The sequence below is a fragment of the Gavia stellata genome, chromosome 20 (assembly GCF_030936135.1).
Source record: "Gavia stellata isolate bGavSte3 chromosome 20, bGavSte3.hap2, whole genome shotgun sequence".
Lineage (NCBI taxonomy): Eukaryota > Metazoa > Chordata > Aves > Gaviiformes > Gaviidae > Gavia > Gavia stellata.
In genome coordinates, this window is record NC_082613.1 from 15,651,201 (window position 1) to 15,777,687 (window position 126,487).

Below are 126,487 nucleotides of genomic sequence, written 5' to 3' on the forward strand. Positions count from 1 at the left end.
ACGGAGCTGGTGAGGGGTCTGGAGCACAAGTCTGATGAGGAGCGGCTGAGGGAGCTGGGGTTGTTCAGTCTGGAGAAGAGGAGGCTGAGGGGAGACCTCATCGCTCTCTACAACTGCCTGAAAGGGGGTTGTGGTGAGGTGGGTGTTGGTCTCTTCTCCCAAGTGACAAGTGACAGGACAAGAGGAAGTTGCGCCAGGGGAGGTTCAGGCTGGATATTAGGAAAGATTTCTTTCCTGAGAGAGTGGTGAGACAGTGGAATAAGCTGCCCAGGGAGGTGGTGGAGTCACCATCCCTGGAGGTATTCAAGGAACATGTGGACAAGGCATTGTGGGACATGGTTTAATGGGCATGGTGGGGTTGGGTTGATGGTTGAACTTGATGATCTTACAGGTCTTTTCCAACCTTAATGTTTCTGTGATTCTGATTCTGTGATTGCACTGCAGGATTTATGAGGTAGGTGAGCTACATCTGCAAAAAGAGCACCCAGCAAGTCTTAGCCAGGAAGACCTTGAAGTCTCAAGGCAAAGAATAACCATATTCAGCAGGGGACCCTTGACCTGACTCTGCACACCCCCATGCTGTGCAGAGCAGTAGTTTTACTCTGACATGCCTTCTCTCTGCTTGCTGGGTTAGGCTGTGCCGTGTACACGTGCATGGACTGATCCTTCACTGTAAGGTCCTCGCTGTGACCTCTCACCAGTGTGGCTGTTGTGAAGTGACGGTGGTGTGTGAGGTGCTGGGCCCTTGTATCTCCTCTCCTGGCATCTTGGCACAGAGCTGCTCACGAAGCCGGGGGGCTGGTGACTTGTGGAGTGGGTCAGTGTGTGCTGAGCCCTTTTTGGAGGATGCCAGAAATCCCACTGGTGTCTGGGGGAGGTGAAGGCACTTAGTGCGTCTGTTTGAAGATGAGCACAATCCTCAGAAGCAGATGTCAGCACGTTTTCTCTCTTAGGACAGGACTGCCCAGGAAAGTGGATATGGCTGTATTCCATGAAAGGGGCAGTTTTGTAACCGTAGCTGGCAGGGGTGATCCCAGAGCGGATTTTGGCTGGCAGCAACCATTACCATAGCCAGCTGGGGGTGCAGCACATGCTTTCTCCTGTAAGGTGTTTACTGCACCTCCCCATATTGCCGTGACTCTTCCATTTGGCTGTGTAGACATGTTTAGCATCCTTTTCCTTTCCTGAAGACAAAACAGAGATGGGCAGTCAGTCTCCTCAGGAGAGGGAGGATGGGGAGCAGGAGGGAGTCATGTCAGGATCCTTATGGAGCAGGTCTTCCATGTCTGGGTGCAGAAACAGAACCCAGCAAGTGGTGACATGTTCCCATTAGTCCTTAGCACCTCCACCTTCGTGCAAGGACACGGCAAGACTGTCATTGCAGAGACGACAGCGGGGATGCCTCTGCCTTCCCACTCTGAGATAGTATTTCCAGGATCCAAGCTCTTGTCCGCGCATGGAATTGCATAGCCCTGTGTGAAGTACTGCAGTGAATGGTGATCGCTTGCTCGTGCTGAGGAGGAGTCTGCAAAGCAGGGGTGCCCCAGGCAGGGGGTTTGGGGGAAAGTGGGGTGTTGGCAGAGCGGGGAGGAAAGTGCTGGGGCTGTTCTGTTAGCTGGGTTGGTGTTAGGAGTTGCTTTGGCAAAGGAAAGAGCTCAGGATCTGAGTTAGATCTTTCAAAATGATGGTAGATACTTCGTACAGGAGAGAAGCTCATGTTGGGGTGCTGCCGAAGCAGAACCCTCTCCAAAACGTTTGGGTGCGTGCCACGGGCTGTCCCCTCTGCACGCAGCTGCCTCCATCTGTCTTGGCAAGGAGAAACCGTGTACGTCAGTAACGTGAGCCAAGAGAGCCCAGCCGAGAGGTGCTGAGCAAGCGGGGGATGGCTTTGACCCCAGCTGAACCGCCCCGTCCCCTCGCGCACCTCTGCCTCGCGGGGGAGAGCGCTTCCCCGGCGGGACCACCCGAGTGCGGAGCTGGATTTGGAGCCATGGAGTCGCTTTTGCTGCTGCTGCTGTGCGGTGGAGGATTCGTACTGGGTCCCTGAATGTTAACGATCCGCACAATCTGCCACATAATTAATGGGCTTTGTAAGCAGCTCATAGTTTGGATTTTGTGAAAGTTTTGAGTTGCTTCACAGGCAGCGCACCATGCAGAAGCCAGGGTGGGGGAGCTGCAGTGATTCCTACAGCAGGGCTTGTATTACAGATCACACACGTGGTATGCTGGAAGAGGGGCTGATGTTTCCTTCAGAGGTCTGTCACTCCCCATTTGCTTTCAGCAGAAGGATATTCAGGTGGCAGGGGACATTTTATTGCCCTTTAGAAAAGCCATTCACATTTATCTCCGAACAGTTAAAATTCCCTGCTTGTTTGCCTGCTGTTCTGCAGCCTAAGGACTGCTGTTATTCAGGCATCTCATGACCAAGAGGAAAGTCCTGCCAAACCAACGCAGTTCTCCTAACCTCGAATAATGGAGCAGTTTAGGTAGGAAGGGACCTGTGGAGGTCCCTAGTCCAGTATCTGAGTTGTCACAGAAGCTGGAGGAGACATGTCTGGACTGGGGAGATTTGGGAGTGGTGTTGTAGGTCAGTCTTCCTACCTTGGATGGGCATCCTGGCCTGTATCAGAAAGAGCATGGCTGGCAGGACTGGTGAAGAGATTGTCCCCCTGTACTTGGTGCTGGTAAGGCCGCACCTCGGATGCTGTGTTCAGTTTTGGGCCCCTCACTCCAAGAAGGACATTGAGGTGCTGGAGCGTGTCCAGAGAAGGGCGACGAAGCTGGTGAGGGGTCTGGAGCACACGTCTGATGAGGAGCGGCTGAGGGAGCTGGGGTTGTTCAGTCTGGAGAAGAGGAGGCTGAGGGGAGACCTCATCGCTCTCTACAACTGCCTGAAAGGGGGTTGTGGTGAGGTGGGTGTTGGTTCCTTCTCCCAAGTGACAAGTGATAGGACAAGAGGAAATGGCCTCAAGTTGTGTCAGGGGAGGTTTAGGATGGATATTAGGAAAAACTTCTTCACTGAAAGGATTGTCAGACATTGGAACATGCTGCCCAGGGAGGTGGTTGAGTCACCATCCCTGGAGGTATTTAAAAGATGCGTGGAAGAGGTGCTTAGGGACATGGTTTAGTGGTAGACTTGGCAGTATTAGGTTAACGGTTGGACTCAATGTTCTTAACGGTCTTTTCCAACTGAAATTATTTTATGATTCTATGACTGGTGTTTCACAGCATACTAGCAGAGGGTTGCCCTGTGCGTGACCCATGGGGTTCTTCCTCGTCAGGCATCTCCATCACTATCCCAATGGTCCTTTTCCAAGGATCTCTCCCCAAACCTCCCGCTGAGCTCTTCTCCCCTTCTCACCCTTCAGGGTGTAGTAACCCCCCTGAAACATCCCTACAGGCAGGCAGCACACATCCAAAGCTCTGAGGCTCTTCATCCGCCACGCCGTACATAATGGCAGAAGGCAATGCTCAGTTTGCTTATCCTGTTTGGATGACGTTCAGCAGCTCCATCATTCTGGAGCTGTTGCCAGCACACCCTGTTTGTGGTTGGTGTGGGCTGCCGTTGGCTAAGTGCGGGGATGAGCCTTTCAGGCAAGCTAGATCCCGTCATTGGGAAAAGACAGACAAATCTGAGGGAGATGAAGCTGTTTTGCATCACCTTAGAGCAGTGAGTGTTCCCCCAGCAGCCACAGGAATTGCTGGTGACAGTATGTTTCCTGCACAATTAGCAACAAAAAGAAAAAAATCAAAAACCGAAGAAAATGAGAAATTCCTGAGTGCACTGAAACAGCTAATAAAAGATTACCTCACCGGGCAAGGATTTTTGGCAGGGATACAGACAGGGAGAGACCTATTCTGGTGGCCCTGTGGCACTGTCATTACATGCCACGTGGGATGTGCTGTTGGGAGCATGCATTTCTCCCAGAGTGTATAAAAAGCTGTCGCCTTCGAATCACCACTCACTTATCACCTTTAGGTAAATCAATACTTACTCATCATTGTAAGATCGTTTCACGCAATCAGTCAAGGAGAGATCCTGAATGAGGAGATCTTTTTCATAAAATAACTTTTTTGTCAAATTTGAAATGTTTGGACAAATAGAGATGTGCCAGGAAAAATGTTGAACAGAAAAAATGTTCCACTCAAAAGTCAGTTTTGAAAATTCAACTTCTTTATCGCAAGCTGAAATTTGAAACAAAGTCTTTTTTAAAATGTTTTTCTATTATTAGGACATGATGGTGATTCCAAGCAATTTGTGAAGGTGACCCTTTATTTCAGTCCTGGTCTGATAAAAAACATGGTTTATACCAGAGGGAAAGCAGAAAGACATAGAGTTTTGAAAGTGAGTGTTTGAATATTCAGTATTCATTCCTAGGTGTAACAGATGTGTAAGTTCAAGGTCTCTCTTGGGCATGCAGGTCAGATTTCTGCTGGGACCCATTACTCAGTAGTGGTTTGGGTTTTTTCCAAACTAATATCCATTTTCTTCCTTTCAAAGCCAGTCACCTCACTCACGCTTTGTGGAGACTGTTTTGATGAGTATTTTTGCACTACAACTGAAATATTTCTGCTTTTAAGTAAAGTGAAAATGAGCTCCTGTTGTAAGTCGCAGTTTACTCTACACATGTACCTCGTTTACTATATGTGATTTCTGTCTTGGGTCCCCAGCCATCCGGGGTTCAAGGCAAATGATGCAGGTGCTGGCCCCACCGGAGGGTACACAGTCCCACTCCTCACATCTTCAACGCAAGCTGCTGCCACTCATCCCCATAGCTCCAAAGGCTGCCAGTCCCGTCCTGCTCACCCGAGGAGATGGGCGCCTCTCCCCACAGATGACGTGAAACAGCTCGTCTCATTGATGGCTGCCTAAGGTCTTACGTACTCCCCTAAAGCTAAATGAGCACTAGTTTTCTGCGCTCCCACCATCCTTTTGAGGAGAGAGGCACGATAGACTGTGAGCAGCTACCCCACGTACTCAGAAGCTGTAGCTCCTGGTAGATGCGCCTTCCTCCGCTGCGCCAGTCACCACTCCAGACGTGAGGTTTCTCCCAAGCTTCTTCATCAAATGGTTTTGATGAAGAGCTCGGAGTTGTTCAGCTTTAAACAAAAAGTTTGAAATTCAAGCTGTGCTGCTTATTTGTGATTGGCCTGAGAAGTTCAGGGTTTCTAAGAGTCACTTGTTGTGATTGCAATGAGCAAATGAGCACTTGTAGCCTGAAAGCTTGCAGGTGGGGAGGAAAAGTTTGATTCCCGCAAACAGGACTGGGAGAAGTTTGAGTAGTGGGGACTGTGTACCTAAGGGAAAGCTTTGGAAAAGGAAGAAAACAAGACTGCTTCATAATTTGACTCTCACCTGGTTGTGCAAATACACATTTTGTTTAAAATAGCTCCAGATATGACTGCAAACACCTATTAGAGGTCCTTCAAATGTTTGTTAAAGACTTTCTTTAAAGTGTGCCTTAATCAAATGCTCTTATTGATGTATTGTAAGTTGTTTATATACTTGGTTCCCCCCCTTTTCCCACCTGCCAGTCCTTCTGCTTCAGAAGCAATTTAATGGAAAAACTCTAAGGGGAAGGCTATGGTTTTAGGAGCTTTATCATCTCCACAGGTTAGAGCTGCTTTTTCTATCTCTTTCAGCTTTTTTTTCAAATCCTGCCATAAGTTGTCACAGCTGGAGCTGAGCCAGAGTGTAGATGTTATCTTCTCAGCAGCTCTGGGCTGTTTGGCCATCCATTGTGCAACCAAGAGAATAACAGAATCACTGAGGTTGGGAAAGACCTGTAAGATCATCAAGTGCTACCATCAACCCAACCCCACCATGCCCACTAAACCATGTCCCGCAGTGCCACGTCCACGCGTTCCTTGAACATCTCCAGGGATGGTGACTCCACCACCTCTCTGGGCAGCCTCTTCCAGTGCTTCACCACTCTCTCAGGAAAGACATTTTTCCTAATATCGAGCCTAAACCTCCCCTGGCACAACTTGAGGCCATTTCCTCTTGTCCTATCACTTGTCACTTGGGAGAAGAGACCAACACCCACCTCCCCACAACCCCCTTTCAGGCAGTTGTAGAGAGCGATGAGGTCTCCCCTCAGCCTCCTCTTCTCCAGACTGAACAACCCCAGTTCCCTCAGCTGCTCCTCATCAGACGTGTGCTCCAGACCCCTCACCAGCTTTGTCACCCTATTCTGGACACACTCCAGCACCTCAATGAGAAGGTGTGGGCCATCCCCTCCGGCTGGCCTCCTCATCACTAAGCAAAGCCGTGCTGCGTTGGCTGTGCTGCACTGTCCCTGCTGAAGTGGGAGAAGTTACTTAAGGTGCAAATATTGCTCAGTGTTGTAAGGCAGCCACGTGTAAATCTGATAGTAAAGCTGCCTGTTCTCTTGCTGGTTGCTGACTGCATGGCTGAGGGCCATTTCTTGTTTCTGCTTCATTTCCTCACCTGTAAAAATAGTCTAATGGGAAAACTCCAGGCTCAAGTCTCACAGGAGAGCATTTTCCTGCTGCTTTCCTGAATGCTTCGTGCTTGTGGTGTTTTGCTCTAGGCCCATTACAGGTGCATGGTGCAGCGATGTTCCAACAGCTATCACAGAAGAGCGAGCTCGGGGAGCTTTTCTAAGCTGCGATGCTGTGGGGTTAGTCCAGATTCTGCTCCTAGCTGTGCCACAAGATGCTTTTCTGCCTTGGGGTGAAACAAAATGACTTTGGATTTCCATGTCCCCACCTGGCTGGAGTGCTAAAAGCATCCGTCTTACAGAGCATGTGGAAATGGCTAGGAGGACCATGCACTGGCTCTGAAAAATGGGACTCATGATGTGGCACTTGACTCCCAGCGTGAACTGGAGAGGTGGTACCCAGGGGCTTGGCAGAGGTGCCAGGTTTGCCAGGGCAGGGCTGCCAGCAGTGGTGCACCGCTAGCGTGTCCCGGTTGCTGCCCCGCGGTCTGGACGACGTGCATACTTGGAATTGGGGTACTGCCTGACCTGCCTGGGAAGGAGCAGCTGGCACTTGGGTGGGCAGAAGACCCGTGGCTGTTTCGGTAGGAGGGGATGAGCACCTCACTTGGAGATGTCACTTGTCAGGGAGTCGCGAGACTGAAGGCACCCAAAGTCTTGGTGAACACTTTGGGTCACCAGTAAACAGGGGGTCAGGTCCTTTCTGAACGTGTATGGAGATGTATGCGCTTGCTGTTGCTCCCATCCTTTGCTCTCTTAGCTTGTGCAGTGCACCAGTGGTGACCCGGTTAAGCCCATTTGAGAGTCAGTGGGGCATTTTTAGTGGGTGGGTGAGGCTGCGAAGGATATGTCTGCCACAGGGTCCCCGTGTTTGCTCATCAAACAGATTGACAGAGGACGAGAAAAGCAGCAGGTGATACCACCTTGGGCTTCGCTCCGTGGTTTTGGCCAAGCACGGTGGATGTTTACAGTGAAACACCGTTTCTTTGGCGGCAGGAGATTGAGGGTCTTGGTGGTCATTCAGAGGGTGACTTGGACTTGTAGCATCACCTGGCTTTTTTCCTGCAGGGATGCTCTGTCCATGTCTGTGCATTGGAGAATGTGGAGGCAAAATATATTTGAGTTACGCAGCATTGCTGTCGGTACAAGGCTAGGTGAAGTCCTCTTCAAATTTAAAAATATTCCTTCCAGAAAGAGTGGATTTAGGGAAAAACTATATTCAGGTATGTCCAAAGAAGAATGGTCAGATAAACTTCTTATAATAGAAAGGTTTTATGTTAACAGTTTCTTTGGGGGGGCGGGGGGAAGCATGTTGGAATTAATAAACTCATCTCCTACAAAGCCTGTGGTGCCTGGGGATCCACGACAGACAGAGAGGAGGATATTGCTCTAAAGAAGTGGTTGTTTCTGAAAGAGCAGGGCTGAGATGAAGTATAATAAGACGTTTCCGACAGGAGGCCATGAGGGACCTCTCTTGTGTGCACACATACACACAGGCTCCGAGATGTATTTTTTTATATATATATATGAATATACCTGCTCACTCTGTAACTGGACCCTAAGCAAATACCACAGTTGTTGGAAACAGTGTCCTCTTTCTTCCATCTTGGTGACAGGATTTGACAGAAGAATGAAAGCACTTATGTGCAAATGACCTTGGAGAAAACTTTTTTCTTTTCTGATTACTAATGCCATAAAACAATAAAAAATTAAGAAAGAAAAAAAAACAAACCCAAACCCCATATTTTTTCCATCTATTTAAAACCTCTGGCTGGCAGGGCTAACTTACTTGTATATCAGTAGCAATGCCAGTGGCTGCTTGGTTTAACCTTGATCCGTTCCCCAGCACCTGGACGTTGCTCTCCTTATGTCAAACCTAAAGAAATAAGTGAAAGCATTTCTTCTTACCTGGCAGCCGCATGCCTGTTGCATCCCAGGGTCGGAACAAGTGTGCTGACACTTGTTCCCCAAAAGGTTTTCCTTCCAGCTGGATGTTCATCATGACAGTCAGGAGGAGCTAGAAATTATCTCTAAAGCCACTAACCAAAGCAAGCACGGCTGCATCGGCCCCTTGCGCTGGCGCACGCTGGGCTCTGGCTTGAAGGACTGCAAGGGAGCACCCAACTTGGGGAGTCTGGTTTTTCTTGCTCATAATGGCTCGCGAATAACCCCAAACATAAACACCCAGGGTTTTTTCGTACAAGCAGCTTTGTCTTGGGAGAAGAGAGGGGGAGCCTTGGCAGCCTGTCTGTGCTGGTAGCTGAGGGCTTTGTTGCTCGAGTCTGGTCACAGCCAGCTTGTGGCCATTTCTCTGTGTTGCATCTCTTCTTTACCTCAAATGATTTTCCATCTAGCCTGATGCTTGCCCCTATGGAAAGCAGCTGTATCGCCTCTCAGCTTTCATTTGCTAGGATAAACAAGCCAAAAATGGGCAACCAACTTGCTTGATGCTTCCCGTTGGCGCTTCCCAGCTGGTGCAGCAATGGAGCTGGATCCGAGTCGCGTGGGTCTGCACCCCCATCTGCCTGTCTGGTCTTTTGCAAAAGCCTTCCCATCCATTAGATTTTCTCCAAATGATTTTCTCTGTATTTGGTATATGAATGTCCCATTCAAGTGTCCAAGCCTGAGTGATGACTTGGGGACGTGCCCTCTTGCTGACCCTCTCCATCGCAGTCGTGATGGGTGGTTGGGGCTGGTGCCTCCGGTGCAGCACTTGGGGCTGCAGCACCAAGCTCCTGGTTACCCCAGTTGGGCAGCTGAATATTTTAGCAGGAGAAGAAAATACCAGTAGGAACTGGTCATGATATTTTCCACTTGCTCTTGCCTCTGATTTCTAACTCTTAGCCATGCAAAATCTGCCAGTTAAGAATTACGCACACCTTGTGAAGGTCTCAAAATTGAAGATGTCATTTGTTTCAGATTATCAGTCAGCTCTGGGAGCTACAGAGAAATCTGTCGCTGTCTTATAGAACCTCATCCAAGCAATATTTTTTCCACTGTGTGAAATAACTCAGTGAATTTCTAATTACACAAATCTAATTAAAGGCTGAATGTAACAACTATGCCTAATCGTAATGATACACCCATTTTATTAAAAAAAAAATTGCTTGTGTACAACAAACCACCCAATTTAGTGCAGAATTAATATCTGCCTCCCTGGCTGGAGCGGTGCAAGCACCGGGTCCTGCAGGCATCCCCGGGAGGTCCACGTGGCCAAGCTGAGTCTCGCGTGGCTGCGTTTGAAACTCTGCCTCTTTTGTCAGTAGGTTCTCAAGAGGTGTCTGTGTAAGATGGGGGTGAGAAAGGACCCTCCCAACTGGCCAAAGCTTTGAGGGACTATGGGCTTTGCACCGTGACCAAGCGTCCAGGTGGCCACCGAACTGGGATTTAGTGGATTTGATGTCTGAAGCTCAGCAGTGGTAGAGCAGCAGAGGCTCCTTTGCTTCATTTTCATGTCAGCTCTACTTGATGATCTGGTCTGCTCTCAGAGACTAAAGTAGCATAAAAAATTATTTATCCCCTATTGGAGATATTTTTTTTTCTGTGGTTTTCAGCACGCCGCACCAAAGCCCGAACGGATGGCACCCATCTGATGAAAGCCTGTTTTGTAAAACTTCTCAGATCCTCTTTTCCTACGAGGTGCATCTGCCATCAGCAGCGAGATAAAAGCGCATAACCGCTGCAGCGGGCAGAAAACGAACACTGGCCCTGCCATCCAGGTACCGGGCAGCTTGTTGGGCCCCTGCTAACCGATGCGCGGGTCTGTTGAGTCTTCCTTTCAGCTCTAATGCCGTGCCTGCTTTTACAAGAGCTCCAGCAGCATTCCTACCAGGAGACCGTTTCTTACAGCAAGACACGAACCTTAATCCATGTAGCAGAGGGAACGGCTGCACTTATAGGTCTGGAATTTGCTATTAATATTTTTGCAGTAGTTTATTGCTGAAATCACTCTGCGAAAGCGACTGTGGTGTTCGTTATCCTTTCCTTTCCTTGGTGGATGCAGCAGGAGGTTTGTCCTGCAGCATGGAGACTGCGCCCAAATTTCTGGCAGGCCTGAAAGAATTCAGATATCAGAGGGGAGCCAAATATGGGACAGAGGGAATAATATCAGGGTGGTGAGGTTAAATAGATAGATAATTGATTCTTTTCAGTACTGGTCTCGGGTGTAAATCCATTGAGGTTAATGAAGTAAGGCAAATTGAATTGAACAGCCCTGTATGGAAAGCTCAGCCTGGCATACAGCTGGTTTCAGAGGCTCCTCTTAGTGCTCCCTCAGTGTTTTTAACGGCTGCATCTTGGTATCAGCGTTTTGCTCATTTACGCCAGATGAGAGGAGCCAAACTCTGATGGCTGCAACCATTTTAACTTGCAACCAAGAAAGCAAACCTCTTGTTTTGTTTCTTTACTTAAATACTCGGGTACGTGTGTTCGTTGAGGTTTGTTTCTGATCTACCTGCAGTTGCTCCGTGGACCTCTAAACTGCTGGCTGCGGCGGTGTTTGAAGGTCCCCGGGCTGGAGGCTGCACAGCCCTGAGCTCGCTGCATCTCAGCCCTGCATTTCTGCAGTTCCCTAGGAAGCCCTCCAAGGCGTCGCTGCAAGTAGGATCTTTTGGATGAGGCGTCAAATATTTGTCACAGAAGCACTCGTGGCACTTTGGCAAGCGTTAGCTCTGGAACCCAAATTGAATTCTGATGTGGATCATTATATCCTGCCAACCCTCCCCTGGGTTGAACTGGTGGGGTGTGTTTGACTTCCCAGCCTGAGCAGGCGGTGCAGATGCGTGCCGATGGCAGCCGTGCAGCTCAGGTGGGTTTGCTAGAGATGAAGGATCCAGTGGTAGCCTCAGGGGCAGAGGAGATGCTCTCCCTACTAGAATGGCTGATGGCCAAGCTCACAGGTGCCGAAATAGTGGCTTGCCATGCCTCTTCCTCCAAGCAGGGCAGGAGCCCAGTCCCAGGAGCTAGCGTGCTGGCCCTGATGTGAGCTGTGACCTCTTGGGCCAGCGCTCCCTCAGAGCCCCACTCTTGCACGCCTTGCATCCCAGCTGAGCATCACCCCAGCTCCTTGAGTCACACCCACGGCGTCCTACAGAGGACACTGATCTGGGGAGGTACAAAGGGCTGGCCGTGCCTGGCTTCCCAGCAGAGGTGGCCCAAGGGAAAGGGTTGACCTGATGTCTTCTCAGGCCATAGAGATGCTTTACTGTTTTCTCTCCTGCTGGCCTCAAAGCTTGTGGGAAGGACATGTGTCTCATTACACCAATGGGTCCAAGGGTTAAGTCACCTGTCCTTTGCATCAGTTATGCTCGGCCGTTGTTAAATTGTGTCATGGGTAATAGATCATACCCTGTCCATCCCGCCACTGTTGATGCATTGCTCTGTACAGCTAATTCAGCAGGACCTTTTGCTGCTCGTGCGCAGCCTTCCGAGAGCTTTTTGGGTCCACTTAGCTCAGGGTTTGCTTTTCTAAATGACGCTGACTGTGAGCAGGATACCTCGGCTTCCCTGCCGCCCCACAGCCGCTGCTTCCTGACACCTGTGGGGCTCTGGCACAGAACTGTTTAACCTTGGTAAATGAAACTTTGCAGGTGGTACTGGAGAAAAGGACTCCGCCAAGCAGCTCTCCCCTGGGTCTCATCCATACTTCTGTTCTCAAGCTTTTCTTGAGATTGCCCAGACTCCTCTTGGAGCAAGAGAGGAGCAAAATCAGGCTGAGAAACCCCTAACCTTATGACCTTTTGCAACACTTTTTCTCAGGCTTGGAGATCTTTGGAAGAATGGAAGAAGAAAGCTTTACAGACCGCAACTTCCATCCCATTTTAACTTCAGGAAGGTCAGACCTGCTACCCCTGATTTGCACTGGTATACTGGTACACACTGTTACACATGCAGCAGTTGCTGCAGAGAAATCGATCGGTGAGGGATGCTGTCCCAAATGCAGTCGAATATTCCTTCAGGCATATTTGCGTCTTCCTGCCCTTTTGTAGTGAAGGATTTTTGGTGAAGACAAAATTTGCGTGCCAGGAAAGGCATCTGCACGGCGCAAGGCTGATATCAAAATGCCGTCGCTGTTCCCCTTGCCTAGGGCTTGGGGGACATTTCATTCCTGTGTGGCTGGCACTTGCATCTTATCAACCGTGGGCCATCCGTAGGCTGGTTGAGCTACCTGGGACGTGGCCATTTCAGAGCAGGCTCAAGGGCTGCCCCTGTCCCTTAGGACTGGACATCCCAGATCCCTGGGATCTGGACAGGATGGATCAATAGGCCCAGGCCAATTGTATGAGGTTTAATAAGGCCAAGTGCCGGGTTCTGCACTGGGGTCACGACAACCCCAGGCAACGCTACAGGCTTGGGGACGAGTGGCTGGAAAGCTGCCCGGCAGAAAAGGACCTGGGGGTGTTGGTCGACAGCCGACTGAATATGAGCCAGCAGTGTGCCCAGGTGGCCAAGAAGGCCAACGGCATCCTGGCCTGTATCAGAAATGGTGTGGCCAGCGGGAGTAGGGAGGGGATCGTGCCCCTGTACTCGGCGCTGGTGAGGCCGCACCTCGAATGCTGTGTTCAGTTTTGGGCCCCTCACTCCAAGAAGGACATGGAGGTGCTGGAGCGTGTCCAGAGAAGGGCGACGAAGCTGGTGAGGGGTCTGGAGCACAAGTCTGATGAGGAGCGGCTGAGGGAGCTGGGGTTGTTCAGTCTGGAGAAGAGGAGGCTGAGGGGAGACCTCATCGCTCTCTACAACTGCCTGAAGGGGGGTTGTGGTGAGGTGGGTGTTGGTCTCTTCTCCCAAGTGACAAGGGATAGGACAAGAGGAAGTTGTGCCAGGGGAGGTTTAGGCTGGATATTAGGGAAAATTTCTTTCCTGAGAGAGTGGTGAAGCACTGGAACAGGCTGCCCAGGGAGGTGGTGGAGTCACCATCCCTGGAGGTGTTCAAGGAACGTGTGGACGTGGCACTGTGGGACATGGTTTAGTGGGCATGGTGGGGTTGGGTTGATGGTTGGACTTGATGATCTTACAGGTGTTTTCCAACCTTAATGATTCTGGGATTCTGTGACTGCCACCTGCCAGCCATGCCACCTTGAAGTTGTATCCCGCTGCTTTTGGCAATGGACCTTTTCCCTGGAGCTCTGTCCCTTTGGGCTGATGAAGAACCAAACCCCATCGGTAGCTGATGCCCGGGTCTGGTGCAGGGCAGGACCCCCAAGGAGGGTGCAGTGGGAGCACTTTGGGCAGCACAGAGCAGCCCAGTCCTGCACCAGGCACAGGACGTCTCCCACCCAGCTCAGGCTGATGATGGAGCCTCGGGGAGAGATTTTCAGCTTGGATCCCACAAACTGGACAGGTTTGAGCATGGACCTGATGAGGCATGGATCCTGAGCTCCTTTTCGTGGTGGCAAGGGGAAGGAGCAGTGATTTCCATCCCTTGCTGTTTCCCTCTGTTCCTGCATGTTACCCTGTGTGGTGCAGCAGCTAAAAATAATTAAAAAAATATGTGAGCCTGCAAGGAGGGAAGGGGAGAGGAAACCCCTGTGTCCGCATGAGAAATTGGACTCCTACAGCTGGCAGGAGTCTGTCCATCACGCAGGCAGCATGTGTGCGGAGGTTTCAGTCTCTCTTGCTGTATAGTCACTGGCTACATAAATAAACAGGCTCTGTTTTTGTCTTCAGTCACCCTACCAATGCCTCTTGCTAGCCTTGACTTTTTGGCTTATCTCTATTTTTAGCTGCAGGACACCCTGTCCCCAAACGTGGAGAGGACCTGGGTTTTCTCATACCTTTCTAAACGTGTGAAGCCAGCTCTCGCCCTTCTCCGTGTCCCGATTTAGAGGAGGGAAGGGCGGCGGTGCAGTTTCTTCCCACTCACACCAGTGTAGCTAAGCTGAGGACCTGAGCCATGAATATCTGTTTGCTCAGGAGTTTATTGATGGTTGTGCTGAATAAAAGTCTTCGAGGAAGGATGGGGAAGGATGTTTTCTCTGTGAGATGCAGCTACGTAAGCGTAGAGGAGCCTTTGTGTGCAGACCAGCTCCATGGTTACAAGGCAGGACCCTGCTGACACTGAGGGTCAGGCAGAGGCTGAAACTGTTTGATGCAGGGGCTTCTGCCCTGCACCCTGTCTCCATCAGCATGGCTGGTGGTAGGACATTTCTGGGCGTCCGTAGGTCTGCACGGAGCAGGAACTGCAGTGTGTGTGCTCGTCCAGCACTGCACGTGCAGGCGCCGGTTGCACGAGAAGTCCGATACCCTTGGGCTGGGGCAGGTTCAGCGTGGCATGAGCCACACTTTTCTCACTTGAGTCTAGAACTGAGGGGGCCCAGCATGTTTTTCCCTTCTATTCTTTATCTCGTTCATATGTAAAGAAGTGGAGAAAAAAACCCACTTCATTACATTCAGCAAAATGCAATATTTCTTTGTATTTTACTGAGAGAAAGACAAGTTTGGGAGTTTATTCTCTGTTATTTAAAAGTATAAAATGATCTAGCACAATGCAAAATTAAATGTCACTTCAAATAAACGATCGAACGTTCTTCTGTTTGGCATGTGCTGAAACGAGCACGTCTTTTATTGTGCGGTAGTTTCGGTTGTGCCGAATCCACCTTTGCATCCTTTTCCACTCATGCAGGAGAATCCACCTTTTCAGCAAGCTGAGCCCTTCCGTTTACCTAGTCCTGCTTTTGGAGTCCCCTGTCCCATCTGAGCATCTCTACTCTGGTCCTCCTCACCGGCTTCATAGGGCTGCAGGCTCAGCTCCTCGCCATCCTCTTTGCTCCCTCGTCCTGTGCCGAAGTCCTCACTCAGACACTCGCTTAGGTGTGGGCTTCAATTTAAGCATCTGAACGGCTCCCTTGATGTAATTAAGGCTATTTGTGTGCTTAGAGTCAAGTACATGCTGAAACACTTTGCTGGATGGAGGCATAAAAGGCCACGAGCTTCAGCTGAGCAGTAAAATAGGTTTTATAAGGCGCTGGGGGCTGCCAGCTCCGCTCCTCGTCCCGGTGGCTGCTGGTGTAAGATGAGCCGGGAATTGTGACGGCTCCCTGCCCTCCGCTGTTGCAGACTAAATGTCCCGAGATCTGTTGTTTGCGCTGCACTGACGTGTGTCCCTGTAAGATTGTATGACCGCCTTGTTTCCTGGGAGAGCCACTCAAGGTCACGGGCTGCTTCCCTGACGGCTAGCAAGCCTGCAATGCCCATACTCTAAATATGCTACGGAGATGCTGTTTTGGCGCGTCGAGGCGTCCCAAGGCGTGCAGGGGACGGGGGTGCTGGGAGCAAGTCCCAGCCGGGGTGTCCTATGGGTGCCATCGTGGGAAGCGACATGCAGGAGTGGCGGGGGGGGATTTATTCAATCAGGTAGATAAAAAGCAAGACTGAGCAGATGCAGGTGTAGGTTTTACTCGGCGTGAGCAGGCTCACGTGAGTCCAGCTGCTCCCCAGGTCCCAGGGAAGACGGATCGTGCCGCCACCTGCTTCCGTTCTGGCAAATTTGGTGACGATGGCTTGAGCTTGCCCTTCTTGTCCTCCGCCAAGAGAGGGTGGTGTGGGCTTATGCTGTTATCCCACTGCAAACCAGGCTGGGAGAAGGCATTGCATGCTACCTAAGGCTTAGCTGATTTTCAATTAAAGCAGAAATTCGTACGTATTTTGGGGGGCAGCCATACAATTCCTTAACAAGAGGCTGCTGCTGGATTTGCATGGGCAATATTACCTGACCTCCCTGTGCAACTGGTGCTACCCAAGCTAATAATTTCTTATCCGAGTGCCAATCTGAAGAGCTGAGATATTTTGCATTTTTTAATGGCTCTCTACTGTGCCTGAATTAATGGGAAAAATGGGCTGAAACTAACATGAGGGCATTGAAGGGAGAGAATGACAAATTGGCTTTAGAGCATGGCGGCAACAAGCGCTGCCAGGGGTTCACGCACTGACCTTTATCTAAACAGAACTGTATGTAACAGATAAGAATATTTAACAATAATTAATGTCACATCAGCACGGAGAACAAAATGACTACATCAAACAGGCAAGAAATCCACTGCAAATTACTCAAAAGGGAAATGTCAGCTTTTTTGTATCTGCAACCTGCCTTGTGCTGATGGTGCTGGAATTAGAAGGGAGGGCATGTGAGTAAAGAAGCCATTAAAAATGATTTAGGGACTGGATGATATATACATAAATGAGTGAGAGAGGCAGAATCAAGCATACAACAGCAGGTCTGCTGGACCAGAGTTGTGTAAAATCAAACACTGGTAATTGGGTGCAGGGATAAATGTGTGTAAACCCATTCTCTCCACTGCTGAAGTTGTGACAGGCAGCTTAGGGTTTCCCTTTCCTTTCCCTTCCATCTCTGAGGGGTCCCAGTGCGCTGTGCTTCAGCAGACACCTCTTGCCCGGGTAGCTGAGCCCCTCTCGACGTTTTATAGATGGGAGGAGCCGTTGCTGGCCACGGATGCTGAGATGTTTTTCATTCTCTTTTCAAGTTGGGTTTGTCCCAACTTCCCAGGGATTGTTCGGAGGGTGGCTGAGCTGGGATGCTGTGGGGTTGTCTGGAGGCTGGCATGGGTCCCTGCTTGTTCCGGCCGCTGCCACAGGCAGTGTCTGTGCTCGGCAAGTGACGGAGAGCAAAGCAGCTGGGGTTCGAGGGGATGCCTGTGTTCATGTCGCAGACCGGGGGGGGCAGTCTGCAATCCCTAATTTAATTTAAAAAGGAATGATGGTCTGTGGATATCCATTCACCAGCAGTGGATTTCACCAATCCAGATGACAAAACAAGCTGAGTGAGGAGGACTTAACCCATTCCTGACCTGCCTCCTGCTCTGGAGCATCCCCTGGCCCTGCAGCTTCAGGCCTGAGGTGGACATTTGCTGGAGCGATTTGCATCCCTCTGCCCTGGAGTAACTGCCCACCCGAGCCACGGTGCAAAACACACCAGGGCTTGGGAGATGCATGTGCCTGATGCTGTTAGCAGTCCAGGCGTGTAGGTGCAGCATGCCGGCTTGAAGACTTTTCATCAAGCAATTTGATTCAGAGCCTGGTAAAATCCTGAGATGGGAGGGATGATGCTCGAAAGGTCCCTGGTGAACCCCATTGCTCCGAGAGGAAACCCTGTGGGCCAAGCCCCTCCACCTGGGAAAGTCTTGGTTGTTTCGGGAAGGGTGCTGGGCAGCTGCTGTTCCTTAGAAATATTTATTGCCAACAACTGGCAGCAGATGATGGGAGAAGGTCCCGGAGCTGAGCATGGGATCATCACCTTGCTGCACTTTCTTTGTCGATGGCTGTAGATGCTGAGCTCATCAAGGTGTGATCTGTCCTCCTGACTGAAACAGGCTGTGCTGCCACCTGAGAGACAGGTCAGTGCCCCTCGAGCCAGTTCATAGCCCCCTCTTGAACTTCAGCACAAACAGTCGGTGTAATTCGCTCAGCCCGGACTTCGGGAGATTATTCAGCAAATGCACAAATCTAGTAAAAAGCCCAGCCCTAGACATAGCAGGTTACAGTCATTCTTGGCTTCATGCCCCTAAAGCCAGTGGTGATGCAGGGGAAAAAATATCTAGTTTTATTCTAAAAGGACCCTTGTGCCCATTGTAACAGGTTATTTCCTAAACATAAATTAATTTATCCACATGACCAAGTGTGGGAAGTGTTATTAGCCTCATGTTAGTAGAGGTGAGGTTGAGGCACGGAGTTGGAGCCCAAGGTCATGAAGGGAGTGTGGGCAAGAGCCAGGAACGTATCCTGAATTTCTGGCTGGTACCTTAAAGGCCAGTCCCATCTACAATGCCTTACCCAGCCTGCAGTCCTGCTGGCCACTAATTAGTTCTGTTGGTGGGAGGAGGCAGCAAGGTTGTGAAAAACAGCTTTCCAACTGGCCTGGTGACCTTTTGACAGCAGGAGAGAATTTATGGGCAGGAGGTGGAGACGTCGTGATTTAAAATTAGTAATGGTGGGGAGCTGTATCTTTGCCCCTTGAAGTGGAACAGGAAAACTGACCTGTCTGTGATCCCATCCTGGGCTGGCACGTGGTTTAGGGTTCCGTATCTCCAAACACTCTGGTCTGCTCGCCTCGGGCAAGGCACGTCTTGCTACCAGGCACATGCGGCTTGGGAGCTGCATGGCTCGCCGAGCAGGACTGCATGGGGGAGTGTGGGAGAGGGGAGGGAGCCGAGCCGGCTCCCAGCACCCGCTGCAGGCACCATCTCTGCCTAAAAGCTACTGTGCAAAGTTCGGCTCTGCTGGATCAGTCAGTAAGTTGTCTGATACGCTCAGCTGCAAAACAAACCTAGCCCAAGGTTGGATGAACAGATAAGTTCCAATTAGAGGATCTGCATATTGATTCACTGGGGAGAAAATACAACGTTAAAGGATCACTGGAAGACTAAAGCCAAACTGACGTATTGCTTAAAATGAAAGGCCGTGAATTTGCATCAGAATATAAGAGCAGGGCTTTGACAATGACAGGCAAATAATTAAAGTGCATCAGTTAAATGGAGTTCCTCCGTATTTTATCTCCCATGGTTAGAAGTATGGAAAAGGCACTTGTTAGAAAAATAGGCACTATTTAAATCCCTGGTGTTACTGGTAACATCCAGAAAGGCACCAAGGGTAGAGATCTCTGCTCTGACTCGCGTTTCAGGCATCTCTTTTTCAGGAGGAACAGACCAAAGCAGGAGCCTGGGAACGCTCACACTCCCAGCTGAGCTGCTCTGTGTTTGTTCTGAAGTCAAATGGCTTGGTTTCTCCGCGTTGCCTGCTGGTCTCTCCCAGCGCTCAGGCGGCACTCTCACCCACGGATTTTGGAAGGGCCTTGGAGGGCAGGCGAGTGCTGAAACCGCCATTGTGCAGAAGAGAGGCTGGGGCACAAGCAGGTCCAAGCTCCCAGCCTGCATGGAAAGCCCATGCCGGAGAAGACCTAAGCATGGAGGGATACATGTGATGAGTCTGATTTTGGGCTTCCTCAGACAGAAAAGCTTCAGTGGTGGAAGCTGTTTTGGGAAGGCTTGACACAACCGAGTCTCCTGTGGAGACTCCCTAGCAGCTCAAAAGATGAACCCCACGTCTCCTTTCCTGTATAATGAGTGGCATAACCCATCTGCAGAGCTCTCTTTGCTCTTCCTTGGTTCTCCTCTCTGCAGAAGGTTGACTGAAACCCTCAATATTAACTTGACAAAAGCATTTCATCGCCATATTCCTCCTGGTGCTGGAGCATGGAGAAAGGGGCTGGGTGACCTGAGGGAAATCAGAAACCCTCTCCCACCCAACTCAACTCCCAGGGCAAACTTCAGCACCTTCAGGTCACTTTCATAATGGTGCACTCTGGTCTCACCTAGAATAGATTAGATTAGATTAGAATCGTTGAGGTTGGAAAAGACCTTTAAGATCATCAAGTCCAACCGTAAACCTAACCCTGCTAAGTCCACCACTGAACTATGTCCCTAAGAGCCTCATCCACACGTCTTTTAAATACCTCCAGGGATGGTGACTCAACCACCTCCCTGGGCAGCATGTTCCAATATCTGACAACCCTTTCCGTGAAGAAATTTTTCCTAATATCCAGCCTAAACCTCCCCTGGCACAACTTGAGGCCGTTCCCTCTTGTCCTATCCCTTGTCACTTGGGAGAAGAGACCAACACCCACCTCACCACAACCCCCTTTCAGGGAGTTGTAGAGAGCGATGAGGTCTCCCCTCAGCCTCCTCTTCTCCAGACTGAACAACCCCAGTTCCTTCAGCCGCTCCTCATCAGACGTGTGCTCCAGACCCCTCACCAGCTCCGTCGCCCTTCTCTGGACACGCTTCAGCACCTCAATGTCTTCTTGGAGTGAGGGGCCCAAAACTGAATACAGTATTTGATGTGTGGCCTTGCTTGATGCTTGACCTGCAAGCATCAAACCCAGCTGGACATCTTATCCAGGACAGCAAGGTGAGGCAAAGTGCTCCCCAAGAGGAAGAAGCAGGAGCAGCAGATTTTGCACTGCCATCTCTGTGTCACACAAAGGCATGTGGCTGCGCTGATGTACCTCCACTTGCCCGTCCTCTACGCTAACACCAGCCCTGCCCCAGGTTTTGCTGGGACTCTTGCTGTGCCCCAGCACGTGATGCTGAAATTACCCTCTCTTCCTTTCAAACCACTTGGCTTCGCAAAGATGCCATTTCTTTTCTCCCATTTCAAAAGGAAATTTTTCTGAGAAGTTTCAGGGAACAAAGGAAGAAAGAAACCGAAGAGAAAAGGAGTCTTCAAGTTGCGCCGTCTGATTCTTGCTGAGACATGCTGCTGGTGTCAACCTTTTTTCTGCGCATCCGGAGCTGGTGCCATTTCACACCTGCTCTATGCTTGTTTTTAAATGACACGTAATTATGATAGGCAGCATGAAGATGAAGCTTCATCCCCAATTAAATTGCATTTTCTGTCTTTTCATTTCCTGCCCCAGTTGAGGAGGAAACCCCTGGAGAGCAAGATCTTTAAGTTTAATGAGGTAGGAGGTGCCTGCAAAATTAAAGGTGATCTTGTTTATTAGAAGAAAATTGGCGCTGATATATAGTGTTTCCTGAATATTCTGCTTCTGTGTGATGCCCTGGGGAGTGTTTCAGGTCACTGGGAATGCCGATGTAAGAATCTCAGGTCATCAGATGACAGAGCATCCAGTCCATGGTAGCTGTTCGGAAACGTGTATGTCCCCACTGCAGCACCGGGCTGGTCCCTCTTTACTTTTTCTGGAGTCCCCAGTCGATCCCACTGCTGGTGTCAGTGCAACAGCTCGCGTTTGGCACGGGGCCCTGGGGAGAAAGAGGGGCAGCACCAGTCCCCCGGGTACATCCCTGCAGGCCCTTCGGATGAGCAAGAAGAGCATGTCTCCTGTTTTGGACAAAATACGTTAGAAACCCCCAGAGCAGACTTTCTGTTTGCAGGTCTTCTGACCTCGGCAGTTAGCAACTGGTACAGAGTTGTGGCTTTGGGGAAACTAAAAGATGTTTTCATCGGGGTCTTCATCCCTGCATGAGGTGTGGGTGCAGGCATGGTGCTGGGGTGACATTTGCTGTGCTCTGCGCCCTGCGGGACCGCGAGCACCACGTACCAACCCCACCGCTTCTCTGGGCAAGTTCCCTTTGCTGCTTCATCAAAATTCAGCCCACTGTGTTGATTCCCCTGCCCTGAGGACAAGTCCTGGGTTTTTAAGAGTCTATGATATATCTTAGTCAGTATCTACACTCTTTCATCCTTTATTCCTTCCCCCAACTTCCTCTGAATGCCATCCAGCCCCCATGATTTATTACCCTTCAGTGCGTTTCGCTTTTTGTTGGAGAATTTATATTTAATTTTTATGCCCGTTATCATTCAGGGAGAGAAGGGAAATGCTTTGGGAGCCCAGAGTGAAAATAAACCAGCACATTTTAGTGCAGTTACTTTGTTTGAAAGATGTTGTTGTATTTTGGCAGGGTACTTACCTCCTTCCTCCTTCACTTTTGCATTGTGGGTTGAAGTGATTCTAGAAAAATCGCAGGATGGTGCACTCAACTGATTGACTCCAGCCTTACAAGGGCTGGAGTCTGCTGCTCCTGCTGCCTGAATTCATTAGGACTCATGCAGTAAAGAGGAACTTGGTAAAAGAGCAGGCCAGTTTTGTCTTTCATGTAGCTGTGCCTTTGGGAAAAGAGGGATTATGGAGCAGCAGAGGTGGACTTCCTTTTCTTAGCTCCCTTGATCTTGCTAGTGGTGAGGTTTTTCTATGCCACCTCCTTTACAGCTTCCACTTCAGGTTATCAGTCAACTTTGTAGACCTCATCTGGGTCTAACTTAACATCCTAAGGAACACAAAGAGATGCAGTAATTTGGCCCTTGGTCTCAAAGAGGCAGCAGTGCACGGTGGAGCCAAGATCAGAACTCAGAGCTTCTGATGCTCTGTGATGCACCGTGTCCCTCTGCCCCTCATACTTCCCCTTCCCGTCATGCACTTTTGAGTTGTTCTTATCAACAGAAGGCTTTAGGAGCAAGATAAGAACTTTTGCCTCAGTCAAGGCATCTGGGTAAGCTTGGGAGGAGGATAGGGGAAGGTATTTGGAACTTCACCCAGATCTCAGGTAAAACCTCTGAATTTGCTTCTGTAATGCTCCATCTGCCGCGTTCTGTCCAAGCAAAGGCACAGTAGGGACCTTCAGGGCTCCGACAGGTATGATCAGCAGAGGCCATGAACCAGTTGCTTTTCCATATCCCTGGTGTCTCTGAGAGTTTTGATGTTCAGGGCTCTGCTCAGACCTGGTTTGGCCTCAAGTTTCTCTTACTCTCTCCCCTCTTCTACATCTCTTCTGCATGAAGGCCCGTTCTCATGGCATTGCTGCACTCGTCATTGATTCCAGCACTTTACATATTCAGTTGAACTTTGGAGAGATGCTACCAGATCTCTGTAGAGGCTCAATAAACTTGAATGATGGGTCCATTAAAATGGAGAGTAACTGAGGAAACAGCACTGGGAAGTTCATCATCTTGAACGCTTTATTGGGTTCTCACATGATGGGAAACGTGGCCACGTGGCAGCGTCCCCTGCTTTTAGCCGTTGTCACTGTGGTGGCCTTCTCGTGCAGAGCTTTGAACCCCTGTGCAGGAGGGATTATCCCTTCGGTACACTGCCAGAGCATGCAGAGACTTCTGCTGCGACAGCCAGCTTGTCGTCTCTGATCAGCTCATTAGATATGTCTGTCCTTACTGTTGGTTGAAGCCCAGTGCTTCATTTCTCTGTCTCTTTAGTGCTTTCTCAGTTTTAATTAAAAACTTCATTTCAGTTTGACCTTTTGCAATGCTGTGGCATAACTGAGACTGAATTGAGCCTCTAATTACAGAGGGTCTCTCCTGGCAGGCTGGGTGGATGAACTAACCGTTCACCCTAACATTTATGATGACTGGCAGGAGCTCTGACCGCTCCTCCTGCCCTCCCCGTGGGATCAGGCAGCCCATGTATCTGAGTATTTCACAGAACAGGGTGGAGAAAGTATTGGTCTTTCAGTAAAAGCCATGATTACTCAGGAAACGTCACTTGGAAGGCATAGAGGTGGGAATCATCACCAGTTTGAGGAGGGTGGAGAAGGCAGAGCAGGAATCTCACAGTGATTTATTGCCTCTGTTGTAGATCATCGCTAAGCCCAAGAAGGCTGATTTGAAGGAATAGGTTTAAATCACTGAATCTTGCTAATGGCTTAGGCACTGGAGTGGGAGTATGCAGACCTGGAGCCAGTTCCCATCAGCTCTGGACTACGTAGGCTGTGAGCTGGGAGGGGCAGTCCTTGTCCCAGAGCCCGGGTGTGCAAAGCACAGAGGAGGTCTCACAACGTCCCATCCGTTCAACCACAGCTCCCAGCTCCTTGCCTGGAGTGCTGGGACCGGGGAAATATTTGGTGTGCATTTGGTTGCAAAGGAATGAGGATTTGATGGGACCTACGTACCACCACTAAAGCATTAGCCCAGTTCTTGTGGGATGTGCAACCACGCTCAGCAGCCTTCCCTGCGAGGAAGATTGCGTGCCGGCCTGACCGTGCCGACACTGCTGCACCAGGAGCCTGTTCAGCAGGCGCTTGCATGTTGCCCAACATAAAAAATGCTGTAGAAAGTCCTGTAGGTCCCGTTTCCGAATGGTAATGCCCTCGTTGCGTTTCTACCTGGCAGGTCTCTCAAGGAGATTTATCAGTGTGCTGCGTGCAGTCCAACCAGGCGTCTCAGCCCACGGCAGGGAAGGGGAAAGCACCTTAATTTAAAGTTGCAGGAGGTATCCTGGCAGCTTGGGGGGACCCAGAGGAACTGACTTAAAGCAGAACATTTCAATTCCATCAACAAATGTTTCAAGTCAGCCTGACCCAAAGCAAAACCTTCAGTTTCAAAACACATTTTCAAAACACAAAAGAAATTTAAAACGGTGAAAAAGTTCCTGCTTTACTGTGGGATATTTCAGTTTGAAGAAACTCTGTTTTCCCTTAACAAATCCCAACCATCCTGACCAAAAATTCCTGCCCGCTTCTATCTGCTGGTTACCTTGTTCTCTGTAAGCACCAACACAATGTAGCAGTTCTTGTGGGATTTTTCATGCCCGAGCCAATCTGAACCACCTCCCCAGCAGCTATCCCAAGTATTCAGCCCTGCGAACACAACTCTGCTCTGGTTTGAGCTCCTTGCTAAGCAGCTCAGAGTCTTAACTTGGAAAGTCCTGGGTCTGATCCTTGCAGGCAACCAGCCAGCGGCTTTTCTTTCCGATAGAGCATACCCTTCTCTGCTGAGGGTTAGAAAGTATTGGATTATCTGCTTACCACAGCTAGCTAAAAACCCTGTGTCCTGATTCTTGCAGGGTGAAGCTGAGACCATAGAGAGGTGCTGCGCCTGCTCCCACACCGGTGACGGGAAGGACTGACAAACCCCAAGTGCCCGCACCAGTCCCGGTGAGTAACTCTGTCTCGAGGTACCTTTAGACGTGAGGAATGGTGGGAGAGATCCCTGTAATTCCCAGCTGCTGCTGTTCTGCTGTGCGAGGCGGGACTCGGCAGTGAGATTTGGGGCAGTGAGGACACCTTGCTTCAGATGCTGAATTGTATGAGTGGGCTCATTTGGGGTTCACGCTGAAGGTTTTCTCTTTGAGCCTGCTGCATCCTGGCCTGGTGCAAGCGTTCAAGGAGTCCAAGGTTGATGGATCTGCCATTCCCTCGTGTGCTATTGGCAATGGAAAAGGAACTGCTTTAATTACACCCTGATGGGCAGATTGTGATCGTTTTGGGCACGGTGGGTTTTGGCACATTTTAATTTCTGATTCATTGCTTATATTTCTTCTGGAAGTTATGTTTGCGGTTTGTTGCGAGTGAACGTGAACATGAGGGTGACTTCTGAGTAATGTAGAGGTGGACTCTGCTCTTGACTTCCCTGGTGCACACCCCAGAGCAAGAGGTTGCACAGAGAAGCTGGGGAGAAGCAGTGCGCACTGGGGAACATGGCGCTCGGGGCAGGCACGCGCCTTGCAGAGCTGGTGTTACAGTGAAAGAGGGTGCCCAGAGTTTCATCAAAACCCCAGTACCGCCTCTGCAAGGGGTAAGCAGAGCATCCTCTTGGAAATGGGCTGGGAGAAAGCACGCTCTTGGTATTTCCTTGAACACCAGCAAATTGGAGGTGTGTTTCTTAGCGCTTCGATCACAACAGAGGAGTTGCCCCATCCCCAAAAGGTACAGCAGTGTCCCCAGGCCACAATTTAGGAAGACAGCCAACTCCAAAGTGCCAACAGACATGGCACTGTCGGGACGTGAACTTTAACATCCCCCAGACCCAGCTTGGCCAGGTAGGCTGAGCTGAAAGCACCTCTTTGAAGAAGAGGTTTTGTGGAGGGATGGGAGAGGGTTTAGGGATCACAGCCCATGTCAGCGTGACCTAACTACTGGGAAGTGCTGGTTGGGGAATCACTGTGGCTGTTAGAAACTTGCTGTGCCACCTGAGCAATGAAGTCGATGAAGACCTGAGGTGGGAGACCTCTTTTGGGTTTTGTGGGAGTTTTGTTTCAGTAAGAACGCAGTAAGGGGACTCGAGGTGAATAAAACCTGGCGTTTGCTTCAGCAGAGGGTGAATGAAGATTTCAGGGTGTAATCATACTATGTACAATTCATGACATGAAGATGGAGTGGTGTAATGTTTTCAACAGCAGACTTTCCCCTCCAGTCCCCAGACAGATGGATAAAAGCAGGTCCTCTGTTTCCAGTTTGGCAGGGTTTACAGTCCTGCTGTAACACATTTGTTTTAATTGGTATCGTGGTTGGGTTTTGCCTTGGGAACTTACGTAAGAGGGAGAAAAAATAAATGTGATCAGGTGAAACAACTTCTCATACGGGTAGGAGCTCTGCTGTTGCTTGGTGGACCCCAGGAGATACCACGTACAGTAAATAAGGATCCGAGAGTTCTACACTGCTTAACTTATTTGGGAATCTAATCCAGGAAACTCCAGATAACAGAGAGGAAAAGATTCACTTGAACTTTTTCAAATCAAAATCAGGCAGTTGAAGGAGAAAAGGGAATTTGAGTTTGGCTTATGATTTATCTAAAACCATTTTCTGCTTCTAGCTTAATATACCTTCCCTTAGTAGTAGTGGGAATATCTTGAGACAAAGTAGGACTAAAAAATTCTGACATACAGATATGTTAAACAAATGAACTGGCTAAAAACCCTTTTCTGCATGAATAAGAGAACTACCGTGCCCTAATTCCATAGACCAGGATTTAACTCAGCAAATGAAATTGCGGGATTCAGCAGCATTGAATAAATACCTTATTTTTTTAATATTCAAGACATTTTAAAAAAGAACACTGCCGGAAGTTTTTCAAAGTTTTGTTTTGGCTGTTGGCATATTAACAGTGCTTTAAACGATGGAGCCTTCTTTTCGTACAGGGTATTCACTGTAAGTGGAGGAAAGTGTCTTTTATCCTGTGTGCACAGACTGCGGGGCTTGAACTGCAGCACCTCCTTCAATCCACGAGTTCTTCACTTTCACAGGAATTCTGAACTCTTGAAGGCTGCTGGTTGATTATTTGCTTTTTCATTTTTCACTTCTCCCTCCAATTATTGGGAGTGCACAGAATAAAGGTTGATTCCAGAGGGAGCTGTGAAACTACCTATTTCTTGGGGGATGCAGAAAAAGCTGTGAAAATATCTGTCATTCAGGCAATTGGAGAAGAGCATTGAGAGTAACTCTGGAGAACTAGGAAGGCTGATGAAAATGCCCATTATTCAGGCAATGCAGGGAAGGTCACAGAAATACGAGTCCACCCGTACAGGATGGAAGTGTCCCGTAGTGAGAGGACACAGAGCATCCTTAGGTAGCTCAACAAAAAATGGAACAGTGAAATTTTCTGTCATCTTAGGGAAAAAAAACAGTGTCGGAGAGGGCCATCACACTGTCTAATCACAAATACATCCAGACTGTAATCACTTGCTCAGGTCATTTACCAGGTCTGGCAGTTCCTGTCCTTCCAGGATTAGGACGGCACTCAGTAGCCCTTTAAGCTACGATCTGGTAGTGACCTTCTTAGTACCCCGTGGGACAAGGAAGGAAGCGATGTAACAGGTTTCTTAATTTAGAAAAGACGAGGCGGGTCAGGAGGAGGTCGCAGGTGTCGGAGCCCGGCGCAGATGCTGCGTGGCGCAGGCTCTGGTTAAGGGCTGCAGTGTCTGGCGCGGAGGAGGTCATGGGACGTGAACGGTGCATTCACGGGGTTTGTGATCAAGTCTAAAAAAGCCTAACTGTGGGACCGAGTCACCCTCTGTGACTAAGATACTTTTGTCAAGGACATGAATGGGCGGTAGAATAACTGATGTATCTCACTATAAAGTTGTAATTCTTTTCAGAGGCGCTACAGGTGTCAGGAGCCATCAGAGAACAACCTCAGCGCTTTAGGAGCAGCAGTATTTTGCAGAGCCGTGAGAGCAGGGACAGCCTCCTGTCCACTGCTGGCTCTGCCGTTTGCAACGCTCGCTTTGCAGCTCTAACGTTTCAACAAGAGCGGGCAAGTACTTCGTGCCTGGCACAGGCTGGCTTTGACTTGGCGACTTGTTTTCTCTTTTTTTTTTTTTAATTTTTATTCCTCTGTAGGCAAGTAGATGGCAGTTCTGCAGTGTGGATTCTGACGTGCGCGTGCACAAGTTCTTTATTTCTTGTACTTTTGCAAGCGTGTGCTGAGCAGATTATTGAAGGCAATTATCTCATCAGTAACATCCCTTCCCAGCGCAGGGATTACTGTGGAGGGGCAGGTGAAGATGAAGTGTCGAGCAGTTCAGAGCAGGGTGCGGTGTGCTTGGCTTTCTGAGCCCTGCTACCAGCCCCGTGTGTTTCTGACCAAGGACAGTCTTCTCTCTCAACAGTGCGGTAAACTTCATTTGTCCCCAGTGCCTTGTGTGGTTTTGAAAACCTCTAAGGAAAGGAGAAGAAACCCAAATAATTGACACTACCCTCAGACAATTCCCACTAGATAAAACAAAGTATGTGGCTTTGTTTAGCAATAAAAGGGAGAAGAGGCTTCAGACCTGTCACCACTGTCTCCTGCAGAGCGTGGTCCTAGCAGTGAGAGTGATGGCCAGCGACTGACATGGAGGTCCAGAAATTGGGATGTGACGCCCATTCATACTGTCCCCTCTGCAGACGGAGCGCTGGACATGCGTGCTGTCACCTGCAGCCCGCTTTGGCCATTGGTTATGACGAAAACTGTTAAGTCCAAATAGACCTGTGTAAAATACAGAAAGAAAGAGACCCCTTCTAGGCGATCTAAGAAGTGAAGGAAGGGGGAACTGGTTAAAAAGCTGCCTGGAAAGTGGACCCCGGGTTTGTCACACCTGTGCTCTTTCCTCGTAGACCCAGTGACCCCAAGCTGTCCCCAGAAAATGAAAGAGGACTGTGAGGATGAGCAGATTCAAGTGTGCGCACTCCCAACATGCTCCAGCAATGGGACCCTTGAGTCACCCAAAGAGGACAAATCTGTCTTAACCCTTTCTGCCAAAGTCCTGGGAATCCTGGTGCCTCTGAAGAGTTTTTCTTTTGCTATAGACTCAGTGTGGTGAGGTCCCCTATGAAATAAGGCCATAATTCTTGTCTCAAGAGGCAGAGCTGACGTGGTGGCTGCAAACCATGGATGAGAAGGGTGGTCTGGGCTGTGGAGGATGTGAACAGAAATTCTCTCCAAAGCTAACGCTCCTCAAACCTTATCTGCAGTAAATAAATGTAAAGACCCAGTTAAAAATCCTTTCTAAGTAGATTCTCTGGAAGGATTGCCCATATGTCTGTGCTGGAAGTCATCTAATAGTGTGTGCGATATTTGTAAGCAGTTGGCTGGAGGAGGTTCGCAGGCAGCTGGTTCGTCTGGAACAGGTTTTGTCTTGAGTAGGTTCGTGCTCGCATGGTGAGAGTGGGCTGTGGAGCCCGTCTAGCAAACGCGAGGTGAGAGGAGCACTCTCCTCATGCAGAGGCCCCAGTCCATGACCGCTCTCTGTAGGGAAGCGGATGAGTTTTGGGCTAGAAAAGCCGTGTTCTTGGCACCAAAGTTTGTTGTGGAAACAGAGCATATCAGGGGTTGTTTTGATTGAAGATGACGAGGAGTCATTTAGCAGTTGCGAGCACCAGGAGTGTGGTCTGCAGGCTCCGATCCTGGTGTCAGCCAGCTCCAAAGTTCTCCGTGATGGAGCCATCCTCTCCCTTTGCCCCCGCAAGCATTCTGTCTATGCGGAGCTGAGCTTAGCTGGCTTTGAGTGGGAACCCAAGGTGTTCCAATAAAGGATCAGGTTTTCCAGCAAGAGCCAATCCCTGACACGCTGAGCTGCCGGTCTTCATGCTGGAGCCTCGCAGAGGTTCTTTGAGAAGCTCTTTGCTCATTTCTGCCCCTGCCAGGTTCGCATGGCCCTGCTGGGGGTGAGTTAGTGGAAGATGAGATGCTAATTAACCCTTTATAAAGAGCCTCATTGCTCTGTCCCTGTGGTTACCTGTGCTTTTAAATAAGCGAATTAATTGCATGAAGCTCTCAACTGCTCTGCCAAGACAGCAGGAAAGCTGCAGTGGATCCAGGTGCCGAGTGATGGATCGCACAACAGGCCATTGCCAGCAGCTCTACCTGGGAGACCTTCCTGCTCTGGACCTTCCAGCTGATTGTGCAGTCTGCAAGCAGAAAGTTATGTAGCTCAGTCATTTCTTGGGATATGAGGAGGGCAGGTCATTTGCTGTTATTTAAGGACAGTAAGGCTGAACAGAAAATAAAAAATTACTTCACTTAGCATACATGATCCAGTGGATCATATGGTATCTAGTTTGAGATTTAAAACCTTGATAAACCAAAAAAACTCAAGCGCATGTCTAATTTTAAACCTATAAATTCAGTCAAAACTCTTATGCTCAAAGAAAGCCATGGGTTAATAATACCTTCCTGAGTCAACGATTAATTTCTAGAGCTGAGCTGGTTTCCTGCGATCAACCAAAATGTTGGATTCTTTTAAGAGCTGAGCAAGCGATTCATAATGAATACTGTATCTGAGAATTAAGTTTTCTGCAAATCTTGGACTTATCAAAATAACATGTCAATTTCAATTATCTGATTTGGGGATTTTGGTTTTTTTCATTTCTGGATTTGCTTTTTGAAATTATCTGTTTCTCAGAGCTTCTCAAGACTTGAAGGTTAATTCAGATTAAGGTAGTGCATGAATGGAAAAGGTAAAATCTTTTCCCAAATAACTCTTTGTGTAAGCACCAGCTGATAGATGATCACACAAGTCATTTCTTCTGCTATGGTTAAGGGTAAAACCTGCTCAAACTTCAGGTGAAAATGTTTGTAGAATGAGACCTTCATAGTTTCTGAATTGCTCCAGAGGGAAGATCAGAGCTGCCCCAGGCATTAGAGGTCTATCACGGGCGCATCCCCTGGCTGTATGTATGCGTTCACTGAAGGGGAACCCAGCTGGAGTGAATTTGTGAAGAGCTCAAGGGAGTGCTCACAGACGTGGAGTGGGGTGGCTTATATTCATTGACACCTTGACTCCTTCTTAGAGAAACAAGCTGATGGCCAGAAGGATGAGGATGGGCTCTTCACATCTGTTTCTGAACCACCAAGTCCGCACCATCTTGGCCCATTTTCCCCATCACCTACAAGGTGTTTTCTGCCTCTCCCATCAAGAACCCCTTGCTGCCCTCTCAAGGAGTATGGTGCATTATGGGGACAAAGGCCAGGGGACAGGATTTAATGCTAGATGAAAACAGGTTTAAGTGTCTGCCTCAGGGTTCAGTTCTCCACCATAATTCTCCCAGTTCCCTGGCTAGCCAGCTGGGCTTCAGCCATCATAGTCGTCCAGTCAGCATTGAGGAGCTGGGCCTGAATTTCTCAATTCTCAGCCTCCAAAAGGGAATAGCCTTTCTGCTCCACCTTGAACTGGAGGTTCTCAGACGTTGAGGTGCTCAGACGCTGGAGACAGGAGACAACTGAGTACCTCAGCACTGCTCGCTCACTGTGTCCTCTCCTCACCAGGTGCAGCTTTCTGACTGAGTACCAGAGCTGGAAAGTAAGTCAGAAAGCAGAAGTCAAGGAGATGCCTTGAAATGAAAATACTAAAATAGAACTCTCTTTGCACATCTTTTCTCAGCTTCCCTTTGCAAGGCTGTATTGGTGCGTGCTTGATGGGATGTGATGGCTCTGACCTTGTCAGATGCAGCAAATATGACGTGTGAGCATGGATTTTTTGGTTTTTTAAGGAGAGAAATAAGGGTTAGCAAGAAATGCAGAAAAGACAAACAGACAGATGGCTGCATTTCTTCATCAACAGAAATCCAGGCCTGAGATTTGCTTCCAGCTTGGCTTGAATTGGGGATTATAGGAAATGGACCAAAAAGTTGCTTATTTTACCGTCCCCTTCTGCAGCATTTCACAGAACCACAGAATCACTAAGGTTGGAAAAGACCTGTAAGATCATCAAGTCCAACCATCACCCCAACCCCACCATGCCCACTAAACCATGTCCCGCAGTGCCACGTCCACACGTTCCTTGAACACCTCCAGTGATGGTGACTCCACCACCTCCCTGGGCAGCCTCTTCCAGTGCTTCACCGCTCTCTCAGTAAAGAAATTTTTCCTAATATCCAGCCTGAACCTCCCCTGGCACCACTTGAGGCCATTTCCTCTTGTCCTATCCCTTGTCGCTTGGGAGAAGAGACCAACACCCACCTCACCACGACCCCCTTTCAGGTAGTAGTAGAGAGTTTTTTCTATGAGGCGCGGACCTTTCGCAGACTGTGGTGTGACACAAAGACATAGTGCTAATGTAAGGGACCTTATGCTGCTGGGAGAGTTTAGGCTGGATTCCTTTCCCCGGTGCGCTCTAACATCCAGAGGATGCTGGATGCCCCACACCCTGCGTTTGTGATAAGCTGTGTGGGGTCGGATGGTTTTTTCTTCTAAAATCCTGTCTTTTTTGTTTTATTCCTGAGGGTGGAGGTTCAACTAAAAAAGGCAGGGTCAGAAAGTCAGTAAGGGTGACCTTGGGATGTTCTGGGTAACCTTGAGGACTGATCTGGGTCCCCAGCAGCTTTCTTCTGGTAGGCGAGCTCTGCAGGGACAAGCTCTGGGTGACGGGCTGTTCTACCCCTTCATGGGAGAGGGACGAACAGGGACCATGGGCAGTCTTCGTCTTCTGTGCGCCCATTCTTCCCTGCATGCCAGGGGAGAGCCTTATCGTCAAACCCTGTATTGTCCCTCTGCATCTTCCCATGAAAGCTTGGGTTTGCCGTGCTGTCTGGGAGCCAGGACGTGGCTCCTGCACCCTATTGACCTCCCGTGGGTTATCTCCTCCGCCTCCACCTTGTCTCATTTGCTTTCTTGTGTCCCATCTTGCCTGCCAGCTGTGATTGCAGATGTAACGTGTGCCTGGGTTGCGTCAAGCGTGGAAGCGATTCCAGGTTGTCTCTGGGGTTCCCCAAGCAGCAGCGTAATAGCTTGGAGCGACGGTGTCAGGAGGAGCTTATCCTGAGAAGGGGTTGGTGGTGGCAGTGGGCTCTGCGCTGCCCACCTCAGCGTGTGTGGCTGTGGGCGGATGGATGCATTGTACTCGAATTTCTTCCAACGCACCTAAAACCAGGGAATACCAAAGATTTTCCCTGAATCCTCTTGAATGACAGATTTCTGCTTCGAGGGTGCTACATGCAATCAGCAGGGCAGTCTCAGGCCTCTCTGAAGCTGGATGACTTGAGGGTGTCCTTAACACCATACCCTTGAACAATGACTCTTTGTCATTAGGAGGGTTAGTAATTATACGAATTAGTGTTTTAAAGGGCAAAAGCTTCAAATGCAGTTCTATTGGGAGAAGTAACTTGGGACGGGGACGTTGTCCTGCTCAGCACATCTGCCTCGCACGTGGCTTTGGGGGCATGCAGCTTAGTGTAATACAGGTTGGGGAGAAACAGCCATAACAGAGTCCACACATACAGGTGGAAGGGTCTGTCTTACAACAGCCGAACAAATTACTGCTTACCAGGTAAGCTGCACTGACTGACCGTGTGCCAACACCCAGCCTGCACCGGCTGTGCGCTCCGGGCTGTTAATTTAAACCACCGTGAAGTTGGTTGCCAACTGATGGGCTGTAAGTGATGCCCTGGTGAGTGGTGAACCAGCACCCTGCAGTAACCCAAGGGCTCTCAGTCACCTGCTTGTGCCTTCGTATAAAAGAACGAGGCAGCTTTTGGTTTTGCTGTGCACCGACATTCCCACTGAATCCCAGTAGCAAAACTAGCGGGAGTGCTGCAAGAGGTGGAAGATGACTCCAAGGTCTGTGTTTGCAGGCTGAGTTGGTTAGTTTTATGAAGTGCACACAAGATAAGGACAGGTAGTGTCTCGGTGGAGACACGGAGTGGGGTCTCGGGAGCAGCGTGCTCGGTTCTGGATCCAGCGCAGGCTCCCTGTGATCAGAGCCCTGCGGCTCCCGGCTCCGCACCACACTGAACACCAACTGATACTTCATTGGACTGAGTCCTAATACCCCATGTGTCTCTGCTCTGGTATGTTAAAAAGGAGTGGAAATACACCCTTTTCCTCCTGTATTTACATTACAGCTTCCCTGAGGCCTTACCTGCTTCCTATTATGGGTAGGGTACAATGAACTATCGCTTAGCTATCTATAGTCCGGTTCAAACAGAAGCCAAAGCGAAGTCTGTTAGGGCAGAGAGAGGTTAGGGAGCCCATTTAGCTTTCTCTGATGTTGTTAATTATCCATTACTTCTTGTCTTACTTCCCTTACAAGCATTCACTGGGTGCCTGACCAGTGGCTGCTGAGACCTGTGAAAGTCCTTGTGCTGTCTTCTGGGTTGGGTGGCTCAGCCCTGCAGTGATGCTCTGAATCTGTTTTTTGTCCAACTTTGGCTGCCGTTGTCAGTGTATTGATCTTGCTTGTACCCCTCCTGGTATATCCAAAAAGTCTGCGTTATTCTTTTTTTTTTCATTTGTTTGTCAAAGCTTTGAATGCCTTTATTATTTCTTCTTCCCTGCTCTGGCATAGGTATCTTCTGCTTATAATCTTCTTAGCCATCTCCAAGCACCGAGGCAGCCTGGTCATTTCAAAGAATGCTGCTTTAAAGGCAGGTGTGATCCAGACTTGTCCAATTCTCTCTTTTCCCCTGTAATTTGAAGGGCCTGAAAATATTCATGTAATCATTTCCCCCACACGTGCCCCCAAACGCTCTTTGTCTCTTCTTCTAAAAATTGCATCCCTACTCCTCGTGAGAAATCCTCCAAAAGCAAAGCACCACCTGCACTACAGTGCAATTAACAGCATTAAATGAAATACTGATATAGGGAGCTTTGTGGTGGTGGGCAGTAGCAGCTCACAAAGCTCACTGCTCACGCTGACGTGATAACCGGAGGAGGCTCCCGTGGTCCTGGGCAGCCCCGTAAGTGCACCAGCGTCCTTGGGCTAAAAAGACAGACATTTCTGAGGCCAGAGGCAGGACTGCCTGTCCCTGCTGAGCGCTGGGCCCATCCGGGCTGCCTGAGTCCTGACCGCTGCAGGGCTGAGAGCGGGAGCTGAATTATAAACACAAAATCTGTCGGTGCAAAAACGGTGGCATTGGGACACTCCATCCTGCTCTGCACAGAGCTGATGAGCTGCTGCTTATCCTTTCTGGCTCACAACAGCAAATCCTTTGAAAACCGCCGTGCCCAAGCCCATGACTAATTGCTGCCTTCCCGGTGATGCACCTGAGGCTGGGAAGCAAGCGATGGACCACAGGGGTTTGGGCTGAGCCCACCCACCTCTTGGCAGCGCAGTGCCCAGCGCAGCAGCCCCGGGGCCCCAATGGCCCAGAGATTTCATGCCTTGAGACGGGGCTCAGCACAGCCAGGCTGCTGAGCAAGGAGCCACCGGAGAGCTGCTTCACTCCTGTCTCACAAAGGTGGACAGAAACGGGACTTCAGGGAAGTCCAGGTTCCCCGGTGCTCAGGTGAGATGCACGACTGCCAGGCTGCCGAGTCGTGCTCTCTCCATCCACCCCCTTCTCCGTCTCTGGTTCTCCCAGTACATGTCATTACTTTGTTCAAAGTGGAGCAGCTTCAGCGTAAAAGGGTAAAGGGGGCTCACCCCAGGATAACCCCTGAGGGAAGCAGGGTGCTCCCCTGTGCAGTCTGAGAGCTGACATTCAAGTCCCCGATGGCAAGTGGACCCAGCAAGGACCTGGATGTCAGTCTCCGCTCCCACATAAATCCCCCGAGGCCAGGGTCCTCCATCACCCAAAGTCTGCCCGTCCCACAACCCTGAAGAAGGCAACAGGGTGCACCCACACCAGGGTATGGGCTAAAGTGAACTGCAGTGGTGGAGGTGTTGGTGAATTTTGCTCAGGAGCTGGGGGGTACCTTCAGAGACGGCTGCAGGGAGGTCTGTAGTTTCATTTTGGAGAGCTGGAGGGGAGTCCTGGAGGCAGCCAGCTCAAGTTGGACCTATTCACCCCTTTCCTTGTGTCTTGCCAGACACACATTTAAGATACTCAGCTAAAATACCCCATCCTGCAATGCCTCATCCTGCGGGCAACACCCGTGCCCCCTCCTTTGGGGGCAGAGGGGCGGGTGGAAGGAGACCATTTGCAGGCAGATGGGGGGAGTCAATACCCCACTGCATTTTGTCTGCAAAAGCCAAGGAGTGGAGCTTGGTATACCAGTGCCTCTGAGCTAGCAACACCGCCTCCTTCTGCGAGATGCTTCCTTTCTTCTTCAGTAGTTTCCTGCTTCTCATAGTCTTGAAAATGCATCTGCATTGTTTATCTGACCCTCACACGCGGCCACAGCCTTTACAGTCTCTGCCTTGGCTCCTATTACACTTCCCAAAGCCTCTTCATTGCCTGGGTCCTCTAATCTTTCCACCAGCACCCATGTTTTATGCCTCGGTTATGCCTCCCTTCCTTTTAATTAATTTTTCACACTACCTTGCTCGTCCCTGTTGCCCTCTTTTTTTTAATTTATTGCTCACTAGCCATCATAACCCCTGGGCAAGCCTTTAATTTATCTCTTCCCGCGTCCCGTCGCCCCCCTCTGTCCTTTCCCTTTATTGATTTCTCCAGTTTGATTTCACCCTGTGCTTGCCAGCATCGTCTCCTACTCTTCTCCCCCCGCCAAATTGCTTGGCTGAATTTCTCCCCCCGTTAGTGACCTTGCCGCTTTGTCATTCCTGGCCCAGCAGGCTTGAGATTGCTGTTTTCTGGGTCCCCACCTTGCCTGTGCTTAGTTTCCACCCCAACCTGCCAAGTGCCTGGGTAATTCCCGCCCAAGTTGCCGTGATAAGGAAATGGTCCTTTTCCAATGAGCCTCCTCAAATCTAGGAGGTTCGATGGCCGTAACCTGATGTGGCTGCTCCGCTGAGTTGCCTGCAGGCAGGCAGTCGCTCCCAGGGGCAGGGATGGACTCACCGGGTCGGACTCCACCGGGTTTCTGCTCTGACCAAGGGGAGAAGTTTCTGCTCTCAGCAGCTCTTTATTCCTGCCGTTATCCTGGAGATGTGGAAGTGCAGCTGTACCTGCCCTGGAGAGCCCTTGGCTGCTCACAGCCCAACTCTCTTTCTGTTCTGAAGCTTTTTCCTGGTCTACATGTAGATGGTGAGGATATGGTGGAAGTAGAGAGGGAATAAATGACCTTCTTCTGTCTTTTAGCTGCCCGCTGCCCCCTGCCCGCCACAGCCCAGCTCACAGGAGCTGGGTGTCCGCAAGCTCAGACAAAGAGGGAACCTTCAGCTCTATGGTTATGAAGAATTGAATGCTCTTATTTACAATCCATAAATAAATGGTCCATTTACTCACAGACCAGTTCCTGCCATTACGACAACGTGTTTGGAAAATAAATTACTGCAGATACACGGGTTATTTTGTCAGCTGTAACAGTGTGATTTGCAAGCTGAGCCCAAAAGTGGGAGAGGGTCAGAGGTGGGAACCGTATGTTTTAAAAAACACACAGCAAGGCAAGATCTAGAGCTATTACCTGCTTTCCTGTAGAACAGGCATACCACATCAGCGTGCTGTGGCTCAAAATTGTGATTATCTACCTACAGTTCCCTGAGCTGTCCACACTAAAAAATACTCTGGTTAGATCTGGGCTCATGTACGTGACGTCCATTTTCATGGGACATCATGTAACAGAGCTGCTGAAGGACCAGAGTGTATAAAGGATGAGTTTGAGGCTGTCTAGCCAAGGACACGTTTGGATACATCATCTCCCATCTCCCAGGCCATCAAATTGGTAAGCCCTTGAGTAGATCAGCCCTGGGATGTTATCACCGTGTGGGAAATGGGGAAATACAAAGGGCATTGCATGGGCCATGTAAAGCTTAGAAGATCTCAGATAGGCAGCGGAGGAGATGGCTGAGCTGCAGGGCACAGGGGGTGTGGGTTGGACAGGACTGCCCAGCTTGGCAAGAGCGGCACCCCGGCGAAGGAGGGTCCCACAGGTCCCTGTGAAGGTCTGTTCCCGAGAAACTAATTGAACATTGTTGGTTTAATTGGTAGGTTGGTTATAAATACTTGTAATTGTGCAGTGAGGCATTGGCATGGTTATATTTGTCTAGGAAATAAAATACGGGAACTGTATCCTTGAGATTGTCTGTGCCCTAGGTGGAGCTGGCTGCTGCGTTCAGCAGAGGTTTGTAGGATGAGCCCCGAAAAGTGGGAATTCAGTTCCAGCCTAAGGCAGACCTTCCTCCCTCCAGTGTGGTCTGAAGTGAAATGCCATAGCCCTTTGTTGGACTGGTTTATTGCATTGATTTTAATCCATTAATTCTCTTTTATTCTTTTCTCTTTTTCTTTATAGTTCTTCCTATTTTCCATTCTCCCTTCTTCATTTGAGTTTGATATCATAGATAGGATCATCCTATAATGTAGGTCATTTTCCTGATGCTTTCAGGGAAATCTGTAGGTGTCTGTGAGGTACTGACCCTTTTTCCAAATTAAGAATCTCTCCTCGTCCATCTTTGACAATTTTTATCATTACGTGGGAAAAGCAGACCAGCTTCCTGCTACCTCTGGTGCTTTATATCTACAGACACAGAAATATCCTTTTTTAATGAAGGAAGGGCCACCCACCCTGCCCATATAGCTGTTTACAGCAGTTTGGGCTGGCAGATTTTTCTTCCCACCCTATAAAAGGAAACTTTTAAAGAAGATTAAGACCATTTGGGTGGTCAATCAGTGATACGGCCGTATCCATTAGACGAGACTTGAGATTGGAACCTAGATGTGCTTAAATATGGTTTAGTTTTAGGTAGTTCTGTGAGGAGCAGGGACTTGGACTTGATGATCCTTATGGGTCCCTTCCAACTTGAGATATTCTATGATTCTAAATAGCAAGGGAAATATAAAGAGAAACAGCTCCCTTTGTCATTGCAACTTGGTCAAGCTTAAAAACTGGAGAACAGAGGTCTGTCCTTTCCTGTTAGACCTAGAAAAAGGGGCTTTTGCTTTATTTTTTGCCAAGTTTCTATCGAGACGGTAACCGACAGACAAGGATGCGTAAAGGTTTGGATAATTTATCTTCTGTTGTGAATTGTGGTTCTTTTGTGAAATACCCCAGGCCCCTGCGCATGGTGATTGATTCAATACATCTGCCTTCCCCTGTGAATGACATCTCTTCTTGTCTCCATAGGCTCTCTGCAAATAAGGAGCTATAAATAAACAACAATATTTGTATTTGCAGGGGGTGGAAAGCTGCACTGGAGCTTTTCCTTTGTAGGTTGTAAACAAAAAGGGACAATTAAGGGATACTGTAAGTCAAAGCCGCACAGAAATCGGGAATGCACACAGATGCTGCTTTGCGGCACATGAAACCTACAGTATTATAAAAGTGTGTGATATTATTTTGTAGTTTGAGGAAAAAGCATCTAGGGGCGTGGAGAGTTTATAATAAGGAACAGCCAAGTCTTTCAGTAAGCTTTTTCTTTCTCATGCCCGCAAGCAGAGTATAAATGATGGCATTTGTGGTCTTGGAGGTTCAAGGCTCGATGGACTGGCAAAAGTGATGCACCAAGCAGGGGGTGAAAGCCTCGGCCGCTGGCTGCCCCTGCCTGGCCCTGGGGGCTGGAGGAAGCTGCAGTTGCCTTTACTGGCTGTGGAAAGTCTGCTGCCACCCACCTGTGGGGAGATTTGGGGAAAAAGCTTGTTGTTGTAGGGCCTTGGTGCTGTGAGCCGCAGGTGAAAGCCTGGGTAATGCCTCCTATATACTCTGTGCAATGATACAGGGAGGAATTAAGGGTTATGCATAATGTAGCAGCATTAATTGGAGCTGCTGGAAAGTTTGATGAGCCATGGAAAATTTGGGTTCTTCTCTAATGTTTGGCCTTAGGTCTCTGCGATGAGGGAATTCCTGCAGGCATCCTCATCCTGCAGGTACGGCTCGTGGGCACCCTCGGCACGGGAAGGTGATTTCGTGGCTCGCCACCTGGCCGGTGCACCTTCCCAGGGCCATTGGGGCAGCATGCAGGGCTTGCAAACACCACTGTGGCAGTTCCCATTGGCTTTAAAAGGCTCTCCCAGCCAACGGGTTACAAAAAGTGCCTAATTTTGTGTAAAAACAATCTGTTTTAACATTTAACCCGCAGCTGTTCCACTGGGTTTCTCCAAATTGGGCTCAGGCAACGTTGCTGGCTACTTTGGGATGACCTGCTTGACTTGTCAGGAGTACTGCTCGCTTTGCACTGCAGTCACAGAGCATGCGAGATGCTTGTGGCTATGGATAAGTCAATGGTAAATGTTTTAATCAGAGAGGGAGGCTGGTCTTTTGTCGGTTTCCGTATCTGGCACGTGGATTTTTACTCGGATAAGCATTAGTTCCAAAGCTGAAGGTCAGAGGCACGCCTGACTGTTCAAAAGGGCCTGGACTAATTCATGGCACAAGCCCAAATATTGGGGCCACCCGCCTAGTTGTAGTGGATCTCAGGAGTAAAACCACGCGGCATTGGTTTTATTTCTTTGGAGGAGTATTTGAAAGCAAGCTCAGGCCTGTTTGCCTCAGAGCAAGTGCTGGTGAAGATGCTGTGAGCGGTTTTAGGACATGAGCCTCGCAGGATGAGTATGTCGGAGTTGTCCTCTTCGGAGCCAGCTGCCAAGTCCCTGGCGCTCGGTTAAGAGTCTTTCTGTGACTTTATGGGGCTGTTTTTCTAAGAGAAATGACCCCAGAAAATGGTTCCCTGAGCTTTTCTTTACAGCGGTGGCATTTCTTCCTCATAAACATTTTTCCACCGAGCTGTCTCCTTAGTAAACTGTAATCCATAGATCAGAAGCTCCATTGCAGAGCCGCATGTGGCACGAAAATCCTTCACCACCTCTTATCAGCATCTAATTCAATTGCAAGAGAAAACCAAGCCGCAGGAGGGGCTCTGCCAGCCGCTTGCTGCTGTCCTGTTTGCCCTTTGTCTGTCCTTTCAGTCCTGCCTTTTAAACTCCTAATGGTGGCATCCAGAGAGAGATGTCACGTCTGTCGCAGGCGGGGACCCGGCCGGTGTCAGCTCTGCGTGCAGACTGGTAAAGCGTCTCCTTGCGATGGCACTGCTTTGGAGCGCAGCGGACCAGGCACAGCACCTCAAATGCAAGATGTAGTGGCCAGTGTCGTGGTGGAAACCTTTCGTGAAGGCAAGATGGGCAGTAGAGACGTCACTCCTGCCTCTGGCCCTTCCCGTGAGCCCCCTGCCCCGAGCTGTAGGGTTGCAGGGAGTGCACTGATGGTTAATCCCAAAGTCCCTCCACCCTAAAAGCCTCTGCTGGGACTGGTGCTGCCCCGAGGATGGCAGTGAGGCTGAAGAAGTGCATGAGGTCCATGATCATGACCTGGTATTGCCTCGTGCTGCAAAGATAGGGTGCTTCCTCCTGCACCTCAAACCGGCTTCTGATCTGGTCAGTGAGACCTTCTCACATATGCCAGCCTTTCTCTGTTCCTCAATTCCTACGGTCTGCCTAACCTAATTTCACTTACAGAAGTATTTCTTCAGCGTCTACAATAGTGCGTCAGTCACTAGGACATGTTTTGGGCTTCTTTGCCTTCATCTTTTGTAGCATCTGTGTCCAGTGCCACAGTGCCAGAGCTGTCTTATTGGTGCAGTGAAGCTCATTCTCGAGCAGCAGCAGCATCGCCAAACTGGAAGAACAGCCACCTGTATTCAGTTGACTTGTATTTTCTTCTTAAGCCTTGGTATTAATATCAAACTTGCAAAATTGCAAGGTATTAGGTTTTTATAGAGATGCTGCTCTTTGTGTGACGAGACAGCTGATGGAAGTCTTAATACTGCAGGTGGTGTGCTGCCAATCCATCTAAAGCAGTCCTGTATTAGCACTCTGGTATCAGAAATATCCCTCCTGATAGCAGAACTATCCCTCCAACGGAGAGCTTCGGAAAGCAGAGTGCATTGCCTTTGTGTCTGGGCATGTGTACGCACGCTGCTTTTCTGGCTTCATGTTCGAATTTGCAAAGAATCTGTCACATCGATAATGCCTCCTATGAATTTGGATATTAGTGTGAAAAAAAAAAGAATAACATCCCATTTCTGCAAATGTCAGGTTGCAAGACAGCCGCCGAGGCACGAGGAGGGGACACGGCTGAGGTGGCCATTCACAGCTGTCCCCACTGGGTTGTGTCTGCAGAACTGGGGCACACGCAGTAACTAACAGCCCATCTGATGAAGATGCTCGCTTCTTTTTCCTCTACCCTCTTCCATGTTCTTCTTCCATCCTCATCTTCTCCTTTTCCTGGTGCCAGACAAGACCCTGGGCCGCTGTGGCCGTAGCCAGTCCGGGGTCCTGAGCCTCCCCAGAGTTTGGGGACCCTGCCTGGTGCAGGGGTCCCATATCCAGACCCTCTTCCAGGGGAGACAGTGGAAGGGATGCATGGACGTCTGAAGTGAGATTTGGGCTGGTAGGTAGACTACCGTTCTTTTAATACCAAGAATCTGCTTTCTGTTGGGCCACTTCTATTTTTCAGGTCTAAAAATAACCCAGAACAGTAGGCAGGAAACAAAATGTATAATTTATAATAGGAGACTGTTGTGGTTGTTGTGGACGGCAACATTTTTAGACAATTCTTTTCTTCTTTTCTCACTGAAATTCTCCATAGTGAACAGGCTGGTTTTCCCCACCTTGTTCCCATCAGCAAAACAGCTTACTTCAAGGTAAATGCTGCTCATACCTCCACGATTCATCAGTCCCTCGCCCTGTACCAGATCCATCACTTGTCTCAGTGGCCAAAGCCAGGAGCACGACTGGGATGAAGGGCTGGGGAGTGAGAGATGCATTGCTCTAAAAACTCCAACTGCAGTGATGGAACAGCATTCAGTGTGGTATGAGCAGTTAGGGCAAAGCATGCAAGTGGATAAATACACAATATGTTATATGAAGTAACTTGGTGATTCTCAATTAGTACCCTAATAGCCTTTTTTTTAATTATTGACTCCAAAATTACCGAGCTGAGTTGCAAATGCTATGGAATATAAAATTAAAGGACTCTTTATTGACATTTTGGAATTACAAATTATGTTTGTTGTGAAAAAATGAGAAACTGTCTGTTTAATTGGTTGTAGGTTGCAATTTGTGTGCACTTAGGTAAGAAGAATACAGCTACCTAGGGGATCATTGAAGATGGCTTTCCTTTGAGTCAGCAAAGTTCAGAGCTGGGGAGGAAACAGATCTATATTCTATAAAACTTCAAACTAACAAGTAGCTCGGTCCAAGGGATTGCTGTTGGCAGAGTGAGAGATGCGCTGGCTCGGGTGGGCTCGTGGTGGGATGGGCAGAGAGAGGAAGAGGGAGCATCTGGGGTTTCAGACCTCAGAAATAAGAAGCAGAATACCTCCTAGCTAAGGTGGCCGGACCTTACTTTGCATTACCTTCTGAAATGTGGGGTGAGCCACCGGCTCAGAAGTTGTTTCTGGCTGCAAACAGGAATGTGGGATTCATCTTTCCTAAAAAACAGATGTCAAAGGCTGACCTGCTTATCCAGGATGCCTCTCCGGTCTGTAGACCAAAGCAGTGATTCCTCCCGTCTTGCATGGATTTCCCAAGGAAAGGGAGATCTCAACTGTCTTTGCCTGAAGCAGCTCTTGTTTCCCGCACCCATGGAGGAAAGTGAAAGCCAGCAGACGGCACGAAGCCGCGACGCCCGCTGAAGGCACTGGAGGAAGATGAGGTCTCCGAAGCAGAACTGTCTTCGTCCAGGTGCCCCAGCGCCCTGGAACGAACAGGCGTGTGTCCCAACGCAGAGCCGGGGTCTCTGCTCTCCAGAACAGCTTCTCCCAGGAGGGTAACGCAATGCCGGTGTCTTTCTGACAAAGCCCTTGGAAAAACACCACTGAAAGCTTGCTAGCGCAGGAAGAGTCGTTAACACCATTAATTAGAAGTGAAGCTTATACTCCAGGCAGCAGAAGCCTCTGGAGATTAAAGATCAACATTTAGCCTAAGAAGGGGCTCTGCTCTTACTTGTTTGATGAATCACAATATTTGGCACAGGATTTCTTTGTGGAGAAGGAAATCGGGTCTGTCCGGCATCATCATTTTCCGCTGGTGAGGAGGAGGAGGGAGATGCCAAGGGGATGGGTGTAAGAGCATGGCAGTGAAATGAGGGGATGTGGAGAAGAGAGCAGGGAGAGCTGAGGAAAAGGCGTACGTGGATGGAAACACGGGTCTCCCGACTGCTTTGCCCTCTACAGCACGTTGCCTCCCTGCGTCTCCGTAGGAAGAGTGTCTCTGTGGGCCATGTGGGCACGGCAGGGCCCTGCCTGCGTCTCCTGCCTGCGCTGTGCCCCGCTGCAGTGCGGATGTTCTCTCCTTAAACGATACCAGTGGTCTGCTAAATGCAACAGGAGGTGGTGGGGTGTCTGCCATCTCCACCTTCTCACCAAGCCAGCTCCTGTCCTGGTGAAAATTAAGGTGACGCTGAGGTAGAAGGCCCTCATCTCCAGTTGCTGTAGGTCTTGCAGCATGAGCAAGACAGATCCACCCTGCCTAAACCCCTGCAGCTCTCCTGGAGACTGTGGAGTGGTGTCCCTGGCCTCTGAGTCTGCTACAGTTTTAAGGGCTTCTAAACGCCAAACGAATGGTGGTGTTGGAGCAAGACAGGAAAAGTCAAAGCTCCATCCCTCCGTAGGGTACTCTGCCATGGCCAATGTTGGGGGAGGCCACCAGGCACTCTTCGAAGAGCTGGAACAGGCGATGGAAGGAGGGGTTGCTCGTACGGCGTACACCAGGACGCTGTTCTCCTGCAGTCCTTTTGCTCCCTTGATTGGCTTTGCGAGCTTGCGGAATAGTTTGCCTCTTTGGGCTCCATTTTCGTGATCCTTCAGGCCACCTCTGCATCTGGCTGGATGCTGGGGCAGAGCATCGCCTGTGTACCACTGCACCCGACGCGGGGCTGTGCGTGAGTGTTAAACCTCTGATCCTGCGCCCCTAAAGTCAAAGAGGGCTTTGCCATTGACTTCAGTGTGTGTTGTATCGAGCCGCAGCTGGAGAGTGTTAAATCTTTACCATCGCACGGCAATTGCCTTTGAAACAATATAATTAATAGTAATACCTCCTGCCCCAGGCTGAGATTTAGTTGACGAGCAACTGTAAGTTCCTCCTGTGATTTTTTTTTTTTTATTCTATTTGTTTTAACCAGATCTAATCAATGCTATAAAGGGCAAAGCGGCAGTGTTATTTATTTATCGTGGGAACAGCGCAGCAAACAGTCTATCACTTTGCAGTTTGCTGACCAACGCTACAGATAATGAGCGTTTTTCAGTCTCTTTGCAGGGAAGTCCTGCAGAGTGGGATACATCAATAATTCAATGATCGTAGGATTTGATGGGAAGTCCACCTTTCATATGTTTCATAGCTCTCCGTAGCGGTAACATTGGGGGTTTTGTTCTACAGAAGAAAAAAAAAAGGGTGAGTTTTAAGTCAAGTTTTCAGGTTAAAAACGACTTTTTCAGTGCAAATTGTCATAGAAAGTATTTTATTTCAAAGCTGTCATGTTTTTAATATGAAGAATGAAAGCCATAACATTTACTGAGAAACAGTAAATTGTAACTTGGGGTTTTAATCTAAGAAAAAGGACATAGTAGATATATTTTTCTACAAGCTTTGTGATTACATTTCACATATTTCACGGAAAACCCTTTCCACTTCCTGACCGGCTGCTCTCCGGCACTGTCAAGCAAGGGGTAATTTTCTAATAGATTTGAGAGGACTCCTTTGCAAGGCCACGCTCCATGCAGTGGCCATTTCTCCTGACCCGGGGCAGTGTGTCTCGCTCCCCGGAGACTGCCGCTTTCATTCCAGCGAACACTTGTGCATCTCATTTGGAAGGAGCTCTTTGCGCAGCACACGCTTAGTTTTCAAGGGCAAAATTTGCTTTCAAGCCCCGCCAGAACAGCGTGGGCTGCCGAAGATAAGAGTGACAAATTGGCACGTGGGGAATAAACTTGGGTCCTTGAACGCCATCGCCGTACCCAGCCTTTCCTGAGATCAAACACAAATAGGGGCACAGCGCTTTCGCAGATCACAGCTTATTAAATGCCCTCCTTCAGATGCTGAAAACATTTGCCTTGTTTCCCTAACAAGACGGTTCACCCCGTCGCCCCATCCTTAGTGCCAGTCTGTGCCCCCGCAGCCTTCCTCCTTAACCGGTTCCTATTTATCCACATCCTAATTAGCAGTAATTGCTTTGTCTCTTGGGCGGCCAGGCTGGAGTCCTCTCTGGGTCCAAGCACGGGCTTTCATGCCCCCATGGCATAGGCAGGAGCCTGATGCGGGGCAGCCCCTGATGCCGGAATCCGGCATCTCTGTCAGCTCCCACCCCCCTGGGACAGGGATCATCAGGAGTGGGCAGGAGCGCTCCGAGCCACAGGGAAAGGGAATGGATCCAGTTACTACCAGCAGCGACCTCCAGTATTTTGCAGGGGTGGGAACAACTGGCTTCAGTGGAGACCTCTTGAAACCTGCCGTCTCCTGGCTTGAACAGCCAAAAGGAGCCTTGCCCAGGAGATTTCATGGGTCGTGCCTACAGAAAGATTTTTTTAAGCCTCTCACTGTGAGCGGGGCTTTTCCAGAAGGGAGTTAGTAGCTGCTTATTGTGGCCTCTGCTCAGGGCTGGATTTGGGGGAATCCCAGCAGCACCCTTTCATTCCAGACCAGCCCTGTGGCAGCAAGAAGCAGCCTCGGGATCCCCCCAGAAGTGTCCCCAAGCATGTCCCCCCTTGTCACCCCTGTGGAAAAAGACCTGTTGGCCTTCGCTGGGGCTCTGGCTGTTGAGGAGCAGCCTCGGGCGTGCAGCTGCCTATCGATCCATCTCCCGATGATGCTGCTCACGGTTAGTGGGACAGTCGGGGTGTAACGCACAAATATTTGCTCTGTCGAGAAGCATTCGGCAGCCTGCGGGTAAATATTATTAGAGCAGTGAGTAGCAGTGACTATTAATACAGTCCCGGAGCTACAGGCACATCCTCTGCCGGCATCAATGAGTCCTGGGCTGAGCAGTGCAGCCCGTGCCCACGCCAGCTGAGGGTCAGGCTCCCTGGTTCCCCCTCAGAGCCACGTGCAGTCCCTCGGTGGGTGATGCATGTCCTTGGGGGTCAGAGAAAATACATCTTTCTTGCTTTTTCAGCCCCTGGAAAGATAACCACAGTGGGTCTGCGTTTCCCCTGGAAATGGTCTGTAGAGGAGATAGCCCCCAGAAGCAGACACCCGGCGGATTTCAGCTGGGGCTCCCAGAGTACACAGAGCCACCCACCTGCATCGGTCCGTGGTTTTCCCAGTAGATCACTGGGGCAGAGGGTGATATCTGCGTGCAGTGGCCTAGCCAGGGGTGGGATGCTGGACAATCACAGAATCACAGAATCACTAAGGTTGGAAAAGACCTGTAAGATCATCAAGTCCAACCTAAAAAAAAAAAAAACAAAAAAAAACCCCCCAAAAAAAACCACCCACACACAACACACCAAAAACCAACCCACCCAACACCACACAGCACCATGCCCATCAAGCCACATCCCACAATGCCACATCCACAATAAGTGCAGCGAGCCGGTGGTGACCGTGCAGTGACCTCGGTGGGAAGCCTGTGCCTGCTCGGACCTCCAGCTGGGGGGGACCAAACAGCTTGTTTGGTGGCAGTGAATGGAGAAGCAGCAGGGAAGGGCTTGCACACATCTCACTCTGTAGTGGTCGCCTCAAAGGAGGAAACTTGGATTTTAGTGAGAGGGTTTGCAATATCTCCGTAGCGTGCAGATCAATAATATGATGCGCAGCAGCTGCTATCAGTAAAGTGTGTCGACGAGCCTCATTAACGTTGGCTTATGAATGCAGTTGAGTTTAATTGTTCACTGTACTTAAAAACCAGAACCAGGAGCAATTGCCAGAATATATCCTCTGGGTGTGAAATGCTGGAAATAATGGAGCTGAGGGGTAGACATTCATGTTTAGAGCAGTGTAAAAAAAGCAGGGCTGTGATTTAAGGAAGCAAATAAAACATTTCACCTGGTGCTGCGGTTTTACACAGACAGTCAAGTGCTTACGGCTTCTTCTGCTCTCCTGTGAAGCCTACGGTAGAGGCAGAGTGGCAGAGGAGATGGTCTGTATCTGGGCTGGGTTCCCGAATCTGGGGTCCCCAGGTAGCATCCCACAGCAGGCTGGCGTCTCCCACGAGTGCAATGTTAACCTGCTGCCTCCGACCGATGGGAAGGTGTCCCTGGGGATGGATTTCCTCAAGAAGCAGCCTGGAGGGATCTCTAGGGTGTTGGCATGAGCCCATCGCCATCACTCCAGCGTTGATTCTGCCTCCTGGTGTTCGCTCACAAGCGAACCCGGCTGTGGCCAGGATTGAGCCTGGGAACCTCTGTGTGATTAAAGTATCTCTTTCAAAAGGAAATGCAGTTAAGACGTCAATAGTCAAAGACTCCCCTGCCCCCCTTGTCACTTGTGCCAGTGGTTAATCATCTCCCTGTTAAAATTTGTGCCCTTTATCTCATTTGAATTGGTTGGGCTTGGGCTTGCAGCCATTTATTCCTGTTCTGTCTTTACCCTTTTGATTAAAGAGCCCTTTCGTATCCGTTATTGTCTGCAGATGAAAGTTCTTACACAGAGTAATCACATCACCTTCCCATCTCCTGTTTGATAAGCTAAACAGAACAAAGTCTTTAATTTTCTCTTTGTCAAGCATTTTCTTCAACCCTTGAATCATCTTTATGGATGTATTCTCCACTTTATCCTTTTTTTTAATCCGTAAAATTTGCATGTTGAATTGGGTGTTTAAGTTTTCAAATCAGAAATGCAAAAGTCCTGCCGAGCCTCAAGCCCTGAGCATGGAGACTTATCCGTCCCATGGCCTGGATCTCACCCTCCGCCTGCCTTTGTAAATAAGCCCCTGCAGAAGACCGTGGGTCAATGCCCAGCTCAGTTTTGGCAATATCATTTTGAGCTGAGGTCTTCTTAAACTGAATCAGCGTGAGTTACTCACCAGTTGATACAAGACCTTTTTTCACGTAACGAAGCCAGGACAGATACAGCATCTCCTTTCTGATCTGATGCCCCACCAAACTCCCCAACCATGTCTCTTTAACCCCTCTTGGAAAGGCCAGCTCAGGATCAGGCTAAATGCAAGTGGCCACAGGCATTTATGTTGAGCTGAAGTTCATTTTTCCTAGCCTTGCTCCCTGGTGCTTCCATAGCATTATTTCTTTCCCTTGGTTGTTCTGGGGCCATGCTGTGCTTGCCAGGGTGGGTTCAGACAGGGGGACGAGGTGTTTACCCAAACCTGCACTGAGTATCTACCAGGCTGGAAGCACCAGACTCCCTGTGCAGAGTGACTCTCCCAAGGCCACCGTCACTGAGGGCATTTTGCTTTCTGATCCTCCCATCAGAATATACAGGGGAGAAAAGGAGAGCCCAGGAAGTGACCCAAACTTTTCTGAAAATTTCTCAAAGTTGCCACAACAGCTTTTGGTCACTTCCCGGGTCCTCCAACCTGGTTCACCCAAGAGGAGCCTTTTCCTGCTGGTGAAGACCCCCGGGGAAAGTGGACTGCAGGAGGCAGCACTCCGGTAGTGCAGTCATTCTAGGAGATGGAAATCTGGGGTATCCTCTTGAAATCAAAGAAGCTGTGGGACTCTGCAGCCACTGAGGATCAGGCCTCTTCATAAATACTCCCATCGCTGTCTCAGAGCCATTCCAGCGATGGTGCGTCCTCATTTCTTTTCAGCAAACCTTACAGTGGACCCAAAGAGGGGTTATATTTGCATAATCTTCACCTTTTTTATCACCCTCTCATGATTTTTGAAAGCTTAGATATCTGAAGCTCTTAGTTCTGTGTTGAGTGTCTCATTAAATTTCAGAACCCTGCTTTCCTAGGCTCCCTTAATTAGGCACTTGATTGAAAGTCTAAATCTGAAGGCTTGGGTATTGACTACAGCTTTGCTAACCTAAGGTGATCTGTTCAGTGTAGTTAAAGCTTGCCCAGCCAATTTCTTTTCTTAACGTCCTTCACCCTGCTATTAAACAGACATCACAGATATTGCTGGAAAAACTTTGTGTTTCTACTGCGCTGGCTAGAGAGAGTCTCTAAGATTTATTTTAGTTCTTGAGCTCCATTGTCACTTGAGTTTTCTGCTGCAGTTGTTGGTTAATAAAGACTGCCTGTCCATTTAGCAGGCAGCAATTAATGACCAGCAAGAATTTTGCCTTGAATGCTCGAGTAGCCTGTTGGGTTTTGGATTGTTTTTTCGTTTGTTTTTTGGGTTTTTTTTTAAGTACTGTAGAGTAGTTCATGTATTTGCATAACAAAAAAAGGAGCCTACTGTCAGATGCTAACATGCTTTTCATATCTGCAATTTAGGCTTCAGTATTTTCATCTGCCTGACATGGAGATATTTAGAGCCAGTCTCCCCACAAACACAGGTTTCTGGGGGGCAGTCAGGTACCTGATGGCATGAGGGACCTGACCCTGTGGATCGCACACCGGTGGTTCTTTGTCCAAGCAGTTACCAGGTGGGCAGCAAGGACACTGGGCAGCCAAAAGCGAACAGCCTGGCTCGCTGGCATATGCTGCTCCTCCACCCCACATTGCTTTTGCATCAACCACAGAGAGAAACCAGCCGAGCCAGGAGAGCAGATGGAGTGGAGCGAAGAACAGGAGGTCTGAGAGGTCCGGGCTCTACGCTGAGCCTGCACTGCCAGGCTGTGGTGAGGAGGCAGGGGGATCCTCCCAAAATGAGCTTTCCTGGCCGCATGGCTTGGACTGGAGAGAAACAGATGCTGGGTTAGAAGCGGATGGTGCAGAGCTCCTGGGAGACAGCACGGCTGGGTGATGGGAGACCTCCAAGGCAATCTCAGTGAGACATTCGCAGGTGGGTCACTCGTTTGGGTTTGTGCGCGCCCCCCCATTTCCATCAGCCACATGCCAGCAGCACACTGAGACATCACCCAGCTTTGGTGTTGGTGGCCAACTCCTTCAGCAAGTGCCATTTCAGGGACAGCTACAGCCGCTACCTCTCCAGCTTTCTGCTTGCCGGTGCTGCTCAAATCGAGCTGTATCCTCCCTGCAAATCGCCAGGACGGGTTGTACTACTCACGTTGCTGGGGACCACTTACTGCTAAGCCTGTCTCACGCTCGGTTTTGAAAAGAATGACTTTCTGGGTTTTGTTCTAGGCTCTCCTTATCTGTCTCATAATTCCTTTCTTGAAATTGTCTCCTGCGACTGGTATGTTCCAGCTGCTCCAGTATGTGCTCTAGGTTGTACATCTGCTGTCTCCGCTCCCTTGACACACTGCCTTTTTCCTTCCCACTCTTCTCCTCCCCCCAACTCATACCAGCTTGCTTCAATTAGTTGGCCCAGAGGGGCCTTCCTTGGCATGCCCATTTTGTCCTGACAAAGGTGGCAATCAAGGTAGACTGTAATTTAATTGAATTTTCTTCTGAAGCTTTAAGTGGGATAATCCTAAAGCTTAGTCTTGCCTCTGAGTCACAGCTAATGGCCTTGGTCACTTGTGAAAGGGTTTTTTTTAGTTTCTGGGTCTAATCAGCATCTCTCATTCTTTGCTGTCTTTGCTTCTGATAAATATTTCTGACCTGTTTGTAGGCAGAGGATTGCCAAGACTGCACAGCTGCGTCTCTGAGCAGCCCTGTGCACGTGTGTGCGTAGGCAGAAAGACTCAAAAATGGATTCAGAGTTGAAAAATATTACTACTCCATGCAAATATAGCATTTTTATTTTCTGAAGGTAGTAGGCATTTTCTGTTCTTCTTTACCCGACTCCAGATTTTAAAACACGTTAAAAGGGACAGTGATGTGAATGCATCACGAAGTACAAGTCTTCACAGAGCTGGGTCCAAAGTAAAAAAAAAGAAATAAGAAGAATATAGCAGCTCCTGATGCGGGTTCGCTGTTCACTTGTTGACCTTTGTAAAAAATTTTTCAGGGTAGGATCTGATCTCCCTGTGACAGGGTGGCAGTGCCGTGCAGTCGTAAACGGTTAATGAATTAGCGGGGGACATGCGAGACATAACTGCATTAGCTCCACTTATAGATGGGAATCGAGGCTCAGGAAAGGTTAAATAGCTGCCGAGGGTTGCAAGTGAGGCCGGCGGCTGAATGAGGACCTGAATGCAGATCCCCACATTCTCCTCTGTGTCCCCGAGAGCCTGCTCTGCCCCCGGGCTGCTGGGCCTGCCTTGCCCGTGCTGCAGCGTCGCGCGGACTCATGCCGCTCCGGCACTGAGGAAGGGACGGGCTAGCGGACGTGATGCAGAAGGTGGTTTGGGATGAAGGAAGAATGGAGACAGATGAATTCAGAGCAGCAGAATTAGGTGAAACGTGGTAGTTTTTATGTGCAGAGCTTGGTTTCTGATTTAGTGCTGACCACTCACAGTGACAGCGCGTTCAAAGCAGGCAACAGCGTACACCACCTCTAAACCGGCTGCTTGTGGAAAAAGCTACGAAAGTGCTGGTGGAAACACGCAGGAGGAAGTTGCCATCTTGTGGAAGCTGAAACCCTGGTAGTTTCCAGCGCAGCCAAGAGCCCGTGCCGGCGGGGAGGGCTGGACGCGGCGTGTCCCTGCCCTGCCGCCGCAGAAGGAGCTGTCGGCTCTGTGCTGTACCGCACCCGCCGCCTTCGCTGCCCTTTGGGTCGCCTTGTCCTTTGCTGGTTTGGGATGTTTCTGAGTACTCCATAGCTTGATCTTTGGGAGATTTGCTTTTCTTTTGACATGGGGTTGTTGAGGCTCAGCAAAGCCCAGGATTTCAGGGCTGGGTCTGCTGGGTCTGCGCCGCGTTTGCAGCCGTGCCAACGGCTGGTGATTGCCAGGTCCATGCCATAGCTGAAATCTTTGCTGCTCTGCAGGCTGAGGCAAAGATAAGCAGTTGGTTTGGTCATTACAAGCATGTAGCTGGGAAGGAGGTCAGGTCTGTCTACCCAAGGTTTTAGGGTGTTGATTCATATGGGGAGAGCTAGCTGGGAGAGAGCTGGGGGTTGCTGGTAGATTGCGATAATTCTCCTTATCATCTTGCCCGCTGGGCAAATTCAGCACCTCCAAACCATGCAGAAACCCCGTCTTTACACGTGCAGCATCTTTCCCCTGTCCCTTGCATAGCTTCAGGTGCGGTTCGCAGCTGATCTAGAGGTGGTTCTGCCCAGCTGGATGCGCTCGGTGGGCTGCAGGGGTTGCTCCTGGGAGGCAGCAGCTCAAGAACCAGCTCTCTGCAGGCATGCGGTGGTCCTTCGGGGAACCCAAAATCGGTGGGAAAGCCTCGGTCACACACTCTCATCCCTCCTTTGAGGAAGCACAGTCCTTCAGATTTTTTCTTTTCGACTGAGAAGATGAGACAGGGCTGATTCCTCTTTAGATTTCATGTCACCGCGGTGTGGTGGGCAGAGGGGGAGGGACACCGTGGGCAATGCAAATCTCCTCCTTCCTTAGTTAAGACCATAGCTCGCAGCATTTTGGAATATAAATTGTAAACTGAGGAGGGCATTAAATAAAAGCTACATTTCTCCCTCCTTCCCCGTTGGAAGATTTTAATCAAAATCCCTCTGTATTCTGCACAGAGCCCTTGGCTTTATACTTTATATCAGGGAGCCGGTCCAGCAAAACACTTAAGCTGGAGGGGTGTCCTGTTGCATGTAATTAGGCTGCTTGTGTGCATGGATTTAAGCAAATAACTGATGTCCTGGATCAGCACCAGGGTACTGAGCACCTTGCAAACTGCCCTTTCTTCGTGTTGCAGAGCGCAGTATTTCACATGGATCACGCTGGATCTCTGTTCTGCGCACCTAATGCCTGGCAGCTGCTTATCATTTCTTCCCTGGTAAACATCGATTTGAAATCCTTAATCCACCAAAAAATCTGAGTACGTAGATGAGTGACATGTATTGACTCTGCTTTGTGATTAGTTACCAAAATCCCCACTTCCAGTGGAGATCCTCTGGCACTGGGGCATGCAAGAGCACCGGGGCGTACGATTTCCTTTCTGCAAACGTGCTTGCTCATGGAGAAGGAGAATTAATGAAAAGTTCATAGTCATATTCAGAGGACATGTTTAAATATTTTGCTTTGCTCAACCAACCTCTTTCTCAGCTCCTGCTGCTAGACTGCAAAATACAATCTGGAGAAGAGGAGGCTGAGGGGAGACCTCATCGCTCTCTACAACTGCCTGAAAGGGGGTTGTGGTGAGGTGGTTGTTGGTCTCTTCTCTGAAGTGACAATTGATAGGACAAGAGGAAATGGCCTCAAGTTGCGCCAGGGGAGGTTTAGGCTGGATATTAGGAAAAATTTCTTTCCTGAGAGAGTGGTGAAGCATTGGAACAGGCTGCCCAGGGAGGTGGTGGAGTCACCATCACTGGAGATGTTCAAGGAACATGTGGACGTGGCACTGCAGGACATGGTTTAGTGGGCATGGGGGGGTTGGGGTGATGGTTGGACTTGATGATCTTACAGGTCTTTTCCAACCTTAGTGATTCTGTGATCTCAGAGATCCCAGCTTGGCTCCATCCACGGTCCTCAGCACCGCATGTTAATGAGAGGCGTAGTTTGCATCCAGCCCAGGTCAGAAGGGCTTGAATTTCATCATTGCCATGTAGTGCATGTTCAGTGACCTGTGTTAAGCAAATGTCATCGTTGCAATGAAGTCGTGAATGTGTGTTGATCTGTATTTATAAAATGGAGTTGGCTAATATACTCACTTTTGGGGTTTGATGAGATTTTCACTCTTTGGGAGATACGGAAAGTGCAGTAAATGAAGGCCGTCTTGATTTTAGTGAAGGCTTCGTTGAAACGTTTTCAAAAATATCGTCGCTTTGGGTAATAAGTCAGTTGAACAGTGTAGTTTCTGGGGGCAAAGCCTTGGAAAAAGTCTGTTAGTCTGGGAAATTATACACGAAGTGAGCATGCATGGGGTGCAGGGGAACTTTGGAAGGTTCCACTGAGTGGGGTGGACAAGGCAGGACATCCATCAAGATTCCAAAGGACCACAAGGATTATCCTGTGGATAGCAAGGGTCAGCTTATAGCAAAGACTTTAAAGAGTTAAGATCCCATCCTATAGACTGTTTCCAGTGAAGGAGCCAAGAGGGGTAGTACAGTCTGAAACTGGGAAGATGCTTAATCACAGAATATTCTGAGACCAGAATTAAGCTGCAGCGTGACCTGATGGCAGCCCCCAGCCTGCCGCACTAATGGCCATGGAAATCGATGGCAATTTAACTGAATACTCTAGGCTGCGAACGGCAGCTGAGGAGGTGTCGGCCACTTTTGTTCTCCACTTTGAGGTTTGAGCCTTCAGCCGGCGGGCAGAGCCATGCTGGCGGGGGGAGAAGATAAAGCTGCCTTAGATGAAGAATCAGAAATCTGAGAATTCACTCCACTGAGGAGAGGTTTGGACCAAGCAGCACTTGAGCTCACGTCTTATTTTATCATTGAGTCTGGTGCTGTATTTTATTGTAGAAGTTGCAGAAGCTGACACGCTAAGAAGTTTTTGAAGAATGGATGTCCTGTTTTTTAGTGCATCCTACTGAGCAAGGAATGGATTTAGCAGAAATGATGCCGTGTTATTTTGGATCTGATGTGTTATATGCCAGAGTGGCACACGGACCTGTAGATGGTTAAATCAAAGACCAGGTCCACGGTCTAGAGACCGTGTAGTCTGATGCCCAGGTCCCTCAAAATGCCTAGTGCCATCAGTTCTCAGGCTTTCCCTGCCTCTCTGTGGATGGCAGTCTAAGTTGTGGTCAGCAAGAACAGCAGAAAGGACAAATTGATGAGACTGATGAGACTTAATGGCAGCAGAGCTCACCCAGGTTGTGCTGGTAAGGGACCTTGCCGCTGTGGGTTGTGTATGCTCACTGCCTGCCAGCATAGCTCACATGCAGGAATAAGGGGAGGGTGGTTAATTAGTTTATATTTTGCACGGTTATCGCCTCTTCTCTGTCACTGCTGCTGCCACCTCTGTAGGACTGCAGTCACCTCTTCTGCCTTCTCTGCCATGTTTCTTCAGTTGCTCTATTAAATTAATGCGTATATTCGGTGTCACCCTGCACACGTGCTGTCCCAGGTACTCTTCTCCAAGCCCCCCGTAGAGGCCGGTTGGATGGATCTTTGGTTTAACCTGGGCCAACAGTTTGGATGTTCTTGTGGTTGTTGGTGCTGGCAGGAGATGTCATGTTTCTCTAAGTGGTTTTGAAGCAGGCTGATGACTTTCTGCTGGGATTTTGGGAGACTGAAGGCTGTCTCACAACAAACAACAGCAGTTTCAAGTTCCCATTGAAACCCAATGAGACGGATGTCCACATGGATCCTGTCACTGTGGCCACTTTCTCTGATCATCCTTACTGTGAATATTTGGCTTACACAGATACATCTGGGACTAAAACATGGGCATGTTCTCTATGCTTTGGGTCCAATGCTTTCTTCATGCAGTGCAATACCATATCGCACTGTGAAAGGCACATTACCCACCTGTGTCAGTAAGACCTCTTTCCGTAGGTATTCCAGCAACGATCCCATACCTTCACTCTCTGAGGAAGAGGTCTTTTTACCCACACTACACTGAACGTCTCTGTCTACATAATGTGCCTTCAAAAATCCCTGGATAGTTGGAAAAATCAGTGGGAAGTGTTCATTGTGCAGTTCATTTATCTTTTTTCTTTTGCAAGTAGTAGCACCAAAATATGTATTATAAGTCAGAAAGCGAAAGCTGCTCCCCAGAGCTTTTTTCTGGGGCATTCAGCATCTTATCTGAGTAAGCGAAATCGCAGCTAAGCAAACACCGGCAGGGTCAGGCAGTGTATGGAGCAGCTGGGAGCTGCAGAACAAAAACCTCTTTGCACTCCCAATAAATTGGTCCCATAGGAATTTTGCTTTGAAATTATAATTGACCCAGGGAAGAAAATTATTTCATGGACTTCGAACTCATTAAAAAACTCCATCATTCATCTACAGTTTATTCCTGACACTTAATCAAAAGAAATTTAATGATCTTTCTAACGAACGTAATTTAACATTGCCGGGAATGTATCTACTCCAAAGTACATGGCACTGATTGTAGGAGTGGAAGGTGTTTATTAGCTCTGTTTGTCGCAGCCGCTAAGCACCTCTCAGGAATTTCAGAAGTTTCCACAATTAGGAACAACCATTTTGGCATCTTCTTTTAATTTCTGGATTTTTGTGAATTTGTGGAATTCCATCTTTTGTAGAATTTTGTATCTTTAAAACCTTCTTTACACAAGTAAAAAATAACAGTATAGCAGTAAACCCCAGATTAAGAAATATTTAGAAGAGATTTTTTTAAAATCAAACTTCGAGTGACAGTTTTAAATCAAACTTTGAGTGCACATGCATTAAATTACGGGATGTTCACAGCACAGCAGGATTCGGTTTCAGCCAGCAAACCCTCTGAGGGCCCCTGCACAGCCCTTGTGTAGGAACGCATCTCTAGTCAAGAGAGCATCCTCTTCTGTAGCCAACTTAAAGGGAGTGATTCATTTCTCTTAAAGAAATGCTGCAGTTTCGTTGACTTCAGGTCATGAAACTGCAGTGTCCTGCCCTGTCTAAGTGACCCTACGCATAGTCAGAGCCAGCATGGGTGTCGTGGACTCACTGGACGTGTCAATTCTGTTCCCCAAACCAGAGAGGAGACATGGGTGTGTGCTGGGTCTTGGAGGCATCCCGCCAGGGCGGGGTGGGAGCGTGGAGCCAGGGGCTGGATTTCCACCGTGCATACTAGTTTTCCTCATACTAAATCCTGTTGATGTTCAGACTGCGGTTGCCATTTGCAGCAGGCAAGGAGCAGGTTTGTTTCTCCAAGTAGTTCGTGAGCTCAGAGGACCGTCAGGTCCACATGCTCATTCCTGCTCCTGGCCAGAGTCCCAGCTGTGTTCTGCAGCCAGCTGAGCAATAGCTGCTGTGTGCGAGGCATCAAGCTCGTGTTCCTTCTGGCTGTGCTTTGGCATCAGTAGTGTGCCTCCATTTCTAGATGTCTTTTCTTTTGTCATTCAGCAGGTTTTGATCAATGCTTTTTCAGCCTCAGTGAAAATCAAAAAGTCAGTAAAGAATAACGTGGGAACAGCTGGTTGAGCTGCTGGTGGTGGAGGCCCGTTCCTTAAGCAAGGCTTGCTCCCTATTTATTTTTCCTGGCATTTAACTCAAGACACTTCAGTGAGAAAGAAGATGGTTTCACTCAGGAGGGTCCTCAAGGAGGTACAGTTTTGGGGAAAAAAATTACACTTCCTACTCAAACTTGAAAGACTTACAAGACCTTGTTTTTAAGTGTCTTCTAGGTGTTGGGTTGTCTTCTTGAACAAGCGATGTCAGACTTAGTCTATATACAACCATCAGGTTTGCTAAGTTGTGCAATACCCTGGACTTTCGAGAACTGTTATCGCCTCTAATCAAACTGTCTGTATGTCACAAGATGTAATGTTTCACCCCAAATCCTGCTGCTGTGCCAACCCTGAGATTACAAGTCATTTTGGAGAATGTGGCTAAAATAGGTACATGGTGTTTCCACTCATCCTGAAAATGGAAGAGTTTGTAAATACTTCGACTGGTAACACTTCTGTAGTAATTTTTAACTGAGCATTGTCACCTGGCAATGTTTTCCCGAGTGTGCATAACACCAAATAAAGTCTTCCTGTTGTTTTATTAGGGACTAATCCTGCTCTGCTGACATTCGTGAAATAGTTAATTGACTTCTGTGAGTGCAGGGCAGAACCTGGAGTTTCATGAGCAGCTTGTGCTACCGAGTCTCATGCAGAGCAGCTTTTGGTCTGAGTTCACGGGCTTTTTGACTGAATTGTGCCAAGGTTTCAGCACGAGCTGAACTCTTCCTAGATATCGGTGGATATAAATGAGTATAAAACATGAATGCCCTTATGGTATGAAGAGATTCAGAGTCTGTGCAGGAGGAAATGTCTGGCGGAGACATGGATTTTCTCCTGTATAATGAAACAAACTCAGGCTGAAAGGTTTTCTGCAACTAGATTGTTCAGAACCTCCCACTCCTCCTTTTAACTTCTCTGATGTCTAAAAAGTGTTGTGCTCATGTTAGAGTCTTACCCAAAAGGGTCTCTAAGACCTTCTTAGAGGTCTTCTCTTCCCAGACACTGATTTTTATGCAACTTGTAGGAATTTACATCTAAGATGCAGTAGCACGAGCAGCCTTCAGGTTTGCCAGGAGCAGGTTCAGAATACGCACCCTGTCCCAGTGTCATCCTTCTGTCCTGGATTTCATCCTTGACATGAGGTTTTCCCCATGTCCATCCTCTGAAGCTGTGATCCTGAGAACCACTCAGGGGAGATGAGAAGTGAGGTAGTCCAGGAAAACCCACCCAGCCCGTGGAGAGACACAGCCCCCAGTGTCTGGCCACCCTCCAGCGCAGGTGTGGGTTAACACTCACACCTTCCCGGGCAGGGCAGAAGATCTCACCGCGCTGCCCCGCGCCCCCACAGCAACTCTGCTTGCCTGTGCTGCACCGTGACTCACCGAGCAGCACGTTGCGCACCCGGTGCAAAACAGCCCAAAATCACGCCGGAGCTCGCCAGCCTCCTGCGTCACCGCGCCTGCCGAGGCCGGGGAGCATCCCCTGCAGCCCCGAGAGCCGCGGGCAGGGGCTGTGAGCCAAGAGGGTGCCTGTGAGAGGGGATGGGGTCAGATGCATATTTGCTTCGAGCCATATGTTGGATTTCCTACATGTGACTGCTCTTGGTCTCCCGCTATTGCTTGCGAGAGCTGCCGTGTCACGGAAGATGCTTTCAGCTCCGCAATGCACGTGCATGAGTCACCGTGATGTGTTTGGCCCTGAATGCCGTGGGGACCCCGATAGATGCATTTCACTGGGGTGCACAGGAGAGTGGTCTGTTTTTACTCTTAATACCTTTAAAATAAAATAAAAAGCATGCTGCTTGCTTGCCGTTAATCCTCAAGCTGCATGCCTGCGAGTGCACATGCAGATGTGAGGCTGGAAACCAGGTCAGTAAATAGAAAATGACACTTTTTAAAGAAAAAAATGTATAAATCTCATAAGGTTTCCTTCCCCTACCCCTGCCTGTAAATCCTGCCTGCGCTGGGAAGCAGCGGGACTCCCCTCCAGATTTTAAGCTTCTCAAAATGACAAAAATCCCTCAGTGGCAAATCCTAAAATTACTGGGGCAGGGGGAGTGTGAACAGCTGATCGGATCCGTATTGCCGTATGCGGAGTCAGGAGGTACCAGGGATTTATTCTGCCCGGTGGTGGGGGACATTAGATAGATGGATGTACCTGCTCCTGAGCATCGCTGAAAGAGAAGAGGACAAGTCGTTAGCCAGCATTAGCTATGTGGGCCATAAAACACCCATCACCCCAAATGAGCCCGTGTGGGCCATGTCGCATAGCTCCCCGGCCCCACGGAGGAGCACTGCTGGTGACGAGAACTGGCTTGTTGGCTTCTTGCACTGCTGTGCTCCCAAGCACAGAAAGCTGGGGGCTGCTGAGCTGCTCCCCCATGAGCCCCAGGCTCCTTCTCCCCGTGCAGCCACCGAGAGAGTCGGCAGATGCTGCGTTGAGGTTTAAACCGGGTCACTGCAGCACTGAGCCGCACGCTGAAGCCTGGGGAAGGCGGCTGGTGAAGGGCAGGGCTGCTCCCTTGCCATCCCAATGTTAGAAAGGTATTTCTTCCAGGACTTGGATGTGGAGATAGGATTCACCTGAGGAATGTCTTTGAGGGAGTCGTTTGCTCTTCCTTGGAGCGGTGATGCTTGATTTTGTTTTGATTTCTTGTCTGGATGTCTTTACCCAGACAAATTAATTCATTTTTTGGCTTTGCAAGAGCGTGACTGATTCAGCAAAGGAGCCATGGAAGATAGCGCAGCACAGATGAACATCAGATCAGATTCAGGCTGGTGTTGAATGTTTACAGCAGCCGATACTGATCTGGGCTCTGCCAGCCTGCTTTCACTGCGAGCGAGATTGTCCCCAGGTAACCAACTAGGTCCCCTTCAAAAATCCCTTCATCCAATCCCACTCATCCTGTAGAAACTCCAACCCACTTACATTTTTTCTAAACGGAGGCATTTCTCATATATACTCATCCCACTGCAAAGCAGCGTAATTATCTACATGCAGCTTGTGCACAAAACCCTCAGACATGTTTTGAACATCTGACATTTTTCCAAGAATAAACAATAGGATAGTTGTGAAATGTTTGCAAACTTTTTCTTCCCACTTCCTAACCTCCAGGGAGCAAGTAGAAAATATTCAGCGCTTTCAAATGTTAATGAAATTTTGTATTTTGAAAGAAAAAAAAAAAAAAAACAAAAAGAAAGATACCCCCCAGATGAAGCTGTGATTCTGTCCCTTTGTTCTGCCATCTCCGGTCACCTTGTTCCTTTCGTCTTGTTGAGAAGTCCGTCCTTTTGTCACGTGTTACTGTTTCTGCTGGGTGAGTTGAGTAGCTGAACTGCTTTAAACAGAAAGTAATAAAGTTTACCCCGGTCTTTGCAGGACAGTCAGTCCATAGCGGAGATGCACGAGTGAGGAGTGGTACGGAGTAAGGAGCACAGGTCTGGGCTGGTCTGGGGACCACTCAGCCCTGTAAGACAGGACCTATCCTCTCCTTGTGCATCATGCACCATGTTGCCCTCGCACCCCTTATCACAGAATCACAGAATCACTAAGGTTGGAAAAGACCTGTAAGATCACCAAGTCCAACCATCAACCCAACCCCACCATGCCCACTAAACCATGTCCCATAGTGCCACGTCCACACGTTCCTTGAACACCTCCAGGAATGGTGACTCCACCACCTCCCTGGGCAGCCTCTTCCAATGCTTCACCGCTCTCTCAGTAAAGACATTTTTCCTAATATCCAGTCTAAATGGCTGGCTTATTCTGGCTCCGAAAAGCAAAAGCACCATAAACAATAATCAATAAACTGGAATGTGGTACTTTAAATTTATTTAAAAAAAAAAAAAAAAGCAGTGCTGGACACATCCATCTGCCTCCTTCTCAGTGTTGAATGGGAAGGAAATTGGTTTTGTCATAATTAGATTCACACCTGCTCCGCTTCTCTGGTAAGGAAGAGTCTCTTCTGGCCCCAGTTTGTACTGGAAAATACAGTCACTGCCAGCTTTGCCTTTTCCTCCTGGATTCGGTGTCAGAGCGGCGGTCCTGGCAAACATGTCCCAGCACGTGCAGCACCCCGAGCCCCGTGGCGCTGGGACGGGCAGCCCGGGGAGCCCATACCACGCAGCACCCGCAGTCCACACGCCTGTGAGGTGTGGTGCAAGCTGTAGGGTGGAACCTGAACAACTTTTGTCATTGTAAAATCAAGGCAGGTTGCTGGTGCTGGTGCAGATGACAGTGGCTGTGCGTCCTTATGTGTAATGGTACAATCCAGGCTGTTGCTATGGTTTCAGCACTAATGGATCAGGTTGTAGGAGGCAAAGCAACCCCTTGGAGAAATAAATCAGTGCTGCTTTGGGAAGGGATTATTAAATATTATTTTGTTTTTATTATTGCTGCTTGTTTCATTTCTTCAGCTGCTGGGTGTTTGCAGGGGTGGTAATTAACAGCAGCCTGGTGTGTGGTACAGGCAGTTTGTGCCGTGCTGCCTCCAGTCCTGCCACGGCCCCTCTAACCGCTCTTGGGGAGAGCCTTCTCCAGCACCTAAGGTCAGTCTGTCTGCAGGTGTTACCCGGCAGGAGGACAGTGTCTTCAGCCCATTGTACAGATGGGAAAACCAAAGCACAGAGCTGCAAAGGCACTCACCGGGGTCTCCAGGGGGTCAGAGGCAGAAGCAGAAGTCAACTTTAGGTCTTATGAATCTCAAGGCAGTGCTTTATTCATTTCATTCAACTGAGCGTCTCTCTAGTCTCCTGTGTCAGCCACTGCCCTTGGGTGTAATTCAACACTTCAGGCTGTTTTGGCCTTGGAAGAGTTTTGTCCAAGATGTTTGCCTCTGCTTGCCTTGGCCGGGATCTTGGGATGATCTGGGCCAGTGTTTCTAACTGGAAGCCTTTAATCTAGCAGTACTGGTGCATCCTTGCTGCAGCCTGTCGCTAACCTGTTAGAAAGGCACCCTCTCACTGCTTATTTACCTCTCTGTGTGCTTATGAAAGAAAAATAAATGCTAAGGGATTACTCCCCTAATGAATAGACCTGTGTGTGCATGCATGTAGTGCAGCATCTTACAAGTCCATCTCGGTGGTTTTTAGGTCTGAGAATGAAAGTTATAATGAGTAAAATATTGATTTCCCATAAAAGGGTTTTAATCAAATGCCCTGACACCCCAAGGGGGACAGAACTCTGCTACAACACCAAATTGCACTTCATACACCATCTATTTTTCAAACACTGTGTAAATGAGCCTGCCCACTGGATATATGAGAGTTCCCACATGTCATACATCACAGGGAACAGGGCGAGCTATCAGGAGAGCCAGAGCTATCTGGCTCGGGAAGGGGATGGTCTGGCAAACCCGCTGGGGAGCTATGGGGAAAGCAAGGCTGGTTATTCCCTCCGGCAGGACCTGCAGCCCAAGGTCTGACAGTGAAGTGCTTGCTCAGGCCTTTAAAATCCTCGTGGCCCTGTTTCTTCTGAGGATATTTGGTTTTCCCTTGTTGGGTGCTTGCCAGGCTTGCACTGTGTGAGGAGCAGGAGCTCTCTGGGGGGACACCACCGGTGTGTGCTCCACCACCCTGGAGCGTGCTGTCACCACTAGCATTGCCCCACGGGACCTTTTATTTCCATAATGCATTTGGCAGAGACCTCAGGATGCATTTTGTAAATGCCAGGTACAACTGGTGAAGGCAGGAAAGGAGATCCGTGGTGCAGACCAGAGACAAGAGGGTTGCCTTTAATTGCTGTCATTGCCTTGAGATCCAGCTGGTCTTTGGCACCAGCTCAGGAATGAATTTTTGCATGTGTTCCTTTTCCTCCGTCATCCTTTGTCTGCATGGGTCTGGTGCCTTATGTCCCTTTTGTGGTCCCTGTCCAGAAGGTGCCCAGACACCTACTTGCATAGGGAGCGTGTGTCAGGGAGATCTTTCCTGCCTGCTGAGAGCGGTGCCAGCTTGTCACAGGTTGTTCCCTCACACTTCAGGCAAAGGCTGAGCCTCGAACAAGAACTGAGACAGCAGAAAGCAGCAAAACCCAACTATTAAAAAGAAAAAGAGAGAAGGAGAGGATTAAGTGAGCAGTCCAGTGTCTCACAGCAGTAGCAGCAGACAGGCCAACCTTCTGGGCTCACAGAGCCCATGGTGCTTGGTAGTGAAGAGGCTCTGCTTGGACTCGGGTACACGGATTTGGAGACCCTGAGGTGGGAGGCACAAGCTCTCCTCTTCTGCACCAGTTTGCTGCAGGGCACTGGGTTTGCCACTGGTCTTCTGGAGGCTCACTGAAGTCAGTGGAGATAGCTCCTGTGTTTCACCATGCTTTGAATCCAGAGTGTCCTCCAGTGGCATTCAGGTGGCTTCAGGGGTGTTATTTGGGCATAACCAACTTCTGAGCCAGGGTTTGAAAGCCTCTGGGTCCTTCTCCAGATGAACAACAATGCAAACCCTCTTCTGGAGGCCCAGTAAGAGTCGAGTGCCAAAAGCCATGACTTTGCTCTCCTGAGCACCGGGTCTGCGTGCAAAAGAAGGCACGCTGTGTTAAGAGGCAAAGAAAGCCTGCGTGAAATTGGGTAATGGACCGTGATGCGGCGCAGTGAGTGGTAAAACGAAGCATGCCTTTGCGAGATGGGTGGCCACGGCGCTTCAGCTCGGCTTCCCCTGCCCTGTGAAGCAGCACCTTCCCCTCTGCTGTGCTTTGTCCCAGGGTGGCATCAGGGCTCTCAGCTGGACAGGGTGGCTTTTACCCCTGGGGAGGAGTGTGGCCATAGCCTGTTTTAATGCTGAACAATGACTTTTCTGTTTGAGTTTTCTGCTCTCTGGACCCTTGAGACATACAAGCGCTGCCACATCTTGGCACTACTGTATTTCAACCTCCCAAGCACCTCCCAAGGAGAGCAGTGAAAGCCTTCCTCTTCCTTCAGCCTGGCTACTCTCACTTCAGTCTTTCTCTGCCATCTCTCCAGAGATGATGCTCCAAAACGCGATGTGGGCCTTTTTGGAGAGTAGGAACTACATAAATGAACTCTGTTTGAACTCTCATTTTCCACTATCCATTTTGGAGAGTAGGAACTACATAAATGAACTCTCTTTGAACTCTCATTTTCCACTATCCACCAGTTTATTTCTTCTTCCCAGCACGACTCTCTTGTCTGCTCTTTCCCTCATCACCAGCACAGGACCACAGCAGTTCCCTAAAACTTCAGGCCACAGGGTTTCCCTGCTGTTGCCTTGCAAAAGGGTTACTCCCTGCATCTTGTCTACTTAACATCTTTTGATACCAGAAACGTGCTGTCTGAACTCCTGGACACTGGCTGCAGACCTGAGGAGGACCCGCTAACGGTGAGCGCTCAGCAGGTACAACCGCTGCCACGTGGGAGGTGCGGTGCGTGCCCCGGGCTGCGTGTTCACGCACAGCAAGCCCAATAGATTGAGCCCGCTGCCCATGCACAGAGGTTTCTGAGATGTGCAGCTGCAGGACCCAAAGCTTGCCTCACCTTTGCAGTGAACTCAAAGAGCCCATTATTTTTTCAAATTTGAAATTAATTCTCCGAGATAAAGCTCCATCATTAAGACTCCACTTTTTGGAAAGCATACGATACGCTTCTTGACTGATGTTGACTAGAAATCTGCTTGCCAGTCCAGTTCTAGTATTATACATCTCATCAGCCGTGGCCAGATCTTCTGCCGGTATAAACTGATACCACACCATCAAAGTCAGCAGCGGTGCATGAGTTTGCATCTGATCCACAGGTCTTGCTGCTTGGATTGCCAGTAGGTTTCTATTCCTTGTATCTTCATTAGTATTTTCATAATTTTATTAGAATTGTAGTCATGAGACTTGTGTGTTTGGGAGGGGGACTTTTTAGTAATAAAGTTCTGCTCAAAGCAACATTTGTTTTATGAATAAATGATTTCAGTTCTGGAATAAATTACCCAAAGGGAAGAGAAGTGTCATGCTGCAGCCTCAGTGTCCTGCAGGTTTGCCAGCCCTTGTGGTTTTACCACGGGCCTTGAGTCTTATTTTCTTAAAACTTCAGTTCTTCTATCAGTTGTGAACATCTTCACTTTCAAATAAGGAGTAGTGTATTTCTTGCCTATCATGGTGAAAAGCTTGAAAATTCAGTCTGAATATGTCTTAAAAAAAGCAGAAGGCTAATGAAAACAACTGAAAGATATGTTTTTAAGATTATTGGGGGTCCAAATTCATCACAGGATTTTGGCTTGTCAGGGGAACTGGGAGATGACATGGGATGGCAGAGATGGTAAAACATCCACGTTGCACAAACAGGATGGGAGAGGACGTTCAGCATTCTGTCACACAGATACAGGATCTAGATTTTAAAATGAAGGGGGGTGTTCACAGTAGGCTCTTGTCTGGATTTCAGTCCATCCCAGCTAACCTCTGTGAAGTCTGAAGGCTGGCAGTGCGAGAGGGCTGGGCTGGAGCCCATGCCCGGTCCGAGAAGGGGAGCTCCTCGGGCTGCAGGAGACTGGCACAGACCCGAGCGAGAGACCCAGAAATAAAAAAAAAAAATTAGAAAACCATCCTATGATAGCACAGGTCCTCTGAAGGACCTCAAGTTTGATTTGCTCTTCAGAGAATGGTCCAGTGCTTGGGGCCAGCCTGCTGTTTGCAGGATGTGCACTGTCCTCTCCTCAGCCCCAGCCAGACCGCGTGGACTTGGTCAAGTCACTTAAGGTGAACATGGCAAAAGACCATCATGCTGGACTCCAGGTTTTGTACCTCGTCATGGGCAAAGGCAGAACATCAAAGAGCCTTGGCAGTAGGAAATCCTCGCTCCCCACGAAGCGTGCTCTGCTTGGTTCTTCCCTTTCTCCAGGAGAAATTAAAGAGACTTAAGACCCAGCTGGTTTCTGGAATAGCTGAAGTTAAACAGACTTGAAACGTAAGGATAAATTTCAGCATCCAAATCACTGTGACCTTTCCAAATGGTCTGATTTAGACTCAGGTGGTGCCTGGGTCTTTGTTGTATGATCTGTATGGAGATCTGGAGCTCTAGTTAAATGGTCATCTCCTAGATTTTGGGTCTTCTTTGAACCTGTTCCCCCAATCAAGTTTTTAACAGGGGCTACTAACTGATCTCCAAGTAGGGATTATTGCCTAACTGCAAAAGTAGTTCGGACTGATAGCGTATCCTCTTCTTCCACCACAAGAAGATAAAAACCTCTCTGGGTCTGGGGTTTGGTCTCTGCCAACACAGTGGCAGAAGGGAGTGGATTGCTGCTCAGGAGTCAGCTAACTTGAGAGGAGCTTCAAGGTGATGCTGTTGACCCCGAGGTTCACATTTCACTTCAGCAAAATAAACAGTGCCTTGGAGACCCAGATGAAAGCTTTGCCTTCGGGAGCCATTTCAAGCATTTCTGGGAGCCAGTCATTCTCAGGGACTTGCATTATTATCTTTTGTTTTCATTGCTTCCATATTTCCTCCTCACCCTCCGCTCCTGCCTCACCTCACCCTACAGTGGGAAGTTCTCATTTATTTATTGTGCTTTGGCTTAAATCAAATCGCCTTGGCTTTGTAGCAGGGAGCTAGAAAATATTAGCACCGGGGAATCAGTATTCTGGAGGTGCATTGCTTGCTTTTTGAGTACTTATTTATCCATCCTGGAGGAGGTGAGGGTGTGCAGTGTCTGTGCCTCGTTGTCCTGCCAGGAGCATCCTCCCGGCCCAAAATCACCCTCCAAATGGAGTCGGGTGCCCGTGGCAGGGTTCTTCCAGGAGTTATCTGAACCGCTGTTGTTTTGATTAGAGCGGTTTGTCCTTCCCTGTCACACATAATTTCTGTTACGATGGCTCATTTTTCTTGGCTGTAAGTGGAATTGCAGAAAACAGATAAGTTGTCTTGCTGTTCCCCGCTGATGAATCATGCTGCCTTCCTTCCCATGTCCCGCACTCTCTAGGTTCACTGTCGCCTCTGCTCCACAATAAATACTTGCCCGCTCCCAGCGCCCTGTAAATCTCACCCCAAGCCTGCAAAGTTTTAAAAGCGCTCTGTCAAGTCATACCACCATTGCTATTAGAGCCAGCAGAGACTGTGCCCTAAGCAGGAGCGTTTCAGCCTCCTCTCTGCATCAGTGGCATCGCTCTGCTCAGGCTGGGGCTGGCTCTCAGCACCGGGCAGGGCTGAGCACTGCTGGCACCCAGGGGAGTCCATGCCCACATCCAGGGCATGCTGAGCATCAGAGGGGCAGTGGAGTCACCCCCAGGGCTTGCACCCAAGGCAGAAGGGAACCCTCTGTGGTCAGCCAGCGATGGTCAATGCCACCCGGCACTTGAAACAGGTACACCCGTGTTCGTCTCGCGTGCGATGTGGGGGAGTGTGCTGCCCCTCTGAAGCCAGAGCCCCCCGGCATCCAGGGTGGAGGACCACTGCCTTCACACCACCGCACTCCCTAGGAGCCGCCAGCAAGTCCTCTGCGACAGCCAGAGGCCACTCCGAAAGCGATAGGTGACAACCGTAGAAATAAATCAGGAGCAAGTCATGGAAATCAGCAAAGTTAGACCACCTCCAAAATTAGGGTAACGAGAGAGATCTAGACCAGGAGCACTGCTAGGGGGTGATTACAGGGGTTATTGATTTTTCTGCAGGAGGGAACTGCAGAGCAGATTAGGAAATACGGCCCCTTTGTGGAAGGCATAGTGCAAGTGAACCAAAGACACTCTGACTCCAAAGACCTTACGGCCGCGGTGAGGCTGTTGGGAACTGGAAAGCCCAGTGGAGCATCCTTGCTTCCCACGGCTTTACGGCTGGGATTCTGTAATTGAACTGAAACTTCTGAAACCATTGAATTCTATTAACAGCCCTAATCTGTCTTAATTTCTTTTAACTTTGCACAGGGTTTTTGAAGTATAAGTAGGTTAACAGGTTTAATACTCCTGTTCATACCCTCTGGCATGGACCTATTTTCATATGGTTTATGACACTGCAGGGGAGGCTGAACTACATGAAAATATTAGCCACAACACTAAAATCATGGAGACATTTCTTTTTATGTCATGTTTTATACCTCTCTGCACCCCTGTTGCTAATTTAAAACAAAATCTAAATTATCTGTTTGCAGTGGGTTGGTTACGTTGGTACACAACGGTGAGCCAAGGAGCGCTTGCTGCCAGCGTGGCCTTTGGAGTGCTGAGGGACGTATAGCTCTGCTGCTGCTTTTAGCGTTGGTGCTGTCTGTGACCATCAGTGGCCGGGTGTGTTCCTTGGAGGGATTGCACATAACATATCGATGATTTGCACCGGGAAGAGACTTCACGCTGTGTTAGCCACATGGGTAGTAGAAGATCGGCTCAACCAGGTGGAGGGTGTAGAGGCTGTCTGATGAAAATCTGGCTTTACCTACATTAAAACAAAAATCCTGAATCAGTTAAAAACACTTCTGTACATCTCAGACTGTCATCCGTTCATAAGTGTCACAAGGTTAATTACAGAGAGCCAAGTTCTTCTCACTTGCTGCTTCCCTTTTGATGGATGTTACATTCAGTCTTTACTCTGCACCAAAGTATCTGAACTTTGGGTGGTTTTTACTAGCAGAAGTAATGTGTGACTCCAGTTCTGCTCTGCTCTGCGAGGACTAAGCTAGTTACAGCTAGATACATCAAAAATCATTTTAAAAGGCCTTTTGCCTAGCCATTACACACCACCTCTCCTCCTCCTCATTCAGCCCTTGGAGTAACTTGGAGCAGCTCCAGGCCTTGTAGACGGTCTTGGTGCCACCACTGCTGTGCTCTGCCCTGGGACCATCTGCCCAGTCTACTGTGCCCCGTGGCACAGAGACACCCGCTTGGCCCAGATTCAGTTGCACCAACTTTCTATGGCTCAGGGAAGTACCTGCATTAGGGGAAGAGCCCTTCATCCGGCCAAACCTGGTTTCCATCTATTTTGCATCTCACAAGGGTGGAGTCTACTTTCTGATGTATGTCAGCATCACGTAGCTGCTCTGCCTTGCTGACTTGAGAGGGACAACGAGTCACCTGTAGTAAAGTACCTTTAGCCCTGTGTATATTAATGTCCCTCTTACCATCTTTGTTTTTCATGTCAAATGCAAAGGAGGCTGGGTGGTGCTCCTTGGCATTATGCTCATGCGTGATGGTGGACACCGCAAACTCAAAGCATCTTTTCTGCACCAAGAGGTGCAGGGCTGTCAGGAGCACCCGTGGGACCCTGGGCATAAGTGAGACGCAAGCAGAGCAGATGCCTGCAGATGTTGGGGCCCTTTCAGACTGGCTCGGCGGTATTGCAAACAGAGTTCTTGCTGTGAGTCCCTTTGGTGGGGGGGTCTGAAGTTTTGAGGGGGTTTCTAGAAGTGCTGCAGCTGTGCACAATGTTGGTGGGCATTTGGAGACGGTCTCTACAAACCGGTGAGGGTGAGGCTTTCGCTGGAGGCACACACTGCCTGGCTTCCTGGCGTTACAAAGTTATCTGGGGTGTACAAGTCAGCGGGGACTGAGGGTGGAGAAAACCATGCCTAAAAGAGCCAGCATGGAAAGACACCTACGCTGGGAATCGCTTCTCCTTCTGCAGGAGCTGTGTTCAGGGCCAAGGAGAAACCTGCAGAAACAAGCCTGGGGAGGATGTCTTCTGGGAGCTTGTACCCAAGGCAGGGATCCTCCAGCCTTTGCAGGCTGCTCAGCACCACCCGTCCTGCCCTCTCCTTCTCTGCCGGATCTGTGCCTGGGGAGAACGGAGAGGAAAGAACATTTTCTTGACTTGTAAACCCCACTTTGGAAAGCCTTTCCACCCCCTGCTTTTTACAGGCTCAGTTAAATTTTGTTTAACTGGGTACTAAACTGGCCCAAGCAACCAGTTCGCGTGGGAAATAGCACAACCCTCCAGGGGCAGGGATGGGGGGTGAAAGAAAGGAGAGAGCTTGGCAGGGTGTTGCCAATGCTGAACTAAAATGCTGCCCATATGTCTGTGGAAAATAAGACATCTGCACTTTATTCCTTCTGCAAGTGCTGCGCTGGGACTTTTTGTGTGCTTTGGGAGTAGCGTTCAGCCTACCCCAAAATATAATTTTTAGTCAATGAACTGGAACTCATCTGGAAACATGCTTCTCAGCTTTACTCTAGCAGTGCTTTTTTCGTTGCGTTCTTAAAACCATATTCTCTCCCCACCCTACTAACCCCATTCAGTGTCTTCACCTAATTTGTAGAAGAGCACATGAGAGATGCCTTTGTCTCTGCACCATATAAAATATACATTAGTACTTTCACATGGGATGAGCCAACCATTTTACTGGTCAAGTAACCTTGCTTCAGAATAAATTTTCCCACTTTCCTGTGGGAGAAAATCCTCACTCCATTCATTTTTTAAACATCCCTTGTAAATGAAGACCTTGGTATTTTCTAAAGCCCTTCACTTCTCTGCCTCATCATTTGTAAGCTTCTAATCCCCTTAATCTTTCTAGTCAGGAGACGTCCAGGCAGCAGGGAGCTTTGTAAAGGTGTGGAAATCTCACCAAATTCCTGTGTAATGCCCTTCTGCTCTGTGCTCCTGGTAGCTCTGCGGTGATACATTACCCGACTGCTGCAGGCAGATCAAGGAAGGGCAATGCCAAATGTGTGAGATGATAATTATTTCATGAGTTGAAAGCTGGTTAAGAAGAAAGAGATCTCTTTCTAAACCTGCTGTGAGTCCCTTTCCTCTCTCACCTTGTGGGAGTTTTACCCATCTCCATCACAGCACGTTCGAGATGGACCTTCCACCTCCTTCACTGTACAGCACCAACAGGGGCCAGGGACAGTACTGCTGTGCTGCCCTTAGTAGACAGCAAATTCCATGTAACGAGCCCAAGGCACAATCTATGCAGAGCATCAAGGTGGCCAAATTTTAGTTTGGCTGTAATTTTTACATCTGTACCTGTTTAATGCCTGTATTTGCCCATCTCCTCCTCATTCAGCTATGCTGCGTTTCCCAGAGGCTTAAATTGGCGAATTAAATAGAGTGAATAGTGGAATTTCCGGAGGTGTTTTGTTGCCCAGATGGACAACTGACTTAAAAGAGTAGACCTGAAAAGTGCTGAAGGCATGAATTGTCTAGTCAGTGGCTTAGTCATGTAACTTCTGCAGAAGTCCACTCAGCCCTTTGGTTTGGCAATAGTAGATCTTTGTTTTAGCAAAGCTCAGTCCCCAGTTCTAGGGAATTTTACCTGAGCAAGGATCACAAATTTGGCAGCCCGATTCCCAGCAGCACTGTTGAGTTTGCCAAGTGGGTTGGCTTGGGACATCCCCTGCATCAAGCCAGTCCTGACTGGCCGTGCTCTGGCAGGTTGCAGGTGACATGTCAAAGAAACACGAGTATGACAAGGAAGCACAAGAGTGACAGTGGGGGGATGAGGAATGGTTACCTTAGAATAGAATCATAGAATCATACAATGATTCAGGTTGCAAAGACCTTTAAGAGCATCAAGTCCAACCGTGAACCTAACCCTGCTAAGTCCACCAGTGAACCATGTCCCTAAGCGGTTCATCCCCATGTCTTTTAAATACCTCCAGGGATGGTGACTCCACCACCTCCCTGGGCAGCCCATTCCAGTGTCTGACAACCCTTTCAGTGAAGAGGTTTTTCCTAATATCCAATGTCCCTTGATGGGGACATTGCCATCTCTTAGTGAGCTGCTGGGCAAGTTACAGATTGCCACCCGCCATTCATACCTCCTTGAGCTGGGGGCCATCCTTCATGCCCTGTCGGCTGTTCAAGAGGGCCAGTTGTAAGGTCCCATTATCCTGTAGGAGCTTTGTTGGGCAGCCAAGCAGGGAGCTCTTACACCAAGAATTAGCCAGGAAGGGCAGCTCCTCAAGCAGATGAGATTGGCTCTGCAGCCCCAGAGCTGCAGGAGCTTTGGGCTTTCTCTGGCAGTGGGGATGCTGGCAGTGGGAAGGTGCACCACACTTTCACCAACTCGCTTAGGTACATCTCATTCCACATACATCTGCTCCTGAGGTTAGTCATGCTAGCTCAAGAGACCCTCCTCCCAACTTACTCCCGGCTCTTTGAGTAAAGCCCCTGTGCTGCAATGACTCCTTTCCGTCATGGTTTGATGTCCTTCAGCAGCATCATTAACTCTGTCTGCCCATATAATGATCCACCAAAGGGAAATAAAGATGGAGGTGAAATGGTAGCAGCAAGACAACCTTTCCATAATCCTCCTGGGTGGCCCAGCCCTGCTTCTACCTTCTGGGTTCTGCCTTTTTATGTAGGAAAAATCTCAGCTAGGAGGTCGGTGTTCAGCCGTGCTGGCCTCTTGCCACGCCTGCCTGACTGTCATCAGAACGGGCCATTCTTGTGCTTCAAGACAGGTGTCCTTGAAGATGACCCAGTTACTCTGGGCTCCTTGGGCCTCCAGAGCAGGGTCCCATGGGGTTCTGCCAGCAGATCCCTGAATAAACTGAAATCTGTTCTCGTAAGTCCAGGATCTGCTATTTTTATTGCTCACTTCTCTTGGGATGTTCAACTTCACAGTCTCATGGTCACTGCAACCAAAACTTCTCTTAACCTTCAGGTCTTTGTCCCATTCTTCCCTGTTCATGAATAACAGGTCCAACAGAGAATCTCTCATTTTCTGCCAGATGAGTCTCTGCACAACATCCCTGACCCAGGTCCCCAGGCAGGCAAGAAACCTGTGGAGATACCAAGTCGCGTCAGCCGGTGGGTGCCTCTGTATCCAGGAGCGTGTCTCCAGGGACTGTCACCCATGGCTTCATCCTGATACTAGTGCTTGGTTCGGGCTTGGTGGCTCCCATACCTCTGCTCTGGGTCTTGCATCTCCTTACCTGCTCCCAGGGCACTACACCAGATCTGTAATGCAGATGTGCGGACGGAGAAGGCACTGTCTGCTCCTGCTCATGCAGAGCACAAGAGACCTGTACCATTCATTGCAGCCCATTCCTTTCCCAAAGAGAAATTTATCTGCAGAGTGCATGCGCTCCACATGCTGCCTCCCGAACGCGTGGCTGCGAATGCATGTGGTTTGATATCACCGCGTACTCAGCACTTCACCTTCTCCTGCTCCGCAGCCTGAGCAGAGCCAGGAGAAACTGCAGCTGAATTGATCTCGATGCAGGACTGGAGAGCGCAGAAAGAAATGGCATCATGCAAGGTTCCAGGCAGCAAAAAAAAAAAAAAAAAGTCATAAAGTTAATTCACATGTTCCTACTATATTTTTGCTAGCGATCTCAACAGAGCAATGATAGTTGCATCAGGAACCGGTCTCTGTGTGGGCATGCAGCAGGGTAATAGTTCATGAGTCAGGAAAGGAGCCGTTCAAGGCACCCATCCCCTCTTGTGTAGCTGGCCTCCTGAAGTTTAAACTAACAGGTTTTTGTTGACACTGAAGGAGAATTGAACCCTGAACAAAACACCGGAGTGTCTCTTCCCTGCTCAGTTTTAGTGATGCCAACAGCATCACTGGTGCTGGACTGAAATTAGGATTCATCTGGTAATAGTGACTGTCAAAAAATGAATGACAATGTGGATTTAATTTCAGAGAGTTGAAAGTAGGACATGCACATCCTTTAAATGGGGGAGTTTGCAATTTAACAGCCAAAGGCACATTCTTAGAGATTTTAGGGGTCCAGATAAAGTGTTACAACTAAAATTAGCAAGGCAACTGGATCACCTGCTTCTGACAGCATGTCCCGACGAAGGGAGGAGAACTCTGGCACTGAAACTGGAGGGGAACAAATGCAGCATGTGCATGAGTAGTCATGTGTATGATAAGGTGCTGAATAAATGTACTGAGTCAAATTATCCCTTAATCTGACCACCTGTATAAATCAGGCCCTGGGACTGCCCTGAATTCCATATTGAACTAACACGTGAACAATAGCAGGTTTTTTAGGAAAATAATCCACCTTGCTTTAAAAACAATAGAGACTCTATCAAAACAAGTAGTCTCTCCGGCTGATTGCCCACATTGTTAAACATTTGTACCTTGTTTATAATCTGAGTTTGTCTAGCCTCATCTTCCAGTTGCTGGATGCTGTCATGGCTTGGGCCGGCAGATTGATAAATTCTCTTTCCCATTTGTGCTCTCCATAATGGCACTTACAGCCCCTGGCCAAGTCACCAGGTAAATTCTTCTTTGTCAAGCAACAAAGATTTTGCAAAAAAGTATGTTTTCCAATCCTGGAATAGTTCTTAAGACCAAGTCTCCAAACTGTCTGTCTTTTCCTTGGATTTTGCCCAGGAATAGTTCTGCCAGAGCCAAAAGCAGAATTATCGATGCCTCCTCAAACCATTGCCTGGTCTGATCACCCCAGGACTTCATAAGCCATTTCTGGACTGGGTAGTTTTCCATGTTAAGCTCAAGGACTTTCCAGAGTTTCTGCTTCCCAAAAGAGGGTGCCTCACCGTGTGAGTCCAGCGCACGTGCTCTGCTCTGGTACCGTGCGTTTGGCTGTGACCCACTCTCTTCATTATTCTCTGCTCCCCCAACTTTATGTCACCTGCAGACAGCAGCAGCGATGGTTTAATGCCTTCCTCCGGGTCATTAATGAAGACAGAAAACAGCACGGGTGCAAAAAACGGCTGTGGTGGGACCCCGGGAGCGTCTGTGTGCTGATGGTTCGAGACTTCCCTGTTTAGCCAGATCTTAATCCAAGCTGATGTTCTACTGTTCAGATTTCTTAATGAAAACGTGTGCCCCAGGTCAAATATCTTAAAGAAGTCCAAGTTTATCGATACTATTATTACGTCTATAAACCCAGCTTGGGATCTTATTGTCAAATGATCTCGCTTTACTTTGACAAGATGCATATTCCGTATTCCGTATATGTGAGTTGATTGGCATTAATGATGTTACAGACATTATATATAGCAGCTGTCACTGTCATCACTTCCATTTACAGGTGATTTGGTTGCATCAAGGTGATTTGCAACCATGAACAGATCTTCATGACTTTATATTGAACCCCAAAAGCAACCCCTTTATGCTCATGTGGGCTATGGCCCAGGGGGTTTAAAGATCATAGTGAAAGAAAAAGGATTTCTCCCAGTGTTCCCATGTAAGGTGTTCTCATGGGTGCTTCAAAGGGTGAGGTTTTCACCTCCTTACGTGAAGGATGATGAGCACCCTTAATGCAGAGCCCTCCCAATTTCAGCTGTCCTCCCAAATTGGCAGCCAGCCACAGAGACAAAGCGTATGTGAGCCATACAGACAAGATAAGAAATTAAATAACTTTGGAGGAAGTGGCTGTAATGATATTTACTCCTCTCCGCTCAGGAGCGAGAGGTCAGCTGGCCAGGTAGCGCTGTGGAGAAATGCCTCTGCAAAGCCAGGAAGATAAACACGACTGTTTATGAATTCTTCCTTTGAAAAAAAAAAAGATGTTTTAAATAGCCTGATGTGATGAAAGCTGACTTGATGCCCCATAAGCTGCAGATATCAGAAAGCAAGCCATCTTTTTTTCCCATCACATCTCTGGTCCATTCCAAATACTCCCGTGGGGCACTGGTCTCGTGGAGCTGCAGAATGTACCCATGTGTGGGACATCCTCAGCCCGTGGTTCTCTCTGGGGGGACCAGTTCCCTCGAGGCACATCGAGACAGACCCCTGAGAGCCAACACATTCAGTAGGTGATCCTTGATGAAGAGTCTCCTGAACCCACCCAGCCTCTTCCAGAAACCCAGAGAAGGTTTCTCCAAGCTCCTGGCGATACCTGCCTCGCACCAGCTGATGAAGAGAGTTCTTGCCAACCCCATGGACTCAGCAGCCGGTCCTTCCCTCCCTCACCCTCTTCCCTAGTTTGCTTTTAAAAAGATGAGAATTTTTTAAAGTAAACACTCTTTTCGCTTTATTCCTGCCAAAGTGTTTAGGATACATTTGCTGTTCTCCACTGCAAAGGCAGGGTGGGAGTTGTGTTTTGCAAAATCAAAACAGGTTTCACAGTATCACCGGGTGCCAGGAGAAAATGCCGGTTACCAGTGGGTTCCCAATACACTCATTAAATGCGGATGCCAAGTGCTGCCCCTTTGCCATTACATACTCCACCTGCAAAGAACAAACCAGCTATCACTGACCTAACAAAGTTAAACTCTTGTGGATGGACGGGGGTTAGAAAGACACTTAAAAATGGAATTTTCTTGATTTCTCTGCCTCTAGTGTTGGTATTCTGCAGCAGTGAGTTCCTAAGCAATAACTGCATGCTGTGGAGAGGTGTTGGCATGTTTCAGACTCCTCTATAAAATATAAATGCATAATGTCATTATAAAACCTGCTCCTGGCCTTCCCCAGAATCAGACTTTCACAAGACCGTTTGGTGCATCACGAGGGTTTAGCTGTGCCGTGGCTGTGGGTGCATCAGTGTGTGTTCGCGTGCACAGCCAGCACCCTTGCAAGGTGGAAGATGAGGGAATGGCTGAAACCACACCATAGCGAACCATGAAGTTTTCATAAACCAGCTTGTATTCCCCATTTAACAGCTTCAGTTCATCAAAGAGCCGGTGCTCGGCTCTGGGCTGTCGGCACAGCGATGGCATGAACACCCTCGTTATTTATTGTGAGGTGCCCGGTGGAGCGGAGCAACACAATTTGCACCCAGCTCATTGAGCATTTGCGGATGGGCACTAACTGGAGGAACCAAGTGTGGGTTGGCTGCCCAGGGTTTATCTGTTAGGGTCAATAGCAGGTTCCCTGGCGGGGTTCATCGTCCAGAAGACTGGAACAAGCCCTGGGCATCCGAGTGCTAAGACCAAGTCTTCAGCGCGTGTGGAAGATGCATGGTGTGCTCTGTAGCAGGAGCAATGTGGTGTCTGTGTTCCTGGGGGGTGAAAATAATGCAGACAAACTCGTCCAAGCAGGGCAGGGGGAACTCAAGGTTATGAAAATGAAATCATTCTTCTTCTTTTGCTTTTCCAATGACTGCTACTGTTAAAATGAGTAATTGTGGAGCAGCCTTGGTGATAGTCAAAGATGCCCTACGCAGCAAGGCAGGCAAACAGCAGCTGAAAGTCACGCTGACTCGGGTGAGTCTCCAAAGATCTGTGGGTTGGTGATGGTAGACACAGCCCCAGGCAGCCAGTTTTGCTGATAAAAGATCAGATTTGATAGGGTTAAATAGGATAAAACAGGGTTAACAGGATAAATGCCTGCCTGCTGCTGTGCGTGGTCAGGGAGGGTGAATGAAAGATAATCAACCTTCATGCGTGAGGATGTCAGCTACGTACTTCAGGGGCCCTAAAGGCAGTTCTTTGCACCAAGCAGGCACATCAGTCCTCTCTGCTGGCGTGACAGTGAGCAGTTTAGGTGTTGGCCACTGCCAGATGCAGAACGCAGAGCTCCTGACGCAGTGGTCTGGTCTGTCGTGACAGCCCCACGACTGAGTCACGACTGCAGTGCCTCATCCCTGCTTTGGTGTGGCTCCTCCCTCCAATGTGCTCAGATAGAGAAAAGCTTGGGGAGAAGCTCGTCCTGAAGACTTTAGTGATAGATTTTGTTGCCTGGGAAAGCGAGGTTTGCCATTGTGAATGCTCCCTTCACCATGCCCAACAAATTAAAGCCAAACAGGCAATAAACTTCCATGGGCCATTACCCCTCTCACAGAGGAGGTTAAGTGTGATGAGGGCCAAATTGCTGTTTAATGGGATCTAATTGATTTTATAAGCTGTTGTGTTAACAGGAAGCTCTACGGTGTTCCCCCGACATCACCCAGACAGTTTGGTAACATATGCTGCACGCCCTTCCCCAGCAGTGGGCGAGCACTGGGAGTTGCTCTTAGGCATCAGCGTTGCACATAACCCACACACTGGGGCTGGTCCCCAGGGCAAGGGTTAGAGAAAGGATGCCACAGAGACCTGGAGAGCTTCTATCTTCCTGCCGTGACTCAGGGGCCAGTAGCTTGGTCCTGACTTCCCTGGGGTGTTTGGGAGCCCTGTGTGGGCGGCGGGCAGAAGGAGTGCCCGTCTGGTGCAGGGAAACTTCAGCATCCCATGGGAAGGGCAAGGTTGAGCGGCCCGTGTTCAGGGGAGGAGCTGCAGGGTCCCCACGGAGCCAGGGCGTGCTTGGTGCCAGCGCTGACCCCTGCTCTGGCAGGAGAATTTGACTTTAACTGGATGACTCCATCAGGATGAGGTATGGGGAGCTACCCCCCATCCCAGAGCAGAGACAACGGGCCATGCCAGGCTCTGCTGGCTGGGATGAGAAAGGTGGCCCCGCGTCCCGCACCCCAGACAGATCTCTTGTACCGTGTACAACACTGGCTGCTCTCCTGGCAAGCACGGGCTCTCCGTGCTTCATATTCCTCCTCCTTGTACCATCAGGAGGAGCTTCCCTGGGCAGGGGCAAGGCGCAGCGGGTGAGCCGGGCTCTCCTGTCTGCTGGGGCTGGCAGGACCAGGGCAGGTCACCGAGCCCTGCTCTGTCTTCAGGGGTTTGTGGCTGCCCCAGCGTGAAAGGCTTCGTTGGAAGTGGCAGACAAGGCAGCACAGCGCTTGGCATTAACTGTATCCATTGCCACTGTGCTGCAAGCAAGAAAAATGAGTAAGCTGACTTTTTAATTTAGTTTTTGACTGAGCTACAGAGCTGCTCTGGCCCAAACCTACCGCCCAATGCTGGTCATGTCCCAGTGGCCCCAGCCCTCAGCTCCGGCAGCCTTTCAGCCGTGTCTCCTGCTTGGGAAGGCGGGAATTGCTCCACCTCCCCAAAGGTGGGCCCAAGGCATCGTTAACGTTGATAAAGCTGCTTGCAGTAGCCAGTGGTGCCCTGCACACATGCAAAGTGTTATTTATTCCTGACTCCCGCTCAGCCTGATGCTGCGGCAGTGAAACCCGCCAGCTCTGACTAATGGTCCCAGCAGCTGTGTAGGATATTTGAGTTGCTTTTCGTTTACGGATTCGGTGGGTCCCTGGTAATTGGAACGTGGCAACTTCTAACACATAACAGATGATACGGTGGTGGAGGGAATTTGTCATTGCTTCACTCCCCTACGGCAAGAAGGGCTCATAAGTCACAGCTGACAAATCTTTTAATGACTTTTAAACTTCATTTACAGAAAAGAATGACCATAATCAACAAACAATGATGGGTTACTAATCTTTCTGTATTATTAGAAAAGGAGTCTGTGTCTTTAGCCCCCTCTATGGGAGCTTAACGCTGGGAAGAGAAGGGTGGTGCTGTCCCGGAGAAGGGCTGGCAGAGTGTGAAGGGATGAAAACAGCGTCAATGGGGAGCCCCAAGAGCCCACGCAGTCCTGAACCATCACACATAATCATGGTGTGCAAGACTGACATGACGATATTGATGGAGAATGAGCAGTAGACGACGTACTTTCACCTCCAGCTTTGACCCGAAGCCCGCTGGCGTTGGTGGGAAAATTGCCAGACCATCAGTCACCTCTGGGCTTCAGGTGAACCGATGCGGAGGGTAGCACAGCACACGGGAGCAGGGGCACCCTCCGTAAAACCAGGCTTTCTTTTACTCTTGGCATCCACATAGAACTGGAGAGGCAAAGACCAGTAGATGGGGAGCAGGATTTATTATTTTTCAGGAGGAGAAGGAATGGCTACCAACATAGGTCTTGCTATAATGGTCACCTCGAGCAGCTCAGCTGCTTTTCAGGTCTCCCACTCCCATCACTGCAGGCTGCATCCCACCCATCTGAGATGCTTTCCTTGGGGTGAGGGTGTCTCCACAATCTCTGTGGAGCCTCAGAGGTGGCATTTGGAGAACCAAACCTCAGCAAATCCCACCGCAAGTGAAGTAGGAGCCCGCATCCCAGTGACTTTACAGGGATATGTGTCTTAATCATTCATGTCATTCTGTGTATTTAAAGTGTCTGAAATAATTTTAAAAGGCAATCAGCTGATAATTAACTCTGAGAGAGAAAAGCAGCATGTCAAAAACCTCAGCTGTTAAAGAATTGAGGGTTAGTGCACCAAGGACCAGCAGCTTTCTCTTGCTCTGCACTCCCCAAGGCTCCCCATCCCATGTCCTGCTCCCCCCGCCACCTGCACAATCTCTGGGGAGCAAGCGCCCGGCTTCGGTGACACCCGTGGCGTGAAGTACCGTGGTGGGTGGGGGGACAATCATCAGCTGTATTTCTCTGTAGGAAAGCACGGACAAGCATTTTGGAGGAATAGTCTGGTCCGGGTCCCAGAGGGACACCTTTGATTTGCGGGTGGTGACTGCACTCATGGTATCCTCCTCAGCTCGTGGTTTTGCCAAGTCTCCTGGCATTTGGGTCTTTGCTAAAATCCCCAGCGGCAGGAAGCACGTGGTGATGTGGAAATCCCTGACTTCTGCTCGGTCATTGAGGAAAACCAGCCATAGCCCTCATGGCTTGGAAGAGGCAGGGATGGCCCCAGGAGCATAGCACAACGTGGGGGATGAGCAGGACCTGTTTAGCCGGGAACACAGCATCATTTGCTTGTTAAAGAAGCTGTGGCATCAAGATGCAGGACTTCTGTTTAGAAGACACCGGCAGAGCTAAATAGCAAGAATTGCATCAGTGAAGCTCCATCTGCAGCAGCTCCTCTTTGGGAGCTGGGTGGCGCTGGCAGGTGGTTAAATTATCTGGTGGTGGGTTGGCAGTGTGAAATGGGGTCCCTCCTGGAGCCCAGATTTTCCCCCTACTTCAACATTGCCCTATGGTAAGAGGTCCACGTGTCATCACAGGAGCCTGCGTCGTGCCCTACGTAGGGTGGGACATGGCCCAATGTTGGAGCTTGGGAGTGCTCCTGAGGCCACCCATTAGACATGGCCAGAGGGGTTTTGTATGAGGAGGTGAGCACTGGGCTCATGGACCGGGGCAGGCGGCTCTTCTGCGGCCAGGCTGGGAGCCCCGCTCTTCCACCACTCCATTTCCTCTCTGCCACATGCAGGGAGATGCTAAAAGCAGCCGCCGAGATGCCAGTTCATTAACAGCTAAGAAAGTTCCCAGAAAGTTCACTTGCTTTTCCCCATAAATAAATCATCTGCTGTTAAAACAACATTTGGGCTGGTGGGGGGGGTGTTCATTAAGGAACATCAAGTCAATAGGTGGCTGATGAGAACCTGTCTCCTCTGCGTACGAGTGGGAGAGTGGGGGATGGAAACATTGTGTTTTCCTATTAGGCTGTGAATGATAAAGAATTAAAGAATAATTCTCAAGAAATTAGTCATGGCCAGCCATTAATGAGCATCTCGGTAACACACTAATGAGCTGGCTTCAGATGCCTGTAAAAAAGGACTTTAATTAGATTAATACATGTAGCATTGTCCATAGCCCAGTAGGTAATCATCAGGTTTTGCACCAGTGGGATTACGGATGACATTCTATTTAATTGCTGTTTCCTTTTCATTTTCTTTCCTTTTTTTTTCTTTTAAAGATTCTTTCCTCCAAAGAATTTTGTTTCTGTTCTCAAACATAACCTAAATGTTATCCATGGAATTCTGCATCTGAAAGTGCTGCCAGACTGGGCTTATCTGATTCAATTGACCTTTAAAATTTATTTTGCTGCTGTCAAAAAGAATGTTAGTCTGTTCACGAGAGATTTCCAAGATGATTAGAAGCAGAGACTCCTGAAAAGTCTACTTGTTGCATAGTCTGCAATCAAAGGATGATCCTAGCTTTTTTTTTTTAAGGAGAAAAATGCCTTGATTTAAAAAATATTTTCATGGAAAAGCTCAATGTCCAGAAAATGGGGAATGGGGGAGTCCATGTTCAAGTAGATGGTCAAAGAGCCGCTGAGGAGCTCCTTCATTCTGCAATGAGCTGTGCAGCGCTCGGAGTGAGCCCCAAATGTGTGGAGACGGGCAGGGTGAGGAGCAGTGCTGCTGCAGGGGCTGCTTGGGTGGATCTCAGAGCTTCCAGCCATAGGTCATCCCTTTATCACACTTATTAGGAAGGATTTAAAACTCTAATGAAGAGATTTTTAAGCTTTCTGTAGGCGTGAATAATATATAGGACAGATGGTTACGAGCCCCAGCTATAAACTATATGCTGACCTGATAGATTTTGTAACCACTGTACCTTTAACAACTGATTAAATACTTATTAAAACAGCTATTGATTATTTATTGCTCCTTTATGAAGGATTTACCAGTTGCACTGAATTTTAAATCAGAGCCGGGTTTTCAAAGGATTGCCAGGATTTCTCCAGTTAAAAATGACTTGTTGTTTTAATTAAAAATTAAAAAAGGAGGCTATTTGCATAGCAAGACGAATAGTTGAAGGATTATGAGGGAGCTAATTCCATTCACGCTGCCGGGCGCTTGACACCCACTCATCTGGCCAACAGCACCCTGCATCAAACAAGAGTGAACCCCAAATTTGTGGAGATACCACTCCAAACCAGAGAGGTTCAGGAAACTAATTCTGCCTCATCCGGCACAGAGGCACCAGCCCGGGGGGGGGCTGCAGAGGTCCCCCACCCTTGCAGGTCCCACTGCCTCAACAATAGGTGACATAAGCCAATGTGGCGTGGTGACGGTGTGCTGCACCTACGCCGAGCCCGGAGCGGCTCTGGGAGAGGCTGCGCTGATGTAGAAATTCACAGTGAGTCAGACGTGGCACAAAGTAAGCTGGATCAAGGGGGCAGAGTCAGCCCCCCCGCCAGAGCCCTGCGAAATGCAGAACTCGGCATCTGCCACAAGCTAATGGTGTCACTCTGGATTATTTGCTTACGTCCTGCAGCAAATGTGCTTTAATGAAGCCGCCTTGGCTGATGCTTTCTCTCCCTCCCGCTCAGTAGCTTTGCTTTTTCCTCTGTACAGTCCAAGTGCGCAGGATGGGTGCAGCCTCCATCTAAACAGGGGTGAAGGAGACAATGGGTGGGCAGTAGGTACCCCCCCTTCACCCACCCCATGAACTGAGACCTGAGTGCTGGGGGAGAGCAGGCAATGAGGGCAGGTTATAAATACGGCTGTGACCCCGAGCTCCCTGGGAGTTTCCAGCGCGATCGCAAAGGCAGTAACTGCTGGGTGCTCCCCCGTGACCCGGGGCGGTGCGGATGCATCGCCCCGTCTGTCATTACAGGCAGTCCCTGTCCAGAGCTGTTACAGCGGCGTTGTCTCCTGACGTGTCAGGTGTTAACACTATTTCATTCTACCAAGGAAAATATGATGTGCGGGGTGGAATCTGGGCTGAAACGGGGCTCGCTGCCTGAGCCCGTGGAGCCTGCACACTCAGCAGGAGGAAACCGTGGCCTCAGGCAGAATGTGGCCCCCCCAGCAAGAATGTCTGGGGGGCTGCGGGGATGGGCGGTGGGCTGCAAGGCAGCATCAGTGCCTTCTCCATCTCTGCTCCAGCCACACAGCCCTGAGGGGGTGGCCTTGGGTATGGGGGGGTGGATGGGGCTGGGTGACTGCGGAGGGGCTGGGTGACTGTGGAGGGGCTGGGTGACAGCGGAGGGTCCCGGGCTGGCGGCAGGCTGGGGCTTGCGCTGGGGTTGGCGAGAGTGGCACCTCTGTGGGGACCGGGAGCCAGGTCAGTGATCGCAGCTGATGAAGCCTGAGCCTGGACGGCTCTGGGCTGACTCGTCTGCGAGGTGGAGCCCTGGGAAGCGTGCGGAAAAAATCACATACCCTCCAGAAGGAGCCCTTTGTCTGCTGGGAGGTGGGACAGCCCAAAATAGCACTTGAGAGGCCCAAGGACCCGCTCTGCCCACAGCAAAAGCATCCTCCCTTACCAGGTTGCGCGCAGTTGCACTTTACAGGGGGAGAAAGATCTGCAAAGGGAGCCCACAGCTTCACAAGCCAGTCTGGCTCCTGCTGAGCTGATCTCCAGCTTTCTGGCCCTTTCAGCTCACTCAGCATAGCGGAAATTTCCCCAAAAGACAGCCCTGGTCCTGCAGAACTAGTCTAATAATTGTGACATCTTTGTCCATCCCCTTTTTTTAATAACTTTCTGGTCCCTTAACAATCACGTTTGGGAGAATCGAAGCTGTTTTCCCCAGAAAACCCAAGGACTGATTTCCTTCCAGTTTATTCTATTTATTGAATCACACAAGAGTGAACAGGGTCTTTCCGCTCTCCGGGGGAAGGGCTCAGCCCCTCTGGGTTTCTGTGCAGGACTTGTTGGGGACTCAGAAGTTATTAAAAAGATTGCAGGGTTTGTGTTGGTTATTAAACTAATGCTTCGGAGCTTGGGTCTGGTGTTTGGGGACTCACTAGCAAATTACTCGCGGCTCTCAGGGGAGGAATGATTGGCACCGGGGGTAGTAGGGACTTCGCTTTTAAATGCATGTGCATTTCTGTGCTGTCGATGGTGCTGTGGCAGTGCAATCAGTGGAGTCCCTCTGTCTTGTAGCTGGCCGTGTTTCTTTTTAAAACCGTTTTTTTCAGCTAGGACTAGTTTAGTCAGAAATCCCTCAGAGCCAAGCGTCTGGGTTGATCGCTGCCCAAAGGGAGATGCTCGCCGTGTGACAGCAATGCCAATTTGTGCTAGGGCATGTCAACTGCCCTGTTCCTCCCTAAAAATCATCTTTCTTGCAAGAAAGTGGCAAGAAAGATGTACGGATGTTAAAGGTTTGGGATGAAAGCAAGGGGGGGGCAACCTCCAAAAAGCAGTGAGGTGGTGCAGAATTGGGTTTTGTCCTATGCAAGAGTTACAAGACGGTTAAAGAAGACCTGAACCAAGCTGCATCGTTCAGGCTTCCTCCAGCGTGTGAGCAGGGGTGCACCAGCCCTGTCGTTGGAGCTGGGGACCACCCTGCTCTCACCGAAGCATAGCGGGTGCACCAGGGGCCGTAACATCCATCACGTGTGCTGGCAAGACACAGGTTTGCTTTTTTCAGCACCCCAAATGCCAAATTTTCCCCAAACCTGGCGGGGATTTGGCCCTTCGCCCTGTGCCGGAGGTCCCCGCAGGACGTCTGCATTTGTCATCTGGCTCCCGGTGGAAAGCCACCAAGTTGGGAAAACTTGTTCCAGGATGGAGACGGGGACAGGATGAAAAACTGCGTCTCCCCTTTTGTGAACCAGCGTGATAAGAGGAGAATAACAGCCCAGCTGCGTGTTGCCGTCACGCTGAAATAAAGAGCGCTTTCTGCAGGAGAGAGTGGTGGGGCTGGGTGTTTTTTCTTTGCCGCCGCCTTCTTTGACAGTTCGTCACTAAGACTGAGGCCCCTGGGGTTTTCAGACACCTGGCTCTCAATTAAACAGCTAATCTGTGAAGCAAGGCACTTAAAGCAGGGAGGACAAATAGCTTATCAAGTAAACCAGCTCTGGCCTTGGGCTGTTACCAGATTGAATATCAATACTTCCAAGGGATTCCTGAACGTTAGCGGCAGCAGGGACCATGACATTGTTTCCAGCCGCGCTGTCCTAGGAAGAAGCGCTGGTGGGGAGCGGACTTGTTGGTGGGTGTCCGGACCAGGGGCACGTGCCGGCAGGCACAGCCTGTCCTTGAGCGTGGGCGCTTCTTGGGAGCTCAATGTGGTTCTCACCACCCCTAATAATGGCATGGGGGGTCCTTGACTTTTTGGGGTACAAAGCTCAGTTAACCCCATGTTGTGTTTTCTCCTCAGCCTCGTGGTGGCAAAGAGGTCTCCTTGTGCCATGCACAGTGGGGTGGTAAATCCACAGGGAGCTGTGGTCCTGGGATCTGTAGTAGGGTCAGGTTGCAGGGATGACAGTCAAAGGATGGTTGGAGAGCCCTGGGATGGAGCAGCCTGGGTGCAGACAGATGTGTTTCTGGGGTCACTGTGGTGCGGCTCCACTGCCGTCCCCTGCAGAGCTCGCAGGGTCCCTGCTAGTATGGGCAACTGCCCCATGCAGGGGGCACGGGACACACAGGAGGGAAGGAAGGAAGGAACTTCTGACAATCTCATCCTTAAGTGCATCTGTCTTTTGTGGCAATTGGGAGCAGGAGGTGTCATTATGATGTTTCTGTAAGCTTTGGTGAAGTTGGTGGCACAACGCCCCCCCCACCCCAGACCTCTCCTGTCTGGGCCTCAGTTTCCCTTGCAGAAAACAGGGTTAATCATACTAATCTGTCCTAGGTGTTCTTTGAGGTCCTACAGATGAAGGACCCCTTTATACATCCATTTCTCTATGTCAAAGTATTATTACTAGTTGCATTTTGTCTTGTTCTCTTTTCCAACTCAAGTCTGTCTTGTTGCAGTTGTGAGTTAGGAGATGAAAGGTAAAATAATAGCTGTGAAAATGCATCTGCTGAAGACAGTATAGTTATTAGCATACTAATCTATAACCAGTGATATGAGTCTCTGCTGTGTATATTTTTCTAATCAGACATACCACCAAGATACTCTGCTCTGACTCGCGCCCACTGGTTTCTGCGTGGCCTATCAAAGAGGCAGTGGCTTGAGAAGACATTGTACTTTGTAGCACTGCACTGGCGAGCGGTGTTGTTTCACATGGAAGGGACACTAAGCCAACGTGGCTGGTGCTGTGCTGGATTTAATCTGGGCACAACACAAAGGGCGCTGCTGGAAGGCAGTTAGGTGGAGTATGAAATATTGATATGTGATGATTAAAATGTCCTTTCCAGTTGTTGTAGTAAGGGGGACAATAAGCGATGCGACATGAATATTGTGTGTAAGAAGAAACCCTAAATGAATGGGACAGAGCAGGCAAGGGAGGCTGTTTTCTCCAGGGGATGCCGGGCGTGCGTGGGGGCAGCAGAAGAGCACCTTGCACAGGGTTTTTGAACACCCAGTGCTGACTGTTTTGTAAGCTGCTAAATGAGGGCCGTGCAGGCCGCTTGTTAAATGGAGGACATCACTCATGGTGCCTGAAAGCTCAAAGTGATGCCGTGCTAGAAGCCCAGAGTTCCAGCTCCCCAGCCTCGGACAACGCTCCCTGCCAAAGCCCTGCTCCCTGCCTGGGCAGGGACAACAGTCAGCGGGCAGATGGCACTGGGAGAGCATCCCATCCGCAGAGTCGTTGGGTCCTCGTTGGCTTCCTCCCAAATCTTTCCCAGCAGTGTGGCCGTCACCTTGCCTGACCTTGAGTTTGCCATCTGGTGCCCCCGTCCCATCGCTCGTCAGCCCCAGGCACATCTCTTGCGCAGACCTGCGGTGTCCCCAGATGGCCCTGATGTGCAGAGCCGCTGGGATTTCCAGCAGGGAGCCAAGGGAAAGGCTTGACCAAGGGAGGGGTTATGCTCCACCACCGGTCCCCACAATGGGTGGAGAACGGGAGTTCTCCCATCTCCAGCTCCTACAGCCACAGACTTTACCGGGTTGGGGGGACCCAGCATCCCAGGTGGGGAGGAGAGGAGACAGAGCAGGGGACAAGGACACATTGGTCCAACTGCAAGAAGCATGGGGGAAGGTCACAGGAGCCAGACAAGGAGGGTGCAAGGTGGGGTTGGGGGAGCAGAGACCTGGGAGAGGCGCGGCTTCCCCTATACGCCCCCACCTCCATGGTTGCGAAGGTCATGCCTTAGAGATATCCTTCTCCAAGTGAAAATCCATCTGGTGCCTTAGTGCCCATCCGAGAAACGTGTCATCTATGTCCAGCTCTTTTATTTTTAAATGCTGTCCATTGACAGCAGCAGAGCTGGCTCATGTTGCACCCACTGAGAGAGGGCAGCCCACTAGATTTTGGGGGAAAACACATGTTTTATGCACACACACACCTCCATCCTACCCCAATCCTCCAGCCAGCCCTTTCTATTCCCATGCGCAGAGGCAGCTTAACCTACATCCCTCCTACAGAGGCGTAAGGAGCTCAGTGCCCTGATGCAATTGGTGTTTGCAGCTGTAAACAGCTGGTCAGAGATTTGACTATTGTAAATAACACACTTCTGGGCTTGTCAGAACTGGGGAAGGGTTTGGGCAAACAGCAGCCTGGGGTTCCCTAAGCTGGGGCTTGGGGTAGCAGCAGTAAAACTCTTCAGAGATGGGGTGGGAAAACAGGGACAGGGGTATATTTTATTTGAGCGCTGTATTTTATTTTGAGGAAGAGAGCATTCCTCCTGCCTGCCTGCGGCTGGGCCAGACCTGGAAATGCTGTGGCCAAATTTGACCAACCTGCTCGCTTTCTGTGGCGAAGTGTGTGGCCGAGGAGCTGGCATGGGTGAAGTCTGTCTTCGCTTCAGGAAGGCTTTTGACGTGATCTCCCCCAGCATCCTGGCATCCAAGTTCTGACACAGCAGTCTGGATGGTTGGCCCCCAAGAGCAGCGCAAGCTGGATGGTGGGGCTCCAGTGATAAGGGCTCGTAATCTGCCTGGAGGCCGGTTGCAAGAGGAGTTCCTCCGGCGACTGGGGATGGAGGAAAGGAGGGCTATGGGTGGGTAGCAAAATGGGTTGGAGACTTGTATAAACTCTGGCGGATAAGCAAGGATGGAAAAGTGGGAGTGCATTGTCTAGAGGGGAAGCAGCTAAGTGGGGCCAAAGATGTCCATGTGACATGGACTAGTGTGGGCAAGAGAGGTGCCAGGGCAGATCTACTCTGAAATAGAAACTATGGGCATCAGGAACTGGAAATGCCAGGAGTCACCAAGCATAAAGGCACATGTTGAAGTCACTGGCCTGCAACACCGCTGAAACCCCAGGGCAGGGAGCGCCATGGGTTCACAAGGGGCCGGACATGTCCTTGGGTACCAAGACCATCCAGAGCTACCTGGATACAGGTACCCTACACCTCTGCAGTCTCTGAACGCCCCGCACAGCCTTAACTGGTCCCAGGGGCTTTAAGATGGAGATTTCCTGGGGACTGGCCATCCTGGAACAGCCTCCAGCCGGGCTTTGTGCAGAGACTTGGGATTTCTGAGATATGAGTCCTTGAGGCTCAAGCTGGGTACCCAAAATGATCAAATGGCTGGAAATGACCTTGGCTCTTCCTCCCTTCTCCACCTCTGCACCAGGAATGGAGCTGGTTTCCTCTGTGAACCTCTTCCAGACTGCACTACAAAAATATGTTAAAATAGTTAGTATTAAGCAAATGTTATTACATAGGTTGGAACTTTGAGCAACCTGAAGAGGTTGGGCACCACTTGCCAAAGATGTGAGGATTTAATTCACTTAGATGCCTTTAAAAGTCCTGACCTTTGGTTATGTTTTCCAGTGTTTTTAGGAACACTGTGCTGCCAGGACTTGTTTTCAAAAAAGTAAACCAAAAGCCTCTGGCTCTTTTAATCTTCAAGGGTGAAAGGGAAAATATAACAAGCCAGACTCAGACAAAGTCTAACTTTTTTTTGATTGCATTTAGCAGGGAGATCATTTCCAGCCTCAGTGGTAGGTTAATAGAGTCACAGGGGTTAGAGCCGGATGAGATTTATTGTGCCATCGCATCCTCCTCTTGCTCCGCACGGAGGATCAGCCTTGCCAGGTATCTCCAAGGCTCTGTATGGTCTGGCTTTAAATGATGAAAGGAATGGGGTTTCCAGTTCTTTGTCCTCTGAAAATTAAAAAAGCGGAGGTCTGGACAGCATAGCTTGTCTGCTCAGAGCTCATTGTTTGCAGTCAGTGTTCAAATGCTCCGTGTCTCCCGGGTCGGGCTCCAAGCACCATCTGCGTGCAGGGCTGGCCGAGTCTCCTCTCTTGTCTCTTTACCTCCATGCTGGACTGAAGTTTCAAATCCTGGAGATAGATACAGAGGTAGCGGCAGCGAGCCCTAAGGCTTGGTTGTGTGGGTAGAAGTACCCTCAGGCAAAAAGGGACTATGGGCAGAAGCAGCCCCCCCGGGGGTCCCGAGGGGCCAGTAGCTGAGCAGGCTCCATCAGGACATCCATCACCCAAGATGCCAAAATGGCAAAGGGGTGAGATGTTATCCCCCCTAACAGGTTTAGGGGGAGATAGGAGCAACCAGAGATTTCACGTCCTGTGTGGAATCTCTGTGCAGGGGGAGACAGGGAAGAAGGAGGACTTAGGTTCTTTGAAAGTCTTGGGTGAAACCCCCAAAAGCACATCAGGAAATGTTGCAGCTTTTTCCCAGGCATCTGCCTGTGGAATGAGGAGTGTAGGAAAGACTGTGTGTTTTTAGGGCTCAGCAAAGCCAGAGCATCGCACACTGCCGGTGTCACTGCCCCAGGCAGGCTGGGCTGTGGGCAAGCGGAGCCTGTCAGGGTTGGGGACCAGGGGGACCAGGTCCACAGGAGCTGCACCCATGCAGCCGGGCAGCTGCCACCCTCCCCACCTCAGAGCAAGGTGCTCAGACAAACTTGGGCTTTGAGCCCAGAGAGCCAAAGCCCCAAAGCCAGGCAGTGCTTTAGCTCTGCCCAGCGCCAAGGCAGACTCTGGGGACTACCAGGGAGGGGACACCATGGCCCTGCGGTAGCAGCACGTCCCCTGCGCAGGGCAGTAGGCTCGGTGACTGCCCGGGGTCATGGACACCCCGCTGGCATTGCCCCGGGTGCTGGGAGTACCTGCTGGCACTGCTGGAAGGGGCTGGGGAAGAGCAGCACTGCAACGTGCATCATAAAATATCTTCCACAGCTCTGAGCTGACTTTTCCCAGGTAAATACCACACACACTGTCTGCAGCACACAACAGCGATCCCAAAGCATCCCCTCTGTTTCTGGAAGATGAAAATCAAACTGATATCTTTGGACAGCTGTAATTTTTTGCTGCAGAAATGTGAGCAGGCAGGGTAACAGGCAGCCAGACTGGCTTTAATTTCACACCATTTCCAGCTCTGTCCCTGGCTCCTCTTTGTCCTCCGAGGTGAAGCCTGTTCTCAGGGACTGCCCGTGAAATAGCCCAGGCAAGAAACCCAGGGAATCACGCCTTGCAGCTGTGGGAAAGCGGGTTGGAGTGGCTTCCAGCTGATCTGGTTGATGGTTTAGTGATTCCCAAGCTAACAGTGACACCTCCTGTTTGCACAAAATTCAGCTCCAAGCCCATGTGTAAATGTGCAGGCAGGCGGCAGAGTGCAGATATCAGATAGAAGCACATGGGCTGCTTCGCCACTTAAATGTCTTCATCTGCATCCGGAAAACTCAAGTCCTCTTCCAGCTGCAAGCAGGGATCTGCGGGGACGAGGCTGTCCCTGTGCGTGGTGAGAGCTGGCCTGTGCTGGGAAGTGCTCAGCAGGGGGAAGCCCAGAGAGACGGGCATGAACAAAGGTGCTGAACGCAAGCTGCTTTAAAAAGAGCCCTCCTTTGAATTGTAATTAAGTATAGAGAGGTAAAACCTTTCCTATAATAGCATTAAAGCTTTTACTTAGATATAAAATTTATTTAAATCTTGGTTTTTGTCCCCCAAAAGCAACCAGCTTACACCCAGAGTGTCAGCCTGATAAATACGTTTCCAGCAAAAGTTTTGCGTTGGCTGCGACATTCCCCTCCCCAACGCACAGGGCCTCTCTGGAGATGGGATCCCCCCAGCTGTGACTAGTTGAACTTGAGGAGCTGGTTCCCTTGCTCCAGGCTTGCTGGGAGATTTATCCCCCACCCCTTTTTGTAAGACTCCAGCAATTCCTTTGCACGCCTTCCTGACTCTCGATTTGTTCATTCAGGTGTTCAAGATGTCATTGAAGGTGCAGACAAGCAACATCACGAACAAGAATGACCCCAAGTCCATCAACTCCAGAGTCTTCATCGGCAATCTCAACACAGCCGTGGTCAAGAAGTCAGATGTGGAGACCATTTTCTCCAAGTACGGCCGAGTGGTGGGCTGCTCCGTTCACAAGGGCTACGCCTTCGTACAGTACTCCAACGAGAGGCACGCGCGTGCTGCTGTCCTGGGCGAGAATGGGCGTGTGCTTGCTGGCCAGACGCTTGGTAAGTCTTTTCTTAAGCCATTTTAGGAGTCCAGGTGCAACACGGCTTGGTTGCTCCCTAGGGGATGGTCAAGGGATGGCCAGTCCAAGGTCAAACTGGGACATCAATCTGCAGGTCAGGGTCAGGTCCAATGATGGTGAGCAGGTCAGACACAAGCCAGTGATGACCAAGGGGGTCATAGTGACAAGGCAGGTCTGGGGCCAGGTGGGGAAATCAGCCAATGGGTCAGGATCAGCAGGGTCCATGGCCAGGCATAGGCCTACAACACAGCTCAGGTAGGGGCTGAAGGCTCCCAGGTCCCATGTGGGCAGGGGTCAGAAGTGAGACTGGTCATGGCCATTCAGATATATTAGTACCCTCAGAGCTGTGACATTGTGTCCGAAAAACTCATGTTACAGGCTGCGATTGGAGAAGCTAAAACACCATTCTGAATCATCCCATGTCCTTGTCCTTGATCTGGTGGGGGAGAATAAGGGTGGGAAAAGACATTGCCCAGTTCCCTTTCTGGTCCAGGCCTTACCCTTTGCCTGTCAAGAGAGGTGATAGTCTAACTCAGACTAGCTCAGACTAACTTTAGCCAGCTGATGATAACTTCCTCCCCAGACACATGAAAGTCTCTTGTCTGCACTGCTGTGTGGTAAGAAATAACAAACAAAAACACCCCAGCTGCTCCCAGCTGCATCCTTATTTTCCAGATTGCTCTGAAGTGTCACATGCTGAGAAGCTCGTCACCAGCTCGAAGCTGAGAATTGGAGCTGGAGACAGTATTTTTAATGAAAAAATTGTCATTTCCAAGCCTGCTGCAGGCAGTGGTCTTTGGGCAGCCAGGAAAGCCATTTGCAGCCCATTCCCACCCTGCTTCTGGCACAGCAGTCTGAAATAAAAAAAATTGCATGTTAGATCTGATCTTTAAGACAGTGTGCTGTTTCCATCCATGGTTTATTCAAATACCAGAAGCTTCTTTTCACTTCTCTTACGGTTCAGAGAGCGGAGCTGCAGACCGAGGCGAAGCGCAGGGTGCCAGGGATGCTTCCAGCCTAGGCATTGCCCGTGTGTGCAGAGTCCGTAGATCCGACCAAGAGGGCCTTGGGGAGCAAAGGAGTTCGTTGTGATGCTCCAGCCAGATACAGGAGATGCAGCTAAGAGACAGGCAGCACTTGCCCACTTTTAGCTGAAGAGAGAATGAAAGGTTTACCATGATAGGAACATCTTACTCTCCTCTCAGTGCTGGTCCCAGAGGTCTGGCATGCCAACAAGACAAAAGGACTGTATTATAACTGGGAGTCCTATACATGTACCGGATGAGGTGCAAATTCAGCTCCCTTTCATCTGCCTTCCCTTCATGGGCCAGTCTTACCACCAAAGAACTCAGCAGGCTTTCCTTTGCTGTGCATGGACCAGTATAAACACATGGACGCTCCCCTTTCAGGAGAATCCAGCAGAGAAGAAGAGCTGAACAATGTGGTTAGAAAACGTCTTTGCACAAAACAAGGTAGAAAGTCCCTCCCTAAAAAAGAGGAGGTGATGGCCACATAGGAATGTGGAGAGGAAGGACAGGCTGGGACAGGCAGGGGACATAGCCGACACATCGCTGAAGAGGCTGTCCCTGCTTGTCTTCATGGGCAGGGTTTTGGGGGGCTGCTTTGAGGTGATGATAAAGCTTCTCTCCCCGGGCAGGCAGCAGGAAAGTAGGCTGCTTTCTGGCCTGGCAGCTCCAGCCAGTAACTTCAGCAGGGTGCAACCGTGCGATCCTGAGGAAGAGCTGCAAACCATGACTGCCAGGCAAACGGCCGCGTTTGGTGTGGCAGGAGCTGATGGGGGATCACCGCCTGCACGCTGGAGCAGCACAGCTCAAGGCAGTGCCCGGTGTAGGGGCAAAATACCCCCAACCTGCTCAGGGACAGCAGCGTGTTGATAGTGTGAGGCCACCTGTCCCCGGTGCCTGCAGGTGGTCACTCAGCAGGACAGCATCCCCGTCCGAATCCAGAGCCTCTCCTGCACGGCAAGCGCTTGCTGTAATGACTCAGTCGTAGCAGCCCTGCATGGCACGGTTCAAGTGAAACTGCCTTTCCTGCCTCAACTGTTCAGATGGGAAAGGGAATTTGCACCAACGTTTAAGAAATGTTGTGGGAAAGCATTATGGTTTTGCATGTGCGGTGAGTGCTGTGCTTGGCTCGTCTGAGCGGGCATGTGGTCTCAGGATCTCATAACCCCCCCCAGCAGCCTTCAAGGCTCTTGCAACTCCTTCTAACAGATCACAGAAAAGCTGGTACCTGCAGAAACTCTTAAGTCAATGACTCCAGCTTTTGGTGGTACTTGCCCCTCCAGAAGCACAGCCGGCTGTGCTGCCATGGGGTAGTTACACGCACCGGTGATGGCAGGAGGGTTCAGCCCTCCATCTGCTCCCTCGTGCCAATGATGATTTGCAGGTAGCATTTTCCAGCACATACCAGAATGAATGAGCAAAGCAGCATCTAGCATCCCAGCTAAGGTCAGCTCTCAAGCTAAGTGGTCTAATAGCATTTCTTCCATTTTTTCTTCTTCTTCCTTTGTTACCAGATATGCAAACAATCAAACTTGCATTTTAATTAACCAGCAAAATACTGAATGCATCGTGAAACAGAGGTGTTTGGAACCACGGCTGTAGCCCATCATGTGCTGGGACAGGAACTACTCTGCCAGGCAGATCCTGGCAACCTCTGTGCTTTTTCCAGAGGCTCCCAGACTTTGCAGGAGGCAGTTACCATCCCAGTGAGGGAAGCTCTGCACTGGAAGCTGGATCCACAGCTTAACCTGACCCTAGCACGTTGGCTAGACAAAGCACGACCTCCCCATTTAGTGTGGGCAAAGATGCCTGGATATGAGCAGGAGGGATAGATACTGCCAAGGGGTGGGCAGATGGATTCAGCAATGCAGAGGAGGGAGCCAGAATGGGAATGAGATGCAAAATCTGTCCAGGCTGATGTGCATGCTGAGCTCTTGTCTCTCCTTGTTCACTATCAAGGGAATCTTGAGGGATCTGACGGCTCATCGCCACTATAGGTTGAAAGTATAAATTTCCTGGTCTGTGTGCATGCCATGATAAAGGCTCCACGGTGCTATTTCTAGCAGTGCATACCAGCAAATTGAGCTAATTGTTGTCATTATCCACCATTGGGCTTTCGTTGAGTCTCCCTTGAAGGGTGTTAATCAGCATGGTGCTGTCATTAGCTCTTCAGTTTTCAAGAAAAGTGACTGGCAGCTGGCAAGCTGCACCCTGACAGCAAAAAGGGTTCACGACAAGGGAACTGAAGCTAAGCAGGGGGACGCACGTTGTGGGATGTACCAAGGAAGCATTTATTCCTCTCTTCCTTTACAGCAAACAGCATTGCCAGAAGCATTGCGTTGCTCAACAGATTCAGAAAGGCAACCGCATGCATAATGTTTACACTGGCAGCGGTTGTCCTATGGCCGTGCGCATCCTTGCTAGCGTTCAGGCTCAACACTCTTCTGCATTCCTCTTAGCAGTTGAGTATGGGAGGATGGAGGGTGAAAGGCAGCAAAGAAAACACACGCTCTGATCTGAATGCGCCTCCAGAGGAACATTCAATGTAGTGGCTGAGCAACACCCTAATACCACACTCATTACGTGTGTTTATAAACAGGCTAAGCTCCAGCTTCAGTAGGAATGATGTCTCTTGCTAGACCCTAAAAGGCAGTCTGAGGAATTGCACAGCAAGACATTTGGGCAGTGCTCCTCCAGAGCTGTGTCCCACGTGTGCAGCCTGTACTCCTCCTGCTCAGGTTGTTTCAGCAGTGTTTCTGCAGCTTCCTTGTGCTCCTGAAGGTGATTTTCTTAGTTAATAATGAAGTCTGCACCCTGTTCACTTTGGATCACTTTGCAAGCTCTCTATTCTGATGGTGAGCGGACCAGCCTGTCCACGTTTCTCCATAAAGTCCCTTCATGCAGCATGAAAAAAGCAACAATTAGCAAGCTTGGAGCTGCTGAGTTTCATGGCATATCCTGCAAGTCCTGAAGAGGTGAGAACCGAAATACCCCAGCTGGCAGTCACCGATCCACAAACCCTGCGCCCCAGATGGAGACCTTCAAATCCACCTGCACCTCAGAGGCTGTAACTCGTGCCACCAGCTTAGCACAAGGACCTGCCCCAGTGCCGTGGGGCAGCCCCTGTCCAGCCCAGTGCGAACAGTGCTTTTGGTCTATGTAAGGAAACCATGTCTTGCTTGGCTCAGATCTGGCATGCCCAGAGGTCTGACACCTATTTAGATAGAAAGGACCTGAAGAACAGAAAAAGTTGAGGGCTGACTGGAGAAGCCAGCAGGGAATTTGCTCACTCCTGGGCCAAGAAATGAAGAGGGGGTGAGGCCTCATGCTCCCAACAGCTCATCTCTCTGCGGTTCCAGGGCCACACTCAGCATTAGATTGCCAGGCTCTCGGCAGCCTCCATGAAATTGGCCGTATCACTTTATTCTCATGTCAAAAGCACATTTGGCACTGAGTCCGAGGAGAGAAATTTCCTCAGCGGATTAGAAGAGCTCATTCTCATCTCCCCTGCTAGAAGATGCTCCTCCGAGATCAGCTGGGGTAGCTGCGGGTGTGTGCCTGCACCCCATGCAGCTTTTAACACAGCCCAGTCCACAGTGATTCCTGGCTGGCTCGTGCTTAGCATTCATTTTTATTCTAGAAGGAGTAAGGGATAAATGATCAGTTAGCAGCATGCAGCAGTTTTATATATTGTCTGTGCCTTATCATTACAGCACCGAGTTCTCCTGAGAAGCCTGTCCTGAATTTGTGTGTGTGGGATAGACCATGTGCAGGGCGTTGACTTCAAAAATAAATGGTTAGCAGCTTTGTAAAGGAAAAGGAAGAGGTTTGCCAAGTGCAAGAGTATATTTGCCTTCTTGCGGAGGTCCAGCAGGGCCCCAGACATGCTAAAAGCAGGTGGAAATGTGGTGGGAGGTGTGGAGGAGTTTGTTTCTGCTGATGGCAGGACTGTGCACAGCCTCCCTTGCTCTGTGGTCGGATACGGCTCCCAGTGACCGTGGACGTGCTGTGCCATAGCTGCGTCTCTGTTCATTGCAGATATCAACATGGCCGGGGAACCTAAACCCAACAGACCTAAAGGGCTGAAGAGAGCAGCCTCCGCATTGTACAGGTAGGTCTCCACCACGCCACCTCCCTGCGGCAAGGTCTCCGGGCTGGCTGGTATTTGTTTTCCAGCTGGGGCTGGTTTTTGCACCGCCCAGGCTGCTGCCCTGAGCTCCCTGGCGCCTACCCCAGGCTGCCCTGGGTCGCTGCTGCACATTCAGATCTTCTCCTCCCATGGGCTGCTTGGCCTTTGCAATGCCCCTCAGTGGGAGGCTGCAGGGAGGAGAGCCAGCAAGAGGCGTCAGCGGCAGACCCAAGGTTGGCCAACGCCCATGGCGTTGTGGGACTCTGCCTGGGCACGGTCCAACCTGTGAAAGATGTTGGACCTGGAGATCGTTGGAGAAAAGCGGGCAATACCTGCTTTAACCACATCAGAGGTCTTGAAAGAGGTGTAACAAGAGGAGCCCTTCCAGCCCCAGCTCCTCCAGCTGGGGAGCAGGAGTGGGGCACAGTGGCATATGCTGGGTGTTGGGGGAGAACAGGGATAATTTAGGGAAAGACACTGGAGAAAAGAGCAAGAGAAGAATGACAGGGAAAGGGAGAGAAGAAAGGAAGAAAGTGGGAAGCCGTTGGGGCAATAGATGGAGGTGGACCAAGGAGGTGACCGGGGTTATCTCCAAGGGAGCCTGTGCTGTGGAGCAGTGACCAAGGGATCAAGGGAACGGGGAGGGACAAGTGGGACATGGAGTAGGTCCGTGGGAGATGTAGGGTGTTACAGATGTCAGAGTGAGCCTTCAATGCCACTGTTGCCACCTCTAGAGACTTTATCAAGATTTTCACAAGAAGTGAAGGTTTTCATTTAAGCCCCAGAGTCTGGAGTCATGGGAATATGAGAGAAACTCATAAAGTTCTTGCTCCTGAGGTTGCAGAAGGGAAAACTTGAAAAGGTATTTGGAGAGTACCCTGCAGGTTTCAAGAACCCCAAAGCAAATAACAAGATCCCAAAATGTGTTTTATTTATAAATTCTGATTGTTTTTGTGCCAGTCTCATGGTATGGAGGCTGGGGCACTGAGTCAGGATTTAGAAGGTGTGATGTTGAGAAGAAAAGACTAAAATCATTATCAGGGTTATAGGTGGGTGTAATAATAAAGGAAATCATGAGAGAACTGTATTTTTTTCTACAAAAAGAAAAAAAAGTGAGAGAGGTGAAGAGAAATGAAAAAAACCATGATTCAGACTCAGCCACGCAGTCCAACACCAGCGTGCTACAAAATGGCAAACCTCCGTGGTGGCAACGCTCTTCTGGCATAGGCAAACCCACCAGAGCTTCAGCAACCCTCCCACCACCACCCCCAAGGCGTCTGTTGAGACCTTCCCCAAGTATCTCAGTTGAGCTCTTCCTTTGCAGCTTTCTCCTGGCAAATTTTTCCTCCCACCTTGGGCCGGCTTGGGCCTTCACCAGAACCCTCTGGATTCACAGTGGATGCCAGTTGAGGGGACCTGGGCTCTCTGTGCATTACCCACGCTGATGTCTGGAAATAGAGATGCCACAAATCTTTCTATTTAGTTGAATGTGTACTACTTACCTGGTGCTGGTAGCCGTAATGCAGATCAAGTCATTCCATACATCTTGCAATAAAGAGCGTTTCATTTACTCTGCATCCGTGCCTTGACCGCTAATCCGTTTCTGTTGAAATGACCAATATTTCAGACTTCCAGGCTGCCATGTAGATGAAGAGAGAGCGAACGAGAGATGTTTGCTTCCTCCCACAAATATGGATATGCTAAAATATAGGCCAGAGAACTACACTGCTCTGAGCTTCAGCAATATTTCATCCCAGATTGGTGACAGATTTAAACTTTGCCATCTGGACTAGCAGAACTTACGGTATCTCACGGAAAGCAGGGAATCCAGGTTTGCAGTGAGCCGTGGTTATAGCTTCCCTAACCATCATAAATTTTTCTAAATGTTAGACTTCAAAAATCACAGCACTATAATTTATAGAAATGCTGTGTTAAACACAGAAGGTTGGGGTTTTCAAAAATTTTTTTTTACTTTGCCTCACTCCAAATCTGTATGAGAGGGTCAAGGAGAAGCAAAGGGAAGGGAAATCTCATTTCAGACATAGAGGAAGCAACAATCTTGGCAGTCTTACTTGATCCCCCAGCCCAGGGGGTATCTGGGTGTTCAATAGAAATCCTTTGGGATGTAGCCTCCCATCTACCTCCAACAGGTAAAACATACACCCAGATTCATGCCGTCGTAAATTTTCTCAGGTCTCTCCACAAGAGTGACCTTCAGTTAATATAAAACCTCGCTGTCATCACTGCTCTCGCGAAATCTCTCCGGATCTTCAGGTCTTCCCTCCCTCTGCCTCTGGCATTTGCCAGAGCATCCCTTTGCATGTGGAAAGTCCCCTGGGTGCTCCTGCCTGGCACCCCGGCCACCACTGCTGAATGCAGACGTGCTTGGAGATACTGCAAATGAGTTAGTAAGGACGGCTGGAAAATGAACTTGTATTTTGACCATGTCCCCCAGGTATTCACATACTGGGTCTCAAAACCTTTTGCCTTTTGACAACACATATTTTGCCTGCATAGCAAATGTCTGGGCAGGGTTTCCTAGGGCAGTTTGCTCCACGTTCGGGTCGGTGCCAGTGATCCTGCTGTGCTGTGAGTTGGCTGCTTGTTGCCCGTGGGCTGGGAAGGGAAGGTGGCTCTGCCCCAGGGCAGTGGGTTCTGCCAGTGCTGCACTTGACTTTTGGAGGCACAAATCTCTGCCCTTCCCTGTAATGCTGGTGCTAATGTTGCTCTGTAGCCAAAAGGACGGTAAGGAGAACCTGAGCAAGAGCTGCAAGAGCAACCAAATGTCTGGCAGCTCAGTGGCCCAAGGAACTGTCTCCAAAATGGTGACAGACACAAACCACTGCTGACTTATTTTCAGCCTACAGATGCAAGTGTATGATGTCCTTCCAGCTCAGCTGGCGTTCGCATCCCTTGTTATACCCATTGCGATTCCTGCAGAAAGCTGCTGTCAACCCATCTCCCGACAGACCCACTCCTCCCATGTCTCGGCAGCGGTGCTGGGAGCAGGGGCACCCTGGCCAGCCCTGGTGCCAAATCCCCACGGGCAGGACTGAGAAACAACCACAGGGCAGAGGAGGAGGCGAGCAATGGTACCCAGACCCAGCACTGGCAGTAGGGGTGTGCACGCTGTCCCAGCCTACAGCAGCCCCTCTGCAGCCGCAGCGTCTTGGAAATGCTGGGCTCCCTTCCCACGTTTCTCTCCCAGCTTCCCACTACCTTGGCTATTTGCAGGAGGAAGGAATCTCACACCAGATACACAAGATCTTAAAAGCTTGCTATTTGATCAATGCCAGATTTTCCAAGTAGCTTTCCAGCGGGTATTATTTCTACTGCTGCAATAATTAAGGTTGTGCAACCATTAGTAGAAGGATGTGAGCTGAGCACAACATGTCACTTGTGATTATCGGTGCAGGGCTGTCAGCCAGTAACTAAAAGCACAGCCGCTCAAATGTACATTGGCTATTCAGGTACATGCTCAGAAATGGCACCGCAAATGTAATGTAAAGGTAGAGCATACAAACAATTGCCCTTCAATTATGAATATTTGGATTTTGAATCTTTGTGAGTCATTAATAAATGTTATTTAATTACAAAAAAAAAAAAAAAAAACCAAAGCAGAAGAAATGCATCAGGAGGTGGAAGCATTGTGTTACTTGACACAGCCTTACAGCCTTCTGCTGCCTCTCACTCTGATTGTCCCTGCTTTATTTTTAAAGGGCGCAATGTCACCAACTGATTGAAAAACGGCAAAAATTATTCCTGTACACAAAGGAAGCCCTGCCAGGTCACTGAAAAATGCTCCATCAGTCTCAGGAAGGTTTATCCTACGTGCAGTGAAATTTTCAGGCACACGATGTCCAGATAAATCACCCACGCTAAGGCACTCACTTTTTTCTAGCTTTTTTTCTGCATTCGTCCTGGAAGATCTGCTTTTTGCTCAATGCCTGACTTCCAAGGATGCTGCTAAAAGCGTCCAGCCACTGCCTCACTGGCATCATCTGTAAAGCCATGACCTGGCTGGCATGATAGAGCAGGGTCATACAGTCACAGAATTCTGAAAAATCCCTTATTTCAGCCTGCTGCCTTCCTTGAGGGCTGTCTTACGGTTAGCGTGTATTGAAGGCGGTACTGCCAGAGGCTGAGATCAGAGTATTTGCCATCCTGCACCACACTGAGTCTAAGGGTGGATTGATCTCGCGTGAGTTCAGCCCTCTATGCTGTCAAGGCTTTTATGTGGTCTGGTTGTCTGGACTCCCTTTATGCTTGCTGGATAAAAAACAGTTCTTCACCTGACAGTATTTTAGATGTCTGCCTTCAGGTGTGATGTACCATGACCTGGAACTCCCTCTTTGCCCCCTGGCTTGGATTTATCTCTTTACATTCCCAGTGTCTGAAGCCAAGTGAGATGAATCCCACTGTTTTTGGGAAGGCAGGACCAGCTTCCCAGGATGATTATGCCCCTAATTCCTTTTGAAATGGGTGGAAGTGTCTCCAATCCCCTGAGGATTCGGGGCCAGGCCAGGAGTACCACCCCTCACCTTGCTTTTCACCCACAAATTTTAGTAGATGCTCTTGGACCCACTGCCCTGCAGATCAGGCATGTTGAAAGGCAACTCCACTGCCTCTGTAAACAAGCTGCAAAACTGGGCCAGTACTGGTTTCCACCAGAAAAACGCAAGGCTGCCCAGCTTTGCTAACACATTCCCTCCTGCAAATAGCATAATAACATTTACAGTGTTTATTAGCCACTTCATATACCAAACTGCTGGTTTGACTCATCTTGAAAAAGGCTTAGGACTTCACCTGAGATTTTAGGCTTCTCCATCCTTCTCCAGTCCATACCAGGTTGGATCTACAGGTACTTGAGGCCGGGCTTCATCCTGTTGGTGCTGTAGCAGAGCCCAGGAGTGAGGTGGAGGTGCCCAAACACCGCAGGGTAGGGTTGGTGATGGAGATGGAGGGTGCCCACCCCATTTGGAGCTTCATTCCTTGTTTGTAGATGGACGGCTTTGCGCAGGACAGTGCGGACAGCAGCAGGGCAATGCCCATGTGATGGGGTTGGAGCTGCAGCTCCTCTCCATCCCCATCTCTCCAGGGAGCTGGCCATGTGCTGAGCCCATGGTGTCCACAGCTCTACCAATGGGGTTCCCACTGGGGAACGGAGGCTTGGAAGAAAAGACAGCCCAGACCAGGAGCAGGAATAGGGTGAGAAGAAAGGAGTGCAGGCGTTTCAAAATTTTGCCAAATGCCCCCAAGCTTTGTGTTAGAATCACAGAATCATAGAATCGTTTAGGTTGGAAAAGACTTTTAAGATCATCGAGTCCAACCGTAAACCTAACCCTGCCAAGTCCACCACTAAACCATGTCCCTAAGTGCCTCATCCCCACGTCTTTTATATACCTCCAGGGATGGTGATTCCACGACCTCCCTGGGCAGCCTGTTCCAGTGTCTGACAACCCTTTCCATGAAGAAATTTTTCCTAATATCCTGTCTAAACCTCCCCTGACACAACTTGAGGCTGTTTCCTCCCATTCTATCGCTAGTTACATGGGAGAAGAGACCAACACCCACCTCACCACAACCCCCTTTCAGGCAGTTGTAGAGAGCGATGAGGTCTCCCCTCAGCCTCCTCTTCTCCAGACTGAACAACCCCAGCTCCCTCAGCCGCTCCTCATCAGACTTGTGCTCCAGACCCCTCACCAGCTTCGTCACCCTTCTCTGGACACGCTCTGGCAAGTATTGTTTATGAGCTAATGCTCTAAAGCTCCTGCATGGTCTCCAAGCCACAGCAAGCTTCCCAGCAAGAGCAACAGCCCATGGAGGGAGTTTTTGCCGTGAATAAAAGACACTGCTTCATCCCATCTGGAGTCCTTGAGCTGCAGAGAGATGCCACTGTCTTCTCTTGCCTGTGGCTACAGAGAACACTGGCTCCAGGGCATTGCTGGATCTAGCCAGAAGCGGTTCACCAGCACCTGTCAGGATTGACAAATATTACAAAATTGCAGCAGCAATTTCATTTAAGTTGCATCTAAGGAGAAAGAAAAAAAAAAAAAGAAGGGGAGTCTGACAGTGTAGAAGCATCTAGTTCAATTTTCCTTTCAAATTACTTCCTATTTTGGTTGTATTCTGTTTTTATTGGATTGAAACAGAACTGGAGTCAAACATCCTTGGTGATCAAAATAGATTGTCGGGCTGAGGGGAGCTATTTTCTTGGAGATTTTCTGTATTTCCAGGTTTCATCCCAGGTTAGAGTGAAAATCAAGTTACCAGTCACGAAAATCTCCATGAAAATGGATTTCCTCGTTCCAGACTGCCCACCTCCCCAGCCATAGGAACAGGCTGGTTATATTCCAGGAAGAGCTGACGTGGTAGGAATTACCTTTCCCTTTCCATTCAGAAAAGCACACAAGGGAGTAAATGCAGATCACCCAGTGGCTGGAACAGAAGGCTGCCATGATACCCATTTCTCCTCTGTGAGCCCAGCAGAAATGTCCACAAGTCAGGTCAGAAGGGGAGGACGTCAAGGCTGAAACGATGTTGAGATTCATCTATGCTGAGACTGTCAGCAACATGGCTGGTTTTCATCACGGAATTGAATTCGGAAGGCTTATGGCAATAATACCTCCATAGTCACATCACCCCTTGCCCCGCCATTGCTGCGTACTCGGCAGTGGACCCTGCATCCGGCGTCCTGGCCAGCCATGGATGCCGTGGTCAGCAACTGCTCAGAGATAAGGTCCAACTTTATAAAATTCCTCCTCACTGGAAGTCACCGTGGCAGTGCATGATGGTGGCAGCAAACCCCAAAAGAGGCAGTAGGTTCAAATGCTGTCTTGTTGTCCTTAACCCCTTGCACCAACTGTCTTTGGCCCCAAAGGAGCCCTGGTGTCTCCAACCATCCAGAGCGTGCTTCAGGTTCCCCCCAAGGCATAGGCTGAGTCTCCGCATGCTGCCACGGGCTTCTGGGGAACCCAAGGAGCATCTAAGGAGCATGGAAAAAAACCCATTTAAGAAACCAGCCAGTTACTGAAACTAAAATATTGGGTGGGAAGCCCAGTGCTAGCACGGGCAGGACAGATGTCCTGGGTCAAGCTTGGAATTTCTGGTCCAAACCACGCTTCCCACCAGCCGTCCAAACCACGCTTCCCACCGAACGTGTTGTCACTTCTTGCCTGAGGTTCAGGACACCAAATGTACTCTCAGCTACATATTTGAGCACTCATCCTTCCCTCTCCCCATGCCGCAGTTTCTCCTGGGTCGGAGTCCTTCCCTCTCCCCATCACTCTCTTTCTTCCCATTAAATTTTCTTTTTTTTTATAAGCCACTTCAAACTGTTTCACGACTCAGGACAGAGTCATTGCTTTCAAGGGCTGCAATAGCCATTCTGTTTGTCCAGAGCAGACAGGAGGGAATGTTAGCACAACTTCTTACTTAACCAACATTAATTCAGCCAGCAGCACACAAGGGAAGCAGACACTGTGTTTAGCTGGGGGTAGCTGGTACGTGCAGCAGCATTGCTCTTCCTCGCTGCTGAGAGCATGCCAGGGCATCAGGCAGCACCAGAGCGGGTCTCGTCTCTGAAGAGCTGTGATTGCCCACTGTAACCACCTGGTTTGTGTTGCCTTGTGAGAAACCAGCTGCAGCAAGAGAGAAAGTGTGTTACTGGGTCTCCAGGGGGTGAGAAATGCATTGCTCCAACGTTGGGTTAAAATGCAGTTCAAGCTTAAGAAAACAGGACGTGGGCAATGTCTTGCTGGGCGGAGAGAGGTTTAAACATCTTCGACAGCAAAGATGCTAAATTAATAAATATCCCCTTTTTCCTGACTTCTCCCCCAACTATTATATATGGTATGAAAAAAAATTGTAGGAGGGTGGCGGCAGGGCAGTGTCCTCCTGACACGGGTCCGCTGTACAAAAAGCAGGGCGGAGGGGTATCAGCAATGCCATGAGAACATTTCAACCGACACTTTACAGACACAACCGATTAGCCGTACTTTCAATTTCTCTGCACGGCCGGCCGGGGATGGAGGGCTGGTTCCTGCTCCCCAGATTCAGCCATCACTTCAAATGCAGACATCCTCACAGGGTGTTTGCGGACGTTTCTCCCCACCCCACTTTGTAGGTTTTAATCCACCCGCACATCTTCTTGCCCCACCTTGAAATAACCAGGTCCAACGTCACCTTGTCTAGCGCGTTCAGCCCCCCCAAGTCTTTCTCCCGGACTCAGCCCCCCTCCCTGAAGACCCTCGCAGCCGGGAGGATGAGTGTGGACGTCCTGCCAGGTGGAAGGACAGGGGCTTCCCTATGGAGGGGGAATAAATAAAGGACCTGGGAGGCTCAGCAGGTGATGAGGGAGTAATAATAATAAATTGCCACCGCTAATTAACCTGTGCCATCCTGACTCTGTCTCTGCAGCGGCTACGACTTCGACTATGACTATTACAGAGACGACTTCTACGACAGGTGAGCAGGGGAGGCATCAGCCAAAGGGGCTTTCTGTGGGGCAAGATCTTCCCTGCAGCGCAGCTCCTGCCGTGGGGAGTGAGGTGGGGCGCAGGGTGGTCCAGCCCAGCCCAGCGCGGTGGGGTCCGATGGCCGGGCTGTGCCCCGGCTTACCGCCAGCACTGCTTCCGTCCCAGTTGTGGCATGCGATCGCTGGCACAGCAGGGCTGGGGGTGCTGCAGGGCTGCTTCAGCCCCCCCATCTTTCCCCCCCGCCCCACTCCAGGCTCTTCGAGTACCGGGGCCGAGTCTCTCCAGTGCCCAGGGTGGTTCCTGTGAAGCGGCCGCGGGTCACCATCCCCCTCGTCCGGCGCGTGAAGGCGACGCTCCCCGTCAAGCTCTTCGCCAGATCGGCCGCCATCGCCAACAGCTCGGCCAAGCTGAAGCGTGAGTATGTGCGTGAGGTGCAGCGGGACGGTGTGGAGACTGGTGTGCAGGTAGACCTCCCATCCCCAGGCATTCACCCACAGGGAAAACCTGAAAAACCCTAAAATATCTGGAAACAACAGCCCAAGCGAGGGCCTTTCAGAAACCCGCAGGCTGCGAATGCAGCAGGGGAAGGTGCGCATACAACCTGAGCGTGCCAGAGCCTGGCATCAGCCTCCACAACGTGCCTGGGCAACGCTCATGCAGGCTTTTTTGGGTGCATAGGACCACCCACAGGCCCCCCCCGCTTTCCCTGCCGGTGCCGTAACAGGCAGCAGGGCAGTGGGGGCTGGCAGTGGAGGAGGCCATGTCGCTGCTCCATGCAAAGCCAACCTCTCCTCACCTGCCCACTGGGATACCCTGCACACCGCTCACCGCCGCTCCTTCCGGCGTAGACAACCTCAGATACGCCATGCAGCGAGGTGTGAGCATCACCGCACGTTGACCCCAGGGTTGCAAGGAGTCCGTTCCTAGCGCAGGGTTTCTAGTTGATTTTTTAACTTGCTCAGCAAGGTGACTTGGGCCAGGCAGAGGGGTGAGGCAGGCGCCTCGGGCGCTCTGCGGGGCACTAAACGCCTGTTTTTCCCTTCCTTCCTCCCAAGTGAAGTGCAGCGAGCTGCAAACAATCAAAACTGAGCTGACACAGATCAAATCCAACATTGATGCTCTCCTGGGCCGACTGGAGCAGATCGCTGAAGAACAGAAGCTGTCCGCAGGTCAGTTGGGTGCGCGCAGATGCCTCAGGGCCGGGCCGAGAACGGGCAAAGAGTGCAGGGAAGCGGCCTGCGGAGCTGGCCTTGGAACCACCGCGGCTCGGAGCACCCTCCGGGCTCTGACGGTGAAGTGTCGACCCCCAGGTTCCAGGGTGGAATCACAGGCCAAAACTACATGCCAAAATTCCCCAAATTACAGAATTGGGTTTTTAAATGATGAGATTTTTTTTTCTTTTGGCATGTAGTTTGTATTTTTTTAGTTTGCTTTTTTGTTCTATTATTCTATTCCTATTCAATTCCGTTCTGTTCTATCTGCCTCCCACATTCACTCCGGAGGGATGCGGAACGATGACCCGCTCTGCCCTCCCCAGGGCTGCTTTCAGGCAGCTTCCTCAAAATCAGCAAAACTTCCCATTGCTGAAAAAAACCTAGATCCATTGTTTACCTGCTGACTGAATGGGGGGGCCCACTGGATTAGTGTCGTCAGGCTCTGGCCATTGCCTACCCCAGCCCCTGAACCTGGTGGCTTGGCTCTTGCTCTCACAGAGGTACGGAAGAAGACGGATGGCAGCAAAAGCGAAATCTCGCAGGAAGACACGGCATCAGAGGCAGAGGTCAACACAGAGGAGCCGCTGAACGGGGACGAGGGTGAGGAAGAGGGTCTCGCACGGGATGAGTGTGAAGATGAACTGGTAAGAGAGTTTGGACAATACCTCCCTCCAGCCAAAGTTGTTCAGTAATGGGCCACAGTTTTACTGGAACTTACTAAATCCCCAAAAAAATAGTTTTTCCTTCCTCAAAAAAAATTGTTGTATTTAAATCCCATGATTGTTCACAGCTTGTTCTTTCAAATTGTTCTGCTGCTTGCAAAAGCATTGCCCTAGGAAATGCATGTGGAGACGCTGAAGAAACATGGTTGGCTCTTGAAATTCAGACCACATTTATCCTTGATTTCACAACTATTAATTAATGGTTAAAACAAGTTGCTCTGCTCCCAAGTAATTCTCAAATGGATTGAAACATGTGGCAAAGACAGGCCGTTACAATGACTGCACTTTCCTAACAACGTGCATTTGCAATGTCCTTTCGTCTGGACGGACACCAAATGGCGTAAACCTCGTTATAAGGCCTAAGGAAGCCACAACCGCTGTGCTGTACCTCCGTAGCGAGGGCAGCACTCCAGCATGGCTGGCCTGATGTCCTCCACACATCAGCCCCATTGGTGTTAATCCTGCCCCGAATAAGGACGCTCCCAGTGAACCCAGTGAGCAAATTTTGTGCCTAAAAAGCATCTGGATGGGAGCCCCGTTCTCGGGTACGCTGATGGCAAGGGTAATGCAGGGCACTGTATTACCACTGGCAGCGCTGTCATTTATCCCAAATTAAGACTCCTCTGTGATCAGGATCAGCTCCAGACCCAGGCAAAGGGCGACAGGGTGCTGGGGTAGAAGGACAGCCCTGCTTGCTGCCTCTTCCCCAGGACCACAGCCCCTGGGCTGGCTGGCACGGCTCTCCCGCGGAGGCTTGGGGCACGTCGGGGCAGCCTCTGAGCCTGTACTGAGCGTCCCCTGCAACAGCCCCGCTCCTTCCCCACCCCGGCACTGGTGGCAGCAGAAGTGAGGGTGAAGCTCAGCACCCCTTTCTTCTTCCTTGCCCCCGCATCGCTGGGGTGACTGCACCGCATTGCACATGCGCGGCACTCTACCTGTGGCCAAAAAGCTCCTCTAACTCAAAACACTTCCCAGCTTGTTTGTACTCTTCTACTCTGCCCCACCTTAGTCATGATTGATGAGGGAGCTGAACGGGTCTTTCAGCTGTTTCGGTTTCTGGGGCCTCATCGCTGAAGTCTGTGACTCCTGCTAAGAATAAGGGGATGATTAAGGGGAGACATCCTAACAGATGCTATAAAGAAGAAAGGCAAAAGTTGGCCTCCGACTCTGTGTCAATTAGGATAAGGAACGCCAGGTTTGAATTACATCAAGGGAAACAGATGGTAGAAATTAGGGGGAAACTTGCTGATGCTAATGATGATAAAGCAGCACACAGCCTGTCAACAAAAAAAATTTGGACTTTTCTGCTATTAGTGGGATAAGAAAACAGAGTGGACAGACATTTGCTGGCAATGATTTAAGAAGAGCTGGTCTTCATTAAGAGTAAATGAACAAGATGAGTATTTCAGCTCCCTTCCATCCGTATTGTCTGTAACTCTCTGGTCCTAAAGTGGCATTGAGATCAGAAATATTTTACTGCCAACATCAGACAGGCTGACATGTGCTCAGCATGGGGCAGGTTAGTGTGTGCAGTTTGTCTGCAGGGATGTTCTCTTAAACACCGCAAGGTAAATCACAAAAGCCATCCTTTATATTTTGTGCCTGACCTTACAACACTGAACAGTTTTGAAGTCTTTCCAGTTCCTGGAGAGTGACTCCTTTATCCCACGTCTCTCTGGCTTACGTACGTCAGTGTAGCCTTCACCACCTGCTGTCCATGGACATGGTGCCCACACCGGTCCCTAAAAACATTATCTACCCTGGGCTCTGAGGGGCAGTGGTGTCACAGAAGAGTCAGAGGTCACTCAGATCTGATCTAGTAGTTAGTTTATTGAGTTCTAATCAGTAGGTTTAGGTATGTAAAATATTTAATAGGTACAGTTGGATTGGTGGTCAACACTCTACTATTTACTACACATAAAGTTAGAATGGGATTCAAAGATTATCGTGTAAGCTTACTACACTTAAATGTTACATGCATGCAAAAAATGTCGCTTACCAAGCCATCGATGTCTGATGTCAGGTAAGGGATCTCTCAGCCTCGAGGGGTAACCTTGAGAGGTGTCCCTACTCAAGGGGAGATCCCCGCTGTGCAGCCAGCTGCTGTGGAGGGAGAGCTCAACGGGCTCTGATGGCGGCAGATATTTATAGCGTAAAGTGGTTGATCCGTAGTCAGATTTTCTGCTGTGGTCATGCAGTTTCGGCTGCTTATCAGCCCAGTCTCCAGCCAAACGAGTGTTTCAGTTTTGGTGCAGGGTTCTCACTGATAGCCTCACACAATAGGATTAACTTTGTTTAGGCTTACTTGCTGAGCATCTGCCTGGACCAAAGTCCAGTTAGTTCAAACAGGAGGAGTGCATCCATCACAAGTGGGAAAGACACAGATTATGCAAGGCAGGAACCAACCCTGCCAACACGTGGGCAGTACCCAGCACAGAGGCTTCCCTGCCATCAACCTCTTCCCCATGGTGACAAGTGGGGAAGATCAGTTGGCCTTGGGTCTAGGTCCCACGTATACCCTGTAGACAACTGTAGGATGTCTCCTGGGGACCAGAGCATCCCTGTTCGTAGGGGAGCTCACTGAACCAGAGCTCATGTGAAAATAGTACAGCTAAGCAGAGTGGTGCTTCACAGTGGTGTTAGCCCCAGCTGGGTGAGGGGGAGCATTTTAGACCCCAAGGGAGTCATGCACACAAATTCCATTGAAAGTCAATGCGAGCTGGGCAAATACTTCCTTTCAGCCCCACTTCCAGTGCAAAGTTGGCTGCCCTGCTTTTGTGCACAAATCTCTGCTTGGCCTTGGTGAAGTTTCCAACATCACCTGGGGAAATCAAGTCCAAAATACGTGTTGCAGCCCACAGGGAGAAGGACGAAGGTGGCCCTCCCTCCCAGCAGGAGTTTGTGCCCTTTTCAGAGAGGGTGGGCAGGAAAGGAGCTCTGCAGAGGAAGGATAAAGTGGGTAATGCTTCATTCCCACAGGGTCTGCCACTAGGCTCAGGGACTTGGGAGGCCAGAAGACAGACTGGACCAGTGAAATTTAAGAAGGAAAAAAAGAAGCATTGAGTACCTTGGCCTTTTCCATGTGCTTTGTCACTAGGTCCCTTGGTCCCCTGCCCCACTGAGCAGCTTACACTTTCCTTAGCCTTCCTTTTGCTGCTAGTGAACCTACAGATGCTCGTCTAACTCCATCAAGGCACACTGGAGGGATGGGTCTATAGTCCTCCTGGGTGGCTCACCTCTGCTTTACATCTTCTAGGTTCTCCCTTTTCACATAGGAGAAAGCTTGGTTGGGAGCTTGCTGTTCATCCATGCTGGTCTCCTGCCACACCCGCCTGACTGTCATCAGAAAGGGCCATTGTTGTGCTTCAAGGCAGGTGTCCTGGAAGATGACCAAAATGTCCTGGTCTCCTTGGCCTCCAGAGCAGCCTCCCATGGAATTTTGCCAAGCAGATCCCTTAACAACCCAAAATCTGCTCTCTTAAGTTCAGGGATTTGATTCTGCTCTTCATCTTGGTCACTTCTCTCAGGATACTCAACTTCACAGTCTCATGGTCAAAGCAGCCAAGACTTCTCTCCATCTTCGCATCTTTGACCAGTTCTTCCTTGGTTATCAGTAACAGCCCAGAAGAATGTCTCCCCTAGTCAGCTAGTCATTCAGCTGCGTCAATAAATTGTTCTTGACACTCTCCAGAAGTCTCCTGGGTTGCCCACCCACCAGATAGCAGGCTGGTTGAAGCCCACCAGGAGTACAAGGGCCTGTGATCAGGAGGCTTCCTGCAGCCATCCAGAGGAGACTTCGTATCAGGTGGCCTGTAGCAGATGCCTGCCGTGATATCACCCATGTCAGTCTGTCCCCTGATCCTCACCCACAAGCTCTCAGCTGACTCATCACCTGCTCCAAGGCAGATCACTGTGCATCTGGGCTATTCCTTTGCGCAGAGCACATACCACCTCACCTGGCTTTCCTGAAGAGCCTGTTCCCAGGGCGCTACCTGCGCTGTAACTGCAGAGAAGGAGCCTTTGTTCTGTTGCCAGAAGTCACAAGCCTCCAGACTTCCCTCTCTTGGGAGGCTCCATCCACAGCTCCTTTGAGCGTAGTCTCCAGCTGTCCCTGCTTCGTGCATTGCAGTCCTGAGGCTTTCCCCCTGCAGGGTCTCTGCAAAGACGCTGGTGGTGTCCCTGATTGTAAAAATCTATTTGTCTCCCCCAGTGCCCTGTAAACCAGCCTGCTGCTACAAGGTTGGGACTGGGCTCCCTTGCCTTTCCTTTCAGATTACCTACCATCCCCTGCAGACGTCTCCATTTCCATCTCTAAAATATTCACCACAAAATTTGGCCTATGCCAGAGGTAAAATACTGCCTAATTCTTTTAACGATACCACATTGCAGAGCGGCTCCAAGAGGGGGACGTCCACATGCCGAGCTTTCAGAACCACTGTTGCATGGGGAGTGGTTCAGCACGCCGGCACTGTTAGAGCGGCCTTTGGAGTGATGACTGTTACGAGTGTTCTCATTCTGCATGATGAGTTCTGCTGCAAACTGGGACCAGTTTCTGTGTTCAACAGCAGAGTCATTACATAGTGCACGATTTGCCATCGCGGACTGACTGCACCTTAGCATCATTGGGCAGTTCCAGTAACTCAGGAATGCCTGTTCCCTGGTGCGGGCCATTCCTAGGTCCCAAATTAACTTCTCACGGTGCTACAACAAGGCATGAGCTGTGCAAGCACACGCAGTAAACTTTATGGAAGTGCTGAGCATGGACTTAACCTGCCCATGCAGAAATTAGGCATCCAGTCTAAGCATGGCAACTCATGCTACAGGTTCAAGAGCTTCTCTGGGACATGCCCACTGGAGGTGCTGATTCTGGTGTAGATCAGACACCTGACTTTACACAAGGGAAGGTGGGTTTAATTTCATCCCAGTCCCTTTGAGGTTCAGCAGGAGCCAGACTTCAAAATCCAAGGGGGAATCACACGTGCCAGGTCTGTTTGGCAGAGCCCTTCCAGGATAAGGAGCCAGAGGAAATTTCTGGTTTTGCCTGGGACTGTGTCTGCCAGAAACCACAGCCACGGCACCCGGTGTCCACATCAGGTGTGCTTTGTAGCTCTTCCACCACGCCGAGCAACCTGACGCTGCTCGCAGTGTGCGAGCTCTCCCACACCACGGTACCAGCTTGTCACCGCATGTGAGGTGTCACGGTGTCCCAGGCAGGGCAGGAGTGGTGATTTACTGTTTCTGGTTCCCTTTTCCCTCCAGGAGAACAGCCATTACACAGATGTGGAGGATGCCAGGCTACAGTAAACAGGTATGGCTCACACACTGCTTTTTAGAGGCTGATTCTGAGCAAAAGCTTTCATTCCATGCATGTTGGGGTGGGGGGGTTGCTGCTTCAGAAGATGCTCCTTTCCACTGATCCTCTGTGTTTTCCTAGCACTGAGCCTGGCTGCTCAGCTGGGTCACCCATCAGCCCCTCACTCCCTTTCCTAAATCACAAATCTTTGAGGTTCAAGGAAAATGATGTACCTTTCCCCCACACCCCGCCCCCCCCCTTCTCTCCTTGCAGCCCATTCAGAACAGCAGTGAGCAACAGTGTGAGGAAAGCACGAGGCTAAACCCTGTCCTGGCACGTTGAGCAAGACAAGCTGAATCGAAGTGCTGCTGTCATCTCTACCTGGCATTCAAAAGGAGAAACATGGCCCGACATCTTCCATCCATCTGTAAAGCAAAGACAAAGAAAACTCATCATCCCAGTCAATCCCCACTACCCCGTGCAATGGATTCGGAGCTCTGCAGCCAGCAGAGGCAGGAACCAAACCCTGCACAATCCATAACCATCACTGACTGGATAAGGGGAGACCGGTTGTGTCACCAAATGAGTCAGAGATGTTGTAGAGCTTTTTGTAGGAGAGGAGGGAGAACTAAGTCTAACCCAATAAAGACGGTTTTTCCCGTGCTAGGTGAGAGCCAGAGCATTGCTAACTGGGGGAAAAATACTGTCTCAGTTCGGAAAATTTGTGTTCTCACGCTAAAGGTCATGTTGAGGAAGAGGGTGTGGGGTGAGCTGTCCTCCCAGCTCGGTCACCTCCTGTCGTGTTTCTTTTGCCCCATGAGCTGCTGTGGGTACATGGTCACTTCCAGCTGGAAAGGAGTCGGTGCTGGTGCACGTGCTGTGGTCTTTGCAGCTGCTTCAAGAGAGGGGACAGGGAAAGGAAGCTGCCTGCAGGAAAGCAAGTGATCCTAAGCAGGAGAAACAGAGCATACAGCATCTTCAATGGTTTGGTCTCCTCGTTCTCCACTGGGAAACCACTATATAAAGGCTGAGCAAGACTGCAGAGTGAGGGGGTGCAAGCATGTGTGGATGAGATCCTTTTCTTGGACCACCTGCTCCCTGGGAGGGATGTAATCCACCCACTTCTCCAGCCCAGTGCCAGAGACATCAGCCTCTTCCCCAGGGTGCTCACGTCTCCTCTTGCCCCAGCCTCGCTGAGTCTTCACACCGACCTGGCATGCCGGCAGAGTGGCGTGACAGCTCCTGCTCCTGACTGCGAAGGCTGTGCTCCATCACCAGTCCGACGGGTCTGCGCAGCGTGACAACTTGCCTGAGCGTAACGAGACTGGTAATGGTGAATGCACCGAGCACGATGCATGTGGGCATGCAAGCACCTCCCCTGCCTACCCAAATTCAAGCTGCTTTTGACCCATGCCACGTCCCGCGCGCAGAGGGCTGCAGCAGCCAGCATGCAGCTTGTCGTGGGAACCCCCTTACACCACAAAACCCAAGAGGTCTCTCAGCCTTTCCCTTCTTGTTCGTTCCTCCTTTGTGGGCTTATCCAGTTTTTGTGAGTTCAGGGGTAGATGGGACTGAAACTCACACAGCACTTTATTCAGATCAGATGTGTCCTGCCCGTCTCCCCTGTTCCCCTCCAAAACACACGCACATATCAGGGCTTTGAATCCGGAACGGTGTCCACAGCTTCTCCTTGGTCAAACCCTCCCACAAAACGTGTGGCCCCCCAGGTCGTATAGAGTGCTCTGAGAGGGGACTCCTCCTTTCTGCTCCAGCGCTCAAAGCCAGACCTCATTTACGGCATCTCTTTTTGAAGGGTGAAGGGGAAAACAGGTCCCGGGGCCACACTTCCCTCCCCCGAGAGCCATCGTGGAGCAAGCATGGCTCTTGAAGCACAATGTTTTATTTGCATTTCTTAGTTTCAAATAATTCATGAGGGATTAAAGGGATAACCGTGCTTTCCCCTACTTTTTTTCCGGTTCCTGTACAATTTATCCATTGTGTTGTACTGAGCCGTTGTAGAGCTGTTTTCTAGGCTTTGAGAGATGAGCTGCAGTTTTTGCTATGAACTGACTGTGATGCTGATGTTTGGGAGAAAGGTGACCTTGTACATACAATCCTGTATAATAAAAGAAAGAAATCTAATTTGCTTTTGCTCTTTTCTCGCTCTGTCATACATATACACACACACTTTTTTCCTCCATTTCAGACAAGTAAGTCTTTTTTCCCTTTCTAAGTTCCAGCTCTGCCCACAGGATTTGCTTTCCCTTAGACAAGGTGTATCCCACTGGGCTGAGCAAAACATCTGGCTTCACAGGGGCTCTGGAGGCCTGGAAGCTCATTTCGTGTGGGAGAGCAGGGGACAAATCCAGGGCTTTAATCTCTGGACTTTACACTGGTCCAGCTCATAACAGACTGGAAAAATGACGCTGCTGTTGCAGTTTGCACAAGCCAACGGTGCTAATAAATGCTCCTTCGGCACAATGTCTTCTGTCCGTCTCCCCAGTCCCTTCCTCAGCAGAGCAAAGCTCATGCCCTGTTGCCAGCTGGGCACGTGTTCACCGGAGAAATCATCCAAACCTTGGCACATTTGGCACCTGAGCTGTGTCTGGAGGGCACCAGTGGGGAGGGCACCACATGGGGAGAAGCCAGCGGCTACCACACTGTCAATGCTTTTTTAAGTTTCCAGTCCTAGAAAGTTGTCTGCTGAACCTGGCCTGAGCCGTCATCCAGCACTGGAGGGCAAAGCTGCCTGTTGCATCTGTTCAAGTTCATGGCGAGTCTGGGGATGCTTGAACATCCATCCGTCCTGCCATCAGACACCAGTTCACTTCGAGATAAGGCAAGCAGCATGGTCAGACTAATGGCTGGACGTCCTTGCGACTGGGAAGAATGGGGAAAGACAGGGGGAAGAAAAAAGAAAGAAAAAAAAAGCAAGTCAAAACATTTAACTATCGAGAAGATCAAAATCAGCCCAACCTTAGGTCTGCTGAGCTGTGTACCTGGGCTCTGAGAGCGACCATGGCTCAGTGCCTCCGAGGAGGGCAGAGCGCTTCGCTGCTCCATCCCCACCCAGAGCCCCTGCCTCACCGGCCAAATGCTGAGCCTGGCACCGGGCAATTACAGCGCGGGGCAGCTCGTCGGCTTTAGACCAGTAGAGCATAGCCAAGGTCTCCTAGCAAACAACTGGTTTGATTTTGTCAACTATTTTGGGGGGAGAGTGAGGGACTTTGGGAGCTGTTACGCAAGCCCCTGTATGGTAATTAACTTTGCTATTGGCTGTAGATAGGGCCTCAGCGAAATGGGTTCTGGGGTTTTCATGCTCATTGAGTTCTGTATTGTGACCCGCCAGAAAATCATCGCATGAAGAGGCGAGGGCACAGCAGTGGGATGGGAAAGGGACTGCACACCAGCCCTTTCACCCCTTAAGGCCATAAAGCAGCTGCAAAGCTTCCCGCTGACTTCGCGTGGTCCATCAAGAGAGGAGCAGGGGGAGAGGAGGTGTCACTGCTTTCCCAGCGACGGAGCGGGAGGGCAGGGGGAAAGGCAGATGCCCACTGCAGGGGCACAAGGCACAGCAGCAGGGCTTTGGAGAAAGAGGCAGATGAAAGCACATGGGCTGTAGATATTTAAGGACTCCAGAGCATTTATAGCGAACACACACACAGAGCACAGACAAAGCCATCGGTGCTGTTGAAGTGTGCACCTCATCACAGTCAGCTGCTCTTCCCCGACTCCCCCAGCCCATCTCTTCAAGCGTGAACACACACAAGATACAGTGTGGGGTGCTGCATGGTCAGAGCACAATGCAGCACTTAAACCACAGTCCATCCATACTCATCCTCAACCCCAGCCCAAACCACGCTCTGCTGTCACAGGGGAACAGACGGCAGTGAAGAGCAGAAGTCCCGTTACTGGGCTTGTCCTGGTTAACAGAAAGATGTGTGGTCCTCCCCAAGGCATTTTAAATATCTGTGACACAAAAAGATCCATCAGATCTCATTAGCTCTTGAATGAATATAAAGGGGTCCCACCCTTCATGCACCCAACCTCCTTTTCCATGATCCAGTGTCCCCATAGAGTTGCTCCCTGTAAAGCGTCCCTGCCCTGCTGGGATGTGGGAAGAGGAGGGTTAGGCCAGTCCATTCTCCCCAGCATTTCCCCCAGGGCAACAGTTAATTCAACATCTGCACATTCTGAAGAAAAACCACCAACATAAACTGAGCAACTCAACTGAACATACACGTAGTTTCCGTCTTGTGAACTAGAAAAAAAAAGCTTTTGTTAAAGCCTTTCCCCACCACCCACAAAGGCAAGAAGATCTCATTACCAAGTGCCCTGGACCTCACTTCGCTTCTCACATTTGCTGCTCCGCTTGTTGCTGTACCATCTGCGTTTGGTGGCAACAGCAGCGTGGCCTTTGTTGGAAACAAAACCAAAGGTCTCAATGCCCACTGCTTTGCCTGCACCTCTGCAAAGGAAACAGGAAATGTATGAGGTTGGCGACACACTTTGGGCTTAAATGTGCTGCTCTGGACAGGAACAGCAGATGTGCAGGAAGTTTTGGTGCTCTGCTTTTTCATATGCTGGCCTCAGCCGTCATTAGAGCAGTAGCACAGGGTTACTCCAGTCCCAAATCCTCCTTTTAGGTCCTTCTGGACATGGAAAGACTATCTGTTGGCCCAAAACATCTGTAATCTTCCATTCAGTTTGAGTCAGGAGATGTAACAAAAGCCCCCCCCCACTGCCTTTAATAAATCCTATTAATTTTAACGAGCATCACAGTTAAAGTCCATACAGCGCTTTGGAAATACTTCAGCTATTGCAGCTGTTACAGGACCCATTCTTTGGGGAATTTGTAAAAGCCAATTGCTGCCTCTGTGAGTGTTGTCGTATCCCTCCTTCATTGTCTTCCCATTATCTGCAGGAGGTTTAATTCCATATTTTTCCTCTTCTCAAGAAAGTTGTGGAAACATTTGGTGATGTGGTCAAGAACCCCAAGGGCTCCTGGTGGAGTCTGTCCATCCTCTGCCAGGAAAACACACCCAAGCCTGGGACGGGAACGATCCAGTGCCAAAAGGACTCAGCCACATGGAAAATCCTCTGGATGGGCCTGGCAGAGGGGCCCGAGCAGCCATTCCTGCACTAAGCCCCGCACTGCCGGCACCACTCGCGTACCCATCGAGGCGGCGTGTGGACAGGCATGTGCCAGTACGGACGTGCTGTACCAGTTTAGCAAGAAAACCCTCAAGTTCAGCGCCCTTTCAGTGCCCAGATTGACTTCCTAGCAGGTCGATTATTTTCTCTGACAGGTTTGAGAGGGTTCCTCAGACACAACTTCCTATGGATCCCAGCTTTCACCCCCTCCCTGGGCTCACAGCCCCAGTGATTCGACCAAACTAGTTGTAAAGGAGACACAGAGAAAGTGTGCTTGAGATAGACAAGATGCGAGAGGGGGAAAAGGGAAGGATAGGGGTGAGAGATGCAGGCAGAAGCAGGAACCTGGTTTCCCAGCCCTGCCCGCAGCGATGCCTGCAGCACACGAGCCTCCTTGCTGACACCTTCTACTCCCATTTGCAAGCAGACGTCACCGAGGGTGAAGCACGGACCAAAGCTGCAGCCTCCCCCGTCTGCTCACCGACCACTTCTTCGCCCCTCCTGCCCCGCTGGTGAGCAACCGCTGCGAGCAACCGCTGCGGCTCCTCCTCAGCACCACAGCTGAATTCACCATGCTTGGGAGCCAGAGATGTCCCCACTGGGCTGTTGGTTGGCTGCGAGCGGCTGGACGGGAACGCTTTCAGCCCGTCAGCAGCTCTTGAGCACAGACCATCACACTCTGGGCACAGCGTAAGCAGCTCCTTGAAGCCAAGGTGAAAATTTCCTGCATTAGGACCATGGCTGAGACCTGGGAGGCTTCAGGAACTTCCATCTGCACGTCTCCCTTGATAAAACTGCTTTGGATGCAACACGGTGGCAACACTTAAATATATCCATTTAAACTGCTTAAAGACCAGTCTGGCTGCAGAGCCCAGGGACCCAAATGCAGCATCCTACCTCATCGCAATGCAGGAGCCCGGCAGCACAGGAGTCTTGTCCTTGTAGGCAGGTCCAGCCCTGACCGTGGGTCTGCACAGCTGCGTGAGCAGCCCCAGATCGCAGCAGCACCACGTTCCCAGAGGGAAAAGCGGTGTCTAACTGCCACCAGAGCTGGCTATTAATACTGTATCACAGGGGGAGAGAGCGTGTGCACATGCTGTTAACACAAGAAATTAGGAACATGTTTGCATATCAGCAACCAATATAATATTTCAGTAAATGTATTAAGAGCTTTATGTGAAGGGAGTTCAGGCTGGGCAGGAAGCAGGCAGCCAGCAAGAGGAATAGGGACAAAAGTAGAATAATCTCAAACATACCATAATGAATTATCTTTGCACCTAAAAGCTCTTCTAAAGTAATTCACATACCCCCAGCTGATCGGAACAAGGAATCAGAAATCATCTTTATGTACTCAGAGCACTTATGGCCAATACAGCCACCTGGGACGTGCATTTGCATTCAAAAGCCTAAACTCCAAGAGACACTACAGAGATAGAAGGAGAAACAAAGATGTGTTAACAGCCATGTGGGAAGGTGGATTTAAACTAAAAAGACAGGAAAAAAGAAAAAAAAAAAAAAAGGAAGTAATGAAGAAAAGTAATAGCACAGACACCCAACCCTCCAGGACTCCTACGGTCACTGCTTAACGTGTAACCCAGCAGACACGTATGCCCATGAAATTTTCCAGTTCTCACAGCTCGGACACACGGGATGTCCTAGGAAGAAGCAGCCCAGCAACCTGGAAGGTATCCAGGGGTTACACCGAAGCAAAAATATAATTCCTACCAGTTTTACTTGTAGTCATTTGCTCTCAGTCTATTACGAAACAGCCTGACTTTAAATCTTACCAGACACAGCTGTTCACACCTGCACTTGTCTGGCGCTGGGGGAAAGCGAACTGGCTTGAACCCAACAGCCATGGACCGGCCTCTCTCCTTGCAGAGCGCAAATCCCGAGGAGGTAGCGAGGGGAGGCACCTCTCCGGGGGCCGTACCCGCTGCGCCTGCGGGAAATTCAGGCTGGGAGGCATTTCTTCCTGCCAGGAGGCAAATGGAGGGCGTGGGGGGGACAGGTCAACAACGGCAGAATCTGTGGGGCACGCAAGTGGTCTTTCACCTATGTTTCTCCTGCTTTTGTTTTCCTCTCCCAAGGAGAAGCAGTTGATTGAGCAATGCGCCCTTGCTCCAGCCTCATCGTTACCTGTCACACACCCACACACGTGACACAGTTTTCCCAACAAGGCCATCATAAAAATTTCTCTTCCTTCCTTGCAACACCGGGAGCATTCCCCAGGCTGTGGAGCTCAGCCCCGGTCAGCACAATGCCGCCGGCAGGAGCACGGGGATCAGAGCAGCGCTGCCTTCACGGGACTGAGACGCCAGCGGGAAAGCGGCCCAAAACACGGCTGAGATTAACAATGCTGACACTGCAAAACCAACATTAAAAGTCAAATGCTTCAGAACCTTACTAGCAAAAATAAGGACAAAAGATGTATTTGGCTTCTCTAATTCGCTCCAGGTCCAGCTTTCAAAACCACTCGATGCATTGGGTGTTGAGTTCTTTTGAAAAACATATCACAGCTGTGGATGTTGACACTTGGAGCTGTGCAACAAAAAGCTTTTGAGAAATATGGTCCTAAATGAATCAGAAATGATGGTCCATTGGGAATTGTTCCCATCTGCAGAAAACCTTAATAATGCATTTAAGGAGCGATTTTCCATTGGGGCAGAACAACACTTGCCCACCCATCCTCACTGGGCTGGTTATCTCACCCGGCCGCAGCACTGGGAAGAGGGAAGCCAGAGAAGATAACAGGGGTGTGTGGTGGGGTAGCAACAGGCAACACACAAGCAGGACTTTTCTGTTCCTGTATGGCACAACATATGTTTTCCATCATCCCAGATCACAATCCGTCACTGCACTCATTTCAAATACACACACAAAAAGTCAAGCGCTGCTTTTGCAACTACTCCTCACCGCTTTCAACTCATGCCTTAATGGATCTGAATTATTCCCCCAGCAGGAAAAGCGTTTCCCCAGCAGCAGGACATACGAAAGATGCACTGAATCTGGGAGCGAGGTACTGAAACTGGCTGGCAACAGCACAGAACCAGCCAGCCAAGGCGAAAACCATAGCGCTCACCTGCAGGAGGGACGTTTCATCTGTCATGGTTTTAAGGCTATTTCTGTCTCTCATACCACTTCACTGTAAGGAACAAAAAATCCTGGGTTTATTGCCATCATTCCAGCTGTTTTTCTGGTAAAAGACAGCTTTTTCAGTTAATTATAAATATAGATGTTGAAAATAGTCGGTATGATACCATCTTTCTACAATATCATAGTAGACACCATTTCCCACATCATAATTTTTGTTGTGGGATCATTTTCCAATCCAAGACAGATCTCTGCTCTTTTCTTACCAAAGAAAAAATAATTGCATTGGCAAACGAGCAGCAAGGCTCCCTGCCTTTCCAGCCACCAAGCCCGGATGTATGGGAGAGTCCTGTGTCCTCCCAAACCGCAGCCAGGAACTATCCTAATAGGATGGGATTTGCACTTAGCTCTCCAACTTAACACCTTTGCCATCCATCACCACTGGTTGTGTATGGAGAACGTCTGCCTTGGAAAATTTCTAAACACATAGCGGGGACCAACTCAAAGAGTCTGCTGAACTTGAGCCTGTAAAGAAACTGTAAGAACATGACTGCACAGAGGATATGCAAAGAGCAACCCAACTTAGAGATGGAAAAGCCCTGCTCATGCCTTAGTTCATATGTGGCGATACAAAACACACAGACAGCACCAGTGATAAAGGAGTAGGTATGGTCTAATCTTTTTTGTACGTCAGAAGACGAGGACTGGCCATAGCGATGGCTTGGCAGAGCACTCGGTGGGAATGCAGAGGGATGGGCTGTTATTTGTTCCTACCTCTGTCTCATCCCCATCAGCTCTGCTCCTCACAGCACTCCCCTCTTCCCTGCCTCTGGATTCTTGACTCCTTTTAAGCATCATTTCAACCCACAAGGCTGTGGATATACAAGACCCACTGTGAATATCATACTCTTCTGGAAAATATTCAATGCGTAACAGGCAAAGCGTGGTGTGCTGGACATTACAATCCAAATTAGAAAGGTAGATTAGAAAGGTAGATCTGATATACACCATCACCTTTTTAACAGCAGAGCTCTCAAACAGCAGTATTCCAAGATAGCAAGAATACTAACCCAGAACCAGTGCCTCTGCACACACAAATCGATACGTTTCTGATTGCATTTCCTAGATTTTTCTCTGTGGCATTTGCATACTTGCCCAATCCTCATCTTTTGTTATTCCTATGCATTAAGTTTCATCTTATTTTTTCATTACCTACATATCGCCTTTCTATCTTCAAGAACCCTTCAACCTTCACAGCAAAACCGTTCTCTGCTGCGCAGGGACAATCGCAGCTCCATCTCCAGTAAAACGGCAGCAGCAGGATGGCTGCGGTGGCCAAAGGAGTTGCGAGATGCCAGCCCAGGGTGGCTCGGGCTGCGAAGGGGAGGTTAGCCCAGGCAGGAGGGGCTCGGAGCTGCAATGGTGCAAACAATCCCTGTGTTTGCTTGGAGTTTCCTTGTGCTGGGTGATCCTGAGCCATTCGGGGAGAGGAGGAGAGCACAGCTGGGACATCCACTCCTGATCTTCACCCTGTGCTCCAGCTTGGCCCCCTCCTTACTGCTCAGAAGATCCCCTTCATATCCACACATGCCAAATCATCCTGTCTCCTGATTTTGGCTGGTTCAGAAGACACCTCTCTGCCTGCAGCATCTCCACGAGGCACAGATGGGGCTCCAGCCCCAGCACACTTCTCATTCTTCAAGCCCAAGTATGTTCTTGGTCGGGGGCAGGATTTAATGGCCACCTCCCTCATCCAGAACAAAGTGTAGAGGGAAACAATGTGCTTCAGCACGCAGCTTAAATCAATTTGAGAAAGTGGAGTAGGTCTGCAATTAAAAACAAACTGTCACATACAAAAAAAATTTGAGACTACATGGCCAGCCGCAAGCAGCCTCTCGCTAACAGGGAAATCTCAAATAACCACTTCAAGAGAACCCAAGAGATCTTTGCACAGCTCCTTCAGAAGAAAAAGAAAGAAATGCTATCCTCTCTGCTGGCTGGGACTCGTAGGAAAGGAACCCATTGCTTGAGAGTGTCAGAAAGTGTGGAGGCAATGCAGGGAAGAAAAACATTTTAAGCTTCATTTCAGATGAGCTCGTGTTTCCCAGAACTTATTTTTTCACCTTCATGGTGGGAAAAAGGCTATTTCGGTGCTGAACAAAAACATAGCAGAAGGCCTGCAGCAGGCTCTGAGAACCATGAGCAGCACAGAAAGACATTTCAGTCCCCAAAACTAAAAAGAACTGAATATTTATTTTTTACTTGCCTTTTGTGCCTTGCTTTCAAAATTAATCACATCCAGCTTTTCTCCCTGTAATGAAGGCAATAAAACTCCCTTTTCTTTTCCTTTTTTAATGAAAATGAAAATTATCAGAAGAGGACTGTAAGACCACATTAGAAGCACCAAGATCCAGCTGTGTGACCTAACACTGGTGACAATTAGAGCATAAGCATGGTTTGCCATCAAAGCCACATGTTCCTGCTCCACTCCAAGAGAAATGTTTCCACAGGGAAGAAAGAAACACACGAAACCTATGGGATAATTACCCAAAGCAGCAAGCAAGGCTGGGGGAAGAAACAAAGGTTTTAAAACTAATTTGCTGTAATACAGAATGCAGAAGTAAGGAAGCTGCTTCTGTGTTAGAAAACCTGAAGTCTCTCTGAGCCCAGAGATACCCTACGGAAGATGCAATGGGCTGAAGCGGGAGGTATCCACGTATTTCTGCTGGGTGTTCGGCAGAAAAATGATTAATAACACAGATGTAAAGCTATGACTGTTTTATTTCAGAAATACGCAGTAGTTTGCAATATGCAAAAAGGAAAAAGGATGAACTGCAAGCTTACACAGCAAGGAATGACCCTGGCATTACAGAAACAAGCAGAAGGGAAGCGACAAAGTATTTTTCTTCCTGCAAGGAAAAGCCAATTCCTCATGTCTATCGAGCAGCAGCACGTTTCCAGGGCCAGCTTAAATTTCTACTTCGGTGTAAAGAAGTATGGTTGCTCCCTTGGGCTTGTGACAGAGACTAACAGCACAGGTTCAGCCATATTCTTATATACAGTATATATAAGAATGTATAGCATATATATATATATGATACCTATGTGAATATGTATTTATACCTTATCTATATTCATCTACGGTGAAGCAGCTACAGTAAAAGCACAGTCTCCCTAGGCTCTTTCTAAAAACTAAGAGGCTGGCTGAATTGCCTCTGGAGGCAATTCCCTGTCTTCATTATTGACTATAGAAAGAGCTGAAAAAACTGGATTTCTTAGGGACTGGCGCCGGGTGAGGTCCCTTTGAGCCACGGGCTTTTATAGGTGAGACAGCGCATGTTAAAGATCAGCAAGAGCCCTCGAACCTGTTTCTCTTTAGGATTCCACAATTTCCAAGTAACACCTTCCTTCAGAAGCCTTTTTCCTCCTCCTGTCACGAGATCATTTAAGCAACTGATCAGGATCGGAGCAACTTTTCTTCTCCATCAGCTCTCTGCATTTGGAGGCGTACTGAGGGAAAGGACACATGGCTGTGCTCCCTTCTCTGCCATAGGATTTTACTGTTTATCCAAAATCCTTGTAGCTATTAGCCCAAATTAGAGCCATTTGAGAAGGGTTTTCCCAAGATTGACAGACACTTGGGATTAGAGCAAGCCGTGACTTAGGTCAACTGCCACAACGCCCCTATGCATGCAGAAAGCAGAATGCGAGGTAGAGCCATCTAGGTCCAACCTAATCCTGGCCGATCCCCACGGACATTACGGGAATCCAAACATCTGCAGACTTTAGCTGTAGGCCCCTTTGCACTGCCGGGAAAGCCCAGGAGAGGCTTTCATCAGGACAGGCTTGTCCCGCTAACTGACCACTATCTCCAACCTGGGCGTTTCTGGCCGTTTTCCTCCAGGGACACCGAACTGCCCATTTTCCCATCATTTGAGGCCTTCACATTTCTAGGGAAGACTGAGCTTAGCGGCTGGAAAAACACAACAGTTAACAGGACAGCTCAGAAGCAGGATAAGTGAACCCAGACTTACCATCCAGGCTTACAGCACAGGCCGTCCAGACTGAGGTCCTGCCTCTGGCAGAGGCCAGAAACAGGTTGCTCAGGGAAGAGCGTGCACTGGAGCAGCCAGGGTGCAAACCCACATAGTGCGAGGGCAACCACTGGTCAGATGGAAAGCTACAGAAAATTATATTCTGCTACTCAGGCAATATGGGACTAACCTCTACTATGGCAAAAACAATTTAAAAATTGAAAAGCAAACAATTATTTTGGAAGCTGGTGTGGCTTTGCAGTTTGTTGTCCATACAGGCTGAAGCTGAACTGGTAATTCTTGTGCAGCTTCTGTTTTCTGTTAAACATCTGCCTTCAATTCTTTCTCAAAGCTTGGCCTCCCACTTGCTTGGATACTCTTGTATTAGTCTGGTGATCTGGAATAAACCTCTAGCAAAAAACTGAGCAGAAGGGCAGAACAGATAGCTGGAGAAATGTTATTTAAAACATGAACAGATAAGTTCTAATGAATCTTAGCCATCAGCATCACACTCAACCTCATGTTCTCTTGACTTTCAGAGCTTTCCTGCTGTTTCTATTTCTGTACCTCCTCCACTAGATCACATCATAGACGCTTTTGCCTGACTACAGCCGAACATCCCATGCAATTCGTGACAAACCTTGTCCTGTTTTC

At 49.6% G+C, this 126,487-nt stretch overlaps 1 protein-coding gene across 1 annotated transcript; it reads left to right on the plus strand.

The window, feature by feature from the left end:
• The first annotated feature begins 24,851 nt into the window (after window positions 1-24,851).
• On the plus strand, window positions 24,852-113,563 carry RALY (RALY heterogeneous nuclear ribonucleoprotein). The gene is made up of 8 exons (XM_059827194.1): window positions 24,852-24,877; window positions 92,408-92,672; window positions 97,756-97,828; window positions 106,265-106,312; window positions 106,577-106,737; window positions 107,379-107,492; window positions 108,036-108,181; window positions 113,519-113,563. Exons 2-8 carry the CDS (start codon window positions 92,417-92,419, stop codon window positions 113,561-113,563), a joined length of 843 nt encoding a protein of 280 aa, XP_059683177.1. The 5' UTR covers window positions 24,852-24,877; window positions 92,408-92,416.
• The last annotated feature ends 12,924 nt before the right edge of the window (window positions 113,564-126,487 follow it).

What these genes read in the sequence shown, in the direction of transcription:
- RALY (XM_059827194.1), top strand. Translation starts at nt 92,417, where the DNA reads ATGTCATTGAAGGTGCAGACAAGCAACATCACGAACAAGAATGACCCC. An exon ending in AGAACAGAAGCTGTCCGCAG is followed by an intron (nt 107,493 to 108,035) that starts GTCAGTTGGGTG and finishes TTGCTCTCACAG; the next exon opens with AGGTACGGAAGAAGACGGAT. An exon ending in ATGAGTGTGAAGATGAACTG is followed by an intron (nt 108,182 to 113,518) that starts GTAAGAGAGTTT and finishes TTTTCCCTCCAG; the next exon opens with GAGAACAGCCATTACACAGA.